This window comes from Lygodium microphyllum, chromosome 11 (genome assembly GCF_053477565.2).
Source record: "Lygodium microphyllum isolate KBCC chromosome 11, Lygodium_microphyllum_v1.1.10, whole genome shotgun sequence".
Taxonomy (NCBI): domain Eukaryota; kingdom Viridiplantae; phylum Streptophyta; class Polypodiopsida; order Schizaeales; family Lygodiaceae; genus Lygodium; species Lygodium microphyllum.
The window spans coordinates 8,216,963-8,361,141 of record NC_141145.1 but is presented as its reverse complement, the minus strand read 5'-3'; the positions used below and the strand labels follow the sequence as shown (position 1 = coordinate 8,361,141).

The window sequence follows — 144,179 nt, the reverse complement described above, 5'->3', positions numbered from 1 at the left end:
GGGAGAGTACCTCTCAAATGAGTTTGCAAGGTTCCTGCAGGAGCATGGCATAAAGCAACAATATTCATGCAGTCATACCCCACAACAAAATGGAATTGCAGAAAGGAAAAACAGGCATATTGGAGAGGTATCTCGTGCCATGCTCAATGAAAAAGACTTGCCAGATTTTTATTGGGCTGAAGCAGTTGCTACAGCAGTCTACATAATGAACAAGACTCCCACTACAGCAATTCATGGAATGACTCCAGAGGAGAGGTATACTGGTAGGAAACCAGATATTTCTCATTTGAAAATTTTTTGTTGCATTGCTTATGTACATGTGCCAGATGAGTTGAGATCCAAGTTGGATCCAAAAGTTGAGAAGTGCATCTTTATTGGTTACTCTCTACAGCAAAAAGGGTATAGATGCTATAACCCTTCTACTCGTAAGTTTACAGTGAGTAGAGATGTTGTTTTTGATGAGATGAGTAGTTGGTATAAACCAGTAAATGTGATTGATGATGTAGATGCACAAAATGGTAATGCTGCACAGAATTCACAGCAGCAGTCACAAAATATTAGTGGACCTGGAGCGTCCTCTAGCAGTGGTTCACATTCTTCGCCATGGACAGGCAGATTGAGATCAGGAGAATCTTCTCAAAGCAATGCAGATAGTGGTATGCAGGTATCAGGAAAAGGAAAAGAGAAGGTTGATCAGCCCATGTTTGATGTGAATGCAGGTCACTCTTATGTGGATGGTGAATCCAGTGGCTCAGAACAGAGCATTGATGATGAGTTGGGTATTCCTTCTATTGTTACACCTGGAGTAAGGAAGACCATGGATGTTTTGAGAGCACCTGGGAGTGAACCTACTTTGCGCAGGTCTACGAGAGCTAGGTATCCTGTGGATAGGCTGAAATATGATGGATTTACAGCCATTCACTATGCATATATGGTCAAAGTGATACAGGAACCAGAACCCACATCTTTTGAGCAAGCCATGGGAAAAGAAAAATGGGAGAAAGCCATGGATGAAGAAATGGATGCCTTGGAAGCAAATGCTACATGGGAGTTAGTACCTTTACCTAAAGGTAAGAATGCAATTGGCTGTAAGTGGGTTTATAAGGTGAAGCACAATGCAGATGGTTCTATGAACAGATACAAGGCAAGATTAGTAGTCAAGGGGTATGCACAAACATATGGCATTGACTATGAAGAAAAATTCAGTCCGGTTGCAAGGACGGCAACCGTAAGAGCAGTCATTGCTATGGCTGCATCAAAGGGATGGTCTTTACATCAAATGGATGTAAAGAATGCCTTCTTGCATGGTGATTTGCAAGAAGAGGTCTATATGGAGCAGCCACCAGGTTATGTGCATGCTGTTCATCCTGAGTTTGTTTGCAGGTTGAAGAAAGCCTTGTATGGCTTGAAGCAAGCACCTAGAGCATGGTCTGACAAGATAGGATAGTATCTTGTCACTAATGGCTTTCAGATTTCCAAGGCAGATTTCTCACTTTATGTGAGAAAAACAGAGAAAGGTATTATGCTACTTGTCATTTATGTTGATGATTTGATTATGACAGGTGACAGTGATGAAGATATCCTTCATGTGAAAATGCTATTGAAGCAGAAGTTTGAGATGAAGGATTTGGGAGAGCTGCGTTATTTCTTGGGCATTGAGGTGATTAGATCACCAAGTGGGATACAGCTCTTGCAGAGGCAGTATGGATTGGACATGCTGTCCAAATATGGGATGACAGGCTGTAAGCCTATTTCAGTTCCTTTGGAGCAGAATGTGAAGCTGAGCACAGATGCAGGTGAGCTTCTAGAAGACCCTACTATGTACAGTTGCATAGTAGGAAGTTTGATTTATATGACTATTACCAGGCCAGATTTGAGCTATGCTATTGGATTGGTAAGTCAGTTTATGCAGGCTCCAAGGAAACCACATTTGGATGCGGCTAGACGCATACTCAGGTATGTGAAGTCCACATTGCAATATGGACTATTTTATGAGACTGGGGTTCAGATACAGTTGCATGGATACACTGATGCTAATTGGGCTGGTAGTATTTCTGATAGACGATCTACCAGTGGATATGTGTTCTCTTTTGGGAGTGCTGCAGTCACTTGGAGCAGCAAGAAACAGCCTACAGTTGCCTTGTCGAGCACAGAGGCTGAGTACAGGGGTGCAGCAATGGCTGCATGTGAGGTAGCTTGGTTGCATAAGCTACTTTATGATATGCATCAGTCTACAGATGGGCCAGTTGTCATTTATTGTGACAACATGAGTACTATACACTTGGCAAATAACCCAGTCTATCATGCTAGAACAAAGCACATTGAGGTGCATTATCACTATGTGCGAGAGAGGGTTTTATTAGGTCTTATTGATCTAGTTTATATCAGCACAGAGGATCAGGTAGCTGACATATTCACGAAGGCATTGGGCGCAGAGAAGCTGCGCAAGTTCAGAGACCTGCTTGATGTACAGGAATTGGGATTGAGCTCGAGGGGGAGTGTTGAGATATCGAGCTCCACTCGTGATACGCTAGGGTGACCGTTGTGTATTTATGTCACCGACTTGTCAGTTGCAGATGCGGTTGGTACACCGCCCCTGAATAATAGCTACATGATAGCTATCCTTATCTACTCTAGTTCGTGGCTCAGTTAGTATGCCACCTTAGTTAGTTGAGTTTGGTTTGAGACCCATATCTAGGGTTCTTCTATTTCTTTGTACTTGAGTTCTTTTGGCTTACACAACTAAGAAGAGGAAAACTGTTTTCAGCCTCCACCCTTGTGTGTCTTCCCCCATTGTGCAAGCAAGAAAGCTTCAAGCGAGACTCCTTCCTTCTCTCCCACAATCTTGACAAGGGATGGATTTTCACCCTTGAAATTAGAAATTTTTATTTTCTCCTTGTATTCCCGCTCATATTGATGAGATTGGCCATTATTGTGTTGCTGTCCATAAAAGTTTGGACCAAAATAATTTTGACTTTGAACATTGTTACTCCATGTTCCATGCACATATGGTTGTTGTTGTCCATGAATATTTACAAACCCATTTGGCTTATTAAATTGTCCTTGTGGCAAAAAGAAAGAGTTGCCAACAACACGAGGGTGTCCATAGACTTGATATCCATACATTGGAGAGTGTATATTTGTTGTGGCATTCATTGGTGGTTGTTGTCCATTTATTTAATGAGGCCAAAATTGATTTGAATAAGGGCCTTGTTTAGAGGACTGATTATTGACATGATTATTGTTGACTTGATGTTACTGTCAAAAAGAATTTGGAGCTGAATTTACATGACCATCTTGAAAGGTGAGAAGGATCAAAGCTTGCTTGGAAGAGCTATGGCGGGAGAGCAAGAGCAAGAAAGAGAGAGAGACCAAATGGGAACTCCAACAGTCACAATGCGTGACTAGGTCTTCCTTTATTCAAACTGTCCCTAAAAGAATAAAGACTAAAGTGATGGTGATGGTGATAGGTGCTTGCCACTTGCAATGTGCAGTGGCGGGTACTGTCAGTGTAGTAATACATGGGCAGTCAGGCGGAGGTGCCTTTACCCCCAAAAATCTCCCACTTAAAGGCAAATCTAGCTTAGTGAGGAGTGAAAATAAAAAAGAAAAGAGAGTATAATGTACACATGCACAACAGGATGATGACAAATGCCATCTCATCCAACACCCATCAATGTCCTGAGGAAGGCAAAGCACTCAGTAGTGAGGCTTTTCGTGAGCAGATCTATAGGATTTTTGTCAATGGAGATCTTGACAAGGTCAATAGACTTGTCATCCATGACCCCACGTATGAAGTGATACCTCACCTCAATGTGTTTCGTCTTCGCATGGAAGACCGGATTCTTGGGTAGCTGAATAGCACTCAGAGAATTCAAATGCAACGTAGATATAACATCAATCCTAAGGTCATAAACCAAACAGCCCAACCATATGGCCTCCTTGAAAGCCTCAGTGGTTGCAACATACTTGGCCTTAGTGGTAGAGAGAGCCATACACTTCTGAACCCTAGACATCCAAGAGAGAGCATCTCCAACATAGGTGAATACATAGCCAGAAGTGGACTTCCTACTATCTGCAGGTCCTGCATAATCAGAGTCTGTGTACCCCACAACTCTTGTATCCTAGCTGCCATAGAAAATACACATATCTGTTGTGCCCTTCAGGTATCTCATGATACCCTTCACGGCATCCCAATGCTTCTTGCTGTGAGAAATGCGGGATCTAGAGCATGGCAAAGACAGAAGCTATGGAGGATGGAAGATGAAGATACTACTCATGTTGACATTGACAAAGAAGACAACTGTTACACAAGTGAATTAGGTTTCAAGATTGAGACTTGAACTCATAAACAAAATCTTGTGTAGGACTGACAATGACACAGAGACTTGACAGAAAGAGACAAGTACTATTGCATTATCATCATGTCAAAGTGATAGTCAAGTACATCAATATATAGGATTGCTTGGTAGCACCTTTCATCACTGTGCCTATGGGATCTGTCTCTCTTCCTAGAATGAACTGCACCTTCCTAGCCTAGTTGTTCCATACAAAGGGGCATACATAGGGTGTGATTGGCAGATTCTCAACACCCCTCCTCAATCAGAACCTGAAAGTACAAAGTGTGTAGAGGCTTTAGTGAGAGCAGTACCTGCAAAGTGTGGGCATACCACAAACATGGCAAAACACCAGAGGCTGTCGCAGAAAAGGCTAAGTGTGGGTACCATAAACATGGTGGACATCCAGAGGCTGTAACAGGGGCCTCACAAAGTGTACAGGGGCTATAGTACAAGGCTACATGAGGAGTTTTTTTTTCAAGCTTATGAAAGGAACATTAAGGCAGGTACAATGCTTTTAAAACAGAAAATGAGAGACAAGGACCGATAGGCCCTTGTGGTCTTTTTCAGCATATGATTTCTCTTTGTCAGCACGGAAAATCTTCTTGTCTTTCATCTTTGGTTCTTCAGCTTTGAATGATGTGGTCTTTTGGTCTTCATGGCTGATCTTCTTATTGTCCTTCTTCCTTTGCTCTTTGATCTTATGGTCTTCTTGGTCTGGTTCTTCTTTGACTTTGCTTGCAACTTTAGTCTTCTTATTGTCTTCTTGGTCTGGTTCTTCTTTGACTTTGCTTGCAACTTTAGTCTTCATGTCGATGTCCCCCTCAAGCAAAGGTATCCTCTTTGAGGTAGTGGAAATGTCTTCAAAATCTTCTGATGGATTCATTGATTGAACTTTGATGTAGACAGCTCCATGTCTTTCTGCAGTTAAGATAGCCAAGTCTTGCATGCAATGTAAATGGGCAACAAGAGTAATGTTACTCTTTATAACAGGTAACCACCCAAGAGACTTCATGCTTGGCATTTCCATGATGGAATCAGCTTAAAATTTCTGAAACTTTCCAGCACAAAGTTGAAATCTAATGTGTCAGAAGACACAACAAATGGCAGTGTGAAAAACACACTATATAGTATCAAAAGATACTATGGTTGAACTGATGATGATTCTTGATGCTTTGATTTTGTTGAAGCTTATCTTCTTGAATCTTTTTCTTACTGGGAACTTCAGTAACACAGTGGATCAAAGTGACAGAGGCTTGGGTTGAGTGTCAGGAGATAGAAAATGAAGAATTTTTGAGTTTGAAGGATTTTGGCTATGGTGGATTTTAGGGTTTCTGAGATAGGGCCCTAGTTTTTCTAACATTGCAGGAGCTATGGTGGACCATTTTCAAAACTTTTTTTATGAAAATGTAGCTTATGTGATGCTCTACCAAAGCCCTAATCTCTTCGTCCAGATCGCGGCCCGTACTGCACGCGCAGAGACGAATTCTGTGAACATGTGCAGTTCTTACAGATTTCCACGATTTCGTCAATGTTGGAGCAGAGGGTGGCCAATGTCATGGTTGTTGGCGCTGGGATGAAGCCTCCTGATGTGAGGAATGATTCCTTAGAAGGAAGCAAGAGGAGATATGCTTTGTGTTGGGAGATCCACGGACTCCAATCAAGGTATGTCCTGCAGGTCACATATTTGGGCTATGGCAGTGATTGACAGTTTAAGCAATGCTGAACTATGGAGTGGCCAATGTCAAGCTCTTAAGTGATAGAAAGAAGCCTTGGGAGTCAAGAAATAAATGTCTAGAAGAGAGCAAGTTCAGATATGACCTATGGAGAGAGATCCAAGAGCTTCAAGTTGACAGGGTGCTGCTGGCTATGGCTGCCATGGAAGCTTCAGTGAGGATAGAGGTAAGAAATGGAACCATGAGCTGGACTTAAGCTGACCTAAGGTTAAGAGGGACTGAGAGAGCAGATAAGGGAGTTATGCCATGCCCGACTGGGCTCCGATACCATGTGAGAAATGCGGGATCTAGAGCATGGCAAAGACGGAAGCTATGGAGGATGGAAGATGAAGATACTACTCATGTTGACATTGACAAAGAAGACAACTGTTACACAAGTGAATTAGGTTTCAAGATTGAGACTTGAACTCATAAACATAATCTTGTGTAGGACTGACAATGACACAGAGACTTGACAGAAAGAGACAAGTACTATTGCATTATCATCATGTCAAAGTGATAGTCAAGTACATCAATATATAGGATTGCTTGGTAGCACCTTTCATCACTGTGCCTATGGGATCTGTCTCTCTTCCTAGAATGAACTGCACCTTCCTAGCCTAGTTGTTCCATACAAAGGGGCATACATAGGGTGTGATTGGCAGATTCTCAACACTTGCAAGGTGTAGCCATATAGCGTGCCACAACACCAACTGCAAAGGCAATATCTGGTCGAGTGGCTATCATGGCATACATCAAATTGCCCATGACTCATGCATAAGGGATCTTGGCCACCTTGGCCCTCTGCTCATCTGTCTGTGGACAATCGGCCTATGAGACCTTCACATAAGAAGGTAATGGACAGTCAATAGGCTTGATGTCTTGCATGTAGAAACTCTCAAGGACTTTATGAATGTACTCCCTCTATGAGAGATAGAGTAGTCCGCCCTGATGCCTGTCGCGCTTAATGCACATACCAAGAATGTTAGAGGCCTATCCAAAATCCTTTATCTCAAAGCTCTTCTTTAGTTAAGATTTAAGAGCATCTAGCTCATTATAATCTTTCCCTGATATCAACATATCATCCACATAAAGTACCAAAATAAGCAATGAACCATCACGGGCTTTCTTCGTGTAAAGACACAAATCCATAGCACTCCTGTTGTAGCCCTGTGACTGCACAAAGGCATCAAACTTATGATACCACTCCCTGGGTGCCTGGTTCAAGACATAAAGACTTTTCTTGTTCTTGCTCTCTCGCCATAGCTCTTCCAACAAGCAAGCTGCTCCATGTATATCTCGTCATACAAATTCCCATGCAAGAATGGAGTTTTGACATCCATCTGATACATGGCCAAGTCAAGCTATGTGAGTAAGGCTAAAACAAAGTATATGGTGGTCATCTTGACCACATGAGAAAAGACTTCATCAAAGTCAAATCTATGCTCTTGTTTAAAACCCTTAGCAACAAGTTTTTTCTTATAAGTTAGCTTGGGGTATCCAGGGGCACTTTTTAGCTTGTACACCCATTTGCATGGAAAAGTCTTTTTGCCAACATGCAAGGAAACCAAATCCCAAGTAATATTCTTATGCAAGGAGTCTATTTCAGACTACATAGCCCTCTCCCAAGAGTGACTGTCACCCCTGCGCATAGCCTCATCATAGGTGAGAGGCTCTACTGCATCTGTAACCAAGACATAATGCATCAAGGGCTCAAATCTATCAGATGGACGTCTATCTCTAGTAGACCTAGGCTCTGCTACCTATCCAACACCCTGGCCATGTGTACCAATTGCTGCTGCAGGCTAACCATCTGGATGTGCAGGCTGTACTGGAGCACGGGACTCCTCTTGGAAAATAACCCTGTGTATCTCTACCACCTTCTCAAGTTGTCAATGCAACTTTTCTTCATGGAAGACTACATCATGGTTGCGGATGACTTTCCATGCATGTGGATCCACAGGTGGTAACCCATCTCGCCTACATCTCCATAGCCAAGGAAAATGCATTTGACACTCTTAGGATCCAGCTTAGTACGCTTGTCCTTGGGCACATGGCAAAATGCCTCACATCCAAAGACACGTAGATGCGCATAAGACAGAGGTTTTCTAGTGCATATATCCTCTGCAACCTAGAAATCCAAACCACTAGAAAGTGATCTATTTATGATATGCACAGTTGTATTGATTGCCTTAGCCCAAAAGCTCTGTGTGGTAAGCATGCATGGCTAAGCTACTGCGTACACTCTCCTAGATGGTTCTATTCATCTACTCAACCAAACCATTCTGGGGTGGGGTATAGGGGGCTGTCAACTGACACTTAATACCCCTCTTGTTACATAGTTGCTCAAAGGCACGTGACACATATTCTCCCCCATTGTTAGTCTGAAGGCATTTCAGCCTATGCCACGAGTCTGGTTCTCAACCCATGCAAGCCATCTTTGAAACACAACCAAGATATGTGACTTAATATTAATGGGATAAGCCCAAAATTTATGCAAAAAATCATCAATAAATGTCATAAAATACTTTGTACCACCTATAGACTGATAGGGCATGGGCGCACAGACATCTGAATGTACCAATGCCAAGGTCTCACCCATGTGTTGTTGAGATATCGAGCTCCACTCGTGATATGCCAGGGTGACCGTTGTGCATTTATGTCACCGACTTGTTAGCTGTAGATGCGGTTGGTACACCGCCCATGAATAATAGTTACATGACAGCTATCCTTATCTACTCTAGTTCGTGGCTTAGTTAGTATGCCACCTTAGTTAGTTGAGTTTGGTTTGAGACCCATATATAGGGTTCTTCTATTTCTTTGTACAAGAGTTCTTTTTGGCTTACACAACTAAGAAGAGGAAAATTGTTTTTAGCCTCCACCCTTTGTGTGTATTCCCCCATTGTGCAAGCAAGAAAGCTACAAGTGAGGCTCCTTCCTTCTCTCCCACAATCTTGACATGGTATCAGAGCCTTGTTCGTGGTAAGGAGCTCAAGAAAGCAAACCAAGTTCGTGGTGTTCTGGTAAGAGGACCCGTGTTGCTTTCATTTTTTTGTTTTGGGAGCAAGTCTCTGCAGTAGCACAGTCGGAAAGTGCAAGAGTGCATTGTCTCAGATTGAGACGCCCTTCGTGGTGTGGCAAGAGGGCAGTATATGCTGCTGGATATGGCTTTAGCCCTCGGTATCCCTGTTTTTTTTATTTGAGGCCATTTCGGGGCTTGTTTTGGAGGCAGAAGTTTTCTGCACTCACTCAAGAAAAGGCCCAGTTTTATGCTGTGCGACCACTATTCTACAGGTCGGTGAAAAGTTACTGTAGAAATTGCATTGTATGCCTGTGCGCAGAGACATTGGGAGTTATAGAATCATCCTTATTGCCTGTTGATGCAAAATCGTCACTAGGAAGTGACTGTGTGAGGCTGAAGCTGTGTTTTTTGTAGTGACAGAATTTTTTGCAGTGTTCTGTAATGGTGTCTGATTCTCTTTCACAGATTGTCACTGAAAAGCTTGACAAGAACAACTTCCAAGCATGGAAGTTTAGAATGACGAATTTCCTAATGGGAAAAGGATATTGGGAATTTGTTGCAGGAAATGAAGAAGAACCAGTTCTTCCTGATGTTCCCAATCAACAGCAAATGCAGGCATTTAAAGCATGGCATGAGAGAGCCAGAAAAGTTATGTACTGGCTGTCTATTAGTATTTCAGACTCTATGATTGTGCATATTCAGGATGCACGTATGCCAAAGGAGGCATGGGATACTCTGTCAAAAATGTATAGCACAAATACGCAAGCCAGGAAAATGCAGCTCAAGCAAGAGTTGCACAATGTTCAAAGAGAAAGTATGAGCATCAATGACTACCACATGAAGGTGAAGAAGATCGCAGATGCACTTGCTTCCATTGGGTCGCCAGTGGAAGACGATGATTTAGTTTCCGTGACCTTGAATGGTCTAGGAAAGGATTATGCACAATTCCGAACATCCATTTCTGTCCGTGAAAGATTTTCTAATTTTGAGGAGTTGATTGCTCTTTTAATTTCTAAGGAGCAGAGAAATGGTGGTACATCTTCTTCAGGAGGAACTTCAAAAGAAGTTATCTTCTACTCAAATGCTGGAAGAGGTAGAGGCAGAGGTAGAGGAGGCCGATCTGGAGGCCGTGGTAGAAATCAGAATATGCAGCAAACTCAAGAAAACTAGTCCTATGGAGGAGGACGTGGTAACTCTAGAGGCAGGGGGAGCCAAAGAGGTCGTGGTGGATGGCAAAGAGGCCAAAATGCAAACAGTAATGTTGAATGCTACTACTGTGGTAAAATGGGTCATATGGCTAAAGACTGCTATAAAAAGCAGAATGACTTCATGAATGGAAAACTGCAACAAGGAAATTATGCATCCTCTAGTAGACAGGGTGATGACAGAAATGAGCATCTGTTTATGGTGCAGCACATGAACAATTCTGTGACAAGTGCAGAAGAAAGCAACTATGTATGGTATGTTGACTCGGGTGCATCAAACCACATGACAGGTCATGCAGAATGGATGGAGGATGCAAGGAAAATGGAAAAACCAGGATTTGTGGAGACTCGTGATGATACTGCACATCCTATCGTGCAGATTGGAAAATTTCCTTTGTCTATGCAGGATGGGAAAAAGGAATACCTGTCCAATGTATTTCATGTCCCGAATATCACCAAGAATCTGGTTTCTGTTGGTCAGATGGTTGAGCAGGGCTTGCAGGTCAGATTTAATCCTCATGGATGCTTTGTTGAGGATATGAAAAATAAAGGTCGCTTGATAGCAAAAGGAAAGAAGAAGGACAGAATGTTTACATCGGATGCAGACATGCCTAAATTGAGTGCAGCAATGTTTGCACATGGGACCGGTGTAGTTGCAGATATTGATATCTGGCATAAACGCATTGCTCATGTTAATGTACAGCGACTTAAATCAATGCAGGCCCAAAATATTGTTGCAGGATTGCCTAAATTCAAGGTTGCAGAAATGCATAAGGTATGTGAAGCCTGTCAGTTTAGAAAACAGGCAAGGAAACCATTTCCTAGACATGTTCAAGAGAGTAAGAAGCCATTGGAATTAATCCACTCTGATGTGTGGACTACTAAAGCTGCATCTCTTGGAGGCTGTCATTATTTTGTCACTTTTATTGATGACTATAGCAGAAAATTTTGGGTGTATTTTATGAAAAGGAAAAGTGAAGTGTTTGGGCATTTCAAAACTCTTAAAGCTATGGTTGAAAAAGAAACATGCCTGCAAATAAAATGCCTAAGGTCAGATGGAGGGGGAGAGTACCTCTCAAATGAGTTTGCAAGGTTCCTGTAGGAGCATGGCATAAAGCAGCAATATTCATGCAGTCATACTCCACAATAAAATGGAATTGCAGAAAGGAAAAACATGCATATTGGAGAGGTATCTCGTGCCATGCTCAATGAAAAAGACTTGCCAGATTTTTACAGGGCTGAAGCAGTCGCTATAGCAGTCTACATAATGAACATGACTCCCACTACAGCAATACATGGGATGAATCCAGAGGAGAGGTATACTGGTAGGAAACCGGATATTTCTCATTTGAAAATTTTTTGTTGCATTGCCTATGTTCATGTGCCAGATGAGTTGAGATCCAAATTGGATCCAAAACTTGAGAAGTGCATCTTTATTGGTTACTCTCTGCAGCAGCAGAAAGGTATAGATGCTATAACCCTTCTACTCGTAAGTTTACAGTGAGTAGAGATGTTGTTTTTGATGAGATGAGTAGCTCGTATAAACCAGTAAATGTGATTGATGATGTAGATGCACAAAATGGTAATGCTGCACAGAATTCACAGCAGTAGTCACAAAATATTAGTGGACCTGGAGTGTCCTCTAGCAGTGGTTCACATTCTTCGCCATGGACAGGCAGATTGAGATCAGGAGAATCTTCTCAAAGCAATGCAGATAATGGTATGCAGGTATCACGAAAAGGAAAAGAGAAGGGTAGATCAGCCCATGTTTGATGTGAATGCAGGTCACTCTTATGTGGATGGTGAATCTAGTGGCTCAGAACAGGGCATTGATGATGAGTTGGGTATTCCTTCTATTGTTACACCTAGAGTAAGGAAGACCAGGGATGTTTTGAGAGCACCTAGGAGTGAATCTACTTTGCGTAGGTCTACCAGAGCTAGGTATCCTGTGGATAGGCTGAAATATGATGGATTTATAGCCATTCACTATGCATATATGGTCAAAGTGATACAGGAACTAGAACCCACTTCTTTTGAGCAAGCCATGGGAAAAGAAAAATGGGAGAAAGCCATGGATGAAAAAATGGATGCCTTGGAAGCAAATGCTACATGGGAATTGGTACCTTTGCCTAAAGATAAGAATGCAATTGGTTGTAAGTGGGTTTATAAGGTGAAGCACAATGCAGATGGTTCTGTGAACAGATACAAGGCATGATTAGTAGTCAAGGGGTATGCACAAACATATGGCATTGATTATGAAGAAACATTCAGTCCCGTTGCAAGGATGGCAACCGTAAGAGCAGTCATTGCTATGGCTGCATCAAAGGAATGGTCTTTACATCAGATGGATGTAAAGAATGCCTTCTTGCATGGTGATTTGCAAGAAGAGGTCTATATGGAGCAGCCACCAGGTTATGTGCATGTTGTTCATCCTGAGTTTGTTTGCAGGTTGAAGAAAGCCTTGTATGGCTTGAAGCAAGCACCTAGAGCATGGTCTGACAAGATAGGATAGTATCTTGTCACTAATGGCTTTCAGATTTCCAAGGCAGATTTCTCACTTTATGTGAGAAAAACAGAGAAAGGTATTATGCTGCTTGTCATTTATGTTGATGATTTAATTATCACAGGTGACAGTGATGAAGATATCTTTCATGTAAAAATGCTATTGAAGCAGAAGTTTGAGATGAAGGATTTAGGAGAGCTACGTTACTTCTTGGGCATTGAGGTGATTAGATCACCAAGTGGGATACGGCTCTTGCAGAGACAGTATGGATTGGACATGCTATCCAAATATGGGATGACAGGGTGTAAGCCTATTTCAGTTCCTTTGGAGCAAAATGTGAAGCTGAGCACAGATGCAGGTGAGCTTCTGGAAGACCCTACTATGTACACACGCATAGTAGGAAGTTTGATTTATATGACTATTACCAGGCCAAATTTGAGCTATGCTGTTGGATTGGTAAGTCAGTTTATGCAGGCTCCAAGGAAACCGCATTTGGATGTGGCTAGACGCATACTCAGGTATGTGAAGTCCACATTGCAGTATGGACTATTTTATGAGACTGGGATTCAGATACAGTTGCATGGATACACTGATGTTGATTGGGCTGGTAGTATTTCTAATAGACGATCTACCAGTGGATATGTGTTCTCTTTTGGAAGTGTTGCAGTCACTTGGAGCAGCAAGAAACAGCCTACAGTTGCCTTATCGAGCACAGAGGCTGAGTATAGGGGCGCAGCAATGGCTGCATGTGACATAGCGTGGTTGCATAAGCCACTTTATGATATGCATCAGCCTACAGATGGGCCAGTTGTCATTTATTGTGACAACATGAGTACTATACACTTAGCAAATAATCCAGTCTATCATGCTAGAACAAAGCACATTAAGGTGCATTATCACTATGTGCGGGAGAGGGTTTTACTAGGTCTTATTGATCTAGTTTATGTCAGCACAGAGGATCAGGTAGCTGACATATTCACAAAGGCATTGGGCGCAGAGAAGCTGCGCAAGTTCAGAGACCTGCTTGGTGTGCAGGAATTGAGATTGAGCTCGAGGGGGAGTGTTGAGATATCGAGCTCCACTCGTGATATGCCAGGGTGACCGTTGTGTATTTATGTCACAGGCTTGTTAGCTGTAGATGCGGTTGGTATATCGCCCATGAATAATAGCTACATGACAGCTATCCTTATCTACTCTAATTCGTGGCTCAGTTAGTATGCCACCTTAGTTAGTTGAGTTTGGTTTGAGACCCATATATAGGGTTCTTCTATTTCTTTGTACAAGAGTTCTTTTTGGCTTACACAACTAAGAAGAGAAAAATTGTTTTCAGCCTCCACCCTTTGTGTGTATTCCCCCATTGTGCAAGCAAGAAAGCTACAAGTGAGGCTCCTTCCTTCTCTCCCACAATCTTGACATGTGTGTCATACCAGACTTCTTATGTGTATTCCTAGTCTATCTGCCATAAAGACAAATTCTCACATGAATCAAAATATGAATAGTCAAGGGACAGTAAGTCCTACAAACCGGGAAGAATTTTCATTTCCTTCAAAGACATATGGCCCAAATGGGCATGCCAAAGAGATACATGTGGGATGGAACGCATTGACAAAACATGGTCAAAAAGGATCCATCAACTACAAGAGGATAGAGACTACCGGCCTTGGCACCTCTAGCAAGCACAAGTCAGCAATGTGTGATCTTCCAGGTAGAATCCCCAAAAGAGACATGAAACCCATCATCATCAAGCTACCCTGTTGACATAAGATTACGTGTAAGCACAAGTACATGATGGACATCCTGTAACAAAAAAGTACTGCCAATAGAGAATTGCAACCGTACATCCCCAATGCCAACAATAGCAAGTGACTTGTCATCACCCAAGTGAACTAAACCAGAGATAGTGCAATAGGAATGGAACCACTCACCGCATGGTGTAACATGAAATGAAACACCAAAATCCAAAAGCCAGCACTGCGCATACATAGAGTGAACCTCAGTCAATGGCGTAGCATTACAGGAACTAGCTGCTAGTATGTACTCCCATAGAGTCATCAGTCTCTGCATGACATTTATTTCCTCAATTTTCACATTGGATTTCGCAGGCATAATGATGCGATCAGAGGACTTTTCTTGTACTTTGTCTTTCCCCTTCTCTTTCCATAACTCATGACATTGTGGGCGTATATGACCCTTCTTGCGCAATGATGGCATGTCAAATTAGCATTTCTCCCACGCAACTTGTTGCGCGACTTTCCACGCAACTTAGACCTAGACTTCTGTGAGTTTCTGCCACGTCCATACCTACAGTCATTCTTTCCAGTACCATCTTTGCCTCTAACAGTCAAAGCATACGACACATGAGAGGCATCCAAGTTCTTACGGTTGATATTTTCTTGCAGAAGAGTACTCTCTACATCAGGCAAGTTCAAAATAGTAGTAGGAGCACATAAGGCAGTGCAGAGTACATCCCATGACTCACTGAGAGTCCCAAGCAAACAATGGAGTAACCTCATTATTGAAGGTAATGCCCTGCGAAGTTAAATTCTTAAGAATAGCATGGAACTAGCTCAAATGAGCAAACATCGTCATATTCTCCTTCATGCGTAGATCCATAAGTTGCTTTAGTCAATACATCTGACTTGCTAGACCTTTTTTTGTCATAGAGGTTCTTAATCTTATCCCAAAGTTGCCAAGCACTCTATGCTTCCTCAACCACATTGTAATGCACATTTTCAGTGAGAGACAAGATGAAGATGGACTTGTATAACTCATCAAGCTCTATCCATTCATCATCAATCATGGTTTCAAGCTACTCTCCATGCAACCTTAGTGGTTTTATCTACAATTTTTGCACCAATACCTGCCAAACTTGGCTCTTTCAATAGGCATAATTTGTACCATCAAGCTTAGTGATGTTGAAGATAGCACTATCAGTGGAAGAAGATGCCATAGTGCAGTCCAAAATGGTGTAGATAGTTCAAAACTGCTTGTTGTTTTTTGTTGTAAACAACCAAAATATCACTAAAACCAAGGCAAAATGACCACAAACTGATAGCTAATGACGCTGCCCACCAAGTACCATCAAAAGTACATAAAATCAGGATGATTTAGCATGAAAATTCCATGTCAATCCATGCATAACTGCTTGCTATAATAAATTATAGCCAAGTACAATGAGAGCAAATTTAGGCCAAATAAACGCACCAAGTCCACTGATTGTCAAAGCATAATCGTCATCAAGCGGGCATGAGTCATCAAGTGACAATCATACGGACATCAAGCAAACGCCCAAGCATGTCAAATGAATCTGTTAGTAAGCCGGCACACCTCCGATGTTATAGGACAAGTGTACACAACATTGGCAAGACCTGACACAAATAGGTGTATGCGCAGGAAGTGAAAAGCCCAAATCAACCCAAGTACATCTGTGAGGACTACAGCATATCAACCATGCAATACCAAGTGAAGATCCTAGTCTCAAGTATCCAAATGCTCAAGTAGCATAAATCCACCTTCTCTATGTCTATCAAGTGTATCAAGATGTTCTCACTAACAAAAAAGTTGTAAATGTCAAGCAAGAAAGCTCAAACAAAGCATGTTAGAGTGCACCAGTGACAAGTGTCCAAGATCACGCATCAGTGAGATATCTTGAGTATATAGGCTTCGTAGCATCCATACATAGCATCCATAGACATCGAGTACATTCAAATTGTAACTCTGGCAAGCCAAGAAATATCCAAAGTAAGCTCCAGGAAATCAAATGTCAAGCCAAAGCAAGGCTCAGTAGCATCCAACTCTAGACAATGTAACGGGCATGTAGTAGAGGCATAGACCAAGCATGTCAAGATTGGTCAGACATAAGTGAAGTACATGCCATAAGTACATCAAATATGGAGATCCAAATGCTATGCAAAGTGACCTCAATCTCAACCAATGATCCGAAGCAATATCAAGCTCAAAGTTGATCCCCGATGATCAATACACTAAAGTACATCTCAAAAGCATGTCCCAATTCCAAGAGGCATAGGCAAACATGAAGTAATAGGCTTCAGCCCACTATTGTACAAGAGTGATTTTCTATTTAAAAGTGAGATGTTTCAGCCAAAAATCAGTCCAAGATCATGGCAATACATATGTCTTTCATCCCCCAACAATCGATCATCAATAGGCATCAAAGCGCTTAACTAGGAAGCTCCAAACAAGCACAGGCATCAACTACTAGTGTAGAATTGGTATTTAATATTTGTAAACTGGTTCAAAACAATGCTACATGATGTCAGATCAGTGTTCAAGACTTGGGAAGCTTCAAAACATGTCAAGCATCATTGCCAAGAGGTGCCACACTGAGTAGAGGTATGCCATGGTCATCAACAAGTAGAAGAGGAGCTGCCCAAGGGCTACAGGAAATAGGTGCAAATTCATGCTGATTTGTTGATGGCTTTTGCTACTCCTATTGAGGCTATGCCAGGTGGAAGAGGGCTCAACATTGAGCCAATGAAGACCTAGTTCAAGCCCAAGGTAGCCTACAAAGGCTTCAGGTAAGATATGGTGGAAACAAGCTCCAATGGTGGGAGCTATGGCTAACCCTGATCTTGCAAACCCTAATATACCTATGAATAGCAATGAAACCCTAAAGCAAGTGAATAAATACCTTTGTTGGAATGCCCTGAGGATGCCCAAGGGGACAGAGAAGGTGCTTGGGAAACCGGGGAGTGACAAGAGCTCGAGAGAGTTGGCTATGGCTGGAAGGAGACCCAATGAGTGTAGGTAATCAATAGGAAGCTAAAGGAGTAGTGAACCAAGTTGGAATGCTCAAGTAACCATGCTCTTATACTAGTTGAAAGGTGAGAAGGATCAAAGCTTTCTTGGAAGAGATATGGTGGGGGTGAGCAAGAGCAAGAAAGAGAGAGACACCAAATGGGAACTCCAATAGTCACAATGTGTGACTGAGCCTTCCTATATTCAAACTATCACTAAAAGAATAAAGAATAAAGTGACGATGACATGCACTTGCCATCTGCAATGTGCAGTGGCAGGTACTGTCAATGTAGTAATACAAAGGCAGCTAGGTGGAGGTGCATTTACCCCCAACACGTCCATTGTAAGGGCGCTGGCCATGAGAATTATTACCTCCACTTGCTTGACCATGATAAGACCTTTGTTCTTCAGCTTTCTCTTTATGTGTAGATTTAGGGATAGAATATGGTTGTCCATAAAAAGACTTGTAAAAAGGATGGCATCCATGTGTGTCATCACCAAGCCTTGAGTTAGTATTACCATGTTCCCGCAGCACAGAGGAGCGAAAAATGAAAAAAATGAAAATAGCAAAAAAGGCGCAGGATAAAAGCAGAAAAAGGCGCCTTGATCGGTAGCCAGCCCCTGAAAAATTCAAATGTTCGAGTACGACCCTCAGAGAGCTTCGCTGTCGGCCCGAGGCAACAAAAGAATTAAAATGCGGAAGTACCCCCGAATCTTTGTAAAAGAGTGCCAAGCTCGCTCCTGTGCAAAGTGTACGCATTAGCCAGGAATAGGATAAATTAGAATGGGGGAAAATGGAAAAAAGGGCCTAGGCTACGGCCAGCCATGTAAAAGAGGGAAAAGGGGATGACTGCCCAAAAAGGATTTAGGGCTTTGTATATAAAGTTGAAAAGTGAATGAGAAGCTCATTCTTTGGTGTGTGGCAAAAAGAGCTTCTTCTTCCTCTCTTCTTCTCTCCTTCTTGATTGTGTGTGCTCTTAAGAGAGGGAGTGTGAGAGTGTGAGGAAGTGAGTGTGTGTAAGAGTGAGGGATCAAGAGGGTGAAGCTCTTCACCATCTCCTCTTCTCTTCTTCTCTTCTCTTCTCTTCTCTTGCGCGTGCGGCTATGGAGGATGGATCTTGGAGATGGAGGAGGCTTGAGGATGCTTGAGCTAGCATCTAGAATCGTGGAGCTACTGGAGTGAAAGAGAGAGGAGGGTACTCGATCGAGCATCAAGGTAAGCTCACTACACTTCTAGGATCGACGGCGCGGCGACTAGGTGAGAGATAGCCATTAGAGCTCGCTTGGAACGCTTGAAACAATAAGCGATCCATGGGTCTTGGCGGTTGAGCGAAAGCTCCCACATTTTGGTTCCGTTGCCTGGACCAACGGATTCAAGCTTGAGCACTTGCGCGCCTCATATCGAGCATCTAAGTAGGGTATTCATCCCCGAAATGGAGCTTGAGATAGGTAGGAAGTTGGGTGTTTCTAATCTTCAAAACAAGTAATTATTTTGGGATATTTTGGTTGGTTGATGATTGGAAAGCATGGAGGATCTATTTCAGTTTGTTGTCATTGATTTTCGTTGCATTTAGCGTAGGTTAGAGTTAGGAAATCGAACCAGAAAAGGGTAGGGTTTACTATTTCAAAATAGGGAAAAATAGGGAAAAAATCGTGCAAAATGCGCAAAATGCTCGCTAATGAGGCATAAGATCGACAAGAGAGTGATTGGGGGCATCAACGCCACATTTGGGAAGGCATATAAGAGCCAGGAGGCCAAAAGAGAGCTCATTTGTGCCAGTTCAGTGAGAGAGAGAGAGAGAGAGAGAGGTAGAGAGCCCCAGCCCGTGTGATTCGATCGCATCACCGATGCACTCACCGACCCGTTCAGGTATATGAATCCCTTCCTCTATCCCCCTAGATAGGATCTGGAGGGTTGTGCTTAGTATGATTGTGTAAATCCCAAGAATCGCGCAAGATCAACATCGCGTTGTTTCCGTCGCACCGCGTTCGGCCCGTCCGAGCGATCGCTTTTGGGCCGAGTCCCAGAATCGGCCCTCGGCCGCTTACCATTCGGCCACTTAGCCCGAAACCCCAGTCGGCCCTCGGACCGTCCGAGGCAACTGTCCGAGTCAACCCACTCGGCCGTCCGAGTCAAGGCTCTTGCCACATGGCATTGTGGCAGCTTTCGCTCAATCGCCAAGACCCACGGACTGCTTATTGTTTCAAGCGTTCCAAGTCGAGCACTAATGGCTACCTCTCACATAGCCGATGCGCCATCCATATCTACGCGTGTAGTGAGCTTACCTCCATTCCGTTCGAGTTACCTCCTCTCCCACGCACTCCGGTAGCTCCACGATCCAAGTGCAAGCTTCAAGCAAGCTCGATCCTCAAGCTCCATGCTCCAAGCTCCATTGCTGCGAGCAAGACAAGAGAAGAGAATATAAGAGAAGAAGAGAGGAGAAGATGGAGAGCTTCTCCTCCTCGGTCCCTCACCCTCACACACTCACTCCCTCACACTCTCACACTCCCTCTCTCAAGCACAAGCTCAAGCAAGCAAGAACAAGAAGAAGAAGAAGAAGAAGAGAGCTACTTTTGGCCACACACAAGAATGAGCTTCTCATTCACTTTTCAACTTTATATACAAAACCCTAAATCCCTTTTGGGCAGTCATCCCCTTTTCTTCTTTCTTTACATGGCCGGCCGTAGCCTAGGCCCTTTTTTCCATTGTCCTTCTATCTTCCTAGATTCCTTTCCACTGCCCGTCTACATTTACAAATTGCACGGGTGAGAGCCCGGCGCTCCTTGAATTAAACCATGATGCGCTTGCGCTCTTTTACAAAAGTTTTGACTTGCGTTTTTCCTTGTGCACCTTTGTCTTCCATTTCTCTTTTCCTTGGCCTTCATCTTTATCTTCTGCTTTAGCTTTTCCGGATTTTCCACCTTCGTTTGTTTGAGGGTTAACATTACCCCCCTCTTCGATGAGTGGCAGTCCCATGGCACTCACCGTCGTAGGTAGCAGGCTGTAGCATGCACCGAAGACGTGGGGGACAAGGACGCCTGTGGTTTTTGTGGAGGAGTGTTGGTGGTGGTGTGAAAGAAGGTCCTGGGGGCCTGTTGGTAGCCAAGGTGGCTGGTAGAAGGGTTGTTGGAGTTGGTGGTAGGGTTGTTCTGTGTTGGGGATTGCATTGATGGCCAGCACAAGTGTAGGTTTGTTGGGGATTCTGCACATGACAATTCTTTGCGGGCTTGTCGGATGGTGAGGGATAAGCATTCAGAGTTGGGTGTCGCTAAAGAGCGATTGAAATTTTGTTGGAGGCTTCAATACCTGCAAGTTGAAAACCTCTCGTGTGGTCTCTCCCTAAGGGGTAGTGCTAGTCTTCTTATCATGCACAAGACATATTTGATTAGTTTGGGAGATAGGTCGAACTCTAAGCAAGCTAAGAGTGTTGTCCTGCACTTGAGGACCCAAACCGTGTATATACTTTGGTGTAGATATTATGTGAGTGCTCGTGCATATTTAGGTATTACTTACTTAGAAGACTGTCGGCCTGGTTCCTTGTATAGCAATGAGTTAGTGAAGCAAGGGGCTAAGTTGATGGAAAAATTTGTCGATAAAGACGGGGAGTACACTTGAAGATTGCTTGAGACATCATTATGGTCTTGTCAAGGCAATGTAGCATAATTGAGCTTCTTGATGTCTTAGCTTTTGATAGCTAGTGGCTACTTGTAGTGCTTGAAAAGTATGGTGTACTTTGCCATTGTCTTTCATGCCTTGCTTACCACTGTTGATTGTAATGGCATTGAGATGGAGTGTAAAAGAATTGTGCAGGTGGTTCAGGGTGACAGGTCTAACCATAGGCGAGGCGAGCTCCTTAGGTATGTCTTGCCCTTAATGTGCCCTGAACAATTGTGGGGGACGTACAAAGGGCTAGGGGATTAGGGACGCAGCCAGCCGACCAAGGTCACTGGACGTACCTAATTTGAGGACCCCTAGGCGCGGTGCTGTGATCGTGTGTGCTTTTTTTCTCTTTTTCTCTTTTTTTTTCCTTTTTTTTTCCCTTTTTTTTCTTTTCTTTTCTTTCTTGCATTCTTTCTTTCTCTCTTTTTTTTTGGTGGAAAAAAAATGAATACAATCAATGCCATACATTGAGGCTATTAGCCTTTCATTTGGATTGAGAAATGTTGGAATCCAAAGGCTATGAAGAATGGATATTACAGAGAGGATTGTGTCACCAGCCCTGATGCTAGAGGAACTGCTATTGAGATAAAGAGATACACTTGAGATATTGCAAACCTCCTTGCAACACACGCGATGTTGGTACAATTGAGGTAACAACTGCCGAGAGCCAACTATAGAGCTTGAACCAGAAAGAGAGCGTAGCCCATGAATATGCTTTGGGCTATGCGATGTGGGCAGTCGGCAAGGGTGGTTTTTGCTTTCGGCAGCATGGCTTTGTCGCGGCTCTTTGTGGGGTCGATGGTCTTGTGGTGATCAGCCATTGAACACTTTTGCACAAAGACCTGTCTCATCCTGTATCCACTTGTCACTTCATGAGAGTACATGCATGGTATATGCCGCAATTATAATAAACCAGTGCAATGCAAGGAGACATCACTTATCTGAATTCTATGGTGTTGACTTAGATATTTATCACCTGCGCTTGATTAGCTTTTTCTTTTGCTAAAGACGTGAAATAAAATGCAGATATGAAAAGTTCATACAATTTGGGAACATGTCAACACTGAATCATTTAAAGGCAAAAAGTCCTGGCCAGGTGGCATTTAATAAGCCTTTATTCAACATGGGGCTACTCCATTTGTACGAGGCGGGGTGAGTTTGGGTGGTCAGGTGACTGGGGCTCTGCTAGTGTGGGGCTCCCGTGGGGTTAGGCATGGAACATATCGGCCGGGACATGAATGGTGTAGTCCCGGGCCGCCACCATTTCCAAAATTCCTTTAAATAGTTCATTGAATTCCTCCCTATCTCGAGCTGCCCTTCCCGAGCGTACGTTGGGGGTTCTTGCCACTGGTGTTGCCACATTGTGTGCGCCTCCTTGAGCGTCCACTCCCCTGGCCCGTGGCTTCTTTGGACTTCGTCTGGGGCAGTGTCGCTTAGGGCCGCATTTCTTGGCGTACCTTTTAAGAGTGGGTACATAGCGCACCGGCGGAGGGGCGTGTGCTGCATGTTCCCATCGGCTGCGAAGAGCGTCCTTGCAAGCTAGCTGCCCTTGGTTCTCCATGTTCTCCTCACGGGAGGCCTGTAAGATGCGAATCAAGGATTAGGATTTGTCACATGATAAGACCATTCATATGTAAGGGATTATAGTGCAGGTTATCAAGCGCATATCACAAGAAGGGGAGGGGTAGGGCATGCAGTGCTTGTTGTAGAGGGATGGCCCCCGTGATGTATATTTAACCTCCTGCCATTAGCAGATCTTGGTTCACGTCGAGTTACATTAGCTGGAGATCATGGATTTAGGCAAGGCTCCTCCTCGGAAGGATAGACCGGAAAGGGAAGAAGGTGTATAGAAAGGGACTACACCCTATCTACACCATCAGAGTTGTTGATCAAGGCTTCCTATGGCGGTAATATGGGTTGCATGCCCTTCGCTTGGGGGTGGGGATGGTCACACGGCTTTTAAATGCATGATGAGATGAGGATTTGAGGAGCTTAGCCTATCAGATCCAACTCTTCTCCCTGCACTTGACTATCACTGCTTGTGTGTGTTGATATTGTCTATACACGGTCACACAAAAATTAGTGTTCATTTATATGCATATTTATGAGTCCATGTCATTTCATGAGGATAAGAACCAATTTTAGAACTCGGGATTGTACTGGAGCGTGGCACATGCATCCAGTACTCGTGGCAGCTTACTCAGTACCGATAGATATTTTGCCACATCGAGCAGCACGGACCTCTTCAGTGAGAACCTTATCAAACAGAGAGTTTTCTTGGCTCGGTTCAGCCAAGTCCATACCCCGAATGGCAGTCAGCACTCGAAGGGAAGTTGGTGCCACATAGGTTGGGTCCCTTTGGGATTGCCATTTGGCCAATCGCTCCTCAGACATTGTCATGATCTGAGCCCCTAGTTCAGCCATTACAACGTGGCGTTCGCACCAACACTGCTCAAATTGGCTTTGGCCTGCTGACAGTCGCTTTAGTTGCTCTATGTCTACGAGATTCGGTCGGCAGAGCACTTCATTGAACGTGACGGTTAAGCGCAGTTCGTCAACCTCCTCGTCTAAGATGAGTTGCAAGCGTTCGTGTAGGAGCCTGCTATAGTGCCCATCAAGGTGTTCCTGCTCTTCCCAAGATAAAGGGAAGGGCAAGTAATCTCCAAGCTGCTCCTTGGGGATTGTGCCCATGTCCGCAAGGACATAAACGCGTGCAAACACCTTGAGCTTAGCATCCAACTCAGCTAAGCATTCTGCGATACTTCTATGTTCAACGAGGGCTTGCTTAGTTGCCATCTCATGCAAGGTTCTAGGAGTTTGTCTAGGCTTTAGCACAGTTGGGGGTTCAGGCCTAGATAAGCAAGATCGGTCAACGCTAGGATTACTCATGCCCTCGGGGATTGTGCATTTTTCCTGAGGTTTTGCTGCTATTTTATCATGGTTCTCCTCGGATGTGACTGGTATATATTTGTCACCCTGTTGTGACAATGTTGTATCCACTCTTAATTGGTCAATGCGAGTTCTGTTGTCGGTGGATTGAGTGTTGCAAGCAGCCATTGATGGTAACGACTGCTTTGATTTGTCAGAGCACACGGATGTGTCTGAGGTTTCACCCCTATTAGGAGAGGCATCAGTGGGCTCATTGGTGGATGGGCTCGATGCTTTATTCATCATCTCTCTAGCACTCTTCGTCCCAATGTCCTTGGGGTCCGCAACCACCTGCAACTGTTGTTGTTTTCGCTGTTTCCTCCTCTTTTTCTTGGTCAGCGCAGGTGCATCTAACATCTCAGGACCCTAGGCTATATCGATCCTTGATGTGCTTGGTCGGGCCTCAGCATTTCCTTTCTCTAGAGGGTCCTCATGGGACCTAGTTGTGGCCTACAGAGTAGCCTTGCCAGGTTGCATGGGTACAACTATTTCCCTTTTGGGGGAGTCTAGCTCTTCCGCCCATTCCCCTGTACTTAACTCCTCCAGCCCAGGTTTTAGGCGCTTTGGAAGTGCTGGAGTTGTTAAGGAGGTAGGTTGTGACACCTCCTTCACAGGTAAACCACTAAGGACACGTTCCGCAAGGGGCCTTGTCATGGCCAAGGGTTGTGACTGCTGTGATCCTTGATTTGCAATAGTAGCAGCTAGTTCAGTGGACTTGCTACTATTGGTGGATTGCGGTGTCAAGTCCTTAGGGCAATTGGAAGTGGTCGTTGCTTTTAGAGCATTCACTTGCGTAGATCGAGTATCAGTTGAGCTAGCCACAGTGGATTGCACAAGCATATCCTTAGGTTGAGAGCTAAGGGGGGGGGTGTCGTGTCCCACCTCTTGGACATTTGGAAGCTCTGATGTAGGTAGAGATTGTGATCGAGTAGACTCACTTGACGAGTGCTGTGCTTCCCGTGTCCGTTTAGGGGAAGAGGGTGTAGGAGACTTGGGACTCCTAAGTGGCTTTGACACTGGTTGGGAGATTTACTCGTGGATGTTAGATGATTTTGCTATTTGCTTTATTGAGCATTTAACCTTGCCATGAGCACTGTTGTGCCCATGCTGCCTGCTATCCTCTTGGGGAATCAAAGGCTCCTTGGGCACTAGTGGCCGTAACCTCAACAATTACATATGATGTCTGCTTGTCAAGCACACTAGGCTGAGGATCTACCCTCCAATTGGTCCCATTGGGTTTCTTGATTTCGACCATGAGGGGCTCGGTCACTCCACTATTTTTGACTTGGGACTTGGTTTTTCGTTTAGATCTCCTCCTACGCTTCTTTGCTCTCGATACATCCTGGCCTTCAGTCGACAAAGGAGGTTTAACAGGGGGTTTTGTTACCCAAATCCATCGGTTGCCTCCATAATACCCTTGAGCACGTAGCAACACTTTGGATATCCATCGCGGCGTTGTGCTAACTTTCCATCGATGCCTTCATCTATAAGGCTTGGGCTTCTTTTGGGGTCTTCTACGATATTTGTAAGTCCAAAGGCCGTCCTTGGCATTGTCTCCTGACCTTCTTGTTTCTGGCATGGCCTCACTCACTGGTTCTCATTGTTCAAACTGTGCTTGTATTAACTCTTCCAACAAGTCCTTGCTCTCGTCAGCATTCTTGACTATTACATCAGCACCTTCCTTGCCTTTCCCTCGAGGTTTGATGAGGTCACCCCTGCTAAAGGTTGTGATTATCCTCACACCCGGTAGTGTCAGGTGTATCCTCTGTGCTACATAGTCGGCCTCACACTTGGTCACCCTTTTGAAGGGTCTTCCTAGGAGGGTTTCCTTCACGGGACTAGCACTATTTGGAGAAACATGAAATAGGATAGGCAAGCTTTCCCTTTCAATTGTCGCAAGGATTTTGCACTTCCCTATGAGTGCTTGTGGGTGTCCCCCATAAGGGCTAAGAGTTGCACTAGTCAGTGTGAGCTCTGGTTGGCCTAGTAGGGTCCATGATTCATAGGTCAAGATGTTAAAATATGCTCCTTCATCAATCAGAGCATTGGTAGTATGTTCTCTTTTCGCGGTGATTTTGACCCTAAGATAAGCAGGTGGTACTATGTCTTCATCTTTCAGGTCCTGGCTTGTAAATTTAAGCCTTCTGAGAGATGCCTTTGAGTCCCTAACTGCACAGTCAGACGTGGATTCTCTACTGAGGTCTTGGGTCATTTGTGCAGCGCTGCTCAAGGTACATCTATCTTCAAGAGTGTAGTGTCATGTCTAGTCATCTTGGCATTTGTAGCTTGCTGATGTTGCATTTCGCTCTGACTAGACATGGTCTGAACACAATGCCTTTGTGTTCTCGTGGTGTGGTCTTTTTGCCCTTGATGGCTAGATTGGCCCATTGATGTTCCAAGGTCTCTGTTTCTCTCTATTCGGGTCTAGGCTTTTGGCTGCTCTTTTGCAAGTGAGAATCCATGCTCGTGTAGAGCCATTACTTCACTAGGGTTCAATTTGGAGGACCTGTCCCGACGTGCGTTTTCCCTCCAACCTACTTGGGGGAGGTGCGGAGGGGGCAGAGCCCCCTCTGCGGGGGTCGGGGGGAGCAGTCTCCCCCGGCCCGCAGGGCCATTACGGTAAAAGCCATGCACAATTTGGAGGACCGTTTATAGCCAAAGTTTGAACTACTTGCTCTAAGTTTTAGCCCAGTGATGGATCTGTGATGTGCCTTTAGCTCTACGTAGCCTTTGGGGTCAATCTTGGGGTTTAGATGTGCCAAAATTTGTGTTCTAGATACATGTCCGATTTTGATAGTTTTTTGTCCGATGGTCCGAGTCCAAGGGTCCGAGTGGTCCGATTTCCAAAATCGGACGGGTTGGTCCGAGTGGTCCGATCGGACAGGATGGTCCGATCAGATGATTGTCCGAGCGTCCGATTTTGGATTGGTCCAATTCTGGGGCTCGGACGGCCTGGTCCAATTCTGGGACTAGGACGACCTGGTCCGACTATGTAGCCGATGGCCCGCGAGTTGTACATGATGCCTCTAGACTGACATCTACTACACCGAATCGGCCAGCGCCTTCCACGTAGGTATAAGACACTACTAGGAAGTGCCAAACATGTCTAGAATCACTATGGTGCCCAAATCAAATGGCACTCCAAGGATCTGTGCCCCTATTTTCCTGTTTTAGCTTGTTATACAGCAACAGAAAAACCTATTGTTTGCTTCTTTTTCTTTGTTTTTTCCTATCCTAAATGCATCCAAATCACAAAGTAAATACCTACACTACTCCATCTCACAACATAAATCTCAAAAAATCAAAAAACCTACTTGCCAAGAAGATCGAATACCATCTTCAACCCCCTCACTTCCTACCTATCTCAAGCACCGGTTCGGGGAAAGCCCTTACTTCGATGCTCGATTCAAAGCGCGCAAGTGCTCAAGGCTTGAATCCGTTTGTCCCGACAACGGAACCAAAATGTGGGAGCTTTCACTCAACCGCCAAGACCCACGGACCGCTTATTGTTTCAAGCATTCCAAGCCGAGCATTAACGGCTACCTCTCACATAACCGATGCGCCATCCATATCTACGGGTGTAGTGAGCTTACCTCCGTTTTGTTCAAGTTACCTCCTCTCCCGCACACTCCGGTAGCTCCACGATCCAAGTGCAAGCTTCAAGCAAGCTCGATCCTCAAGCTCCACGCTCCAAGCTCCATTGCCGCGAGCAAGACAAGAGAAGAGAAGATAAGATAAGAAGAGAGGAGAAGATGGAGAGCTTCTCCTCCTCGGTCCCTCACCCTCACACACTCACTCCCTCACACTCACACTCCCTCTCTCAAGCACAAGCTCAAGCAAGCAAGAAGAAGAAGAAGAAGAAGAAGAAGAGAGCTACTTTTGGCCACACACAAGAATGAGCTTCTCATTCACTTTTCAACTTTATATACAAAACCCTAAATCCCTTTTGGGCAGTCATCCCCTTTTCTTCTTTCTTTACATGGCCGACCGTAGCCTAGGCCCTTTTTCCCATTGTCCTTCTATCTTCCTAGATTCCTTTCCACCGCCCGTCTACATTTACAAATTGCACGGGTGAGAGCGCAGGGCTCCTTGAATTAAACCATGATGCGCTTGCGCTCTTTTACAAAAGTTTTGACTTGCGCTTTTCCTTGTGCACCTTTGTCTTCCGTTTCTCTTTTCCTTAGCCTTTGTCTTTGTCTTCTGCTTTAGCTTTTCCGGATTTTCCACCTTCGTTCGTTTGAGGGTTAACAGGCACATCCGCCATTCGGCCCGTCCGAGTCCCAAATTCGGAACTTGACCACACCCAGGATTCAGCCCTCGGCCAAGCGCCATTCGGCCCGTCCGAATTACCCTGTCCGAACCTACCATTCGGCCCGTCCGAATAAAAATTGTCCGAGTCAAATCCGGAGATTCGGCCCTTGACCCGTGCCTCGCCCCGTCCGAGCGACCCACTCAGACCCTGCAATTCGGACCAGTTGGTCCGAGTGTAAATTTTTGTCAAATTTGCCAGAAATTTGACCCGACCCTGCAAATACGCATTAGCGCAACTTGTCGAAACCCTTCGGGCGCTCAGAACTTGATTCTGGCACACGTGATAAGAGAAATTGTAGTACACAGCCACTTAGCGGTTAGCAATAGACAGTTGAGGGACCCAAGGACTCGGACGCGAGCCGCTGAACCGTAAAACCTGATCGACACAAGCGAACAAGGCAACGTACAAGGAAACCCTAAACCTTGACGAAACGGCCAGAAAATGGACCTACAAGCCTATCAGGCCCAAAATGAGCAAGAGTGAGTAAGTCGTCGAGGAATTGCTTACAACACTCACATTGAATTTCTGCACTTGAAGTACACTTAAGAAAGCTGAAAGCCTGATTGGGCACAAGTGCACGAGAAACAACACACTTACCGAGTGACCATAAATTGAGGCTTGTATTCAATAATCAAAGGAACTCACTCAGATAAATTGCTTAAGGAACCCACTAGTAGGAGAAGACCCCAAGACATAGACAGGTGCTTGAGTGCCCTACTAGTAGGACTTGGAGAAGACACGAAGACCCGGAAAGCAACACTATAGAGGATTGGACGCTGCCGGAGCTGCTTGGATTGATTGACAACCTCGTGGAGCTGGAAGCAGAAACAATGTCGGGATCAAGAGGCAAACGAGGAGAGGACCAATTAGACTTAGGAGAATTTCCAACCTCAGTCCAAGAACTGGTCCATGACTACGATCTACTTACCAGGACCGTGATCCAGGGAAGACCTGTAGAGGAAGTGGTAGCTAACCTGGAAGAAGAGAGAAGAGCTATCAAGAGAGCGTTGGAAGGCATAATTGCCTACAACCATGAGCAAAGGGCTAGAAGGCTGCAGCAAGACGTAGATATGTACGAGGCTAGATGAGTGCTAGACCTAGCTGGAGCGGCCAACAAATCCGGACCGAACGTAGAGAGGGAACGGGCAGCAGAGGCTGACATGACATTGAGTGAACTGGTAGCAAAGTGACTCATGGACAATACGTCCATGAACAGAGCGCTACGACCCTAGCCACCGTGCTACTAACGGGATTGGGAGTCACATAAGGGGCTAAGGAGCAGGCTAGAATCCCCATAGTAGCAAAACAACTAGCTAGATACGAACCTAGCAGTGACCCGTACAGCTTCATGGAGCAATTCGAGCAAGTGTGTGAGGCAAATGGTCTTACCGACCCTGCACAGCGAGCTCAAGCTTTCGGTCTATGCTTAGGCGATAAGGGGAGGACCTGGTATTCTAGTCTGGATGACGCAGAACATGCGAACTTTGCTCGCCTAAAGGGCCTATTCATCAAGAGGTTTTCAGAGGCTGGGTATTTTGATAACCTCATCGTTAGGTTGATGAATATTAATCAAAGGGAGAAGGAGGACGTTAGGGATTACCTCACTCGGATGCGTAGCCTCTACAAGAGAATCCCTGCCAATGAGCGACCTACCGAGAGGACAGTGTCTACAGTGTTCATGAACAGGATTCGGAGCGAGGAGCTCTACAAGGCTTTGGCCAGTAACTCCACCTTGCAACGAGACGTGCTAGCTAGAGTTTTCGAGGAGGCAATATGCGTAGATGATCAAATTGGGGAACGCAGCATGAGGACTACCAACCGAGAAAGTGCAAGCCAGAGGGACCCTGAGAGATCAACCACTTCGGGGGAAAAAGCAACTGCTAGTGTGGAGGATAAGGGAAAGAGCGTAGACCACGACCAAGGGTTGGCAAAGATGAGAATGGAGATTGCACGGTTTCAAGAACTCGTGAGGAAGCCTGTGAGATCGCATGTACAATGTATATACTGCGGCGGCAATCACCTCCCAGTCGAGTGCCAAGATCCTAGATCTCGGCCGTGCTCAAATTGTGGTAGATTCGGGCATGATGCAGTGCATTGCAGAATGTCGAGGAGATTCCCATATGCACAGCAGTACAACCCTCCATACTTGGGTAATAGGCCACCCAATTTCTTTGGGAGGGGAGTCCAATTAGCTCTTCCAGCACCGACTGACTCAAGACCTGCCGTGCCTAGGCTGGAGATGAACCCAACTGGTATACCCAGGCCACCAGGGCCTTTTGTAACCCACCCATCTAGCGATGCTCCTCTGCACTTTGTGGAGGAGCCTAATGAGGAAGAAACATACGTCAACCCATACATATCCTATGACAAGGAGGGCAACCCCATCCTGATGACTATTGGCCAGTGCCAGTGATGGCTTTAGGAAGAGGAAGAGATAGAGGCTTTGGAGGGCCCAACCAGGATCCAGTCACATTCTAGACTTGCGGCCACCCAGGCCACATTTCATCATGTTGCCTAGAAAGAGAACAAGCTAACAAGGACAAAGCGGATCTCCGATGCACAGAGTGTGAAATCACACATCTGTTTCCTGACTGTCCTAGGCGGAAGCCATCAACCAACTCTGCCAACATGCCATCGGTGCCTTTGGGGCTCTTTGGAGCAGAAACCTTTGGTAGTGAGGATACGCCCATCCCACTACATGCCATGACGCGAGCTCAAACAAAGCAGGCAGACATCTCCTTGCTAGCGCCAAGTAACCTTGACGCAACCTCAATAGGAAAGAAAAGCCGGAGGAGACGGAAAAAGAGAACCGAGGCAAAGATAACTCTTAAAACTGAGGAAGTGACTATGTTAGTAACGGGAAAGAAGGTCACAGACGCAGAGGCGGAGACCTCAGCTCCTAAGACAACCGAGCTAGGGAGTGCCAAGGTAGGGGAATATCCTCACCCCAAACGGCAGCTCAGGGCTATAGCCAAGGTCAAGGAGTGGGTCAAGGACGCCCAAAAGCACCTCGAGGATGCTGAACCCATATTAGAAGATCCTATTGATGACTTCTCTAGCGTTAGCACACCAGTCTCACCTTCAAAACCACAAGCTGCGAGCATACCTACACCACTGGGAGCAACTCAGCAGCAAGGCCAGGGGAAAAATTGCCAGGGTAGACAGAACGCATGGCCTAGAAATGCTAGACTCAGGAGAAGACAAGAGCCCAGTAACCTCCTCACAACCTTGTTTTCTACTCTAGTAACTCTAAGCTTGGAAGATCTGCTTAGGCAAAATAATTCCTTGTGGCAGGAGTTAAAAGACTTGATCGAGGGACACACATGACTTGCGGGTGCTGATCCGCAAGATCATGATGCAGTTATACAGATCCCAAGTTTAACTCTATACTCAAATCCTAAGTCTTTGCACATCAATGATTTTTGGGAAGGCACTCAAATGCACGCAATTTTGCCCGTCCTAGCCTTAGGAGATATGATGCGAAAAGGGATTGTAGACACAAGTGCATGTGTTAGCGTACTAAACCATGCAATCTTAGAGGCATGGGGAAACCCTCTTGTAGAGATTGCCAGGTTTAACGTCACGTTAGAAAATGGAATGAAGGTAAGACCATTTGGGGTCTTAAAGAATTGGCCAGTAGAGATTGCCGGTGTGCAATTTTTGATAAACTTCATTGTCATGAAGGGAGTGGATTACGATATACTATTAGGCCAACCTTGGATGAGGAATGCGCGTGTCATAGAGGACTGGGGCAATGGGTTGATTTTCCTAGGGAACAGAACTAGTGCAGTAAGGGTAGAGATGGACACTTGGAAGACGACCCCTGTTGGCCTAGCTGCCATCTCGGCTATGCTGAAAGGCGATACTCAAACGACCAAACCCTATGGATCACTCACTAAATATATTCCTTTCCCTGAGGATGAGAGGGATTGGATGCACGTTTTGGCAACCATTGACCTCGGATGAGGAAGGACCATATCGACAGGCTACTAAAGCCGCAACCATGCCAACTGAGGAGCCAATTGTGCCACTCTGCATGATGGCAAGGAGCTCACTCAAACCGAGCAAGCTAGCCTCGTTCCATATTCCCAACAACAAACTAGAGCTTCAGGAAATCGTAGAGTATCTGACCAAGAAACTGGAAGGCAATTTGCCTGCTAACTTAAAACCTCTACGTGATCTTTTAGCTAAGCCAGAATGGAAATGGACCAAGGTCCACGACCTGAATTTGTTATATAACTGGGCTTTAGTTACTGATGACAAGGAGATTGAAGAGGAAAGCTTAGGGGATGATAAGCAGTCAGAAGGACAGGACTCGGATGATGAGGAGTATGAGGACTGTCACTCTACAGGAGAAGAGAGTGAAGAAGAGATAGATACAATAGAGTACGACATGGAAGGAAAAGCGATAGAACAAATCAGGGTAGACTTGAGGCCTAGGAAAGGAAGGACCAGTTAGAACAAAAAAGAGTCATGCGAATGGAGTGTGACAGATCCTGGCTAGAACGCATAGGAGCCGTGGATTACGAGCAAGCCGGAGTAGCACAACCATGGGTAATCCCAGTGCTCAAGACGGATGCACCTACAAAACTACGACCCCCTGGGGAAACACCTTCCTCAAGTGAGGGGTGCGAGTTTAACTCAGAGTCGGAAGTCAGCACTGAGAGTGATCTCGAGATACCACAACCTTCTAAAGTCAAATGCACCAAGGGAGACTTGCTAGTCCACCTGAGGCGCAGGAGGCTAAAAGAGGGGACTAGGAAACAAGCAAAGGACTCAGAAGCAGAAAGGCAGAACAAACCGCAAGATCTACCCAAACGATTTACAAAATTTAAAAAGGGTGGCAGAGTGGTGATTCTGCTAGGTGCAAAAAGACAAGGCCAAACTAGTGAACCGATCGAGGGACCTGCCAAAGTCAAGGAAGTTAACTTGGCTCTGGAGAAGGTGAAAAGCCAAGACCGGTGTTCATTGCAGATGACTTGACGGAGGATGAGGAGACCAAACTCGTTGCACTCTTGCAAGAATACATTGTCGTATTTGCCTAGACATTGGATGAACTTAAGGAAGTCGACCCTAGGGTTGTGACTCATAATATCCCAATGGTCCCTGATGCAGTGCCAACGAAACAACGACCTTACCCCATGAATCCCAAACACGCCCATGGAGTAAAAGAGGAGATTGATAAGCTCATGAGGGCAGGATTCATATATGAGATTGAGCACACGGACTGGGTATCACCTATCGTGATTGTCATGAAGAAAAATGAAAAAATCTGAGTGTGCGTGAACTACAAGAAAGTGAATGCCGCTACGAAGAGGGATAACTATCCTTTACCTTACACCGAGCACATGCTTGAGAGGGTAGTAGGTAAAGAAGCCTACAATTTTCTGGATGGTTCCTCGGGCTATAATCAAGTGCAAGTGCAACCCGACGATAGGCACAAGACTGCCTTTGCCACGGAATGGGGTGTATTCGCCTACATTGTCATGCCTTCTGGGCTAATGAACACACCTGTAACTTTTCAACGCCTAATGTGCACTATCTCTAAGGATATGCTTAGGCGCGAACTGGAAGTGTTTGTAGACGACTTATGCTTGCACTCCAGTTGGGCCGAACACTTAGAGAAATTAAGAGCTCTCTGAAAGGTGTAGGTTGTACCACCTCTCATTGAACCCCTTAAAGTGCCAGTTCTGGGTGAAACACGGATGCATCTTAGGGCACGTAGTGTCAAGGAACGACATTGCCATTGACCTTTCCAAAGTCAGAGTCATTGTTGACTTACCGTCACCCGATAACTACAAGGGAGTTCAGTGCTTCTTAGGACACACTGGATATTATCGACGCTTTGTACTAAATTACGCACTAATTGCTAGACCATTGTACAAGCTGCTGATAGTGTTCGAGTGGACGGAGGAATGCCAACGCGCATATGAGGAGTTGAAAAAGGCTCTTACGACTGCACCAATCTTACGAGCCCCAAATTGGAACATAACGTTTCATGTACACATAGACGCCTCTAAGTTCGCTATTGGAGGCGTGCTATGTCAGCTTGGTGAACATAACTTAGATTACCCGGTGAGTTTTGCCAGCAGGCAGCTCACAGAGACCGAGATGAACTATTCCATGACAGAAAGGGAGGGGTTGGCCATGGTATTTGCGGTAAAGAAATTTAGGCATTACCTGTTGGCCACTCCCTTTGTCTTCTTTGTTGACCATCAGGCCTTGCTGTATCTTGTGAACAAGCCTTGCGCTACGGGACGCATAGCTAGATGGTTACTCCTTCTACTGGAGTTTGACTTCTCTGTGGTTGTACGCAAAGGAAAGCAGCATTACATGGTTGACCACATGTCCCGCATACCCATAGGAGAAGCCGCTGGACAAGGCATACCTGACGATTTGCCGGATGCTCATCTCTTTAACCTGTCTAGCGAGAGAGAATTATTTAGAGCTGATCTGATGCCGTATTGGGCCGATGACATAGTGCAAGTGCTAGAAAACAGACTACCTGAGCAACCCATTGAGAAGGCCAGGCTGAGAAGACTTATCCTGAAAATTCAGCCATACCAACTGATAGCCGGTCAACTCTATAGGTTGGGACAAGATGGTTTATTGCGCAGATGCGTATGTGAGCACGAGATGCACGATGCATTGAACGAAGCACATGGCGGAATCGCTGGAGGACACTTTGGCGGAGACGCAACAGCCCGAAAGGTGCTACAATCCCAACTATGGTGACCCACCCTCTTCCGCAATGCAGCTAAATTCGTAAAGCACTGTGATGAGTGCCAAAGGACCAAAGTGCCGGTGCGGAAAGACAAGATGGAGTTGACCCACAACCCTTTGAAAAATGGGGCATCGGTTTTATTGGACCTATCAATCCTGTGGCACAATATTCCCAAGCTCGCTACATCATAGTGGCAACCGATTATCTAACGAAGTGGGTAGAGGCACGAGCCACGAGGAAGAATGATGCTAGAACCACTGCAAAGTTCTTGTGGGAGCAGGTCATTTCATGGTTCGGCTGTCCAATCGAACTTGTAAGCGACCAAGGCACGCACTTCATTAATGAGGTGATTTCCCACTTACTCTCTACCTTCCTAATAATTCACTGGAAGTCCTCTCCCTATTACCCTCAGGCTAATGGCCAAGCCAAATCCACAAATAAAATCTTAGTCAACGAGCTTACAAAGGTCGTGTCTACTTCAAGAAGTGACTGGGACAACAAGCTAATGGCGGCCTTGTGGGCCTATCGCATAGCTTATAAAACGGCTGTAGGACAGACGCCTTTTAGGCTAACGTATGGAACTAAAGCCATTTTGCCCTTAGAATTCTTCATCCATAGCTTAAGGCTAGCAATCCATGAGCGTTGGGAGGGAAGAGAGGCTTGGACTAATCGCTTAGTGGAGCTAGAGCGCCTAACGGAGACTCGACTCCTCGCCACTCACTCTCTGATTTGTGAGAAGGCTCAACGAAAGATGTGGTTTGACAAGCATGTCAAACAGCGAGACTTTGAACAAGGGGACCTTGTTCTGCTATACTCTATAAAAGGACATAAACAAAAGATGAAGTTTCGGGGGCTAGGGCCTTTCAGAGTATGCATGATTGGTAGAACAGGGAATGTTGGAGACACTTGAAGGTGAAGGAATAGGCTTTTTTAACGGCAGCCACATAAATAAGTACTATCCTCCTTCCCATCCATTATATGAGCCACCCATGCTAGAACCCCCAATGAATGTTTGCATGGCTACTATAACCGACCTTACAGATCAGGACGAAGCAGTGGCACCGTCGTATCTACAAATCATCGTCGTAATAGCAGGAGAGATGTATTATTTCGATGCCTTGATTGATGAAGGGGCCCGGCACTACAACATCTTGACGCATGACCATTGGACACGCATTGTTCAATCGAAACTACAACCCACTAATGCCAAACTCACCCCATTTGGGGGTACTGCTTATTCACTCCTAGGGAAGTGCAAGGTAGTCGTTTCCATCGAGTCTGAAAGTTTACCAGCTTTCTTCCATGTGTTGCCTGACACTAAAGGAGCCGGTAATGTGTCACTATTGGGTCGCACTTTCAAGAAGCAAACGAACTGTAATGTGGATTACAACCTAAACCACATTCATCTTACTATCGGCAATGTGCGTATAGTGACGACTTTCAACAAGGGCTGTCGTGATTCCTCCACCATTACGAAGCCACTGGTAGAAATCCCTACGACCACGCTCTAGCCCAAGTCTAAACAGAAGAAAACTACGGCCTCGTGTCAGGCTCTCGACCCCAGGCCCAAACCCACCAAGAGTGCTCACAAGGCCAAGGAGTCCAAGCTTATATGGGTGCCAAAATGGCAAAGACCACATCCAGGTAGACCACCCAAACATGATCTTAAACGCCAAAATCATCAACCGTCACGGCCTAAGAGGCAGTCTAGACGCTATCGACATAGACACACAACCACGCCGCGATGGATCCCCAAAGATCTCTTGCGAGCACAAGGATATTACGAGGGCAATCCCTAGATTTGGGTGCCTAAAAATGGCCAGCTAAAAAGCTCATCTACAAGCAATCTCACCCCAGTGAGGGAGGCTTGCACACGTGGTGCCCAGAACATAGTCAGCAAACCATCGCCAGTTGTGGCTAGTAAGCCCCAACTCATCTATCGACCAAAGCAAATGCCACAGGCCTTAAACTTACCTCCAGAGAACTTAAAAACCCCTATAACTGCTCACTCAGAACCTAGCACAACTCCCATGCCCCCAGAGCGGTGTGATATAAAAGAGGGTGGGATGGGAGGGAAGTGAGAAGTGTGTGTGATATGCTCAAATGAAACAGGGACAGAAAGGAGACAAAAAAGGGATGTTTATGCCTTGCTGAAAATGAAGAAGGAAGAGGTGCTCACGAACAACGGCATACGCATCCAGGACATCCCTGACACAAAAGCCAGGTTGCAAGCCAAGTTGGTGCACGTGCTCTTCTCTAGCCAACGTTACAATTCCTTAATGCATCGAATTAGTGTGCCAGTGCTGGAGAATGTAGCAGCCCACACCCTAGATGAGGTGGATTGGAATGGCTACTTGCGAAAGACGATTGATCAAGCGACTAAGGCGCTAGCCCTAGGAAGTGCACCAACTGGAGGAGAATCTCCAGCTTCTAAGGTTATGGAAAGGAAGAAAACCTCCTCCAAGGCCTCTTTCATTGGATACGGAGGAGTCTTGACTGCACTCATTCAGGAGGCAATAAAGGAAGCACAGGAGGCACAGGAGGGAGAAGGAGAAACACCGGAGAGGGCCTCCTCGCCATGACAAAGACAGGTCCACCGACAGAACGGAAACAGAAGAAGAAGGGGAGGGGCAGACTAACAAAAAGACAATCAGGACAATGAAGAAGAAGGCGACGCAGAGGAAGAAGAAGAATGACGAAGGCAGGAAGAAGGAAAAGGAAGACTTGGAAAGGGCGAAGAAGGAATCCCTAAGAGAAGCAAAGGAGAGAGAGAGAACAAAGAGACAGCAGGAGGAGAGGGAAAAAGAGGAGTTACAGAAAGCAAAGGAGGCGTCAAAACAAGAAGCTGAAGCAGAGAAAAGGAGGGAAAAAGGAGGAGTAGAAGAAAAGGGAGGAGGAAAGGAAGAGAAAAGCGGATGAGGAAGAGGAGGAGCTACGAAGAAAGGAGGAAGAGGACCTGGCGGAGGCCACTCGTCGGTCCATTGAACAACAGTGCCGAGCAGATGAACTAAGGAACCTGAGCCCGTGTAGGGAAGAGGGGCCAGGGTCTAGCATGCAGGTGCCAAAGTTTGTGCCACCTCTAGTCCCTGAAGGTAAGGGCAAGGCCCTGCTCCATCCGATCCCTACCCTCCTGGTGCCTTCCGCGGAACTCACCACCATCACCCCCAGCATCCCCACTAGCGCATACGTGTCAAACTTCGTGGCGTGGATACAGTATTTTATCAATAAGGAGATGGGCCAGGGGCAGAGTACGGAGACTACGACCACAGGACAGAAGAGGCCAGCCACGAATGCAGAGTCCAGACAAGAGCCCAAAAAGAAAAAAGTCAAAGCCTCAACCTTGTCCATTCACAGAACGATTACGCCACCAGCTAATTACGACGAATACATCACCGAGCTGCTCTCCCAATTGGAGAGAGCGAAGGAGGAACGCAAGATAGTCGTGGCTGAGTTGGCAGCCGAGAAGGAAACCGTGGCTGCCTTCTAGCTAGACAAGACAAGAATGATAGCCTTGTAGCAGCGCGAGATTGCAGATCTGAGACAAGAACTGAAGGCTAGGGAGGAGAGGGAGGAACACTGGAGGTAGCTGCTCGAAAACGAGACTCAAGAGTTAGTAAACATGCAAAGAGAGCACAAGCTCTTAATAGTGCAGTACCAGGAGCTTTCTACGCAATTTGCTCAGATTGATACACTCGTGACGGAGCTGAATGCCAGGGACGAAGAAAGAAAATGAGGCATGGAGGAGTAGCAGGAGGAACTCAAGCGCCTAACAGATCAGCTGACCTCTGAAAGAGGAGAACAAGAGAGGCTAGTCAGGGAACTAGAGGATTATGAGCAGAAAATCATGATGCTGACCTTAAGACAGGGAGAGGGCTTGGGAGTAATGAACAAAAGGGCAGAGGAGTGGGCTACGCACAATGAAAAGAGGGTGAAGACACTGGCACGCCGCCTTGCTCTGACAGAAAAGGAGAAAATCATCGCGGAGAGCAAGGCGGAGGCAGCCCAAGTGGCCTTTAGCACCAACAGAAGGCCTTCCTCGACACTATCCTGGACTCCACACACGCAGCGCAAGGAGAGCCACTGGAGGCAATGCAAAGAAAGCTCGGCATGGCAAGAAGAGCCCTATACGCTGGACTACAGATGACACCATTACCTACGGAGGTTAGGCTGAGTTTGGATGAACAACAAAAATACCTAATGTTGGCTGGCCTAACCTCCCAGGAGATAGATGCCCTAGGATTCGAGGAAGAAGCAGCACATGCAAAACGACAGGGGGAAGAAGCAGAGCTGAAAATCGATGTGAATCAATTCAGGGAAGACATAGTCCCACAACCCCCCTCGCCGCAGGCCCAAGACCCGCCACAAGAAGACCCAGCTCTGCAGAAAGAAAAGCCATCTCTAAAGAAAGACGCAAAAATCTGGTGGAGGAGGCTAAACAGAAATTGAGAGCCAACCAAACCGTGCTACCGTCCGCACCTCTCCCTCCATGCCCAGATGATCTTCTCACAGGATTCCACGCAAAACTGGTGGTGTGGGAGGTGCAGGAACTAGAAAAGGAGCCATTCCCCTTTATTTTCCTCCTACCCAATAGTCTGCGGAGGGTCTTGCCACTCAAAGTGATGGACGAGGTAATCGCGGTCAATGGCCAGTTGGGAAAAAAATGGCTAGAAGAGCTGGAAAAGACCCCAAACTCTTGGGGCACCGAAGTGGCCGACTACTGGCAAGATAAGGTTTTTGTAATCCCCCACACTGTACAAAACTACAAGAGCCAACCCCTGTGGAGGAGGCGAGTATGCGACATAAGCATGCTCGCCTGGATGGCTTTTTGTAATACCCTGCCATTCGAGCAGAATGACCCTACCTACATGGCGTACCCTCGAAGGGTAGGGGTAGATTTTGATGCCACCCTCCACGGGCGGTATGACTTTCTTGTTATTTATAACTCCACCGTAGTATCCTTTGAGAACGCCCTTCTTTTTACTGCAGAAAGCCTAGACGAGTCTATGATGTGCTTCCTTGCGGACTTTTCCTCATGTCCTGACCCCGCTTTTATAACCACTTGTAATTATCTTAGGTTACTTAGGCTACTTCTTAAGCAGGATCCGACTCCACAAGAGCGCGGCCTGCCTCCCCTATTCTTTGACCCTAATGCTATAGACAACTGTGCCATGGCTCGTCTCATGATGAGGGCTAGTCTCCTTCCCTCTTTTTGCCTAGCCCTCCTAGAGGACATGAACGTCAGCGAATTCACTAGATGCAACCACCCCTTTCTCTCCACCACCTCCCTTCATGTCCGCATGAATCTAAAAGATTACATGCAAAGTCGCCAATTTTTGAGCAAGTCTCTCCGACCCCCTTCTCCTCCTCATTCCGATCAAGACAATTAGGCCTATGTATCATTTCAATTAAAAAAAAGAAGAATAATAAGAAGAAGAAGAAGAAGAAGAGAAAAAGAAAAGAAAAGAAAAGAAAAGCAAGAAAGAAAGCACCATAGTCACTGCACCTAGGGTTCTCCCTAGCCCCCTCCCCCACTTCACGCTTAGGGCACATCAAGGGCAGGACTTCCAGACCTGTCACCCTAAGGCTCACACCGCACCTCCAATGAAGCACAAGCTGGGTCCTCAAGTGTGGGACGTTACCAAGGGCTTGCCCAAGGTTAGACCCATCTCCCAGTTCCACTGCCACGAGCACCACACACTACACGGCAAGTAGACACACCCCTTAGGGAGTGCACAACTTTTCTTGCAGGTTATGTTCGACTCTCAAGAAATGGCTACCTGCGGAAGAGGATCACCCACGGCACCCTTTAATGACCCAAACGTGCCGGCATCTAGCCATCCGCCTGCTGATGGCCACCATGATCGAACCAGGTCAAGGTAGACTTGCCATTGGCATAGATCTTGGAACCGCATCGTCCAAAGATCCATGTCCAACGCCTCAAGATCCATGGATCGCTTATTGATTCCACAAGCCTGAAGACCTTCAACTCAAACTGAAGACCTTCAACTCAAAGACAAGGATCTTCAATTGAAGCCATGGGTTTTCAAGACAAACAGCATTCGAGGGGTTTCTCCAGAATAAATCCCTCCAATACCATCATCCTAAGGGATTGCTTATTGCTTCAAGCGTTTCTCATACTCAAAAGACAACCGGCTACATAACCAGCGCCGCAATCATGTGACAGATGTCGAGTATCTTCATGGAGCCTAAAGCATGCCGGAATCTTTCCTGGTCATCGTCCCCAATCTCCATCACCTATCATTCCCCCAACCACCCACCTACCTGTTCCGCCTAACAGTCGACCTAACTAGCCACTATGCCCCACCGCAGTGCCATGGGACTGGCACTTGGCTAGGAGGGCGGTAATGTTACCGTGTTCCCACAACACAGAGGAGCAGAAAATGGAAATAGAAAAAAAGGTGCAAGATAAAAGCAGAAAAAGGTGCCTTGACAGGTAGCCAGTCCCTGAAAAATTCAAATGTTCGGGCACGACCCTCAGAGAACTTCCGGTGTCGACCCGAGACAACAAAAGAATTAAAATGCGAAAGCGCCCCCAAATCTTTGTAAAAGAGTTCCAGGCTCGCTCCTGTGCAAAGTGTATGCATTAGCCGGGAATAGGATAAATTAGAATGGGGGGAAATGGGAAAAAGGGCCTAAGCTACGGCCGGCCATGTAAAAGAGGGAAAAGGGGATGACCACCCAAAAAAGATTTAGGGCTTTGTATATAAAGTTGAAAAGTGAATGAGAAGCTCATTCTTTGGTGTGTGGCAAAAAGAGTCTTCTTCTTCCTCTCTTCTTCTCTCCTTCTTGCTTGTGTGTGCTCTTGAGAGAGGGAGTGTGAGAGTGTGAGGGAGTGAGGGATCAAGAGGGTGAAGCTCTTCACCATCTCCTCTTCTCTTCTTCTCTTCTCTTCTCTTGCGCGCGCGGCTATGGAGGATGGAGCTTGGAGATGGAGGAGGCTTGAGGATGCTTGAGCTAGCATCTAGAATCATGCAGCTACCGGAGTGCAAGAGAGAGGAGGGTACTCGATCGAGCATCAAGGTAAACTCACTACACTTGTAGGATCGACGGCGCAACGGGCTAGGTGAGAGATAGCCATTAGAGCTCGCTTGGAACGCTTGAAACAATAAGCAGTCTGTGGGTCTTGGCGGTTAAGCGAAAGCTCCCACAGTTAGCACGAGTCTTATCTTCCAAATCCTATCCATGAGGGCTAGTGTAGGTCTTGGGTTAATTAAGGGGCTAAAATTGAGGCTGAAAATGAGAGGGATGAGCTCTTGATGGCTCTCCAACTTCATTATGTCCAACAACCTTGGGAGTTGTGGTCTTTGGCTGCTCTTCAACAATGGGAGGACTTGGAGCATTTGGAATTGTTGTAGGTAATATCCTCTCACTCAAGAGATCCACAAGCTTGTCAATGCCCAACTTTATGTCCTTTATGTCATTGGAGAGCTGTTGAAAAGTGTTAGAATTAGTAGAACATTAGTGCCAACCCCATTCACTTGATTGTTTACTGCAGCATGTGTTGAACTAATCTCTAGCTCCTCATTATCATGGTTCTCATGGTAAATATCCTCTTGTGAAGCTTCACACTCTTTATCCATGTGATAGTCCCTTAATCCTTCACTAATGGTGTCCATAATGGGGTCCTTTCTTTTATTTTTAGCCATAGGTGACGTCCTGTCTTGGATGTATAGTAGAATAAAAACTCAAATATCTTGAGCTCTAGTGATCCAAATGACTCTTTTTTTTTTGGCTCTGTTTAAAGCTTAATATGTCCCCTTTCAAATGAGTTATCAATGATTGAAAATGGTTTACAAAAAATTTTGTAAGCAATTTACTGTAGCTGTCTAGAATTTCCTGCAACTTATGAATGCTCTATTTTTTGTCATTTGACTTGTACCATCAATTTCATGCATGTACCAAATATGTAGACCTGCAAAGAAACTCCATACAACTGCAAAACTGAGAATGACCTCTACAAGAACCAAAATGGTTGAATAATCTCACTGTAGAATGCAAGATAGGGATCTAATCAATGAGACCTTGTTTGCATATCCTGTCCCAACTCTTTAATAGTGACCCAAAGTACAAATGCCACAAGTAACATACATCTTTCTCAGCATAACTCTATCCCAATTTGCCAATTGCATTGCATTATGTTGTCATAAATTTTCCATTACATCATGTAACTAGTGCCAAATACATCATGCTGTAGGTTGAATTCTTGTGCCTCTAAAGTAGTACCTGCAACTATACTTTAAATGCATGGGATCCGAGACTTGAGGGGGGTGCAAATTTCCCTCTCAAGCTGGGTTGTGCTCCCCTTGAGGGTCCTCGTCAGTAGGGAAAGGTCACCTCTCTTTTTTTCTACCAACTTGCCCAGCATCCACTTTTCCTCGTGGGTATAGATATGGCAGATCAATGCTAGACTAAAGAAACATCATGAAATGCATGTATTGAAAGGAATTTGATTGTCATTTCATGATATGCAAGATCTTGAATGGAATTGGGCTAAAAATGAAATGGGGATAGGTAAGGAATACCTACAACAATGACTCATTGCTTTACAATTTTTATTTCACTTACCATTGGGAAAAATTTTCATTCATGGCAATTGTCAGGGTTAGGGCAAAATGGATGAGAATTAGATGCATTGAGTGATTATTTCAGTGAAAGTGATCAAGCAGTGATTAATCACTAAGGTAGCTCTATGAATTACTCATGAAATGCATTTGAGAAAATGATTGGAATTCTTAAATCATTTTAATCCCTCTTCCATCAATTGGATTAGCTCAGCAATAGGATTCAGAAGGGAGAGATTAAAGATGATTGAAAGTACCTCTTATGCTTGTATGTGAAGAGTGTGGATGATGTAGATACCCCTCACAAAGATAACTTGTCTTCAACTTCAAATGATCCAAGTAAGTCCCAATTTAAGCATGCTTCAATATGGAATAAGCTCTCAACTTCATACTCTTCTCCTATGAACTCCATTGTTGCTCCAATGCTTGAAGTATGGTTGATGAAGGTAAAATCTTCTTCCATTTGATGTAGAGCTTGAAGGATGATAATGAACAAATCCAATGTAGATTGTAGACTCCAAAATTTGAGAAGAGAACCAAAGATTTCAGTGACATTGAAGATGCATGCTATCCGAAACTTCCATAGACCAATGTATGCCAAAAACTCTTCAATGTTGCTTCAACATTGACAATAGATTGAAGCCATGGGTGTAAGCAAGCTTCAGGAATGATTTGCCACCAAAACTCCCTTCATTTGCTTCAAGAAATCTGAAATTCTTTGATGCTATCCAAAACTGTCATGTTTAGGGTTTCATGGGGGAGAGAGGAGTCCAAGAATGGAAGAGATCTTGTCCAAGCTTGAAGAAGACCACTTGCCAATGAGGTTTGAAGCATTAACCATGGATTACTTGAGCTATATAGCTCATTTTTTTGAAAACTGGCTAGAATATGTGATCAAACACAATTCACGTAGTTGCATACTCCGAGATAACAAGGAAAGAAATAGGCTTAATGAGCCAAATCACTACTCTATGGAAAGCTCAAGAGGTGAAGAGCAAGATTATGAAGTCCATTGGCATAACAAAGATCATGGAAAGGAGATTAGATTAGTCTTTGGCCATGGATTCTCGAGGACAACTTGAAAAGAAAGATAAGAAACCCATGTTCTTGAAAAGTAACTCAAGTTTAACCCATACTAAGTCATGTAACCCTCATTTTGTCAACTTACCCCAATTTTTGGTTAAAATTTTGGTCATGACTTGCAAAATAGATGGAGCCCTCCATTATCCACTAGTTCATGCCAAGAAGCTCCATCTTAGTCTCAGTTTGTGATAGATCTCCATGTTAGACCACAATTATGAAAGAACTAACTTCTGTGACTAATTTTTTACTGTGGTTTTCACTCCCTAATCACTACAACTAGATCTAATGCATGAAAATGACTTTTGACAGGATCTAAACTAATGCTCTAATACCAATGTAAAGAAAGACTAATCTAACAATGGAAATGAATAGGAAATCAAAGTATTCTAAGCTACACATAACAAGAAATATACCAAACTGAGATCCAAGCATAGCCATGCCATGGAACAACCGACTAATTCTATGCATTCCATAGGATTCCCAACAAACTAATGGCATGCATTCCATAGGATTTGGATGGTGTTGCACATTGAGAGAGGAGCTAGATGTCTCAAATGATACCCTATCATTATAGAATTTCAATATGACCACCTCAAATTACCATACATAATATTTCTACATACTTCAATCTTGTAATGAACAACATACATGTAAATACTTACTACCATTCCAAGTTCCAACCAATAGGTTCTCATTCCCCTACATTATACTAGGTAAGCCTTATAAGATTGAAGCCTCCATGCACCAACAAAAGCCTTATAGGATTTATGCCCCCATCCACCAACCGTAGAAGTGTGTGTCTCCACCAACTACTAAAAGCTATTGAGTGACAACATTATAAGGCCCTGCTAGCTTACCATTCCAATAATACCATGTGGGGACCAAAATCTTTATAAAATTTGAACTCCCATCCACCAATAAAAGCTACCTGAGTGGCATTATTATAAGGCCATGCTAACAACTATAGTAGATGCCTTTGCTCTACTAACAAACAAGAATGTATCACTCTTTAGACAAAGAATCATGTATCACTCTTTAGACATTGTAAAATTAGTCCTCTTTTAGCATTTACAAAAAAAAGCCTATGATCATGATTGGATTTCTTTAAAACCCAACCATACATACCTGGTGGACATTGGATAAAGTGTGCATTTTAGTTTGACTTTTATGCTATAATTAGTGTTAAATCAAGTTATTTACCACCTTATTCAAGGAGGAAGGTTGGCTTCAAGGTTCCATTCTCCAAGATTATTAAGGTAAATTGTGCATTTCAATTTATGTTTATTTGTTGATTGATGCAACTGCTTAATCAAGGAATTACCACCCTCTCCAAGAAGGAAGAGGGGTTGCATTATCTTTAATTTGAACCATCAAAAATTTGTGCGTCCTTTTTGAGGTCTTATTGATTTAAGGGGTTTATATTTTAGTACTTATATGAACATGTAAAATAAAAATATAATTTCATTATAACTGTGTAGTTTTTTAAAAAATAATTGTGAATAAAATGCTAATTTCATGACATCAACTAAATCTCTCCCCTTCAATTTCATTGTTGTCTCAATAATGTGTTTAGTAATTCCACAACTACTCAATAATTTTTTTTAAAAAATCTATTACATGAAAATTTTCTATTTACTTTGTGTTAGAGATTTTTGAGTACTAGCTATTCCATTTAACTATTACATGCCACTCAAAATTTTACATACCAATACAATCATTAATACACTTTCATATACATCAACAATAGGATCATGAGTGGGGTGTAATGGCTATGGGTGTAATTGCAAGTGTCAAGAGCTTTGAAGTGTTAACTATCACATGGCAATTCAAAAGATTTACTACACGCCACTTCCAAAAGACTACATTACATATGAACACATTCATTAACACTTGCATGTAGAAATCATGGACACTCCATGTTAATCTCTTTCAAACCAATTTAAAAAAGTGTGTAACTATTGCATAAGCTTTTGGAGTGTTAAGTATTGAATGCCATTTTCAAAAAATCACATACGAAAACAATCATTAACACTTCTTTAAAGTGTTAAATTTCTAATTACAACCATCAAAATGTAAAAAACTTTTGGTTTCTATGTAATGGAGACCTAAGAGAGAGGAGGGAGGGAGGGAGGGAGGGAGGGAGATGAGACTAGAAAGAAAGACCAGCAAAAGAGAGAGGAAGACATGAAAAGGGGGGGGAGAGAAGGGAAGCCATAAAAGCTGGAAGGGTTAAAGAGACTTGATTATTGATAATAACTGATGCTCTAATTTGCGCTCTCAACATCTTAAATACTCCATCAATGTAACAGGGTGTTTCCATGGTAACTCGTGACATACCCATCTATCCCCTCTCTTTTGCATTCCATCCCGACCCTAAAGGCTTTTGCCCTCAGAAACAAAAAGAGGACTTACAAGTGGGTGTGGCTCATAGGGGAGGGAAGTTGCAGAGTACTACTTTGTTCAACATTTCAAAGGAAAATATAGGGATGGGAAAGTACAATCTCATGTGGAAACGGGCCATAAAAATGTGTATATGATGCATACAATATGTGCAAGCTAATAGTGTGTGAGTTTGCCACCATATCAATTGTTGTTGGAGCTGACAAACAATGGAAAGCATGTTGTCCAAAATAGGCTTGTTGCAAAAAATTGGTCATAACTTCCTATGGGAAGCTCCAATTGACGCCTATGACATGTCAAAACAAAGCTCATGAAGCGTACTTCACTTGGCTGTTATTAATGCAAGGTAAAAATTATTCTAAAATAGTATGATGTCTACAAGTTGAGAGAGAGAGAGAGAGAGAGAGAGAGAGAGAGAGAGTGAGTGAGTGAGAGAGAGAGAGAGAGAGAGAGAGAGAGTGCAGACTAGGGCAAAGTTAATCCTCACTCAAAATTGCACCCTTGAATTAGGCGAAGGGCTACATTGGTGAAATGCCAATCAAGGTAGGGCTTTTCCAAAACCTTCCTTTGCCTGAGATCAAATGGATAACCTACATTGTAAGCATCAGGAGCATAGGGGTCATCCATACAAGCATAGGCCTCCACACTACCACCGGGGTCAAAATGATAACTGTGATCCAATGCATCCACTATATCATAGAAGTAATTCATAGTTTCATCAAGCATCGATTGTGGCACAAGATTCACAATGACTTGCATGACAATAGTCTACACTAACTTGTCCATAAACTCATTAGGACCCATTGTGCCGTGGACTGGAGTAAATGAGGTTGCAATCACTATTGTATTCACTACAACACCTAGGTATTGCACGTCCATGAGTCCCACATTCATGGCGACTTCTAGGCAGTCAAAGTTAAGGGCCTTGGACTATAACGAGGATCCTTCTCATGAAGCTATATTGATGCTCTCATCATGGCATTGTTTGTGAGAAGCATCATGTTGCTCATAAGGATGCTCATAGTAAATGATCAAGTGGTGGATGATATTGAGCATTGCATTGCTAATAGTGATGTTGCTCCCTATGTACATACTCATACACATTTGCATGATGCTGCCCATGGTTTGCCTAGATGGGTGTCCATGCTAGACTATAATGCATGTCATAAGAATGTGCATAGTTATCAAACGCATGCTACTGCTCATAATAGGCACAATCATCATATACATACTAATCATAAGTAAGCACATGTAGCTGCCTTTGCGCATGAAAATGGTCATGGTACTCGCAATTTCCATGAGAATCCCCATGCTACTGCTTATAATCATGTTGAGCATCCCTTTTAATTACAACCATTTGAGCAACTTGAGTCATAAGGGCTACCAGTTGTCATTGATTGCCTTTGCTTGCATGTTGGTGATTGAGATGGTTGAGATCACTCTGTCCATCTTAGACATGAACTGACTATGTTGCTCAATTAGTTGGTTGTGGCTTGAAGCCCTCGAAGAGCATCTTGTCGCCATAGCATAGCATTAAATGCACTCATTGGAGGATGCCGAGTGAGAGAAGGAATTGGAACTAGGATCCACGATGGAGTTGGAACTAGGATCCAATGGACCTCTTAGATGCTCATGACAATGCGTGTCAATCTTTGCACGTTCTCGCTTCAAATCTGTACCTTTGATTCATGAAAGCCTACTGAATTAACACCTCAAGTACTACATGACAACTTGTTGCAATGTATACAAATTATTTTTCCACAATTCTTGCTAGGTGTAGTGGATCTGAATGAAAATACTAGCACACCAGTCCCAACACCCATAGTTCACCATACAAGTGCTCCAATAGGAGTAAATCACCCTGGGCATTCAGCCTAGGTGCTGTATCTCCAATGCACTGGGTAAACAATAACCCAATTCTGCAAGATTCACTTGCTAATAAAACAACTCCAATTGTCACATTCATAGTTGGTGCCATAAGTGTAGATATTGCGACTCATTGTTGTCATATCAATACTGCACATTGTTTTTACAGTCTGCTCAACCCAATTGTAATGGACTAGGATAGGATAGATCATATCTTTGTTTGATGTTGCTTCAAAACCAAGAGACAAGGCACAAGCACAATCTCTTGAGACAGAGGAGAGAGAATCTACATGGAGCTCCCACAAAGAACTTTAATAGACATTAAATTTTGAGCCTAAAGGAATCCATTCAATGGCAAAATCTTGAATTCCAATTGTTGATGCATCCACCATATATAGTCTCAATTTTCTCAAAATCCCTCAATGATGCTTGCCATTAGTGTAACAAGTGTGTCAAGTGCTTCCACCAGCATTCTAGTTCATGCTCACATAGTATGGAATCTGAGATTGCTTATTAATGTGAAATTTAGGTTGCAAATTCCCAAGAATACTCTTGCTTTCCAAGGCCTAGACTTTGTAGATGGTTGGGTGGCAACACATAACCATTACCTATTGTTAGGGCTTAGCCACAAGGCATGAATAATGTCACCTGCCAAGTAAGAACAATCACTTGCCCCATGCCATGATGTGATAAGCCTTGAGTTGTAGCTCGCACTTCTTCTAGAAGTGTGCAACCTCAAAACTTTCCAATTCTCCTAAAGATCTTAGATTTGGCATAGTCTGTGCTAAGCCTCAAGCTGTAGCTCGCACTTCTTCTAGAAGTGCGCAACCTCAAACTTTCCAATTATCCTAAAGATCTTAGATTTGGCATGGATCAAGGGAGCATTAAAAGCTCAACAGCACGTTGTAGTTTACATCATCTATCTCACTAGTGGCCTATCTTGGGAGCTTCACCTCAAAGATGGGTAGAATGGCTTCATGGAGAATCCACCATGGATAATATCATGAATATTGGCAACTAGTCCAAATTTTAAACATCTAGTCAGACATATGGAATCTTAATATTTGGGGGCAAGATACTTTCTCAACAAAGCAACTGATGGACTTGAAGTAGAGTTGCAATCTTGGTAGACCAATTGCTAGTGGTGCTGGGGCCAATTGTATGGATTTGGGAACTTGAACTTCCTGAGACAATAAAGGAAGCCTCCTAGCAAACCCCTAGCATGTGCAAGTGATGGGTTTATCAAATGCAAAGTCACCTGCTATGGAAAAATGGCATATCTATGGAATTATTTGGAACATTCACATGGTGTTCTCATCAACTTGTTCATGAGGCAAATGAGTAATCTCTGTGTCACTGAAATATGGGACTTTGATGCATCCTTGGATTTGCGCACACTGGTAGATTCCCCTTGACATTATGATCTGTCAGGTCTTAGGGTTTAGGTACTCTAATCAACTTCCAACAAGGCTGTTTAGAGTACAGGTTGTTTAGGTACTCTGATAAGCTTCCAACAAATGGAAAGGGAAGTGTTTCTATCACTAAGTCTGAACCAAGAGAGCCTCATTAGTCAGTGGCGGCAACAAAAATCCTGGACCAACTCAACACTTCCCACCATTCCACTTGATCTAGAGAGTTGGTACAACAATGGTACAACAAAGAGAGTGATTTCACTTCTCCATTTGGTCAAACCCAAGCATCATGCTCATTGTTCGCAACAAATCAACCATTTGGTAGCACAACACTTTTGATTAGTACTCTAGCACTCGATTCTAGTCCATTTGGAAGCTTAGCTTCACCTTTTCAAGCAAAGCTTGGTGGTATTTCAGAACCTAGGTCTTCGATTTTTGGTGGCTTCTAGGCATCGACTCCAATCCAAACACCTCAATCATTTGGCTTCACTAGTCTTAATTAGTCTTAACTAGTGGCTAGAACGTTTGGGGGACATGCTATTCTTGGAGTTGGTCTTAGCACATTATCTCAATAGTCCAGTGTCCCTACTAGAAAGAAATTGTTTTGGCACTCTACATGCAATGCCACAAATGTGGATTGGTCGTAGCACTGGTACTGGCCCCTTAGTACATCATGGTATATCTAGTATTCTAATATTTGATTGACCAACCCAAGTACGGACTACATCACTTCTTACACCCATGCATATTACTCAAAAAATAAAAAATCCACATGTAGACACATGATTACCATCCACAAAAAGATAACCAAAGGTTTCATTTTTTTAGTGATGGTGACAAAACACCAATCACTCCTAAAGAAATGGAATGTTTATACCTTGGAAAAATTCAAGAGAATTTATCCGCCAAACTTATCAATCTCCAAGAACTATTGGCACAAATATGAATGCTAGAGAAGGGGCAAATCCTATAAGGCAATAGATGATGGAATGCCCAATCTATCAAGTTCTCCAAAGTGCAATATGGAGTCCATTGCAAGGTTGTTCTAGTAGCTTGGGGGGAGAGTTAAAGTAGATGGGATCATCCTATTAACGAAGAATGCCACTTCAAGGCAAAAATGATTCCCATGAAGATCACTTGTATAGAGGAAATGGAAGAGCCAAGGGGGTTACTTGGAGTCGAGCTTGGTGGGGCTAATGGGGATCTCAGCCTTGGCCAAGAAAGAGGCATGTGCAAAGGCTATGGACGCTTGTGCAGTGCACAAAGGGGGGGGGGGGGGGGGGAAAGAGAGAACAAATAAGAAAGCTTTCCTTTAAAAAGTAACTGTAGTCAAAATTCTTGCCAAGTCCTGTGTGAGCCTCCAACTTGTCCATGGTGAGATTTCCAAGAAAGGCTACCATCTCTCATACTCCTGGACTCATGTGGTCTTCCAATGTTGTACATGTTGTCCTGGTGTACGTATAGCCAAGAAAGAGGCATGTGCAAAGGCTATGGACGCTTGTGCAGTGCACAGAGGGGGGGGAAGAGAGAACAAAGAAGAAAGCTTTCCTTTAAAAAGTAACTGTAGTCAAAATTCTTGCCAAGTCCTGTGTGAGCCTGCGACTTGTCCATGGTGAGATTTCCAAGAAAGGCTACCATCTCTGGTACTCCTCGACTCATGTGGTCTTCCAATGTTGTACATGTTGTCCTGGTGTACCTTTGTATGTGAGTAACTAGGGTTCCTGAAAACTGAAAAGAAACTAAAATTAAAGGGAGGAGAGAGAAGGTTCAAAGACTAGTAGGAAATCCATGAAAACTGGAAGGGTACCATCAGTGTAACACGGTGTTCCCATGCTAACTACATGTCATACCCATCTATCCCCCCACTTTGGCATTCTACTTCAAATAGTAAGATTTAAAAGACGATGGAATTGACACAATGAGATTCATTCCATTATGAGTCTCAAACTTGGAATATGAACACAATGACAAGGATCAAGTGTTAACACAATGTAAAGCTCAACCTTGAAATGCACACAATGCAAGGCTCAAAACTCTTGTTATTTGAACTTTTTAGAACGATGACTACAATCTCATTACTTCTAGCTACAAAACGTTTCACAACATGAAACTAGGGATGGGTCCAACGCACTTTACATAAGGTAGAGTCAAAACATGGAGCATAGTAAATACATGGATACTATGGACATTACCAACATGAGCATAGTGGGAAAGACCCCAATACAACAGACTTGAGAAAATTCACATAGAGACCTAAGTTCAACATTTAGTTCACACTTACTTTGAACAACTATCATAATAGTATAGCTCTTTCATTCAACCCTGTACTATGGATGGGCATTGTAGGTCACTAAACACCAAGTATAGTTCCTCTAGTAGTATGACAAGAAGTGCAATCTTTGCACTCATTTGCACAAGTACATGTGAAGCTAGCCCCAGTTCTAGTGGCAGTAGAGGTACAATCACATGCCACTCCACAAGGGCACGTATTCGTTACATTGGTCCTGCATACAGATCAATGCATCTCAGCATTAGTCAAAAAACCTACCAAATAATAGAAGATTAGTTACCATGGGCCAATCTTACATTTTTGTTTATAGAGATGCAATCACATGCCATCCTAATAGGACACATGGATTGGTTTTCCATAATATCAACATATCTCCAACATATTTTCCAAAATATCTACCCACATTATAAACTAGTTAAGGTCAATGCCAAAAATTACATTCAAAGATCATGGAAACCTATGGTAGTCAGCAATATATAAATTTTTTGATTAAAGTACTAACAAGGAACCTAAAAAAGAGTTACTCTAAATGGACCCAACTCCCTTACAGAATTTGTGGCATAGGACATAGAACCAAATTTCATATTTGTAAACGATTAGAAATGTTGCAAAAATCAAATCTCGTATTTATGAATTATTAAAAATGTCAAAATTTTGGATATTTATAAATTATTAGAAATGTGGCATGGACTAGTCCCTTACAACTTTTCACATGGGGCAAGTGAATCATCATAATCGTTACATGCTCTAAAGAGTCACATGGGTTTGATCGTGGTATCTTTCAATTTTTACTTGATTTTCATACCATGTGTCACGGGAAGCCAATTAATAGTAGTCATGCATGCTCTATTGGAGTGCACAAAATCCATCCCACGATGGATACTTTGGTCATTAAGGTCATATCACCTCACGAGGGATTCACTAGTAATAAGGAGACGTCACCTGCGTGCAAGAAATATATGAAAATACCCCTCATCTACCCCCTATTTATGGGACCTTACCTTATAAAATGTACCTTCCCTTAAATAACCCCCCTCCCTTACACTCACGTGGTACCATACAATAAACCTTAGTGGACTCCCCGTGTATCACCTATTAGTCATATCCCATGATGGAAGCCAGAAGGTGCATCCCTATACTTTGGTCAATTAGATACTTTCACCTAGCATTTGACTACATTTAACCCCCCCCATGTGACAACATTGAGTAAAATATTGAATGGACTAAACTACATCCAAGGTACATGTATTTCTCATCCATTTGGATAAAATCATTTCCTAAAGGTGGGACCAATTACCTACACACGCTTCATGCCTCGAACTTTAGTGAAGGGGATCTCACCTACTACTAGCCAATGTACTAGTCCCTCCCCAATTAATGATCTACGCCATGAATGGAGAATAGTTATGTTAGCACTTGCAACCTAATAATTACAAGGTAACCTTGGATCACAACATTTAGGTCACAATTGGGATTAGAAAGTAAAAGATTTGGCATTTTTATATAACAACTAGATTCAAAGTTTTCACAAAATGAGGATCATCAAAATACATGCTTCCTAGATCAAGGAGCAATGAATGTTGGTTTCTATACATGCTAGATACTCTAACCATGTGAACATCCTAACTATTTTACTTGTCAAAGATTTGCCATTAAATGTCATTATATTCCATCATGATTAGTGCTAAATTTCCTTATTAATTTACATAGATTAACATGGATTAAACTTGAAGCCCATAAATATGTTTGAATTCCAACATCATGATCCACACTAGAGAGTCAAGCCTATGGCAAGGTTTTGCATAGGATTTCAACATCATGGTCCACGCATGATACTTATGCCTATTAGAATTTCAACATCATGGCCGATGCTTATTCAAAAATGTTCTTGAATCTGTCCTTAAAGATCCATAAATGTTCTTAAAAGGATCTCAAACCACATGGTACTAAATGCCAAACCACCCACATCAACATTAGGAGTGACTTGAGAAAACGTCAAGAGTACATATTTCAATCAAATGATCCATCTTTATGGTGAAAGTAGCCAAAAAACATTAGGAGTGCATACATTATGATCCATATAGAAATCCTAGCTTGACTTGGTGTTCATAAAAAATTCACAAGGTTTGTTCAAAATAAAAAATCAAAGCCCACTTCCAAAACAAAAACCAACATGGCAAAAGATTAGAGGCAATCCTCAGCACAATAGCATAGTTTAGGGGAATTCAATGTGCTCAAACCACTTTTCTTCAACCATTCTAGCTCAAAATTTTATATAAGGGTAGAGAATGAAATCTTAATATGGAAGCTTGTAATCTTGTACAAGGATAGACAATAAAAACTTTTACTACGTAACCCCATTGTCCTAGGATGCAATCTCCAAAATACTCCTAAAATATTTGGGAAGAAGATTGGGCCCCTTAATAGAAGACCTAACTGCAAAGGACACTGAATTGAACATGAGCTCCCAAGTCCATGGAGTAGAGCAAACATACATAGATGCAATTTGTCAAGAGTGTCACCACCCCCTTGATCCACCGCCTTTGTGTTTAAAGGCCTAGTTAGAAATCAAGTTGCTCATTGGCAAGGCTCAAGGTGTATGGATAAGTTTCTCACTTCCATTTTCATGTAGCTTATAAGGGAGGATGAGGACACCTGATGGGTCCTAGTCGACTTTCAACCCTTTGTAGAACGTAAAACCTTTCAAGGTCTTAGGATAACTACTTGTCAAGGAGTTTTTTAAGATCACACAGATTTTCAACCCTTTCAATAATTCTTAAAGCACCTCCATATGGGTTCCAACATCAAACCTAGCACTAACATAGACAGACCTATATATGAAGGTGAAAAGTTAAAGATAGACTAGTTCTATCATACATGATCCATAAAATAAAGAAATATACACTAATATCATTCATTGACAAGGCTCAAGGTGTATTGCATAAGTGTCTCCCTTCCATTTTCATTTAGCTTATAAGGGAGGATGAGGACACCTGATGGGTCCTAGTCGACTTTCAACCCTTTGTAGAACACAAAACATTTCAAGGTCTTAGGATAACTACTTGTCAAGGAGTTTTTTAAGATCACACTCAAACTTTCAACCCTTTCAATAATTCTTAAAGCACCTCCATATGGGTTCCAACATCAAACCTAGCACTAACATAGACCTATATATGAAGGTGAAAAGTTAAAGATAGACTAGTTCTATCATACATGATCCATAAAGTAAAGAAATATAAGTTCTATCATACATGATCCATAAAGTAAAGAAATATAAGTTCTATCATACATGATCCATAAAGTAAAGAAATATAAGTTCTATCATACATGATCCATAAAGTAAATAAATATACACTAATAATGCTATCAGACAACATTAAAACCACCACCAAGGTACGACCGTGTTATGGATCACACATTGGAAAGAACAAGAAAGATCAATAGTAGTAAAACACATCAAATCTAATGGACAACTACCTTTTCCCCATGTTCCCATCACTTAAAGGAAAAACCTTCCTTCACATAACACACTAGACTTTCAACCATTTCAATAATTATTGAGATTCACAAGACTAGATGAGACATCCTTTTAAGGTTTATGAAAACCTATCATATGTTCTTTAAGGAGATCAACCATTGTATGAGGTGGTGGAAATTTAAAAGGAGAAAAAAGTAGAATGGGCTAAAGGGTTATAACATCCGGATGATTGAAGTTCCAACCCTTTTAAGGAGATCAACCATTGTATGAGGTGGTGCAAATTTAAAAGGAGAAAAAAGTAGAATGGGTTAAAGGGTTAGAACATCTGAATGATTGAAGTTCCATCCCTTTTGAGACTTTTGGATAACCACACATAAGAGAACCTAAAGGAGACAATTTTGCCAATCAAGTTGATCAAACAAAGTCGCAAGAAGGCATTGCAGATGAAATATCCTAATGGCTAGGATTACAGGTCACTTAAAATAAATGGTGGAGTACTAGCCAAGGTTAAGAAAAGAATTACCTATAATTTAAAAGGAAACCTCATGAAGAATTTTTTTTTAAAATCAAAATGATGAGCCAAATGAGTTTTGAAGCAAAGTTCAGGTAATTCTAAGGCATGTACCATGAATTCTTCTAATGGTTGGGGCTCACAAGCCATATCTTAAGAAGCCAAGTCTAACTAATGATCTCCCATTAGAGAAGGGACATGCAGAGCCATGACCAAGCAAATACTTATTGTTGGTAAGGATGGAGCACAATGTATTACAAAGGATAGAGAAACTAGAAGGTAAAAGGGTTTCCAACGATTGGAGCTCTAAAGCCACATTAAGGCATGTGCCATACAGTACTCCAATGGTTGGGGTTCACGAGCCACATTGACTAACTGATTAAGAAACCGAGTCCAACTAATGCTCTCTCATTAGAGCATGCATATGATTAAAATGGAGCCTAAAACAAGCAAATACTTCTCACTGGTAAGGATGGAGCACAATGTATTAGAAATGATTAAAGTAAGGCCATAAATGATTGATGATAAAAAAAAGACAAAAGTTAATGCTTTGGAAAACCTAAAAGTTAAAAGGATTTCCTATGCAAAATGATGCCCCACACTTTTGAGAATAAGTAAGGACCTAATATATGTCACACAATGGTTGGGGTTTCACAACTAAATTTAATGATAATTCAAGAGTGAAGATCAAACTTCTACTTTTGAAGACGAGAAATTTGAATTAGAAACATTTAGAATATTCTTGATGAGTACACAATATCAAGAAATAGGATTCACAATTAGCTATTGATCTGCTATTGGTTGGATCCTAAACAATAATGATGAAGATAATTCATGGTAGAAGCAAATAATTAAAAACAATTCACCACCCTTGCCTATCCCACATCAAAGAGCTAAATCTAAATTTGTGCCATTGCAAAAACATGTCCCCACAAAAGCTTGCATCCTCCAACAGAAATGAGTTGTTCTAGGAGAACATGAATCAAATGTGAAATTTAATTGAACCAATCCTCATACAATGGCCAATGCTCAATTGATTTGTCTGTGATCTATGGAAAACATGAATGAAATGTGAGATTCAATGGAATCAATCGTCATGGCCAATGCTCGATTGATTTGGCTACGATCTAAGGCTTTCTTCCAACATGCAACATGGAGTGTCATAATTAACCGGTCTTAATATAACATTCCCAAAACATTCAGACTGTACTCTTGGTGCATGAACTAATAATTGACCTATTGATTATGCTTCCTATACAACGACAACATTCAAATTGTAATCCACCAAGACTAGATTAAAGCCTAATATGTGCTTCCAAAGAGACGATTAACAAAATTTAATTCAGGACATTCACTAAACAACAAGCTAGAAGGATTGATTAAGAAATGCGATGGTACCCTTCACGTGCTGATGTGGTAAGAACTCCACACCTAAGAGAAAAGGTACAAAGAGAGCAAGAAGGAAAAAAATCGATGAGTCGAGACAAAACAAGGAGAGGACATGTACAAAAGACGATGATTAATTAAGATGATTAATCTGATTAGTATTCTATGTGTGTGAGATTAAAAAATAACGAGAGAAAGGTGGCGAATATGAGATACCCGCAGCCTCCGGCCGTGCAGGGGCAGCCTCCTGTGCACGCAACACAAGGGGTGCCTACCCGGCATGTAGCATCACAAGTGCAAGCTGCCATCGCCAGCCAGTCGCGCTCTCTCTGTCTCTCTCTGTCTCTCTCTCTCTCTATAAGACGCAGACTCGTGATATACGCTCCGTCTCAGTCTGATCTGTACTCTCTCGCCGCGGATAAACCCAGAACAAGCTATCGTAGCTCACTGAACGACGCCATGATTAGAAAGAGCGTCCGGTCATTCTAATCCGCAATTAGCAAGCTTCTTCCAGCCCACCACAGCTGCCACATCGCACGTAATATCCTCTCATCGCATGAGTCCAAAGGCATGGTCAAGAAGAATGTATTATCGAAGGGAGAGCATTCTCATTATCGCCTTAAGGAAAATTCAACAAATGTTGTTGTGCATGTATTATAATTACATCACATTTGTGGTTGGGGGGCGCACGCACTAAATCTTTAGACCTATAGTCTCCGGGGCAAAAGGTTCATAGTACATTTATGTCACAAAAGGATCTAGTGAGGAAGTTGAACACCTATGGGGGAGATTGGATTGGGCTCCCTATTGGAGGGGCATCCCAAATTGCATTCCATGTAACTTCCCTTCTCTCCATTTGAAGACAACACTCTTCATGGATTTTAAATTTTCAAAAAGTGACCGAATCCTCTTCACCCATTCCTTCACCGTCCACTAGGCCCCATATTCTCTTGACATGTTGGTTCAACCAGGCTGGAGGTCCATTCAAGGGGTTGGGCCCTCTATTGACCAAATTATGTCTTAATTTTGACATGCTTCAGAAAATGTAGCTCTTCCTGCTCCTCCTTTGAGCTGAGCTTCAATTTTGGCCATGGCTCTCGTTTGCTTCATGACCTACACATTGAATTCAAGCAGTCAAGCATTAGTTTAAGCAATATGTTAATATATTATTAAACAACACTTCATTTCTTTCCAACTAGAATTGTATGTATGGTCTATTGCAGGGGCAATTGAGAGAAAGGTGTGGGAGGGTTTCTTTCTCCTTATTGCACCTCTTCCAGATTCCTGACCCTATTCAAATTCTCTTAGCTCTTTCCTTAGTCCAAACCACTTTGTGAAGGGTGAGCCAAAGGAGAAGAGAGGCCTTTGGGGGGGGGGGGGGGGGGGGGGGGGGGAGTTCCATAGCTATGGAAAGCGGTATTCCCATTGCCTAGAGTTCCCATTAAGGTTCCATCTTTTGTTTAGTTTGGTGACTAGCTTGGGATTATGTCTAGGAAGGATAGGAAGATATAATTAATTCCTTGTAGTGCTGATAAAATTTATTGGGGAGATTGTTAAGGCCCAAGGACCTTCGTTTGGCTAAGGAGTCTATTGTATCAAGCAAGCTCAAGAAGGGAGAGGTCAACCTCTAGGATAGGGACCAATTCATAGGGTACTACCTTCTTCCAACATCTAGAAACCATGGCATTATTAGATGTAGTTTGGATATCAGAGGTAGCCTTGGGCATGCTGAAGATATCAAAGAAGTGCTCATCGATAACTACCAAATTCTCTTTGTGATTGGTTGCTAGCGTCTCATCTCTCTTTTGAAGTAGAGAAATTCTCTCCTTAGTTTGTTTCTACTTGAGAGCTTTGAAGTTCTATTTAGAAGGTCTATCCCCCTTGGCAATCCATCACTCCCTCATATACTAGATGTAGGCTTTTGGCTTCTAGAAGCTCTTTTTGCTTGAGCTTGGCTTTGACATTGAGGATGTGAGATTGCAGTGCAATTTCCCCTTCTTCAACCCTTTTTTCTAGGGAGATTAGCTCCACATAGGTCTTGTCTCTATGTTCTTGTCTAACCTTGGTAAGAGTGTTTTTAGCATTACTTAAAAAGTGTTGGGAGTCCTTGATGGTTGTGGCCCAAGCTCTAGTTTAGGCTTCCTTTGCCTGGAAAGTGTGTTTCACGTATCTTCTTCATGCCTAGCTAGACATGTTTGTATTTGAAGAGGTTGGGGTTAGTGTGGATCCAGTCTACTTCCCTAGGAGTGGAGGACACATCCCAAGATAGGGTAATGAGAATTGGCTTATGGTTTGAGAGGAATATTGCATGAAATGACTTCTTATGGCAGTTCATATGTGCATTCAATAGATCAAATCAAATATAAAACCCATCTAACCTATATTTTAAGAATGAGCTTCTCATTCACTTTTGAACTTTATATACATGCCCTACTTTTTGGGCGGTCATCTCCACTTTTTACATGGCCGGCCATTAGCCTAGGCCCTCTTTTCCTATTTCCCACCGTTCTAGCTTATCCCATTGCCAACTAATGCATACAATTTGCACAGGAGTGAGCCTGGCACTCTTTTACAAGGATTCGTGAGTGCTTTCACAATAAATGGTGCGCTTTTACTCTTTTCTTTTCTCGAGGCGACATTGAGGCCTTCTGGAGAGGTCGTCAACCATCTCAAGACTGTTTTGTTGCATTTATAGCATCCCTTTCTTGATCAACTACTTAGTCCACTGTTGGAGGTAAAACATGATCAACCAAGGGCTAATCTGGGGGTAGGTGGAGCAGCAACATCTTGATGTAATACATCTATTTCTACATTTACAATAGGCTCAAATCCCAATACAAGTGGCAAAAGACCCTCAAAGGCATCACTAGACTCATAAATGGCTGGCATCTCAAACTGATCCTGAGAACAAGTAGCATTTTCAGCAAAAATGGCATCTCCATTGACATAAATATTTCGAGTATGAGGATCATACAAACAATAGCCTTTGCTCTCCGAACTATATACAATAAAAATACAATTAAGTGCTTTATACATTAAATACAAATGTAGCATCCAAAGTGTCCAAGAAGCATCAAGTAGCCATGGCAGACTACGAGGAGTTGTCTGATGGAGCATTGGACACTGCAATTGAGTTAGTGGGGAGGACATTGCAACCCGTGTGGCCTGGGGAGGGCACGTCGTCTTAACCACCTATGGGAGGAGGCACCTCTTCAGCTAGAGGTATCATCAAAGCGTATCAGTAAGCATCTCAAATGATAAAATAGAAAGCATCTCAAACAATAAAAACAATAATCTAAAAATCTTAATGTCTCCTTGATGTACGTGCATACATTAGGTCTCCTATACCTTTGCCAGGACCATCGAGCCAGCCCATGCCTCCTGATGCACCTCTGATTACTCAAGAGACACAGAGGTATATCCTTTACGACGACAACACATCAAGTTAAGTGTGTTTTTCAATAATTAGGAATTCATTGTCTTATTTTTCTATTGCATGCAAGTGTCGATAGAGCAACACACTCCCTGATTGCTTGACAGGCGACGATGGAGCCCAACAATCTTAGCCATTGCTATCTGCAGAAGCTGGAGTCCCGCTATGCCCTTGTACCGGCACCCTAGGTGTTACCTACTACATTGCACCTAACGGTTCCATTGACTACTCAGGAGCAAGCATTGCCTTTCGACGTCGGATGGGAGAGCTATGCTACTCCTACATGCCATGCATCCACATTCTGTGGGGGTAAGTATTAATTAACATAAAAATGATAATTGTGTTTATTTAAAACTACTAATGGGCCTCGTTTTTCAATGCAGTGATCAGAACGAGGATGACAAGAAATATTTCATCAATATACTAGAGACAAGGTATGGGACAAGATGGAGCCATAAGTGGCTTTGCAGGGCGATGTCTACTCTTATGGGCCATCGACGTGATCATGCACTGTGAGAAGCTTTGATATGAATGTGTGTGTGTGTATGTGTGTGAGAGAAAGAAAGAAAGTAGAAAGAAAGTTATATTAATGTCTACAAAAGGCCAAATTGGCCTATGAGGCCAGAAAGTTACACATAGAATCAAGGTGGAATAAAATACAACGAACCATGGTGGTAATTGGGACAACAATGTTATCGTCATGTCTTCAAAAGTGATCACCTTCCCCGCATTCTGCACTTGCATCTAGAGCTGTCTCAACTTGTTGACGTGCTCCTGCATTGAAGATGAATTGTTTGGACTCAAAGTACGTATCTGAACCTCCAACGAAACCCTCTTCATGATGGTCATCCGTTTGTACATTCAGTCCAGCTCCAGCCATATCTCCCTAGCCACTATCAAGTGCTCTATGTGGGTAATCACTGCTATAGTAGCTATAGTACATGACAGAAAGAGAAAGGAACGGATACGGGCATTACACTTATCCCATATGAGAGAATCTGAGAGGAATTAAACCCCGACAATAGCCATATGCGGCTATCACCACTAAACTCCCCACCCACCCTCCCTGGTTAGTAAGAATACAATGGGAAAAAAACACGACCACATAATTAAATATTAAGAGTTGGGTACATTACCAAGTGTTGGAAATAATAAGCATCCCTCGAAACTGGTTGATTCGTAGGTTTTTTGGCTAATGCTAGTAATCCTCGTCATCATCTCGGAGATTGATTGTCAATAGAATCTCATCTTCATTATCCTTGCTCACTTCTTCAATCTCCTCCATTGTTAAACTTGTATTGATGTTCATTTCCACCGCAAGCGCTCCGACGTCCATTGTTTCCTCCTCTTTGGTGTATGTAATGTCAAAGTGCGAATCATTGTCATTGTGAACGCCAACAAGGTCATCATGATCGGAAAGGAGAACTCTATGACTATCCAACGTTGATGCATTTTGATCGGAAGGCGAATTTGATTCATCCCAATCATCAGCCACTATGTCAGTGCTATCAAACAACCGTCGACCTCTAGGCTGGGACATGCACAACTTGCCACCATGGATGAGCCTCTGCATTCTTGTAGAAGAATTCCTGTTCAACATGAGCTGGAAAAATATATGGCTCCTTTGAAGCCCGTATTAACTTGGAGGAATCGATGGACCAAAATCTGAATGGCTCTTGTCTCATTGTGGCATTACTACCTTTATACTCTGCTCGAAACCAATCCACCTTCAAAACCACCTATTAAAACATGTGAATTAAAGCTTTGGAATTATGTATAAATTCAAGAAGTCTAGATGTCACAATTACACAATTCAAGAGATTGTTTTTATTTACCTACTTGAAGATACAATACGATACTTCATAAATGCCTATTATGGTTCCCACGTAGCCAAGTTCACTATCAACAAGATTTGTGTCTCTTGAACTTGCACGTGATACTTGCTTGAAAGAGGCAACAACACAAGAATCTTGAGTGAGACGTAAGTTGTCAATATTCTTCACCCTTAGATGTTGTCCATAAGCCCACATGTTTGTATACATCCGACCCTGAACCAACGAATAAACCATAAAAAAGTAATTGATATAAAATCCACTTGTTTAGTTCAGAGTTCTCAAAACTTTAAAAAAAAAAGGTTACTTGTCTTTCACACCCAATCATAAACTCTCTCTATTCATCTGAGATAGGCTTGTGATTTCTAATTGCCTATTGCATACGAGTGTATATCCAATCCATGAAAGAAGACACATCCTCATCTTCATTTACATTGGCTTGACGCCTTGATCTCCTCTTTCTACATCTACCAAATCATCTGCTTGCAAGTTCTGCACCATACTCATCAACAAACTATTGCATGCATTCGCTATTGTAGACTATGAAAGTAGATATATCCAATTTGCCTTGGACCTTGAGTCGGAAACGGGCTCCCTGACCAGACAATACCTCGTCTAACATGGTAGAAGAAGACTCAGTTGTCCATGCATGTGGAGCCTCCTCATCAATTAGCTCTAGGTATTTAGAGAAGTACATGCATTCCTCAAGCGCCCATCCCTCAGCCATGGAACCCTCTGGTTTCGCCCTTTGGTGTACATAATTTTTTAAAGCTGCCATAAATCTCTTGACCCAAAACATCCATTGAGTGCTCACAACACCAATGATCTCTATCTCGTCCACTACATGGATCAGAACATGAACCTGAATATCAAAAAAAGACGTTGGAAACTCCTTCTCTATTAAACAGAGAAGCTCTATGTATTCACGCTTCTTTTGTGGAATGGACCCTTTGTCAATTTCTTAAGATGTAATCCATCTGTAGAGGAAAAAAATATGTTAGGCAAGTTTTTGAATGTTTTTGTACTACAAATTAACGAGCAAACGAATACCTTGTAAGTGACCCAAGACAATAAATGATATCTCGAATGCCTCTTATAGTGCATCCATCAATAACACGAGGTAGGACATGCTGCACATATGAATCCATGTCAAGCTCGATGAATGAAACAAGGAAGGTATTTGAATTTACTTTCAAAGATCGAGAGAGATTTACCTTCAAAAAATTATGACAATCATGTGTTTTTAGGCTAGACAAGCTCGTGTCATCTACTGTGAGCACCCATGGGGCGGGCTCATAAGTTTTCTCGCCTGTAGTTTCATCAAATTGTGGCCATAGATTGGGCTTCAAGTTTTGGTTCATTAAGTCATTTCTTGCTGCAATTGTGTCTTTCAAACCAACAAGGTGTTGCCATAAGGAATGACTAATGCTTTTTATTATATGCATAGGATCAAGAAGATGACGAATCTTCAAATCCTTCCAGTATCCTAAAGCATACCATATCAAGGGACTTAACACCAAAGAATGTTTTCCTCTAGCTTGCATGTGGATGTCATCACTCTCATCACCGCTTATGATTTGCAACTCCGGATCGATAGCAAATCCAGTAGTCCACTTTTGATACCAATCCATTGGTGTCATCTGCATGGGACATCTCCCATTCTCCACCTTTCGATTAAAATGCTTGGCTTGTCCTTTGCTTCGTAAATGATGATTTGCAGGCAAAAATCGTGTATGCCAAAGATAGATATTTTTGTTGAGACTTTTGCTAGATGTTGATCTCAACCAATTGCCACATAGAGGACAAGCTTTATAACCCCTGGTAGATATCCCTAAAAAATAAAAATAAAAAATTGAATGAGCTTGACAAACATCATAAAAACACACGAGACAATGTGTATATGTTGAACCACGTACCTGAGCAAAAACCATATCCTAGAAAGTCGTGGATAGTCCATGTTACAATTCCGCGAACAATGAATTGTTTTTGACCACTGCTTTTGGACATATCCATGACATCAATCCCTCTCCAGATATCTTGAAGATCATCAATGAGAGGGGCCAAATAAACATTAAGGTCTTTAACTTGACGTTTTCTCAAAATTAAGATGGAGAGCATTAAATGCTCCTTCTTAATACTGAGATAGGGGGGCATATTATAGTTAATAACTACCCACTACAAGATATAGACCTTATAGCGACGTTTAAAGCGACGAAAATACAAACAACAAAATTTGCCCCCGTCGTCGCAAAAAGCGTCGTTATTGATGACGCCATAGAATCGTCTCTATAACCGTCGACGCATATAGCGACGGTTACAGAGATTTTGTGACGCTGATAGCGACGACAATAGCGACGCGTGGAGTAAATTTGCGACGCAAATAGCGACGGTAACAGAGAAAAAAAAATTTGTGGCAGGGCAGCAAGCTTCCCTACCACATATAGCACTGTGTGCTGTATGAGAGCCATACAAAATAGTTTCTGCACTGCTTCATACAAAGCGTTTGCAAACAAAAAGAATGTATACTGAAATCATAAAACTGATGGACGAAATAAATACATGATATCGCATAAAATGCGATTGGTACAATCATAAAACAATATCACTAATACATAGAAAATGTCTACATAGATCGGGCGACTAAAAACTAAAGGTATGTGAGCTCTAAGGATCCAAGGGCGAGCTACAAATCGTCGTCCCCCGAAAGCTCTTCCCGCTGTAAAGGAGCATCAAACGGATTCTGCAGAAAAAGAAACAACATATCAATCCACCATACAACAATGCATTCAAATATCTCATGGTAACTACGGACAAGAAAGATGAGTGACTTACTGGGCCGCCGCGTCTATACAATCGGTCGATCAATGATCTGAGACCGTGCCTCTCCGCATATCGAGTCTCAAGGCCTTGCGAATCGCGATTTGTAATGGAGTGCTGCAAAGAAAACAAAATGCTAACTGTTAGAAACATGATTGTCAGTACAAAGAATATCTCAAAAAAACAAATAAGCAAAACAAAAGAGAATCTTACAAAGTCCTCCAAATATGTCCTATGGCCGCCACTCCCAAGATGATGTACCGATTCGGCCTCGATTCATGCCCTCGCCGCCTCCCGCTGCTGACTCCAACGTCCTGGCGAATTTGTGGCCTCCTCGCTCAGTCGGTGCCAGTCGTCTGCATCTAACCACTCAGGCTTTGGAGCCCCACTCTTGATTGCCTTGCGTGCGTCGGATCGTCTATGTGACATGTATGCACGCATGCAATCCATCATCCAGCCCATAGAGAATCTATCCACTGCGGCTGGCACCGGGAACTCCTCGTGCAAGGATGCTACTATGTACTCCTTGCTCCCCTCCGGTATGTTCCTCCAATGATCCAGGACGTTGTGCCGAAAAACTTGTTGGCACAACTCCCTCATGCGAGCCATCACCCTCCTCCCCTCATCATTCATGATGATGGCTCCTGACCTGCCATCCACTAGGTATCCATAATCCCTAGGAGTGTGCCTTGTATGGGCCCTCTCCCATCTCCGTCCACGCTCCTGGGCATATCCAGGAGACCCCTGAACATCCGGTGTACCGACGGGGGTACCCTCTCCCGGAGTGCCACACAAAGGGGTGCCACCAGAGGGTGTGCCACCAAAAGGAGTGCCACCAGAGGGGGTGCCACCAAAAGGCGTGACATCTGCCGACGGCTGCGCAAAAGCCGGAGTAACTGGAGTGGACGTCCCCACAGGTGTGACAAATCCTGGAGGTGACCGAGCTCCAGCTGAATGACGAGACGGACACACCACGTCCGTGTCTCCACAGCAGCACCCCCCTGATCCTCCTGCAGTCGCAGTCCCTCCCTCTGGCCCAAGTCGCGAGCGTCGAGATCGTCTGCTCGAAGCTGAAGCATCTTATCGCGCCAAAGCTGATCTAGCAGAGCGCCCTGACGAAGAACGAGACAGCTCCTGATCTGCTATCTCTCTGAATCTCGCGAGCTGATCTGGAGACATACGTGCCATCATCTCCTGAAACTCCTCATCGCTCATCCCTCAACTCATCCTGAAAATGTCGATACCTGCACAGATGGAAAATAATGTTAGAATAATCAATTTAAACTATACAAAGCACATTAATAAAATCATTTTTGAAAAATCCCTCTTAAAATGCATATCTTATCTACCTTTATGAAAGATCTAAACAACGAATTGAGTAATACAATTCTCCAAGAATGAAGTATTCTATGGTCCCATGTTAATCTCCTGACACAACTCTGCATACACTGGAAGGTCGATAGGCATGTCACCACAAAATAACGAGTCTGTCTCGTTCTCAAAAAATTCTACGACTTCTGTATTTCCATCATTGTTAGCCGATGCAGGCTCCAAGCTTGCGGTGGCCTCCACCCCTTGTAATTTCAATCCCTCTATTTGCATATTTTCTTCATCTATGCCTGGAACATCGCTTTGATCGTATACTCTCGCACCTCGAGGAGTTGAAGGTATAACATACCACCATCGAGGTTGTCGGGGATTTGGATAGAAGATTACCTGTTCACAAACACTTACAAACCGTCTTCAAACCATTGTGACATAAACCATGTCGTATTACAATTAGCAAGCAAATGCCTAGTTGCACCTGTTCACAATGGGCCGGCAACACAAAGGTGTCGCGCAAATCCATCCATTTTTTTTCGGAATCTATTTCGAGAAATCCAGATGGACCTCGTCGAACTGTTGCGCCAGCTCCTCCAAGTACCACTTTGAACCACTGCACGTCAAATATTATCATGGAGAAGCTACGGTAATCCACCGTAATAATACTTTGCAAATTCCCAAAATACTCCATCTCATCCACAATCGTGTTCGGATCCATTGCTCGTCGCCGGCTCTCTTGCTCAAACCTTGCCATGACACCACAGTCCATTGTGGAGCACATTTTGTCAATACGCTCCACCCGAAAATGCCGTCCGCGCGACCACACTGCACTATATATTTTGTACTGCACATTGAAACACTCAAATTAGATGTAGCAAGCAAATTTAGATACGACACATTCTAAACCCCTCATTACCTTTGGACTACATCCCCTCGAGAACTCCCACTCCTCCATTGAGACCTCTGTCCCTTCGCTGGATGCTGCGGTCAAGGCTCCATGCAACCATCGTGTTGACATAAACCGCGGCATCTCCTCCATGCCTTCGGGATATCGAATCGGTCAGTGACGCGTACTGCGTCGGAATTCAGCTCGCGCTTCCTCTCGATCTTGCCTTGCAATCTGGTACTTGGCGAGCCACGTCTCCATGGAGGCATGGTGCAACATACAAAAGCGATTCACCTTCTCTTCCATTGAGGCATGCATTCTTTTTTCTACCCCATTTCCAACCACCACATCTCCAGTCAGCCTGTCATCGTCCTTCAGCGTCCATAGCATTTCATTGTCTGGTTCCACCGTTGGTAGCCATTGTGAGATATGCACTAACGCCTCTGACACCAACCAACCTTCCGCCATGCTACCTTTCGGACAAGCTCGTTGTCGCACAAAGCCTTTCAGGGTTTTCATGAAGCGCTCCAAGAAGAACATCCATCGCATATGGACAGGTCCAGCAATCTCCACTTCATCCACAAGATGCACAAGAAGGTGAACTTGTATCGTGAGCATGCTAGTGGGCAAGTATTTTTCAAAGAGACAGACCGTCTCAACTGCTCATCGCCTTGCGGATTCAATAGAGGACGTCTTAATCTCTTTCTGTGAGATCCATTGCACCAAAGTCGACAGCTTGTAAATGGCCCCGCGAATTTCTGGAGTTAGGCATCCCGCGATCGCGATCGGTAGGACAAACTGCCACAAATGAGAAAGCATTAAGAATAATGGTCACTTTTCAAATTTCAAAATGTCCACGCTAATTAAAATCCATTCTGTTCACAAACCTGACATATCTTATGCCAATCATGGGATTTTAGCCCAGAAATCTGGTCATCTTTAGAAAATGCGGACCTGAGAGAACGCATCATACCCGTCGGAGTGCGGATAGACTTGATTACTTGCTTCACAATGCGCTCTTCTTTGGTAGACAAAACCCAGGGAGTGCGAGGAAGCTGCACTCCCCCTTCAGCACTCGACTGCGGCCAAAGCGCCTCCATCTTACCTACCTCCTTTAAATCCATTCGTGACCCTATAGTGTCTCTCTTTCCTGTGATGTGGTCCCATAGCAAGCTGCCCACATTTTTGAAGATATGCATGGGATCCAACAAGTGGTTAACCTGTAAGTGGGTCCAATATGGCAACTCGTAGAAAACTGAGAACAGTCGCATTCCATTTGGATGTGAATCCGGGTTTACCATTTTCAGCTCGTACCAGCTTGTAGCTTTCATACGTGCTGGAGGTCGTCCAAGAAAACCTTCCCTGAGTTCATGATCCTCCGGCAAGAAAGCGGCGTGTCCTTGATATACCATCTTCTTCATGGTTCGTGACCTTCGGGAGTCTAACTGTGACCCACACAATGGACATGCATGATAACCTGAGGTAACGAGACCTGCAAGGCGATCCACGACCTAGTGAATACTTGATTGAATGAAATAAAATATAGATATTACCGGTGAGAACAAAGGTCTGCTCACCTGAGCACTCTCCCAATCCCGGAAAGTCATGCATCGTCCACATGAGAATGGCTCGAATGTTGGCTGACCGCCGACCATCGCGCCTGCTCATATCTTGCACCGTGACCCTCTCCTCCCACAAAATCTTAAGCTCATCGACTAATGGACGAAGATACACGTCCATATTTTTTACTTTGTAGCGGCCCGGGACGAGCAAGCTAAGAATGAGATGTTCTTTCTTCATAGAAAGCCATGGAGGAATGTTGTAGTTGACAAGCACTATAGGCCACACACTATAAGAAGTCGAGCGCAGACCGAATGGGTTCACACCATCCATGGCGAGACCGAGCCGAAGATTCCTTGGCTCTCGCGCAAAGCCTGGGAAGGTAGAGTCGATGTGGCTCCATGCGTGTGAATCTGCTGATATTCGTTGCACTCCATCCGTGGACCTATTCTGCACATGCCACGTTGTCAAGCTTGCCATGGCAGACGTGCGAAACATGTGGTTTATGCGGGGGATGAGCGGAAAGTGTCTGAGGACTTTTTGAGGGATGGTCTGCCCTTGCAAGTCCTGTTGATACCTGTGAGCACCACACTTTGGGCATGTCTCCATAGTCTCGTATTCATCTCGAAACAATATGCAGTCGTTGATACATGCATGGATGTTATTGTAGTCCATGCCAATCTTCCGTAAAACATGTCGCGCATCATCACGAGACTCAGGCATGGTATTTGCAGGTGGCAATATATGATAATTCAATAACCTGAAAAAATCATAAAACACCTTGAAAAATCCATCCATGTTTGCAATAGTACTGTTTTTAAAAAAAACAATGAAGTCTGTGTGCAAGGTACCTGAATAACTCAGTCACACTCGTATCGCTCCAACCGTATTTTGCTTGCACACTTAAGAGTGCAAGCAATGTCTTCAACCGAGATACTCGGAACCCATCATATAATAGTATGGATGCTTCCTCTCTAAGCGGGTCAGATGTCTCAACATCCATGGGAATCAATGCATCGATCATTGCCTCCATCTCAGGCTCCAAGATTGTAGGCAAGTCGGGAAGGTTGTCTGTCTCCTCTGGCATTGACGGTATAGATGGGCCTTGCGAGTGGTCGATTGGCTCCTGCAATTCATCCATCGCACGTCCACGAACTCTTCTAATTGGCCGCAAAGGGTGCACTCCCCCTTGGGTCGAGACATCACCCCCCTGGATACAAAATTTACCAATAAGACCCAATCTTATTGTGTATGGTTTTCAATTAGCTTGAGAGTACAATGCATGAAAAATGCTAACTTCAAATTACCGTTTGCTGAAAGTCTGCAATCGCCTGATCAACGATCTCAGATTGAAACTCGCCAAATCGTCGTACGTGTTCTATAGACAATCGGCGTTTTCGTCTAATTGCCAACTTGCATTGAGAGCAAGGACATGGGACACGCTAATTAAGATACGACTCGCGGTCTTGAACAATAGGACCTTCTTCATTTGCCATCTTATCTACATTACAGCAAACAAGGCTTAAATGGATAGCTTTATGGAGATGTACGTCAAGTTGCAAGTTGACCATAAACCTTGCATTGTATATAGTAGTCGAGAGATTTTCCGATGTTATATCTCGGCCTTGTATCATGCTCAACGATTTGTTTGTCCCGGTAGATAATTTTTTGTTATATCTCGGCTTTGAGTATAAGTAATCCATTTTAAAATTAATGCGCGCCATCTATGAAATTTTATAACTATAGTAATAAAATTTATTTCAATCAATTCTACTCATAGTCATAAGACCTGAGAGAAATTATCCTATACTCAATTTAAGGGTTTCTTCTTCTATAACAATAATTTTGGGTTCATTTTGATGAAGTACGTGGCCGTATGCAAAGCACATTGCATACCATTATCAATACGTATATTATCTTAAATTTCCTTCCCTTCCCTCTCCCTCTCCCTCTCTTCCTCTCTTTCTCTCACCCTCACCCTCTCCCTCTCGTTCTCTTTCTCTCCCTCTCTCATTTCCTCCCTCCCCCTCCCTCTCCCTCTCCCTCCCTCTTTCTCCCTCTCCCTCTCCCTCTCCCTCTCCCTCGCTCCCTCTCCCTCCCCCTCCCTCTTTCTCTCCCTCTCTCATTTCCTTCCCCTCCCCCTCCCTCTCCCTCTTCCTCTCCCTCTCCCTCTCCCTCTCCCTCTCTTTCTCTTTTTCTCCCTCTCCCTCTCTATCTCTCTTTCTCTCTCATTTCCTAAACAAGCAAAAATAAAGTGATTTAAACATCCTCCAAGCAAAAGGGAGAGGGAGAGATACAATGCACTCTCCCTCTCTTTCTCTTTCTATCCCTCTCTCATTTCCTTCCCCTTCCTCTCCCTCTCACTCTCTTTCTCTCTCATTTCCTCTCCTAAACAAGCAAAAAATAAAGTGATTCAAACATTAAACAAGCAATAGGGAGAGGGAGGGAGAGAGAGAATGCACTCTCCCTCCTTCTCCCTCTCTTTCTCTTTCTCTCCCTCTCCTATTTCCTCCCCCTCCCTCTCCCTCTCCCTCTCCCTCTATTTCTCTTTCTCTTTCTTTCCCTCTCCCTCTCCCTCTCCCTCTCCCTCTCTTTCTCTCTTACTCTCTCGTTTCCTCTCCTAAACAAGCAAAGAAGAAAGTAATTTAAACATTAAACAAGCAAAAGGGAGAGAGAGAGAGAGAATGCACTCTCCCTCTCTTTCTCTTTCTCTCCCTCTCTTTCTCTCCCTCTCCCTCTCCTTCTCTTTCATTTCCTCTCCTAAACAAACAAAAGAGAACGATTTAAACCTTCAACAAGTAAAAGAAAGAGAGAGGGAGACTCACCAATGAGATATGGCGAGCGTGGGCGGCTTCTCTTTGCAACGAGGGCTCCTCCTCTCCTTCGCGAACAACGACGGTGGCGGCGGCGGCGGCGGCGGCAAGTCTCTTCCTCCTCTTCTCTCACAAAGCCTTGGCTCTCTCCCTCGCTCTCTCCCTCTCTCTCGCTCTCAAAAGGCGAAGAAAACAAAATGAAAACGGCACTCTGGTTTCGGCCGCGCTTTTTTTCCCTGCGGCGTCGCTATATGCGTCGCTATTTGCGTCGCATATAGTGACACCAATAGCGACGCCTATAGCGACACTGATATCCGCCGTCGCTATTGCCCCATTCCCTTGTAGTGACCATTGGCCAAGTAAACCATTTACTTGATCTCATGGAGAATGGATTCACACCATCCAATCCTATGCCCATCTTAATATTGCATGGTTCTTTTGCAAAATCTGGCCTGCGTAAATCAATGTGCTCAAATGTAGGAGTATCGGATATAATTCGCATTACTCCATCTTTGCTCTTATGCTCCGCTCCCCAAGACATAAGCTTAGCTAGTTTCAAACTTTGAAACATATGTTTTATATGTGGAGCCAAGGGAAAATGCCTTAAAACCTTTATAGGAACCTTACCTTCGCCTTCTTTATAATGAGACATTCGACGTTTTGGGCATGCCACATCATCCTTGTATTGACTCTATACAAGATACAGTCATTGGGGCATGCATGTATAGATTTATAGTCAAGTCCAATACTATTTATCTTTTTTTTTACCGCATCATGTGATGCAGGGAGGGTATTGCTTGAAGGTAGGAACTTCTCAGAGAGTAGCCTGTAAGTCAATTGCACAAGCTATCAAGCATAGGAAATAATACAAAGCATAATCACACAACAATGAAATGGAATTTACTAAAGAAAGTATGTCACATACTTCAATAGCGCCGTAACAGATACATTACTCCATCCAAATCGATTTTGAAAATTGAGAATAAGTAAGCTTGCACTTAGACGTGTCAATTGGCTTCCTCTATAGATACACTTTAGAGCTTCTTCTCGAAGATATTTCTCGTTATTGGGAATATCACTCACACCATCATTTTGATACCAATCATCAACAAAGTCAGCCATGCCGTTGTCATCGTCAAAGATGCCATCGCATGGATCAAACTCCTTGGAATATTGTTCTTTTAGTCTTGCATACATGTTAGGATCACTCCTACGTAGGATCATCATGCACTATGCTGACATGCGTGATGTGCCATGTGAAGGTTGATTTATGACATCATCAATGTCGTGATTTGGATGTTGCATATTTGAAGGCAAATAAGACATACATCAATGACATGCTTTGACCATAAAAAGGAGAGAGAGAGAGACACACACAAGCACACACAATTCAATGGCTGCAAATTTAAGAATAATTAGAACCACATTTTATTGTACATATACAAAGCTTTCAAAGATTGCCCAAAAAGATTATAACATTACGAGATTGTAGTACAGAAGTCCAAAATTGTAGTACAAGGTTCTAGAAAAATATATAATCTGTATATACTAGAGATCCTAATCCTCATCTATAAAGGGTGCTCGTGGAGGCCTATGACAACTATAGTTAACTAACAATTCATCACTAGCACACAACGATGTAATAGCATTCACAACTATGTATCTTGGTACATCTCTACTCATATGTCCTAGTTCATGACTATTTTCAATCTCTACAAATGTGCAATTGGTTCTTGCGCTTCTTCCTCGATTGTTATCGATCAAACCTGCTATGTCTCCTTGAGAGTAAGGTATCCCATCAATATAGAGTCTTTGCCCCTTTACATGTGTGATGCCTCTCTCAAAAAGAGAGGCTACATTGAGACACATCCCATAAGTACTCATGCTCTGAATGTAGTGAGCAAGTTGATGCCATGGTCCCATCCATATATAGGTCCACAAAAAGACATAAGAGTGACCTCTAAATGAGGGGGCACATGTAAATCCTGTGCAATAAATAGGCCTCGCCTTGCTCCATTGATAGTGGATGGAGCAATCATGTACCAATTGCCCCAGAAGCTAAAAACCTCTCCATCTAATGGAAGTGATCCCCTTTGCCATCCTATGTATCCTCTACGATCATACGTTTGTACTAGAGTATGCAAACGAGTAGGCAATGGATGATCTCCAGCCGTCTCAACCTCCAGACCAAGGGAAGAGGTCATCGAGAAACCTCAAACTACAACTAACCAATGGCATTTTATTTGTTGGTACGTTAACAAGTATATTTCCAAAAGTTATTTATTTGTTGGTACGTTAACAAGTATATATATTATGTTAACAACTTTCTGGTTTTCCATGTTGGGTTGTAACGTCAACAAGTTTGCGGTTTCCATGTTTTCCACCAAGGTACCAGATTCAATGCTATGCGTCAACTCATTTCGAAGTACCTTGTACCCAAGTATCAAGGTAGAGCATTAAGTCATTAATTGAGTCTGCTTATTATAAATTTTATTGTTGTATAGCGCGTCAAGAAGATGGGTGTCTAGGAGATATTATGGGCTACCAAAAAGATGGGTATCTAGGAGATAAAAAGGTTATGCCGCGTCACGATAACAACATAGAGTACTATTCAAAAGAGTAATGTTTTGGATAACCTTTAATTGCACATGTACTGATGAAGCGAGCACCCTCAATGAGCACACACACCATTACATTGTACATTGGGAAAACCATTGCATGTTAGAAATCTCGAGGTTAGAGGCAAGATGGATGGGTGAGAGAGGGTCGTGTAGGTCAAAATTGACTATAAGTTAGGGTCTCAATATGTCTTATTATGTGTGGCCATTTTACCTCAACACCCAACCATACAAACTCACAATCAAAGGGTACCTTTAGTCAACTTAGGGATGATGTCCTAGCCTAAGACCCTTATGAATATCCTGACGTAAGAACCTTCCAAATATCAACATAGGAAATGATCCACCCAATTAAGAGTTCCAAGAACTTTCAAGTGCTTTGACTCCCCTCTTATGTTTTCCTTCACCAATTGCAAAGAGTTAAGAAGACCCTAGACGCTTCATCTGAATTTACTTCTTTTCTTTTAAGATTCCAAAAGAGAGCCACTTATGCAGCCAATGGAAAAAGATAACTAGACAGAATACTAAATCATATAAACATCAAGCTACAAGGAACCCACTCCATACCAAACAACTAGTTCGAATCTCATATGCACCCAAGAAGGATTACACAAACACCCAATCATCTGGAAAAAACCTCATGGTTCTACACTATTCTCATGTTATTGCTTCTTCTTCACTAAACACCACACTCTCCTTCATAAAAATGCTTGAAGAACTACTAGATGCAACAACAGTCTTTATAGGAAGCAATAGCTTGAGAAAAATAGCACAAGCATCATGAGTCCTACCTCTCAAATTCACTTCGTGAATGTATACAACTTAATGAATCTTAAAAGTAATTCAAGACTTAGAAAAATAAAATCCTTTCAAGGTAATTCAAGACTTCATGGCAAGCCCCCTCTCTCTTTATATACATATACATGTGTTAAGACTTGTGATCATTAAAACAAGTACAAAAATCTATTTTTTATCTTATTCAATTATGGTATTTTTAAAATTATCAATAAAGCAAACACAAAAAATCATTTTTCATTCTATTTAATAATTTTATTTTATATATTATAAAAAAATAGAGATAGTTGTTTACCATAATCCATGTTCGTGATCAGTTGTGATTAGCTCGAAAATCTTGAAAAGAATCACCTATGCATAGACCGGACTGAAGTACACAAAGTCCAAAGTGAGTGCAAGGAATTGCCAAAAAACAAAGAGAGAGAGAGAGAGAGAGAGAGAGAGAGAGAGAGAGAGAGAGTGTGTGTGTGTGTGTGTGTGTGTGTGAGTGAGTGAGTGAGTGTATTCGTGTGTAAGTACAACAGGGATTGAGAGAGATGCATGACACAGAAAGAGAGGGAGAGAGGGGGGTGTAGCAGAAAATGGCCGGGAGAAACAAAGGAGACAAAAACGGATAGCTCGGGTTGTCCGCAAGGTATCATCGCTTAAGTGATGATTTTTTTAAAATATTCCTTCGTCGCTTAGGCAACGCCATCACTTAAGCAATGGCAAACAAATTTTACCTCGCTTAAGCGACTAAAGCCATGTTAAACGATGTACAGTAGCGATGAGGAAAGTGATGGCTTTTTACATTACTCATGTCCGTTGCTTTATGCCTCGTTATAGGGGGGGGGGGGGGGTCATTGTAGTAGTGTATGAAGGATACCTTAGGATGTGAACTACCTTAATCCTCTTGTATATTAAGAAGTTTGTAGGGGCGGCCGAGAGGGGGAAGGGGGGGAGGGGACGGGGACGGGGCCCCCACAATTGTTGTGGTTTTGGCCATGTGGCGCTTGCACTCAACCTCCTATGACCTTGTCTACACACTCATATGTAACGTATAATAACATATAATAATAGTAAAAATAATAAAGTAAACAAAAATATTTATATTTTAATATTTTAATTTACACTATAATAGTTTACATTTGCAGCATATATATATAAAATTAAGTAACACAATAATGTACACACACACACACACACAGACACACAAAATATATATATATATATATATATATATATATACATACAAATAGAGTTGTTGAATACAAGCGGTAACTAAGAGTTCAATAGAGCTTTGAATGTCTTTGCATAGAAATGGAATTGCTCTCTTGCCATTAGATGTTACACAGAATGAATTGAAATATCAAGAGCACCATCTTTATGTGCTTTGAAAAGATTGGGCGTTGTAAGGAAAGCAGGCAGCTTATTGCAAGATTGGATAGAAACTGACGTGTATGTATGTATGTATGTATGCATGTATGTATGTATCTCTTGGCCTGCATGTGCAAGAATCTCTCTCTCTCTCTCTCTCTTCTCTCATGCATAAATGAGGTGGTGGGGATGAATAGGGAGGATGATAGACTGCTACTGCCCCACCCCCCTCTTGTTTCACATAAGAGGCAGTATAAGGTTGCACTATTCTGACTCATACAGACGATCCAAGCAAATGCTCTCTCTCATTCTCTCTCTCTCTCTCTATGTGTATAGGAGATGGCATATAAGTATGTGAAATGTTCATTAAGACAAATTGTTTTATTGAACCTCGACGCAAAGCACCGAGAGCTTTGCACCGAGAGAATCTAGGCATGGAGCACCTAATGATAATGATATTGTTAAATATATAACATTTATTTGCTCTCAAATCTTATAATCTTGCTCTAATACCATGTTAGAAGTGCTTTTATAGAGACATAGTTTTTCATACTACAAAGTGCTTTTTCAATACTAGGATGATACTTTTTCTCAAGTATGAAAAAGTAATTTGGATATTTGGTAGAGAATGACAACATGATGAATCAAGATAAGAGCTAAGTACTAATGCTTCATATCTTAAGTAATATAATTAGATATGCAGTGCTAAGAGAATACAAACTTGATTGATGTCTAGTAATAATAACCAACTATGTCAACCTCCCCCAAATTCCCTATTGAGAATGATGTGGGAGGGCTCACTGGAGTGGGGGAGCAATGCTTTTCTTGGATAATTGATTGTTCAGGGATTTCCTCCACTACCTCTTCTCTTTCCACCTCCCCCAAGGCTTCCTAGATCATGGAAGGCCCGCCGACCCCCCGTGCTATTTGTAACATGCGAAAATGTGTTAATGTGGTTGCTTCACCTTGCTCACAAAACACCTCGGGATTGTGCCAACGCAGAGGGTGCCGTCAACGAGAGTGATTGGGCAGGCCAGCTAGTTATTAACCTTAACCGACAATAAAGATTTAAAGGGATGCCATGCCGGACAGAAAAAGGGCGGTTTTAAATTACACTTCTCGAACCTCTCCCTTGTTTAGAGATTCGAGAACATGTCTGCATCGAATCACGATGGACCCCCCCTTCTCCTTCTCCTTCTCCTCTTCTTCTTCTTCTTCTTCTTCTGGTGGAGGGGGGAGGCAGAAGAGAGAAGCAGGACTCAGGAGTAGATGAAGAAGATGGTGAAGCAGCCGGGTGTATTTCGGGGCAGGCTCTCGGGCAGGGCGTCTTACACTCTGCTGGATGGCGGAAAGCCAGACGTCCCGTCTATTCAGCTGGCGCTTGCCAACAACAAGAAGGTGAAGAAGAAGCCGGACACGCGCTTATGGATGCGCCTCACCTCCGCCGGCGACTCAGAGTACCTGGAGCTCGACAGAAGCACCATCACCAAGCTCGTTTCCATCCCTGCCAGGGATCTTCGCATCCTGGGACCCGTCTTCTCCCATTCTTCGAGCATTTTAGGTCTGTTTCACCCCCTGGTTTTCCACCTCATGTCGCAAACACAAGAAGTTTATTGTTGTGGCGGCACGCCTGCACCTGTTTCTCTTCTGATTTTGCACCTCGTGAAGCAATTCGTTTTCATCTTATCGACAAGCTAGTTATTGATTGGTTGATCGTGGTCGTCATCGGCTTCTTGCCGCTGTAGTGGTTGTCATTGTTCTCCGTGTCGTTCAGCAAATGAGATCGTGTACGTGTTAGGTTAGAATCCACGTTTTCTTGACATCATTACCTGCTGTTTGAGATTGTTTTACAGCCGCTTAACAGAACATTCTGTCATCAATGGAGAATGCCCAGCGTATGGCTGGATGATCTAGTAGACCCTTCCATTAGATGTTTTCCAGCTGTAATTAGCCCATTGGATCAAGTTTAATCTCTCTTTTATGAAAGATGGAATGCATACTAGCCTCTATTCCACTATATTATCACCCTCGGCTTGCGTCACGTGGAGCACCGTGTTGAGAAAGACCTGTCGCTAGGTCTTAGTGGTTATCTCTGTAGCCTAAATCCTAGCCTCGGCCAGCATTTTTTCACACTTTTCCACCGCAAGCCGTTCTATTAAATCCCTCACCCTATCAAAGTTCTTTCTTTCCCACTCCATGGCTCTCTCCTCCATCTTTTGCCTTTGTTCCTCTAGCTGGCCCGCCAGGGTGGTTACCACCTGTTGCTACTCATTTGATAAGAACCATAACTGGTTTCTTTCTTTTAGTTTCTGAGCGAGCTGTTTTTCAGTGATCCCTCTTGCTTGATCAACAATGCTGAGCTTGTGGTACGCCTCAGTCAGGATTTCTGATTTTTCTTGGACCAACTGTTCTAGGCTCTGGATTTCAGCGCAGAGTAGCCTCTTCTGATTAAAGGTCATGGCCATGAGGGCTTCCACGTCTTCCTGGGAGGTCTCCAGCGCATCTTGCAATCGCTGAGATCCCCGGCCCTTCATTTTTCAGGAATTTGATTTCCGTGATTAGCCTGTCCTGTTCTTCTTGCTCATGCCATGTTCTTGTGGAACAGTGGCTTCGCTTCCTGAACCTCCCGGTAGAGCTTTTCCACTTGGGCCACCCTTTGCTGGAGATCACTGTATTGCTGCATCAAAAGTTTTATGTTCCTTTGTTTCGCCACCAGGCTCTGCTCCTCATCCTCTAGCCTTTGCCTAAGGCGGCTTTCATTGGTTTGGGCTTGCTTCGTTTTCTCTTCTAGTTGGTCTTGCAGGGCTTTTATCTCTCTCCGTCTGTCAGCTTCTTGCCTTGAGACCTCTAGCCTGAGGGCCGCTGACGTCTCTTTTTCTTTCTCTAGTTCCAGCAGGGCCACCTTCTTTTCTTCTTTTGCCTTGTGTAGTTGAGTCAGTAACTCGGCCACATATGCGTCATAGTTTGCGGCAGGTATGGGAGTATTGGGTGTGGTGGATGATGCCTCCAGTCTTTGTCGTTTGGGGTCTTGCCGTGACTCTGCATCTGCGGCGGCGGGCCTCTTCAATCGAATTCCAGGGACAATTTCGGCCACCTTGCTCACGAGCATCTGCATCATGGTCATGAGCTATGCCGCGTCGAGAGGAGGCGTGGGTTGTGCAGCGGTGGCGGTCGTAATTTCAGCTGTTGTTGGCACAAAGGAGGGAGGGAGTGGATGTAGGAGGGACTTGCCCTTGCCTATGACCACCGGTGCTACTTTCACACTTGCGCTGGCTTCTGCTTTATGGCCAGGGCTTGCGGGTTCGAGTTCACTACCCCCATGGGTATCTTCCACCGACCTTCGGGTAGCTTCCGCTAGTTCCGCCAATTCCTTGAGTCGCTGCTCCTCAGCTTCTTTCTCTTTCCTCCTTTTCCTGTCCTCTTCCGCCTTCTTCGACTCCTCTCCTATTTTAGCGAGCTCCTCTTCCTCTTTTCTCCTCCTTTCTTCCTCGGCCCTTCGAGACTCTTTTTTAGCTTTTTTGATGTCAGCCCGTTCTTTCTTACTTAATTTATCTTTTTCAACCTTCTGTCTCCTATCACTTTTACTTTGTTCTGCGGGGTTGGTCGCTCGTGGAGGCGGCACTTCCTGCTCTCCCTTGTTGCTTACTGTTCTTTTGCTTGATTCCCCTCCGACGTGGTGAGCTGAGCTTTGATGCGCCGCTTCCTCCTCCAAGACGTACTCATTCTTTATTGCATCATCTATGATGTTTGTCACGATGCCCCCGTATCTGCTTGTAGCCGCTTTCGATGTAGGTTTCTTCCTTGCGGAGCGCGCTGTTGAGGCAGGGGACTCCTTCTGCTGGTGCTTCCGCTGGAGTGAGAAGGGCAGCTGAACTTTGAATGGTCTTCTGTACGAATCCATTCCAGTCTATTTCTTCAGGGGTTCCTGCTGCTATGCTTTCCAATAGTGGGACCCCGATCTTGTTCATCAGTGCATTGTAATGCTGGCCCGAGAAGAGGGTATGGATCATTTTTGCTTGTAGTTTCACCGCTGGGTCCGGGATGTCAGCCCAGCTGATTCCATCCACAGTATGCACCACTTCTTTCTTGACCCCCAGCATGGTGTAAACGTCTCGCCTTGTCCTTCTCTCTTTCTTTGGCACAAGCCCCAGGGCCTTTTCTATGATCGTTGCATTGAGGGGCACTTCGATTCTCCTTTCTTGCTCCCCTGTCCTTACTGTGACGGTGCCACAGTTCCTGCTTTTGTCGAAATTCCTCAAGAAATCCGTGCACATATTGTAATGTACCGCCTGCCCCACCTTCTCCACGTACATGTGCAGATGACATCTGTCCACTAAGTCTTTGATTGCGGGTTCCTCCATGATGGCTTTGTCCAGATTCAGTGTGTGCTTGAAAGTGAAGTGACTGAATCCACACGTCTCGATGGTGATGCCGAATTTGGTCATTTCCTCTTCTGAGAATGGTAGTTTGCCTCCTTTCTCCTGTCCTGCCATGGCGGTGACCTGTCAACCATAGTTACCTGGAACGGGGAACGGGAACGGGAGCGGGACCCCCTCAAACGGGGGGAACGTCCAAGGTGGGGGAACGGGAACCGGGGGGGGGGAACGGCACATATCTTAAGTGCCCCAAATATGCCCTGCATGATCAAGTTGCCCAAAGAATGTCCCTCTAATTGCCCCAATACCCCTCAATGCTCCAAATTGACCCAAATGTCCCAAAATTGACTCGATTACCCCCACAGCTCCAAATTGCTCATGAATTGCCCCAATTATTCTAGTTTCCCTTGAAATTAGACAATATAAATGGATAATTACCTTGGAATTGAGAATAGGCTGAAATTTGATTGTGATTTGCAAGAGTTTATAATGCATCAAATTTGAGCTTTGCATGGACTCCCAATTGGCTTGTGGGTTGTCTTGACACTTTGAATATGAGAGAGAGAGAGAGAGAGAGAGAGAGAGAGAGAGAGAGAGAGAGAGAGATTAGTGTGTGCACATTAGGCAATGGAGATAGGTGAACATGTAGTAGAAGGAGTGTGATATAAGCAAAAAGAAAAAACGTGGAAAAATGTAAATTTTTGGTCAACAGGCCTAGAATGGCCGTTCCAAACCAGGGAACGCCCAGGGAACGGCAGGGAACGGCCCAGGGAACGGCAGGGAACGTTCCCTGGCCGTTTCACCTCCTCCAAGGATCAGGAACGCGTTATAGGCTGGAACGGCCGTTCCCTGTTTCTATGCTGTCAACACACCATGCCAACATTAATGCCTAACAATCGGCACATTTCTAATTAGAACTAAGTTTGAGAGAAAAATAGATGGGCTTAAAGTGGGCACACTTGCTTAGAGGCTTGACCATTGCTATTGTTTTATTCTGCAATATTCTTCCATAGAAACTTTCTTAATTATAACAATCTGCTAGCTAGATAACATAACTTTTCATCTTTGCTCTGCTCTTGGTTACCTTGCTCCCCCCTCCATCAGGAATCTTTCAAAGAATCCTTCCTAGAATTAGCACAGGAAGGGCGAGGTAAGCACTTGTTCGCGTGGGTTGACTTACCTAGCCAATAGCCAATCATAGAAGTTTGGATTGTATTCAAGTTGGGCATGACAATCCAGAGTGGATGGTTGGATGGAGACTTGGGAAATGTAGGTCAAAATGTCGTGGAAGAGATCTCCGGTATTGAGGCGACTGGCAACATGTAATTCCTCTTGGGTAAGGAATTGGTCAATGTAGGGGTGGGCGAGCACATGGTCGTCCAAATGATGATCACGGGTGATGGCCAAGACCCTAAATGAGATAGGTGCCATGTACGTGGGGTCATATTCGATAGTTTTGATTGCCCTGTATTGCTTAGCATTGGTCATTATGCGACAACCTTTTTTCTCCCATTGGATCCTTAGCGTAAACCACTGCTGCAAGAATGTGGAAGGTGAGCTTGCCATCTGTGTGAGCTCTTGTAGCTCCTGTTCAGGAGCAGAACGCGGAGGCTTACAATAAGAAGTGATAAGTCTTATGAGTGCAGCCTGATCCTTCGAGATTTTATCGTTTGCTATCAGTTCGGCAGCAATTTTGGAAACTTTAGTAGTCATAAGTTTGTATTCCTCCCAAGTGCATGGTAATGCACGAACATCCGAAGCAAGCGTTTCGTCAAGAAGACCTAGGTCTAGCCTCTCGTAGCTTCTAGCAAATGTAGTGAAAGTTTCATCTAACATTTTAATGCAGGTTATTAAATCATCCCCAGAAGTTGCGGCAAGGTTCTTAGCCAAAGAGAGGAAAGGTCGTATTGCGTATGAAGGTTTAAGACCCTCTGGTGGGGCTGGTGCAAGTGGACTAGATAGTTGTGACTTCCTCATCGGTGTCACGGGTCGGCCCTCGCAATGGGAAGCACTTTGAGATACTATAGAAAGCTCTAGAGGCATGGGGGTTGTACTTGGTTCTGAGTGAGCAGTTATCGTGGTTTGTAAGTTCTCAGGATTAGGTAGGTTTAGTGCCTGGGGCATTTGCTTTGGTCGATAGATGATTTGAGGCTTGTTAGCCACCGCTGGCCCTGGCCTGTTAATTGTGTTCTGGGTGCCACTTGTGCAAGCCTTTCTCGTTAGGGTGAGATTGTTTGTAGATGAGCTTCCCAACTGGCTCTTTTTAGGCACCTAAATCCAGGGATTGCCCTCGTGGTATCCTTGTGCCCGCAAGAGGTCTTTGGGAATCCAACGCGGTGTGGTTGTGCGTCTATAGCGATAGCGCCTAGACTGCCTCTTGGGTTGGGACGGTTGATTAAGGAGAAGGGTTTCCATTCCTCCTCTTACAATGCTAACCTTTACATCCATCGCTCTTAGAGGGGGTCTATTATGTGCTTGTGCATATTAGTTGGCCAATTCTTCCTATATGATGTTCGGTTGGTGGCTGCTCCATTGGATCTGACCGTTAAACTGACCAAGGTCTTGGATGCTCCTTCTTTTGACCGGAATAACTATTGTCAAGTAGTTGGGAAGCTGCTTTGGCTTATTCATACCTGCCTTGACCTCTCCTATCTTATCTCCATCTTGAACCAATGCTTCGGGCCGAAATTGATAGATAGTTGATGCATCTGAAACCAAAGCCAAGTACTGGGCCTTATTGATATTACTACTAAGGCCATCTACTTGAGGAGTTTGATGGTAGAGTTGCATGCCTTTTATTCACTATATATGGCATCTTTTTCCAATGAAAAGATTCTTTTACTTGCAATCCTAGTAGGCCCTTCAACTTTGTCTTGATACTTGTTGTCCGATGCCTTAATCTCTTTGTGGGTGGGACCTTTCTAATAAAAGAGGTGCGAGTTAGATACACACTCTCTCTTTGCCCTTGGGCATCTCTTTTTTTGGGTGTGAGAGGGTTGTTAAGCCTCTAAAATTAAAGGCTTGCATTAACACTAAGGCCTACTTGCAACCCACAAGAATAATCCCAAAAAGATTTATGTTGAAGACTAAAACACATTGCATGTTGGTAAAAAATGAAAACATGACTAGGTAAAGTTCAATTTGCCCACCTCTCCGTTTTCCCCCCCCCCGCTGCCCCCCTCCCCCCCCCCAAAAAAAACCCCCTCGTGATGCACCTGCACTCGTTACCCACTCAACACAGCACAGAAAGGTAACACGATATGTGAGCTCAAGGTATACTCTTGTATTATTCAATCCAAAAAGCGGGACAACATAGACACATCCCAGGACTACACCCTCGTGACGCCGCACATAAGAGGGTTCACCACTAGGTATAGGGAATCACACGTAGTGTGGAAACAAGGTAGAACTTTGAGTCACTACTACTCCCTATATAGGTGTATTTGGTGATAATGGCATGGTATAGCTACAAAGCTCTTACACGCACCCCCGCTTAGTGGATTGTTGTTCTCAGCAATCTAAGGGTAGCGCTTTTTATTTGACTCATCCAGGGTCTTAACATAGCTTTTCCTATCAAGCTGGTCAGTGTCTGCCGGTCTATGTGACCGCGGGGTCTTAACACAGTCTCTACTATCAGACTGGCCAGTGTCTGCCGCACTAGGACTTGGGGGTCTTAACACAGCCTTTACCTAGCAAGCTAGTTAGTGTCGGTCCATCTAGACTGGATTTTTGGGGCTTTGTTGGATTTATTGATGTTGGAATCACCATGCAGGTCCACCCTCGACTCAATTACATTTGAGGAGTGGAGGCATATTGGGGTCTATGATTGAGAACCACCTTGTTGGGTGTGGAGAGGCTTAAGGGTCATTTGAAGGAACAGGGGGGTTCTCCTCGAGCCAAAGGGCGAAGGTGTCTTTGCCACGTTCGCGGGCCTTCGCTTCTGAGATCCAAGTGGCCCCCTTGAGTGGATGCCTACGCCACTTGGTGAGGACCGAGGTATTCGGGGAATCCTCTTTGTTCCTGGCGTCGGAAGAATGCTTCTACTTTATAGGGACCGTTGGAATGGAGCATTGGTATGCGCCGCTCCCATTGGTTGTCGGGATAGAACTTGCGCAGAAGACGAGCATGAAAAGCATTATGAACACACACACTGTCTAGTAGGTTAAGTTTGTAGGTGACTTCGTTTAGCACTTGAGTGATTCGGTAGGGTCCATAGTAGCGGTGATTGAACTTGGGAGTCATGTTTTTGGGAAGTGACATATTCTTAGAGCTGACTAGGACCATGTCTCCTTTGGTGAATAGTACGACCTTCCTCTTTTTGTTGGCTTGCTCAGTCATAGTGATTTTGCTCTGTTCTAGACTCTGCTCCATTTCTTCAGAAACTTCTCTGTGTCTTGATCTTCTGCTTTGGCCGCTCCAGATGCTAAGGCCAATGGGGTAATGACTTCTTTGCCTGTGGCTAATTCAAAGGGGGTGTACCCCGTTGCTGAGTGGATGGAGCTGTTGTAGTGGAATTCCAAGACATCAAGATACAAGGCCCAGTCTTTGTGATCCACTCGGGCATAGCTTCGGAGATAGTCTTCGATGCCTTGGTTGACTCGTTCAGTCTATCCATCTGTCTCCGAGTGGAAGGATGAGGAGAATCTCAAATGTGTTTCTAGGGCCTTAAAGAGTTCCTTCCACATATTGCTCATGAATCTTCCATCTCTATCTGATACTATTGCTAGTGGTAAACCATGAAGTTTGAATACATGTGTGAAGAAGAGGTGTGCGACCTCCTTGGCATTTAGTGGTAGCTTGGCCGGGATGAAATGGGCCTATTTGGAGAAATAGTCTACTACTACAAAGATGATTGTGTATCCATGGGATTCTGGTAGTTCCACAATGAAATCCATGCTGATAACATCCCATGGGCGGTTGGGTATGGGTAATGGTTGTAGTAATCTTGCCGGTTTGGAACGGGGTGCTTTGACTAGTTGGCAAGTGGGGCGGGTTTTGATGTAGTCAATGACTTTATCCTTCATATTGGGACAAAAGAATTGCTTCCTAAGGGCCTCCAAGGTTTTGCTTTGCCCTTTGTGTCCTCCAAGTTTGCCATCATGTATCTCATGTAGGATGAGTTTCTTCAACTCCAAATTGTTGGGGATATATAATCTCTTGCCTAAAAAGAGGATACCCTCCTCCAAGGTGTACATTCCTTGTGGGGTCTTCTCTGCTTTCACAGCTCGGATTATTTTGTGCATCTCGTGGTCTTGCTCTAAGGCCTCTTTGACTAATTCTATGAAGTTGCTATTGACCACACTGATAGCTTTGAGGTTAGCTTTTTGGCTCAAGGCATTTGCTATTTTGTTAGTGGAGCCGGGCTTGTGTTTAATCTCCAAGTCGAATTTTGCTAGGAAGTCTAACCAGCGGGCTTGCTTTGCTGATAACTTGGGTTGTGATTGGAAGTATTTGAGAGAGATATTGTTGATGAAGACTATTGTGTGCTTGTCTTGAACATAGTGCTTCCATTTCCTGAGGCAGTGGATGATTGCCAACATTTCTTTCTCATGTGTACTCCACCTTGTTTCAGCATTAGTAAATTTCTTCGACTCATAAGCTATGGGGTGACCTTCTTGCACCAATACACCTCCTATGCCATAATCGAATGCATCTGTAGATATTTCAAAGGGCTTGGTGAAATTTGACGCCTTTAAGACGGGGGTTGACTCATGCATTTCTTCATCTGCTCAAAAGCTTCCTGTTGTGCGGTCCCCCATGTAAAAGAGTGATCTTCTTTGGTGAGGTGGGAGAGGGGGGCTGTGATGAGGTTGTAATCTTTGATGAACCTTCGGCAAAATATTGTGAAGCGGAGAAACTCCTGCACTTCTCTTACAGTTTTCAGTACAGGCCATCTTTGGACAGCTTCCACTTTCTTAGGATCCACCTTGATTCCAGCTGCTCCTACGATAAAGCCTAAGAACTCCAACTCCTTCACTGCAAATTCACATTTTTCAAGCTTGGCATATAACTAATGCTGCCGCAATTTCTCAAAAACTCGGTGTAAATGTTGCTTGTGCTCCTCTAAAGTTTTGCTATAGACTAGGAGGTCATCGATGTAGATAATGACAAAGACATCTATCTCGGGTCTGAAGACTCCATCCATGAGGCCGCAAAATATGCGTGGCCCATTGCTTAGGCCGAATCCTAACACTAGCCACTACCATAGCGGGTGCGAAAGGCTGTTTTAGGGATATCCTCCTCTGCTATGCAGGTCTGATGGTACCCTAATCTAAGGTCTATGCGGCTAAAGTACTTGGCCCCATGCAATCTATCTAAGAGGTCTTCCACTAGGGGCATTGGGTAGTTGTTCTTAATGGTGATTTTGTTGAGGGTCCTATAATCTACACAAAGCCTAAGTCCCCCTTCCTTCTTCTTGACAAATAACACTGGGGCACCAAAGGGGGATTTACTAGAGCGGATGAATCCTTGTTCTTCTAGTTCATGTAGCTGCTTTTTCAATTCTATGAGCTTGGTGTGGTTCATGCGGTAGGGTGCTCGGGCCGGTGGGGCGGACCTTGGCATCAATTTAATCTTATGATCCACATCCCGTTTGGGTAGCTTTGCTGGCATTACATCTTTGAATTCTTCAAGTATCTCTGCCACTTCCGTGCTATTGCTTTGGTGTTTGGGCTTTTTGCCATCTTCTTCTTCAATTGGTCGGATCATACATAAGTAGACCATATCTCCTTGTTTGACTGATTTTTCTACCTGCTTGGCACTACATGTCATGATGCGTGGCCTGATAACGGTCCCTTGGACCGGTGCTCTCTGGGTTTGGCCTCTTGGTTGGGTTGCCTTTGGCTTCATTGTTTGACAAGATACTCCTGGCTTATTCTCCTTCATTTGTACTTTGATTGGGGTCCTACCAGACAACTGCATTCTTTCACAGGGTACTCTGACGCCTTCTCCTTGCATGTCTAGCATCATTTTATTTACACCCTTCCCGAACATTGCAATGACATACTTGTCATAGAATTCCAAGCCCAGGATCACTTCAAAATCATCCATGGGGATTATTAAGAAGTTGAGTTTTGCTTTCCACTTTCCAGCTTCCACTTGGATTGCAAAGACTTGTTTCACTTCCTTGGCTTCTCCTTATGCACATATTATTGTTTTTCCTTCTGGGGCCTTAGATAGTTTCAATTCATGTTTAGCTGCGCACTCTGGGGTAATGAAGTTGTGCGTGGCCCCTGTGTCCACCATGATGGGTTGGTTTTCTTCGCTCACTTTGCCTTTGATGTATAGGTGGTGGACTGTTGCTACTCTGACCGCCATGCATTGGGGTCAGGCACTGACTGTCCCTACCCTTGGGTGGTCCATACTTTCATCACTTCCGCTTGGGATTTCTTGAATACGCGGGGGTTGCGGTTCTTCTCCTTCATATGCGCTAGTCTCATTCACCCATGACCCGCTTGATGAGCCTATATCTTCTATGGGGCATCTGTTTTGGTAGTGTGAGCCCCGCATTTGAAGCATCTGATCACGATAGAAGGGCTTGGGGGTCTCCACCATGATGTATTTGATCCTGCGGGTCCATATGATGTACTAGGGGTGGGTCTGTAATGGTTGTTTCCCCATCTTCATGCTGCTCCTCTTGGTACCAATGCGGTTTGCGACACGGCCGTTGTGGTGGTGGGGTTTTGGCTCCTTGTATCTGTGAATGGCCCTCTAGGGGCATTGGGCCTTTGGTTTCATGAGTTGTTGAAGTTGGCGTTGAACGTGCTTTGATTCCCTTGGGCCGTTCTTTTGCCTTCTAGATCCACTAATCTTTCGGCCATTCTCATGGCTTTTGCTAAGCTTGTTGGCTCTTGCCTCTCCACATCTCTTCTCGCCCATTCTTGCATTCCGAACAAAAATCCATGTAGTTTGGTGTCTGTATCCATGTTTGGTAGTTGCAACATAATCTGCGTATATTTGCTGACGTATTCTTTCATCTTCCCTTGTGTTTGTTTAAGGTTCCTCCATTCGTCTCTCACTTTGAATTTCTCCATCTTTGGAATGAAGTAGTCTTTCAGTTCTTCTTGGAGTTCTTCCCACGAAAAGATCGTGTGGCCTTGTTCTTGCTTTGACAGGTACTAACTGGCAGCGTCTTCCTCCAAGTAAATGCCTGCCATTTCCGCTTTCCTGTCTTCGGTTATTTGGGAGTACTTCAAGTACTTGTCCACCTCTGCGATCCATTTCTTCAGGACCAGCCCGTCTCTCTCTCCTTTGTACTTGGCTGGTTGGGGCATCTTGAATTTTCCATAGTCATATTCTGAACTGTCACTCTCTTCCTCTTCTCTTCGATTGTGCTTCTTCTTCTTCTTGTCTTTCTTCTTGCTTCCTGTTTCTACCTCCTTCTCCTTCTCTTTTCTTGTATCTTGCGCCCTTCTCGACGTCTCCTCTCTACCCATTGCCTTTCTAGTCTAGCTACCTTCTCTTCTTGGGCCACTCTCCATTCTTGCCCTCTACTCTTTTTCCTCTCCTCCATTGTTGGGAGGTTGACAATCTCTCTTTTGTCCTCCATGTGGGTGGTGGTGCTGTTGGTGTGGGGAAGCCGCAATGTGGTCGGCGTGGGGAAGCCATGTCACGTCTTCAGACGGTGGGTGGTATCGGGGTCGGGGCGTCACATTGGGGGCTGGCGTGACGGGGGCGTCGCGACGGGGGTTGGTGCGATGCGGGGTGACGTGACAGGGGTTGACGCGATGTGGGGCGACGTGACGACGTGGGGCGACGCGACGTGGAATGTCACGATGTGGGTTACGACTTCGTTCTCCTTGGGGCACTGGATCTTCTCTCCTGCTTCCGTGAGCACTCCTTCACTCCGAGCAAGAGTTGCTCTGATACCAAGTGTGATGCACCTGCACTTGTTACGCACTCAACACAGCACAGAAGGTAACACGATATGTGAGCTCAAGGTATTCTCTTGTATTATTCAATCTAAAAAGCGGAACAACATAGACACATCCCAGGACTACACCCTCGTGATGCCGCATATAAGAGGGTTCACCACTAGGTATAGGGAATCACACGTAGTGTGGAAACAAGGCAGGGCTCTGAGTCACTACTACTCCCTATATAGATGTATTCGGTGATAACGGCATGGCATGGTATTGCTACAAAGCCCTTACCCCTCCACATCCCCCCCAAAACGGCTCTTTAAAAAAAACATTAAAAAAAAAGACGATCCCAAAATGTGTTTTGGTTCCAAAGCATGTTTCGCCCGTCTCAGCACTTCAATTTTAGGTGTTGGAAATGCCATTTCGGGCACCTATGCTTTAAACCACTAGCCATCATCCACTCTCCAACTATCCATATCCCTTGGAGAAGGTGATGTCCTATTACTTGGTGGTTTCTTTTTTGCTCAACTTGCCAACCTATTGTTGGCTATTGCTTCCTTGTCTTGGAGGATATGACCAACCTTTCGTGGTCATCACCAATTGCTCCCATTTGTCTGTCACCTTGGTGATCATCGTTTGTCAAATTAGATGCAACGTGTAAATCACTTTGCAACTTGTGCTTTGCAGCTAGGGTGAATTGCCAGCTAATGTCATCATAGTTGACCTCTCTTGTCGTTTGTGGTGTTGCATTTGTTAGCTCGCCTATGTTAGTTATATCAGTGTTCATATCTTGGTTGTGAGCTCCTGTCAAAGTTTGATGGAGATGTAGGAGCTCTGGCAGTTTTGGTCCATTTTTTTAATTTGTCGGCTTCCTGTGTGCAATTACTGCTTTCCACAATCTGACGACATTTGTCGAACATTATCATTGTCATTTGGGATTTTTTTGGGATCACCCTTGTTTTTTGGCATTGTTTTCTTTAGTGACCGGTATTTATTGCCGGTCAGCCCGCATTTATGGCCCCTACAAGAGGAGGTCAGCTAGTTTTTTGGTGATTTGGCTATATATAGCTCGATCCTTTCTCTTTATGAGTTTGCATGACTCTATTTTTGTGCATGTTTGCAGGTTGAAGATTGCAAAAGTGTGGAGGAAGCTTGCATCTTTGTATCAGTACAAGATGTTTGCCCACAAGATTTCTCTTGAGAAGAAGTTGCTGATGCTTAGTATTGATGATTCCTCCTCTATGAAGGAGCACATCACGAAGATGGAGGACATGAGAGGTGAGCTTGCCTCTCTTGGACAGATGATATCCTTTGAAGACATGGCTATGATTCTTTTGACTCAAGTTCCATCTCCTCGGTTTGACGTCTTCTACACCAGCCTTATCACCTCGAGGACCTGCGAGAAACTCTTATGGGAGGAGCCTTCCTCGCTTGTCTTGGAGTATGATGAGCAACTTAGAGAGGTGGGGGCTAGTGGATCTGGTGCATTTATTGTAGGAACAGATGGAGGAAAAAAAAAGAAGCAAAAGGAGAAGGCCAAGGAAAAGAAGGAAGAGGACAAGAAAAATTTGAAAGAGAAGAAGCCCAAGTGCCTATACTATGGGAAGGGCACTTGCCTCGAGAAGTGTTGGTAGAAATACCCCCATTTGAAGCCCAAGGAGCAACTACAACAGAGTCTCTCTTTGTGCATGTAATTGTTGAGAAGGATATAGCTCTTACTTCTTCAGCACATGAGAAGCATTGGCTTGTGGACAGTGGGGCTTTTTCTCACATGACCTCCAGATAGGATTGGCTTCAGGACATGCATTTCAGAGGGGGCACTGTCACCATTGGTGACAACTCTACCGTTTGTGTTTCCATTTGAGGAGTGGGGACTATTCCTTTGTTGCCAAGCAGCCTTCTTTAGCCAAAGTTCTCTAGAGTCTATGCACTAGATTTAGGTGTTAATCTCTTGTCTGTTTATGGTCTTACATTGCTTGGCACCCGCATGGTATTTATGCAGGATGTGGTGATAGTGGAGAATGCTTCTATAGGTGCTGTTCTCTGGACAAGATCCTAGGAGGGTGGGCTTTATACACTCAAGTCTCACGACCTTAGTCGCGAGGTCTTCCCATGAGCTTGGGCTACTTTGGCATGCTTGTTACGGTAATCTAAACATTGATGCGATTCGGCGGGCTTCTCAGAAGAAGATGGTGGAGGAACTTCTAGATTTCCCTCCTATCCACGCCTAATGCCCTAGCTGTTTTAGGGGCAAGCAGCATAGGCAGCTACATCCCCAGGCTTGCACTAGGAGGGCTTCTATCCTTCTTGAGTTGGTTCACACTAACCTTTGTGGCCCTATGGGTATGGCCTCCCTTAGAAAGGCCAAGTATTTGATGCTGATCGTAGACGACTTTAGTCATGATGTATGGCCTTATTTTTTGGAGTATAAGAGCAAGATGTTCTCCCGTTTCTACGAGTGCCAAGTGGAAGGTGTTTTTTGAGACATAGACTACTTCTAACTTCTAACTTCTAACTTCTTTTCTTAGTTTTGCAAGGATCATGGCATTCAGGTGGAGTATAACCATCCCGAACACACCTTTGGAGAATGGTGTGGTAGAGCGTGCGAATTGGACCATGCTAGAGATTGCTTGATCAATGCTTGAGCATCGGGTCTTCCTGATTCCGTTTGGGGTGAGGCGGTGGTTATTGCGGTTCACATCCACAACCGTTCCTTGATCTCTGTGTTATAGGACTTGGCTCCCTATGCGGCTTTCTTTGATCGAAAGCTCTTGGTGGCTCACTTTTGCATCTTTGGGTGTGATGCATTTGTCCATGTGGACAAGAAAAAGAGGAAGACGAAGCTTGACTCAAAGCCTAGGAAGCTCATCTCCGTGGGCTACAGTACTACTATGAAGGGCTATCAACTCTATGATTCAATGATACGGAAGCTTGAGGTGAGCAGGGATGTGATCTTTGACAAGGCTTCGGCCTCCAAGGATCCTATTGATGGTTCTATTGTAGGTGATTCTTCGTCATCGATTGACCCTCCCCCACCTTCAATTCCTCTCCTTCCTTTTAGGTTGCCTCTTAGCACCCCTCTTTGGTTTTCGGCTTCTCCCCCTCTTACTCCTCCCTCTTCACCCTCTACACCAGCTTCCCTTTCACTTTTGATGGATGCAACTACTTCTTCATTGAGTCGTTCCACCTTCGGTCTCCCTTCATGAGTCTTCTAGGGATACTCAGCCATTAGAGGGGGAGCCTTCTTCAAATGAGGAGGATCTATCTTTCCGTAGTAAGGGGGAGTCCCTTACATAGACAAGTGCCTTGTTGGTTCCAAAGGCTACTTTGGTCTCCCTCATAGCAGGAGGAGTCTATTTAGATTCCTCGTTGGTACAAACAGCTCCACTTTCTTGCTACTCCTTCAGCTCCACGCAGATCAGCCCGATTACAAGCTCAACAGGATAGTTCACTTTGTGTGAACTATGCTCTTATGTCACAGATTCTCCAAGATTCTGAGTCTACTATTGATGATGAGGCTCTTGCACAAGATGTTTGGCGACAAGCTATGCAAGATGATCTCGATTCTATCTAGCGACATCAAACTTGGGAGTTGGTTCCGCATCCCAAGAAGCAGAAGGTGATAGGTGTGAAGTGGGCCTATAAGACCGAGTACCGTGTAGATGGTTCCTCGGACAAGCACAAAGCTCGGCTTGTTTCCAAGGGTTTCGTTCAGAGGGCAGGTTTGGACTATTTTGAGACTTTTGCACCTACGGCTTGGATGTCTTCTATTTAGGCTATGTTGGCTCTTGCCGCCCATCGCTGTTGACTTGTTTATCGGCTGGACGTCAAGTTTACCTATTTGGATGATGTCCTTGAGGAGAAGATCTATGTCTCACAGCCCAGCCTCTAGGTTTTCTTGTATAACGGAAGGCTCTCTAAGGCTTGAAGCAGGCTCCTAGAGCTTGGTACTAAAGGATTGATCGCTTCTTTGTGCATAGTGGCTCCCCATAGATCCACTCATGACCCCAACCTATACTTCAAGGTTGAGGGTGACAAGTGTACTTTACTCATCTTGTATGTGGATGATCTTATTATCACAAGGAGCTCTACTTAGGAGGTTGATCGCACTTTGGAGATTTTGAGATAGGAGTTTGACAAGACGGATCTTAGGATCATCCATTTCTTCCTTGGATTGGAGGTCTATCAGATGAAACAAGGTACATTTTCGAGCTTCTCTCGGAGTTTATGGCTGATTGTCAACCTATTTCTTGCCCCATGGATCTAGAGTCCACGCTTTTGGCAGCAAGAGCACCCCTTACAGATGCCACCCATTATAGGTGTCTGTGGTTCCTTAATCTAGTTCATTCATACTTGGCTTGATATTTCTTTTGTGGTGGCTTCATTGTCTTCTTTTATGCAAGCTCCTACTCAGGATCACCAAGATTGAAACACAAAGACCAAGACAAATAAGCAAAACTCAAACCCTAAATGCAAAATGCAAACACAAAACTCAAATACAAAGACAAATATAGAGAGAAGCAACTTTGAAGTCATTGAATGCTGTAAATGAATGTAAGAATGTACAGAATGCCCATGGGCAGAGCAATGTAGTGTCGGAGAGTGATATCCACCAGAGACCAATCCCAAGTGATGTGGCCACTAGTCGAAGTGTTGGAGAGAGGAAGATTGTGAAACATAGATCCCAACAAATGCTGGAGATGTTGGTGACAGCTGTGGAAGATGGCGACACTAGAAGGTTGCAAATGCAACTAAGGAGGAGACGCTTGGATGAGGAGTGTCACCAGTTGCCGTCTAGACTGGTGAAGGCCAAATGCAAGCTGCAGAAGTGTTGGGAATAAAGGGCCATCATGCCTTTTATATGTGCACGGGTGTGAACACACCCTTAGCACATTGTACTTTCATACATATATCTATCTAAAAACCTAAAGTGGTACACTCGTCATTGTACCGAAGAATGTGTTCACTCTCCACTTTGCTCACTTGCACTCTCTCTCTCTCTCTCTCATTGCGTGTAAGGTTTGTCTACCTTGATTTTTCGTGCCTAACCTTGCCCTAGAAACTGGTATCAGAGCTAGCAAGAGGCAGTTGATAGGAGCAATGGGCAGGTTGGAGGCAGGCTCGTGTGTTGCAGGAGTTTGACGAGTAGTTGTTGAGAGGCAGTCGATAGGAGCAACAGGCAGTGACTGTTGATTGCAGCAGGTGACTAGACAGGTCAGTCAGGCGACAACTGCACGTGAGTGGGCGACTGCACGACGACCAGTGTGACATGCAACAGGCGACAGCGGCACGTGATGGGGCGACTGCATGGCGAGCACGACGACCAGCGCGTAACGGTGAACAGGTGGGCATCACAGCACACGACTGACGGGTCTGTTGACCTGTCAGATTTTTTCAAAAATTCAATATTTTTTTGAAATTTCTTTCACCCATTGATGGGGTTTCATGCGCGTAAGCACAAGATCTCAGATCTGTGCAAAATCGGCTCAAAAATTTGGGGCTTTTCTCGAATTTGGGGATCTCAACATAGAATTGGACAATCTGACTCAGAAATTGCAAAGTCGGTGCACATTTGCCCGGGAATTTTGGGGCTTTTCACATTTTAGTGAAATTCTTTCAATTTCATTGAAATTAGTGCATGCAAGACTTGGAAAATTTGGGGATTTGTCCAGATTTGGTGCGAGCAAGATGCAACAGTGATATTTGTCTCAGAAATTGCAGGAATTTGTGACATTTTGTCCCTGACATTTGGGGCTTTTCATGTACATGCACAAATTGGGCTGAAATTGACCCAATTTCTCGACATTGAGGCACATTGGACCCCGTGCAATTTGGGGCTTTTGCAATTTGGGCAAAATTTGTGCAGCATTTGGTCATTTTATGTACATGCAGGTTGAATTCCACACAATTTGGACATCAACACTTGGTAAAATTTGGGGGTTTTGCTGAAATTGCTTTATTTTGGCAAAAGTGGGCAATCCTATGCATGACAGAGGAAATGCAGATGTGTGTTTGACGCTTTGAGCACAAAATTTTGGGGATTTTGACCGTTTATGCTGAATTTTATGCCCATGGGTACATGTACAACAGAAATTGCAGCTGAAATTTTGGGATTTCTCATGTAATCTGATGCACATGCCCTTTGGAACAGCTGTAATCAGTTGGATAATCTTGTAGCACTTGGTTTGGTGCTTCTGAAAACTTAATTACAGATCTGAAATCTGTACTTCTGCGTGGTCATTTATTGCTGATTGGTACTTGTTTGTACCTTGGTCACTTGGGTGACAGTTTGGGCCTGCATTTACTGGTTTTTTGGTCACATTTGGGCTGAAAACAATGGCTGGCAGCAATGACAGCAGTAATTTGATGCATATAAAGAAGCTTGAAGGCGCACATAATTTTGCAGTATGGCAGAAATAGTGCTACAATATTCTGTAACAAAAGAAGCAGGCAAAGCCGATCAAAACTGAAGGGGCAAAGCTTGGGGACATGGATCAGGATGATTGGGATGAGTTGAATGAGCTTGCATGCTCAACCATAGAGCTATCTATTTCTGATGCCCTGCTCTTCAACATTGAAGGTTTGGATTTTGCATATGCTATATGGACTAGATTGGAAGAACTGTATGCACAGAAGAGTGTTGCAAGTAAAGTATATTGGCTGAAAAAGCTTATGGATTTGCGTATGAAAGAAGGTATAGCAATGTCTACTCACTTGAGTGAGTTTAACTCCATTTTCAGCCAGCTGGTTGCCTTGAAGTTCATGATTGATGAGGAATTTAAGGCTACTTTCTTGCTTTGCACTCTCTACCAGAGAGTTGGGATACATTCAGGATTGCTATGAGCAATTCTAATGTGATTCTTTTGTATGTTGATGTAGAGAGTGCTCTACTTATGGAAGAGATGAATCGGCAGAACAATGCATTCAGCAAGTCTTCCAATGCTTTGCATACTAGGGGCAGATCAGAGCAAAAGGGCAAATATGATGGCAAGGGACGTAGTAAATCACGTGGCAAAGATGTTGAATGCCATCATTGTGGCAAGAAGAGTCACTTTAAACGTGATTGCTACAAATGGAAGAAAGAGAAAGGAAAAGGCAAGAAGACAGATGACTGCAAGAAAGAGAAGAAGGACAATCAGCCTAAGAAGAGCACTGTAAAAATTGAAGAGGTGAATGTAGTCACTCATGACAGTGACAGTGGGAGTGATGTACTCTTTGTCTCTTTACATTTTGGTGCATATACTCTACTTGCAGATATAGATGATGACATGCATACGTGGATTTTTGATTCAGGGGCTTCCTTTCATGTCACCCCTCATTGTAAGTGGTTTTCCGCCTATACAAGGAGTCGACATGGTGTTGTCCATCTTGGGGACAACTATGCATGTGAGATTGCAGGTATTGACAGTGTGCAGTTACAGTTTCAGCATGGCTCTGTCTTTACACTTCAGCATGTACGGCATGTACCTCAACTCAAGAAGAGCTTGATTAGCACAGGGCAGCTAGATGATGATGGTTTTCATACGACCTTTGATGATGGAAAATTGAAGATTTGTAAGGGATCTAGGGTTATTGCCAGAGGTTGCAAGAGTGATATATTGTATCCACTTCATGTATCTAGTATGCGTGACCATGTTGTTGCCGTGACCGAGCAGCCAAGTGTTTCTTTGTGGCATGGTCGGTTGGGACACATGAGTCAATCATGAATGAAAGTGCTTTCTTGTTTGGGTTACTTGCCTTGTTTTCGTTATGCTGATTTTGAGCATTGTGATAATTGCATTTATGGCAAACATGCACAAACGTCTCACAAAAAGTCTTTCTTTGAAATCTTCTCCTCTAGAGTTAGCACATTTGGATGCATGTCAAATGCGAGGATTATGTTTAGGGAGAAAGAAATATTTTGTCACCTTTGTCGATGATGCTACATGGAAAGTATGGGTTTACCCTATTCGTAGTACAGATGAAGTGCTTGACAAGTTTAAAAAATTCTTGGCATTGGCCGAAAATCAGACAGATAAGACACTTAAGTGTCTTCGCTCTGACAATGGTGGGGAATATGTGTCCAAAGCCTTTCAAGCATTTTGTGACAGCAAAGGGATAAAGAGAGAGTTCACTGCCCCTCATAATCCACCCCAAAATGGAGTTGCAGAGCGTATGAATTGAACCATACAAGATAAGGTCCGTATGATGCTCTCTCATGTTGCATTACCCCATGGTTTTTGGGCAGAGGCTGTTATGCCAGCCGTTCACTTGCTTAATCGGTCACCAAACAGGTTTTTTGGGGGGGGGAGTTCCCCAAGAAGTGTGGTCGGGCAAGGCACCTTCATATGCTCATCCGAAAGTGTTTGGCTGCGAGGATTTTGTGCACATTTGTAAAGAAAAACGCAGCAAACTTGAGTCAAAAGTCCTGGAAATGCATTTTCCTAGGATATGGTGACGAGGGTGAAACGGGGTATAAATTATGGGATCTCGAGAAAAGGAAAATAGTACGTAGCAATGACGTTATCTTTCGAGAAGATTGCATGCACAAACATCCCGAAAAGACTGAGGAGGTCCGTAGGGTTGTATTTTGGGAAGAAATACCTTTTGGACAGCAAAATGTGCCATTGTACAGCAGCAAATACTTGCTGTAAATGAACCTGTAAATGTAGGAAATGATGCTGGAAATGATTAGTCAGTTATTGCCCATGAAAATGAGCCATTACATGTGGAGGAACAGCCAGGACAGCAAGCTGTTAATGTTGATTTGTAGGTTGAAATGCCAGGACAGCATGGTGAAAGTAGAAATTTGCAGAAACAGCCAAGGAACAATGACCATTGGGTTAGGAGATCGTCTAGGGCTACTAGAGAACCTGACAGATTTGTTTTTGATGCAATTAATGTGGCTGAGTATGTCATGCTAATGGACTGTGGTGAACCGTCTTGCTTCAAGGAAGCAATGGACAGATAGGATAGCAAGAAATGGTATAAAGCCATGCTGTCAGAGATGGAATCTCTTGAAAAAAATGGCACTTGGGACTTGGTGCAGTTGCCTACAGGGCAGAAAATCCTTCCATGCAAATGGGTTTACAAGATGAAGGTCACTTCTAGTTCCTCACCCAAGTACAAAGCAAGATTGGTTGCAAAGGGGTACAAGCAGGAGCATGGAATTGACTTTGATGAGATTTTTTCTCATGTAGTCAAGATGACTACACTGAGAACCATTTTGGGTTTGGTTGCAGTCGAGGATATGGAGCTCATACAAATGGATGTAAAGATTGCGTTTTTACATGGTGATCTACATGAAGATATATATATGCTGCAGCTTGAAGGGTTCATTGAACATGGGAAAGAAAAAATGATATGTAAATTCAAAAGGAGTTTGTATGGGCTGAAACAAGCACCAAGAGAATGGCATCATAAGTTTGATATATTCATGCAGTCCCAAGGCTTTCATAGAAGTCAAGTGGATCACTGCTTGTACACTAAGAAGGCAGCAGATGGCACCCTGATTATCTTGGTTTTGTATATAGATGACATGCTGATTGCTGGCAGGGATACTCATGCCTTGGATTCACTGAAGCAAAGTCTTCATGGCAGCTTTGACATGAAGGATCTTGGTGATGCAAATCACACTCTTGGTATGCGAATACGAAGCGATAGATCGAAAGGCTTACTCTATCTATCTCAGCAGGAGTATATCTCCAAAGTTTTGCAACGTTTCAATATGGAGGGGGGGGGGGGAAATTGGGGTTCCATTGCCTCCATATGTGAAACTCAGTGCAGAGGACAACTCTACATCTGATGATGAGAAGGCTGAAATGGCTAAGATACCATATGCTTCAGCTGTTGGCAGTTTGATATATGCTATGGTTGCTACACGTCCTGACATTGCTTTTGCAGTGGGAGTGGTTAGCAGATACATGGCAACCCCTAGCAAGAAGCATTGGGATGTAGTGAAAGGTATTATGAGATACCTCAAAGGCACAAAGGAGTTGTGCATCTGCTTTGGAAAGTAGAAGGCATCTGTTGTTGGCTTTACGGATGCAGATTATGCTGGTTATGCAGATTGTAGGTAGCATGCTTTAGCATGCATCGAAGACGTGGGTGGGAGGGACATCAATGGTTGCCGTGGAGGAGTGTTGGTGGTGGTGTGGAGGAAGGTCGTTGGGGGCACGTTGGTGGCTTAGGTGGCTGGTGGTAGGGCTATTCTTTGTTGGGGATTGCATTGATGGGCAGTACAAGTGTTGGTTTGTTGGGGATTCTGCACATGACGATTCTTGGTGGGCTTGCAGGATGATAAAGAATAAGAATTCAAAGTTGGGTGTCAATGAAGAGCGAACGACACTTTCGTTGGAGTTTTCAATACCTGCAATTGAAAGCCTTCCATAGATGGTCTCTCCCTAGGGGTAGTGCTATTCTTCTCTATCATGCACAAGACATAGTTCAATTAGTTTGGGAAACAGGTCGAACTCTAAGCAAGCTGAGAGTACTGTCCTGCATTTGAGGACCCAAACTGTGTATATATTTCGGTGCTGATATTATATGAGTGCTCGTGCATACTTAGATATTACATAGTTAGAAGACCACGGGCTGGTTTCTCGTAAGAATGTGTGGATGAAGCAAAGTTGTCCATGCATCAGCTCCTCATAGCAGCATAACTCTTAGATATTACGTAGTTAGAAGACCACGGGCTGGTTTCTCGTAAGAATGTGTTGATGAAGCAAAGTTGTCCATACATCAGCTTCTCATAGTAGCATAACTATGTTCATGATCATTAACTGCTATGATTGAATCTATCAAATTTGAGGAAGTAGGTATAGCCTTACTAATTGTGCTAGAGGAAATGGATGATGCATATGAGTTTGAAGTCTTATAGTAGCTATGGAAATTTGGCATTTCAGAGGCTACGATGTCTCTTAGGGATGGTTTTGCTACAATCAACAAGTCAATAGATGACATTGGTAGTAGCAGCGGCAACAATGCAAAGCATATCATCATTGATATGCTCATCTGAGCTAAGCTAAGGCTCAGATGTCTTATATGATGAAGAGGGCAATCTAGTTCTCATGGAATATCGACCAATGTTGATGATGGCGTTAGGAAGAGGCTTTTGAGTATATGTTTACTTTCATAGGAGGAGTAGTCTTTTGGATCTCCAGGCTACAAAAGTGTGTTGCATTGTCTACTACAAAGGTAGAGTATATAGCTGCCACTGAGGCATGCAAGGAGGCTTTATGGCTTTCACGTCTGGTGGGAGAGCTTGGCATCACAGAGTTACCTGTTCTCCATTGTGATAGTCAGAGTGCTATCATGCTAGCACGGAATCCTGTCTTTCATGTAAAGACAAAGCACATACAAGTGAAGTACTACTTCATTAGAGATGTACTTGACAGCAAGAGCATTGAGCTTGTCAAAGTGCATACAGATGATAACCCTGCAGACCTTCTTACGAAAGGTCTTCCAACAGAGCGGTTTACTCATTGCCGACAGATGATGGGAGTTGGATAGATATATTTATTTCAGCTTTGTACATACCTAGACTTAGCTGATTCTTTTCTTCTCTTAAGGCACATTGCCATTAGGTGGGAGGTTGTTGGGAATAAAGGGCCATCATGCCGTTTATATGTGCACAGGTGTGAACACACCCTTAGCACATTGTCCTTTCATACATATATCTATCTAAAAACCTAAAGCGGTACACTCGTCATTGTATCGAAAAACGTGTTCACTCTCCACTCTGCTCACTCGCACTCTCTGTTACTCTCACTACCCGTAAGGTCTATCTACCTCGATCTTCGTGTCTAACCTTGCCCTACAAGGTCGTCGGAAGGTGTGGGAGATCCTTGCCAAGTGTCGCTTGGGGGAGGAGTGTGCAAATGCAAGTTGGAGGAGGCAGATTGTGTGTTGGCGATGGCATAAGAGTCCAAATGCAACAGGGAGGAGAGTTCCAAATAGTGGGCGACGGCTAGGGAGGAAGGCGCTAGACACTGCAAGAGCTGATGGAGGAGTGGTAGTAGTTGCGAAGGGTAGATTGCCACATGGGTAAAGGCTAATGCTTGGACAATGTCCCTCGTGGGAAAATTGTTCACTTGCCCAAGTGCCCCAGTACAAAGATGATGAAATCATGCAATGCATAGGAGAGTACAATAGGGGAAAGGCCGATGTCGAAGATAAGTGCTGAAATCTGTAGAATACCAAGAAGGGTAGGAATCCCCTCTCAACTTGGATGTCAATGCCGAAGAAGAAAGAGGAGCTTGAGGATGTCTGTCTTCGTGTGATGTCAAGAACCATGTGGATGAAAATGATGAAGCATCCCTATTGGAAGAGTAAGGATAGAAGACATCGCCATGATAGCATTAAGAGAGATGCTGCACGATTCTCCACGGGCGAGGAAGCCTCCATGTTGGTAGAAGAGGAAAACTCCAAGCATATGGAACCATGAAAGGAATGGCGTGCATCTCTTGTCTCTAGCTTAGGAAGGATTGGGACAAGCTTGCAGCATGTGAGCCCTGTACCCAAATATAGAATCTTACAAAAGAGATGATCAAAAGCTGCAAGCACAGAGATAAGTACTGAGATGCTCCAAATGAACAAAACTAAAAATAAAGAAAAGCAAAGCTAAGTGTAATGCAGTGAGTATGTAAGTATGCAACGGTAGTCTAAAAGGGAAAAGGCCAAGTGTATAGCCACCATTGCGTACGGCAAGGTGGGAAAGGGACAGTGGATCCCTTAGGAATGGATGTATAAAGTGTAATAGGTGAGTCACTAGTACTAATCAACCAATCCTTAGTGAAGGAGATAGGCTATTGAGACTGGCCTCGTGCCATATATCCAGTAGCCGTTGGGGTAGATGGAGCAAACGGGGCGGTGGTGGGAGACGTAGCCCCATTGGATTGGCTTGCTAGAGTGGAGGTAGCCGCAACAATCTACAATGGTTTGCTAGGAGAAAGACCCTGGGCCTTAGTACGACACTCGTCCACATGGCGTGACCTCTGATAGTGTGCAAAACCTTTTTTTATTAGGAATTGGCTGCCAAAGGGGACGTGCTTCTTTGGTTCCGTCAGAGGAAGTGGCGTTACCCTTGTTTTGGCTTGCCTTGGCATCTTGCGAGTTTTTGCCATTGGTGGTTTTCCCTCCTAAGGCAACCAACCCTTGCCCGCATGAATGGGTATGTGTGGACTTCTTGTGGACTTTGGTCATGTAGCCTCATGTACGACAACAATTGACGCTCAAACTCGTAGAAGGATGGCAATCTAGGTAGTGAGATAATGTGTTGGATAAAATGGAAATATCTGTCAGGCAACTTATTCAAGAAGAATGTAACCTAGTTGGCCCTAGATTTCAAGTCGGCCATATTTGGGGGTATTTGGCCACCTATAGCCTTCCCCACTCAATTGGCTAATCATTCATTCATCTTTCTTCTTCCTTGGTAGGTGCACACTTCGACTTCGTCATCTTCCTCTATCTTCGGTGCTACTGTTATCATTAGCTTGATTTGGTGCCCTCACTGACAGTGTGGATTGCGTGTAGGGACTGAAAAGTCTCTTGCTTTCCTGTTTGTTCTTGTTCAGTGCAAATTCCTTTTCATTGCACACTCTCACACGACCTACCCTCTATTCACTCCACCTCTTAGTGTGCCATTAGGGGGACTGCTACCCTTTAACATTGTACCTTCCACATATCCCTAATTTACCACATCCTTCCACCCTAGGATGATTGTGATGGGCATCCTGTTGAGAAACCCTTCATCCTTCACCCGCAGTTTGCATTTTTGTGTTTTGCGTTTAGGGTTTGCAGCCCCAAAAGGGAGCGCCGCCCTAGATTGACTGTGCCTATCTACAGGCCACTCTCTCATTCATTCCATACGGCTAATTCATTCAGTCCATCCCCTCTTCTCTCTAGCCTCTCCAGTACCCTCACACCCCTTTAGGAGGACATTGCGGTTTGTGGTTCGTGGTTGTCTTCATCATCTTTCTTGTGCTACAACACCCTTGTTCCCTTGTATCACATTCACTCCATGATTTAGGTCTTCATCATTCCATTCATTAGAGTTTCTCCTCTCTTCTCTTCTTTTCTCAGTGTTTGCCTAGTTCACTTTGTGTCCCTCCCCGTAAACCCTACTCTTGCTGATACGTCGTCTTATGACATGGTATCAGAGCTAGATCTACTCAAACAGTGGCAAAGATCCTCCACTCTAGTGAAGGCAAATATTGGTGGCGGGTTTGGCATTCACTTCTCTTCTTCCATTGCATCAACACTCTAACCGGCGGCTGCTCCCTCCTGCGTTTGCTGTTTTCCAGGTGCATTTAGGGCTGTTGTTGCTGCCTCCACCTCCCCTTTGATGTGTTTTATTGTCGCGTTCTACTGCGACGTTTTATTGCTGCGTTTATTGTCGTCTTTTATTGTGGTGTTCTATTGCGGCGTTCTACTGTGGCGTTCTACTATGGCATTTTACTGCGGCATTCTATTGCGGCGTGTTACTGTTGCGTTGTACTGTAGCGTTTTACTATTGCGTTTTATTGTGGCGTTTTATTGCGGCGCTCTACTACTGTGTTTTATTGTCGTGTTTTATTGTGTCGTTCTACTATGGCGTTTTACTGTGGTGTTCTACTGTTGGTGGCTATTCTCTACAACTCGATAGCTCCACCATACTGCTGTTGCAACTTCTTACTGCAGGTAGCATCCTCCTCCCACTGGCAGCTCACTTCCAGTCCTTCCACTGCCCTCCTAGCCCTTGAGGTGGACATTGCAATTCATGGTTGGTGGCTGGCCTCTTCCTTTTTCAGCAAGGTACATTGGTACCAATGGCTTCTTTACCAAGAGATGACCAGACTATTGGGTGCTCCTCCCGTGGCATCAGCGGATACACCGCTGATGCTTGCCGACTTCGACCTTTGCTCCCAATCCCCTCAAAGTATATGCGTTTCCCACTTTGCTCTTCCTGTGCCACCTCTCCTTTCTAGGCTACAAAGATCATTCTGCATCGGTTATCAGAGTATTATGCTCAATATAATTAAGCTGCAATTGATGCGCACTAAGTCCTTTCAAGCACATGGAGACTCTAAGACCTTATGAGGTGACAAGCCCTCTTGAAGACCACCCCACTGCACGGAGGTTTTCCCCACCCACTTCTAGGTACAGTGGCTTCCACGGCCCACATCTCCTCCACAGTCCACTCTCTTGAGAGCCCGCGATTGTTCCCCACCTTGGCTCATCCTGAGCCTCCTTCCCCACCCTCTTCCACTCAGGTTCGAGAGGCCACTTCTAGGTGCTTTTTGGCTTCTTTCGAGCCCCAGATACCTTCTTCGGCACGACCGGTGGCACTTCCTTCGTCATCAGATGCTTTGCAGTCCGTGAGCCATGAGTGGTTGGATTCCCTCTCTCTCAAATTGGGATTAAGAGGGGGATTTTCTTACTTCGCTCTCAAAGGGGGCTTCTAGTTTGCATGAGCATTTTTCAACATGTAGCATTGTATCTCCACCTCACTCTTCTCTTGTTCCCCTTTTTGGGCCCGAGAGGGGGTGTTGAGAAAATCTTCATCCTTCACCCGCAGTTTGCGTTTTTGCATTTTGCATTTAGGGTTTGCAGCCCCAAAAAGGGCGCCACCCTAGAGTGACTCGGCCTATTTGTAGGCCACTCTCTCATTCATTCCATACGGCTGATTCATTTTGTCCGTCACCTCTTCTCTCCAGCCTCTCCACTACCCTCACACCCCTTTAGGAGGACATTGTGGTTCGTGGTTCATGGTTGTCTTCATCTTCTTCCTTGTGCTACGGCACCCTTGTTCCCTTGTATCACATTCACTCCATGATTTAGGTCTTCATCATTCCATTCATCAGAGTTTTTCCTCTCATCTTTTCTCTTCTCAGTGTTTGCCTAGTTCACTTTGTGTTCCTCCCCGCAAACCCTACCGTCTCGTTGGTACGTCGTCTTTTGACACACCCCCCTCACTACCCTCAGACACCCACAATCCCTCCATATGATCTTTCAGATACAAGGATATCCATCTTCTGCTTATGGATTGTTGTCACATATCCCTTGGGTTACTCCTACATAGGGATTTTCATCCTCATTAGAGTGTCAGAGAGACCTTTTACTGCAATGTTTTTCCATCTGATCTGCTGCATTTGGAGTTATTTTCCAGCCTGAAGCAGGTCGTTTAACTAAACACAGCATACAGCAGTCTATTTTCCTCCAAAAGCACAGCCTGTCACACCCTTTCCAACTGTTGTCTACCATCTTCAGCAGATCCTCTTCACTGATTCAGCCGAGCTGACCCTAAAATGCAGTTTTTGGGTGTCAACTGTGGCGTGTTGCTTTCCAGAGGCTGTTGAAGCCAAAGCGCAGCAGTGAGCATAGTGTCATCCACTCCACAAGCTAGTCCCCATCAAAACATGGCATCTTCTCCTTGCTTTTTAGCTAGTCCCCATCAAAACACATCTTCTCCAAAATGCCATTCTCTTGAGGAGTGTTGGTATTAGCAAACTCTTAGTGAATGCCCCTATCTGCACAAAAATGAGCAAACTCGTTAGAAGCAAATTCACCACTCTTGTCTGATCGCAAGGTCTTCAATCTCCGGTTAGATTGGTTCTCCTCAAAGAGAAGCCAATCCTTGAAGTGGGAGAAAGTCTCTGACTTCAACGCCAAGAAGTAGGCCCTTGTCATCCTTCTGTAGTCATCTACGATCAACATGAAGTACAAGCTCCCCTTCTGAGACTCATTCCTCATCGAGCCACAAAGATTCATAGATACAAGCTCCATAGGTGAAGTAGGCTGCCTCGAAGCTTTGTTGGGAATCGCATCCCTATGCTGCTTCCCACAAATGCAGATGTATGGCTGCTAGCTCACCATATGTCTGGCAAACCTCAAACAAGCGATTCGTGCGACGCCTTTCGAAGATACTCATAGTTCAGGTGGCCAAACCGAGCATGCCATAGCTCAGACTGTGTCTGAGAGGTAAGAAGAAGAGAAGCAAGAGCGGATGAAGATTTCAATTCGTAGATGCCATTCTCCTCATACCCTAAGGAGAGAACCTCTCTCGATCCATGATCGAGGACTCAAACAGCATCATTGTTAAACTCTACCAAGAGACCAAGAGAACAAATCTTATGTACCGAAAGCAAATGATACCCTAAACCTGGCACATCCAACATCTCGAAAGTGTGGGTACCACCATGTCCATCTGGAATCAGTTGCATCTCACCCTGTGCAGCAATAGACACAGAAGAGCTGTCTCCTATGAGAATCTGCCCACGTGAGGGTCGCAAATGTGCAACACCTACTGTCAAAGGAGTCGTGCTGTGAAGCACCACTGTCTATAATCCACTCTTGAGCGTGGGGATTTGTCATTGCAGCATCATAAGTCTTCAGTGTAGGGTCCTCAACGACCGCTAAGTGTAGAAAAGAAACTGATGAGGGTGCAGCCACCACTTCAGAATCCTTCGCGTCCTTCTTCTTGGTGTCCTTTTTGTCCTTGTCAGGGCAATCCTTCTTCCAATGGCCGGTCTTACCACAAATATCGCATGTCGATTCTTTTTGTTTGTCCTTCTTGGATTTGTTATCCTCCTTCTTCTTCTTTTGGTCCTTTCCCTTCTTCTGAGAGGCTTGACCAATCAATTCCTCTGATTTGGAAGCATTCTGTCCCTTCAACTGTTCCTCTTGGTCCAAGACCACAGGAACTAACACTTCCCAATAAAGAGTCGACTCCTGCCCTGAAGCAATAAGAGTGGAATAAAAGGTACCGAATTGTGGTAGCAACTGGGATAATAAAGTGATCGCCATGTCTTTGGAGGAAATGGGCTTCCCCACATTTTGAACCTGCATTTGAAGTTGCGGAAGCTTATTGATGTGTTCCCGAAGTGAAGAAGACTTATTTATGGACAAGGTCCGCATTTGCACCTCCAAAGAAACCCTCTTCATAAGGGTTATGCGGTTGTATATCTGGTCAAGTTCTAGCCATATCTCCCAAGCCAACGACAAGTGCTCGATATGGGCTATCACGGTTGTTGTACAAGGCTGAAAGAGAAAAGAATGAATCCTGGCATTCAGTTTGTCCTAATGAGATTGAGCTTTGGTCAACTCTGCACGGGCACTGGAAGAGAGTTTGGACTCGTCTCTCACCGAGGGCTGGTTGATCTCCTCCATCACAAGCTTCGCCAAATTGTGAGACTCCAATATGGCCAACATCATCACTCCCCAGATACGGTAATTGTCGCCATCAAGCTTCTGATCTGATGGAAGAGTTGGTAGGATAGGCACCTTCCGGTCCATGATCGCTTGGAACTCCATGTCAGTGTCTGTAGACATCTTCACTTGCAATGCATGCACAAATGCAAAAGAAACTCCCTCTGACTATGAAAACGCAGCTTGCTAGGACTCTCGTCTCCAATCCCCGAACTTTCTTCAGTCACCAAAGGCAATGAAAAGGTAAAATCTGCACTTGAAGGCAAAAAGCACAGCCTTCTTCCTTCTCTAACAGCAGAAAAATAGCAGCAGCTTCAGCAAGTCCTCTCTTTTCTTGCACGCCCACGCTCGCCTCAACCTTGTTTTGATGCGCAGCCCACTTGCTCTCACTTGAACACTGAAAACACAGCCTTGTGTCGCGCTGAAAACTCCTCTTCAGATAGGTCCACCCTAGCCCTTCAATGCTTTGATACCATGTCAGAGTGATGCAATGCGGAAGTGAATGACCATGACAAATAGTGAACGGAGAGAGTGAAAGAGACAGTGAAACGCAGAAAATCTGCAGTGAAGAATGCTGTATAAGGATGCAGAATTATACACGGGTGCAAAGAGAGTATCTGCGTATGTCTCCGCCTTGAGGACCTCGATCTCCGTCAGCCCAAGTTCTGTCTCTGTCACCAGCAGGCTGAAATCTGTCAGATACAAGCAATAAAGTCTGTTGGAAACTCAGCCTTAAAAATGCTGAAAAGAATGCCTAGAAAAATGGCCAAAAAAGGCAGGTTGACCGCATTTAATGCAGCCAACTGCAGTTGGACAGTCCGCCGATTGCTGCCACATGGCAAAACTGCCACGTGGCACTGCTGATGTGGCAGGGAGCGGACTCTTAACACCTTCCCCTACTAGAGTGCAGGGCCCTCCGAGGAAAATTTCTATTGATGTACCTTGCAATCCCATAGGTTCTATCCCGTGCTCCTTCCATCTCTTCTAGTGGTTCCCTCGAAACCCTCTCATCCCTTTTAGAGGGGGATGATCTTGGTGATGCGGCTGTGGATTCCTTGGCCCTTCCTACCCTCCTTCCCATCCCAAGATTGTGAGGAGATTCTTCAAGGATTGGAGCCTTCTATGGGACAAGCCTTTCCTTCATGCAGCAGCCTCTTTCCTTCATCATCGAGCTACCATTCCCCACCACTTGCATACCGTTCCCATGGCGCTTGGTCATTGTTGTTCTTTCTTGGCAAGTTGCAGCGCCTTCGAACACTCCTTGCTATTGTCTCTCAGTTGGGTTAGAGGCTTCGTTTACCCATTCCTGATTGGACATAACTGGAGTGATTTGTTGGGGGCCTCTCCACTCCCATTGGCCTATGGTGGCCTTCAATGATCACATGAGAACGGTGGCATTCAATGAGCGTGTTCACACCCACTCACATTCAATCACTAAGTGACCCAAGGCTCTGACTAATGCTGCGGGTGCCATCTTGGATGTCCAAGGATGCCGATGTAATAACATGCCTATCCTGTCGGAATGTCAAAGCGAGCTTGATTCAAAGAGTTATGCACACCGAGGGGCTTGTTTTCATGCTTATAATGATGTAAGCTGAGAGATTAAACCAAAGCCTTATAGAAAGATCACATACCTTACACAAGGCATATAGACTTGATTAATTCATCCGTAGTTTGGAAAATTGAAGTTCCCCAATCATTTCAGGGATTCAGTTTTTACACTTAAAAGAGCTGTAGAGAGTCACTGTGTTTGTGTAGTTATGAAGTGTTTTCTTGATTATCATTAGACTTCTGGTTTGGAGCTCATAATCATAATGCTTATGGTCAGTCTGACCACTTTCTTCTTTTATGATTAGTGTAAATAGTTCCTTCCTTTATGTATCATATGAACAAAAGCTTGGAATACATTTTCGTAATGTTTTGTTACTGGCTTGATTGGTTACTTCCTTTATATGTTCTCTTTTTGTGTTCTCTCTCTCGGCTTAGATATGTGGTAGAAAATTGATCCAGTTGGGTTAACATAAAAGTTTGACTTTATATCAACATATCTAAACTCTTGGATTCCTATCGAAACTCCTAGATTCCACTTAATGACAAATCTTGCTCCAGTTTTTTTGAGACATAGGTGCTCCTCCTTTTGCAGCTAGAGAAAAAGCCATGGTAGTCAATCTGGAGTTCATAAAGGCTATTGTCACTGCAGAAGATGTCCTGATTCTAGATCCCAATAACTTTGATGTGCTCCCGTTTATTGATCAGCTAAAGCGGCAACTTTTTTCTGCAAAGCGACTCGATAAGCAGGAGGATGTGCAAACAAGAGAATTTGGGGCTAATGGGAATGAACAGATGTTAGGGACAGATTTTGTGGGATCTACAAAAGATGAACTTCCCTTCGAGTTTAGAGTGCTGGAGGTTGCACTTGAGGTTGTTTGTAAGTTTTTAGACATCGAAGTTGCAGAACTTGAGCAAAGTGCGTATCCTTTATTGGATGCATTAACTCGAGCAGTGAGTACCAGTAATTTGGAGCATGTGCGAAGCCTCAAAAGTGATCTAACACGTCTTCTTGCACGAGTGCAAAAGGTAAGGTGATTCTTTATATTTCTTGCTTCACATTGCAACAGTTAACTGAAACTTTACCAGAGTTCTTATTTGTTAGATGATGCTAGGTGAGAGATGAAATGGAGCATCTTCTAGATGATGATGAAGACATGGCTCACTTGTATCTTACTCGGAAACTTCTTCTGAGTCAGCAGCCAGATTCAAATTCTATTGCAAGTCCTCCAGTATCGCCTGGTGCTTCCCGATTAAGCTCCCGCCGGTCTAGCAATGCCAGCATTATCAGCAGTGCAGATGAGCACAATGTAGAGGAGCTGGAAATGTTGTTAGAGGCCTACTTTGTACAGATTGATGGCACTAGGAAGAAAATTCTCACTGTTAGTTCACCCTTTCCCTTTTTCGATATTTCTTTTGTGCTTCGTGTACTAAAATCAAAAGGTAGTGCGCATATTCTACCATTTAATGCAGTATGTACATGTGTCCAATGTTCTCTGAAAATCTGGTGGTAGGGACTGTTGTTCCTTCAGTTATCCATTCTGTCCCTGTCAGCCTTGTGAATGGTGGTCTTATAATTCATTGATACAGGTGCGAGAGTATATTGATGATACAGAAGACTACGTGAACATCCAGCTGGACAATCAGCGAAATGAGCTAATTCAGCTGCATCTCACCTTAGGTGTGCTAGCATTCTCGGTTTCTATTGTATCGGGGTTTGCTGGAGCATTTGCAGTAAATATTCCCTGCCCCTTGTACGATATGCATAATGTTTTTACCCCTATTATTACATCCATTGTAGCACTGGCGACAATACTCTTTTTTGTTATACTGGGCTATGCACGTTGGAAGGGACACTTTACTGCATAAGTAAAACACCCTGGTCTTCTGAGCAGCTCAATTACCCAGTCCCATAGTCAATGACATGAGATGGATGGGCACAGAACATCAGGTGTTTGCAGAGGGCATGGTGTAACATGTTTAGTAGTTAACATGGGGGTTGGAGGAAGAGCTTGCTCTTCCCGTACTTCAGGATTATGTGGTATAAGTATCTGATACTTCTGCTGTATGGATGATGTTAGTTGTATGCAGCCTCCACATTCTATCCTTTCTGTTTTTGCAAGCAAAAACCTCCTGTCCTGAATGAAGAAGAGACAAATCTTATTATATAGTGAATGCAAGCCACTGGCATTCTTAGAAATGAATGTTTGGCATCTCCTGTATAAAGAATCATGAAGACCTAATGCACAAAGTGTACCTGCAAATCCACCTACAGCCATTCTATATAGCTGAACTTGAACAGAAAATGCTCCTTCAAGCAATGTAAGCCATATCAACCAGTATCTCAAAAGGATTACCACCTACTTAACAGATTTTGCGATATGTAACCTTTGTACCCAAGTTCCCACAGCATTTTATTGTAGTATTATTTCTTGTTGTAATATGATGAGATGAAACTGCTTGAGAAGTTGTAAATGATAGTAAAGTCAAAGCCTCGATGTGATGAAATTAATCATCTCGTGCATGCAAAGTTACTTCTGTTTGCGGTTAAGGTGCTAACTCGTAATCGAAATTTCAGTCAATCACATTGTGCATTCGAAAGGAAATCAATAACATTGTGATTTCGAAAATCTGTCTCTTGTGTCTTAATCATCCCAAGTGCTTTTGTTACATGTAATGAAATCAATCACATCACGCATTTTCAAGAATCCCCATCTTGTATCTTTTCAAAATGACATTCTATTTGTATCCACTTTGTGTTCTGTTGCTCTTGTCTGACCTTGTAGTGATACGTGTAGATGGATGAGAACTTCAGTTTTCTGCCTCACCTTGACTTGCATCAGCTATTACTGCCATCATCAGCTAATAGATTATTCAATCCAATATCAAGCTCTCCATTCCAAGGGCTTTAACCTAGCTACAAAAGAAATCTGGTTCCTCAACATGGACAAGGCCCTCGACTTCAGCCTTCACATGAAGTTAATCACAACTTGGAAAGCTTTGTTTGGACAACCAAGCAGGAAAGGTTATTGCTGGTGTGGAAAGTGTTGTCCTAAGCTTCACCCTTCACATGAAAGCCAACACGACTAGGAGAAGGTCATTGATCATGTGGAGAGTCTCGTTTGAGGGAAATCTAGCCTCAAAACGCTTATTCCGTCATTAAATGGTTTGGACACAAGCTATGGGTGCATCAAATTATTGCAGGGAATGGCTCATACCTAAGCTATACATGGGTGAGTGGTATGGTAACACACTTATCTCTCATAATCGGGTGACTTTTTGTGCAAATTGGAGTTAATGCTGGGCGTGTAAATAAAACTTTTATTGGGTTTCTTAGCTCATGTAATTACACATCTTTTTTGGTTGAAATACGTTTGTGCTTTCACTAGAAACAAGACATTGAAATTTTGTGGCTTCAAAGTTGGAGCCATCAGCATTATTGAGCATTTGTAGCTTTGGGATTGTAGCCTTGAGCATCACAACTTAAAATATCGAGGGACGCGTGCAAATTGTGCAATTGTTATGAAATATATTTGGAATTGTAAGAGGACTTACCTTTTTGACATGTATGGGACACACAAGGAAAGTCCGTGTTATAATTTTATCACCTAGTTCCTTTATTGAGTAAAAAGGGCAATCATGTTTTACAACTAGGCATGTTCAAACAACACAAGCTTATGACAAGGCAAAGTCCAAAAATGTGCAAAAGGCATGTGTCATCACTAGGACCTACAAAAGCAAGAACTACAATGTCAGCCAACAAACTTTTAGACTTATTGGCCAAAACCTTTTTTGAAAACTAGACAAGGATGATACTAGAACTAAGGATCTTATTCCATACTAGTCATATATGCTTGAAAAAGACCTAGGTGTGGTGTTAAGACACTTTCAAGTTTTGGAAAATTACATTCAAATTTTGAGTTTAAAGGTTTCAAAAATTGCAAAAATCCAAGGGATTTTATTGTTGAAGTTCAAATTTGTCTCGATTTTCTAGGAAAATACCTTTTAAATTCTTGAGATAAAGTTATTTCCACCTTTACAATTCTTTTTTGGTTTTTTTCAAGCAGCTGAAGTTATGTGAGGCCTCGTAACTAGTAGGAATCCTTTCATAAATTGCTTGAGTAGGTGCCTTTTTGAATGAATAGTAGCTTTTGGTGCCTTGGACTTTTGTAGCACGTTTCCTTGCTTTTGGGATCTTTGGGGGAACACTTAGTACTAGCTTTGTGGTGACCAGACTTTTGGTCTGTGGCATGTTGACTACTAGGATGCCTCAAGAGTACAATAACAATACACTTTCAACTTGCCTACTAAGCCTTTGAATGTCATTCCATTGTAACCTAGAATACAAGTGAAGTGGGCTCCACTTATCAATTTTAAAATCTCCTCTTGGAAGCTTGAAAGGTTCTCCGAATTTCTTCTCGGGTTTTGTAGTATTATGTAAGTATGAATGACACATTTCGATCACTCATGAGTAGTATTCACAAAAAAGAGAGGTTTAACATAAAGTGAAGTCTAGAATCTCGCAAAAAAATCTTCAAAATTTAAAGAAAAAGGCTTAAAACCTTCAATACTTCAAAAAGTTTAGCTCTAAAAATGGTAAATAGACGTGATTTGGTTAAGAAATCTCCCCCGAGTTTTGGAGGTTTTTGTATGTACTAATAATAGCAAAAGTGTTTTTCTTTATTAAAGAAAATGTTCATATGCATGTAAATCTTCTCTTATCTTGACATGATATTTACAGCTTCTCTTTAAAAAAAAGCGTTTTTTTTAAAATTTTTCTGGTGAAACACGTTACACTGCTCACGAGTCAGGGGTAATGGGTGGGTCTTTGACATGTAAATTTTGAAACATTTTCTTGAGGGGTTGTCGCTCTGCATGTTGACAATGATTGATTGACTAGGCATGCGTACGTCTGTGCACAAAAAGCAAGAGAGACTCGAGAGTCTAGAGACACACACACACACACACATCTTAACAAATCAACCAACCTACTCACTTCTTCTTTCAAGTTACTTGTGGTGGTACAGTTTCACGGTTTCACACACCTTTCAATCACAGATTCAGCTCTCTCTCTCTCTCTCTCTCTCTCTCTGTGATATTGCATCACTCAGACTACAGACATGGCGCCCCTCTGATCGCTCCTCTCTGCAGTCCGTGACGGCTGAGATATGCAGTTTTCCCCGACACTACATCTCCCGGCGTTGCTACCCGCCTTAGCGGCAGTCCTCTTCGTGTTTTCTGCTCCTCGGCCTTGCCAAAGCCATGATTGCAGCACTCGTGAATTAAGGCGATGTGGCTCCACGTCCCTCCCCTTCCCGTTCTATAACCTTGAATGCCACGCTGATCATAACGTTGATACAGGGCGCGGCCATGCAGTCGAAGGTTTCGGTCTCTCATGTCCGACATCAGCAGCTAATTCGTCACAGCTACAGCTGCTGCCTCGTCTGGTGTTGCAGAATCAATCCTATTCCGTCCTGAGCTTCGGCCATGGCGAAATCACAATCAATCCAGTACCCAGTTACGCTGGTTCTGCTGGTGCAATCACCTCCAGCTCCAGTGGTTCTAATTCTTCTTGCAGCGGCTCCTTGTCAAAGTTTAATCTCTCCGATTCTTGGTATGTTCTCTCGCGTGCCAATAATCTGCAGCTCTACAACTGCAGGAGCTCGACTTTCAGGAGCAGCTTATATCAGTGCAGCATTCCCAATCCAGACGCGATGTTAACCAGCGGTAGTAATTATCATGACAAGCTGAAGCAGGATCATGGCAGGTGTAGTGCAATTACTCACAGACAGGGTCGGGCATATTGCTTAAACCTCAATTTGAGCACAATCACAGATGCGAGGGATAGGAACCTCAGCACGGAGAGCCTCACTGCAGGCTATCGGAGCCTGGTAAGTTTCTACACTCTTTTGGGCTGCTCTGATTATTTCACCAGCTGGGCTGTCTATCGGGAGAGCCAGGCCGTGCGTGCAGACTATGGCCTGAGACTCGACTGGGGCATCAAAGGCAACTGCTCGCTCTGCGCAGGCGCTCAGTCTGCCATATGCAGCCGGTTTGATGGAGGGTTTGTGCTCTGCGCATGTAAGCCTGGATTCACAGGGGATGGATATGCTGGTGGACATGGCTGTGTCCGATCCCAGGCGGAATATCCGGCCGGTACTTTTTACTGTTGAATTTGCTGTACTTAGTAATATCAATTCATGATCAGTGAATCAAGCTTCAGACTTTAGATCGTAATCCATAATTAAGTACATGGGTATCAATTCATGATCCATAACCAGCTAATCAGAAGCTGATCCGGCCGGTATTTGTTAGCGCGGAATCTTCTGTAGCAACTAATTAAACACTTTTGTATGAACCCATGATCGGTTACAATCAAGCTTTAGACTTTAGATTTCAGCAGACTTTGTGAATCTACGTTCAAAGTAGATGTAGTACAAAATCACCCCAGTTGATCTCCTTAAATGAAGAAACGAGAGCCATAATATGCATACTCACAAGTGAGCACGTATGTTATTCTTATCAATCGACTCTACTCATTTGTCTCAGCTAGATCATGATGTATTCATTCATTCTGTTTATACACAGGAACGTCGAGCTACGGGGGAGTGATACGAACAGCGGCACTGATTGCAGGTATGTCACCGGCATAGATTATGGCCATGACGTAAGATATTAACATAATAATTTGGTTTCCCGCATGAAAATGCTTTGAGATGACTTAATTAATCGTGGTACTGGTGGTGTAATTAACGCACAGGCATAGTCGTTTCAGCCACAATCATACTGGCAGTTGCGGTAGCAGTGGCACTGGTACTCGTATGGAGGAGCCGGCGGACACCCTATGATGCTATATTGGCTCGGCTCGACAGCAGGAGAGGCGGCGGTCCATCAACAGTCGATGATCAGCAGGCGCTAGCAGAGCTTGCGTCAAGGTCCGAGATATTCAGCTACCGGCAGCTGGAGAGAGCCACCAAGGGGTTTGCCGAGAGCGAGAAGCTGGGGACTGGGGCGTGCGGGGCGGTATACGCCGGGACGCTGCCGGGCAACCGGCGGGTGGCGGTTAAGAGGGTGCATCAATATAATAATAATCACTGCAGAAGCGGCAGCGGCATTAATACGCAGCAGCTGCAGCGGCAGATAGTGAACGAGCTGAACGTGCTGTCCCGAGCCAAGCACCCGAACCTGGTGCGGCTCCTGGGCTGCTGCGTCGAGGCCGTCCATCTCCCGCTGCTGGTGTTCGAGATCGTGCCAAATGGCACGCTCGCGGAGCATCTGGAGACCGGGCGAGCGGGCCACGCGGCGGGGCTGGATTGGCTCACGCGGCTGACTGTGGCCGCGGAGGCGGCCTCCGCGCTGGCCTACCTGCACGCCATGCAGCCGCCGGTGGTCCACCGCGACGTCAAGTCGCGCAACATCCTGCTGGACAGCCAGCTCAGCGCCAAGCTGGCGGACCTCGGCCTCTCGCGCGCCACGCCGTCCTCGAGCTGCCACGTGTCGACGGCCCCGCAGGGCACCCCCGGCTACCTGGATCCAGAGTACCACCAGAGCTACCACCTGTCGGACAAGAGTGACGTGTACAGCTTCGGGGTAGTCCTGGTGGAGATCATCACCGCCCTCAAGCCGCTCGATTTCTCCCGCGAGCGCAAGGAAGTCAGCCTGGCCAGCCTGGGGCTCGCCAAGATTCGGAGCGGCAGCCTGGACGAGATCCTGGACCCCAGCCTCCACGTGGAGCGGCGCCCGCAGCTGCGGGCCATGGCGCACCGGGTAGCCGAGCTGGCCTTCCGGTGCCTGGCCTTTGACAAGGACGTTCGCCCGTGCATGGCCGAGGTCGTGGAGGAGCTCCTCCTCATCCGCGGCTGCGCGGCGGCGTCCTCCGCTGACGTGTCTCACTCCTCCAGCTGGAGGGACACGGCCAGCGGCTCGTCCGACGTGGCGTCCAGCTGGTCAAGCGACGGCAGCCTGGTGGGCCCGGATTGCGGAAGCGCCCACGTAAGCTAAGCGGATGGACGCAGGCCTCGGACCAAAAGTCTGAGTATTTCTTTTTTTTTTTGTATATAATAATTAATTCGCCGTTTTTTCACTTTTGATTTTTTTAAAACTTTATTGCCCGCCCCTCCTGTTGCCTCCGTCAGTCGTGCGGCCGGCTGACAGTGACGCGACCACGTTAATTTTTGAACGCGTACGTTGCTGTCATTGTCTGGCGGACTCCTTTTTCGTGATGATGTGATGCGATCGCAACAGGCCGGCTGGCAGTTACAATACCCCGGGGCCCGGAATCATGTATCCGTTAAAACCAAAGGTTTATTTGTCCATCGTATTCTAAAGGTTTTATGGGCTTCTAACACCTCTCCATTTTCATGGCTTGCTCCACAAGTACTTAATGGTGGTGTGGTGCTTCAAAATTTGTGTCTTTTGTTCAATTCATGCATTTTTTATAAGTTTAAGTATGTTAAGGAGTGACTTCTCTTCCTTTTTTTAATGTGGAACCATATCTCTCTCTCTCTCTCTCCTGCATTATCCAAACAAGTGCCATCTTTTTACCATTTTTAAAGAATTTGATCCTAGCGGAATAAGAATATCAAAGAATCTCACAAGTACAATTTTTTGCATGCTCAAAATAGGCCAAACTGGACCGTGGGTGAGAGAGATTAATCCAAGGCAAGGGGCTTTTTGGACTTGTCCAATTTACACGAGCTCCCAAAGCGAACTACTCTTGAAGATGAGGTTCTCCCAACTAGCTCTAGCAATGTCAGCTTCAAAAATTGGCTTACATATTGCTTACCAAATGCTTACCAAATGCTCTGTTGAAGTGTGAATGATTTGATGACCTAAAGCCCCATATTCCTAGTCAAATCCCCCTCTTTACTCAAGTCAAGAATACACATTTTTGATAGATTTTGCTTAGATAGGCAAAGCGCTTATGTGATTAGGGGCCTCTTGTTCTCTCTCTATTAAGCTATAAATCTTTATTCTTTACAAAAGTGAATAATATAAGTTAATATTAAGAAAAATAAAAGATATTTTAATATATACTCCAAAAGGAGAATTAATGTTACATCCAAATTACATAACTCGATTTCACTTATCATGACCTCTAAGCTTATTTAAGAATTTTGAATCTAACTTCATAGTTAGTTATTTTAGTCCTTACTCTATAAAAAATAGCAAGAGCTCCTTACTTTTTTATCTCCAATGAACAAGGCTATTTTTTCTAGTTTCTAGATAGCTTGCAATGTAACCAATGTGATGATTTGCCAAGTGTTTTAGGTTTTATCACCAATCTTATCTTAATCATCGAGGACAACATTTCTAAAGGAGATAGAGCCATTCAAGGAAGTAGTGTTGACCCGTTCCTTGGTCTGACGTCGCTAAAGGACACTAGTTTCTTTGCATTCCCAAAAAAGATGAGGAACATTTTTGTTTGACCTTTGAATAGGAGAAGCATCCAAAATTTGCCAGTCGTAGACGTTGAGATTGTACTCCAATTCAATCAGAGAATCTAGGTCAACAGCCCAAACAAGTAGCTAGCAAAGGTATGCTGTGAGGTCATCTAGGAGCCATGGTCCATTTTGAAATGGCTTGTGATGCGGAGTTCTTCCTTGGTCAATAGTAGCTTATCGAAAAGTGGATGGTGAAGTTTCTCTTTTGGTGGAGTTAGCACATTAGACTCAATGATCACATGGAGGGATGTTGTCTCTCAATATGTTGGGCCATACTTAAGGATACTGATGATCTTTCGGTGCTCGACTGTGGTGATGATTTTGCATCCGAGGGTTGTGGCTTCATGGATGAAGTGTGTACCGTTTGTTCAAGAAATGAGTAGTAGAGCTGCATAGTTATTGCAAGTTTTCAACAACATGAGTCCTGAAGGATCATATTTTTCACATAAGAAGATAGTATTTGGCATCTTTCTAACAGCTATTGTGGGATATTCTATGTCAATTGATATAGGATTGTTAGACTTTTGTGGAAGAGGTGCTCATGTTTTTTCCATATAGGATACCATTGAGATGCAAGCTTTTAAAGCATGTTAGGGTTGGCCAAATCCGAAGTCCATGAGTGCTATGCATGTACCTAAGTATGTAGGGATAGAAGCAATTGTAATGTGTCTAGGATGTAGTGATTTTACAATGATTGTTTATGGGTACACATGCATGCATATGAAGTACATGTAGGTATGCTGGCATATGCACATGAGGATACATGATAACACACACGTAACTGTATGCATACATTAATGCTCACTTGTATTCACTTGTGTCTATGAATGCATCTAATTGTTCATGCGTGTACAATGTGCTAGCTGAAATATCCTAAGTGTAATTGAATGTGCTAAGACTTTAGTATTACAAGGTGAATACATGATGCTCATAGGTACTTAACGAATTATGCAAGTATACTCATGTGTACATCATGATATCTTTATGTGCAATATGAGCCCTCTAAAAGTTGTGAATGCTAGGGTGGATGTTCGCTATGTGTAGTAGTGTTTGCAAGCATGCATGCGTTTTCACAAGTACGCATGTATGTGCACTAGTGCACACAGTTGTGCATGTGTGGTTACCATTGCTTACTTGTGTTCAAGGATGCACGTAGATGTATGACAATGTGCAATGTGCCTATGTGCACTCGTGTTATAGGTGGGTTTTCTATTGCTCACTTGAAGATCAAAAGATGCGTATATTTGTGTTAGAGGTGGGTCCTCATTGTAATGCACTATGGATGGTTTATGCATGTGTAGGTGTGTGTTGTTGTATGCATTGATGAGTGAATGCCCTATGTATGTAGGTGGATGCACACATTGTGTGGTAGGTGGATACATAGTGTGTGGTGTATGGTGATAGATGCACTATGTATAGGTGGATGCAAACAATATAAGAGAGTGGGTGCATTGTGCATCTATGGATAGCTAATGGGTTTGTGGATGCAAGATAGGTTTGTGGATTCCTATGTGTAAGGCCACTTCGCCTACATGTTGGATCTAGGTGGAATGACGCATATCAATCATGCACTCCCTCAAGTGAAATTCACTCACAATCTCTCACTCCACAAGGTTTCCTACCATCTCATTTTACACTCACAACTTGCCATCGAAAATATAGATTTACAACCCATCAAGCAAGAAGACAACTCGAGAATAGTAGTCAGTGCAAGAGAACTCATCTCGTGTAGTCTAGAAATCCATGCGAGCTCCCAAGCTTTGACGACTCCATTGAGGCGTACTACGACAATCTCCACACTTCTCAACCTTCGTCCTTTGTGTGCAAGGGTATGGCCTCTATTGCTTATTCCTCTAAGATTTTGGGAGTTCCTCTCTCTCTCTCTCTCTCTCTCTCTCTCTCTCTCTCTCTCTCTCTCTCAAACCCCCTTTAACTCTCTATCTCTACAACACAGTCTCTACCTTTCCACCCTCCAAACTGGGAAGATCCCAAGAATGTGAGGGGAAGTGATGGAGTAATGCAGCAAAGACTGAGAGAAAGCTCGCAAGCTCTCAAGCTCTCTCTCAGAACTTTTGCAAGCATGAGTTGGCTACACAGAGATGGAAGCAAAGATAATGGAGAAGAAAGAGATAAGCCTGCTTCACATTAGTCATAGGAATGATTTACAATAAGGTTTCCCACCATATATATGTGGCCTTTGAATTTAAACTTGGGTGGACCTCTTATCTCAAAGTGCCCACAACTTTAATCTCTTAATGTCCACTCTTCGAGCCAGTGTCTTGTCTAATTGTCCAAACTCACTCACTCACGTGGCATTAAATGCACATTGATTACAATTTGCATAGGAGTGAGCTTGGCACTCAAATTTATTTGGTCCATTTTCTTAATTTCTATTTTTTCTGGAGCACTTGACGCTTTTATATTATTTTTGTCTTTTTTTCCCATCTTGATGAGCCCTCTTTTCAAGGCTTTGAATTTTTGCCAATTGGATGCATTCATTATTCCTCCAAGCCACCACTTTTGAATGCTCCTCAACTTTTGTGCCTCTTGCTTTTTTATTAATCTTTGGCTTCCCTTAGTGTACTCCAATAGCTTGTTGTTTCTCACTTCTTTGCAAAAGGGTTAACATTACTCCCCTCCTAGACAAGTGCTAGTCCCTTAGCAGTGAAGGTGCTTCAGACCTACATGGGGAGGTAAGAGGTTGCTTGCTGCTAAAGGAAAGGGGGGTTGTTGATTATGCTTCTAGGACTTCAAGATACCTATAGGGAAAAGTTGTGCATGGTAGAGTCTTATTGGGTGGATGTCGATTGGGAGATGGGTATGCGTTAGGAGAATTGAGATTCCCTAGGTTTCTCCCACACTTGAGGACCAATCGGTGATAAGTTTTGGTGTAATGAGGTGATATTCAGGGATATACATTTGCCAATTTCTCGGGACGTCTTGTCCTTAAGGACCCTGAATGAATGTGAGGGAAAGTGGGGGAAGTGTTCTCTCTCTTTTTTTTTTTGAGATAATAATACATAGCTATTCCATGCCCCTCCTTTGATCTTGGGCTGATGTGAGTATGGAGTCTCATGGATTTTTCCAAGAAACCTTTATTCATCACGTATCCCTTAATAGATCGGTGGGTATTTACCATTGTTGAAGGCAAGAAAGGGGTGGTTACAATTGGTGAATTGGCTCTCATTTATATCCTCCAGAGGGTTCAGGTGTAGAAGGCAGGTAACATAGTAGTTTTGAGTATGAGCCTAGCCATGGCATACCCATTTATGCCTGCATTTACATATTAAAAACAAGGGATGTAGACCCTCTTCCTCTACTGCTCTCTTTTGACTTAGCAACAACATCAAGAGCCTCAAATAATCACAGGTTGCCACAAAAGTTGGGTTTGGGCAATTTTGGAATGTGTCTACAAACTTTTTGAATGAGGGAGCCAGATCCCACTCTTGGAACTTGAGGTTGTCCCTAGGGTTTCTGGCTTTTACATAGAATATCAAGGAAAATTGATATTTTCCATGTAGTTCAGGGTTGTAGTCAACTCCATGTCTTCGTGGGTAGGGTAGGTACACAAGATCTTGTTGTTCTTCAGGCAATGCTCCACAGAAGGCCACCCAAGCCTAATCACTTTCCTCCAATATATCTCAAGTTGGCTGTAAATCAAAACCAGGCACTAGTCTAGGTTTTTCAAATATCTTGTTTTGTTGATTTCTTACTTCTCCTCTAAGATAGTTTGGGTCTTGCAACTTATGGTCTCGGCCTAGCACGGCCCCAATATCAATCACTTGCCTCATAACATTCATGGGCATTACCTGCTTGAGCTTGGTTGTCTTGTTGAAGATGTAGGCCATCGGTGTGTCCCAAGGTTCTAGTCTTTCTAGGGATGAAAGCTCTTCCTCCTAGTGTATGTTGACCTCTTGAGGCTACCTTATAAAGGTCACCTCAAACACTTGGTGTGGTTCGGCCCTCAACTTTGGTTCTACCTTACTTAATTATTTTTGCCTTCATTGCTTTGGGTCTATGTGAGCACCTGAAGAGGATGATTCCTTGAGTGAGTGCTTAGGCTATTGCTATGTTTGGGATGGTTCATGAACATTCTCTACATCCCAATCCATTGGTGGCAATGGGAAAGTAGGCTTCTTAGGAATCACAAAGCCCAATCTTACCAGCTGCTTCCTTGTGAGGCCTTCCCGTTCAGGTTGCTAAACCACTTTGTCCTGAGTGGGCTCGTATTTTGGTAGCTGTGAAAGTGGTGCCAATGTTTTGCACGTCTTTCCTGACACATTGGCTCCACTCATTGCTCACCTCTTTAACCGTGCATTGTCGGAGGGGTTCCCTGACTCGTGGACAGAGCACACCACTGTACCTATCCACAAGTCAGGGGATCCTATGGATCCTAACACATATAGGACCATCATGATTGGGCCAGTTTTGTCCAAACTTTATGGCACGGTGATGGAGGAGGAGCTCAGCACGCTAGCAGAGAGAGAGTGCATGCGCACACCCGGACAGGCAAGGTTCAGACGGGCATTTTCTACCATAGACCACATCTTCACTCTCCGTTGTCTGATCGACCAGACACGAGTGAAGAAACAGAGATTGTACTGTTGCTTTGTGGATTTTCGTAAAGCCTTTGACATGGTTCCGAGAGAGAGGCTTTTCAGACGCCTACTTGATCTGGGGGTGGATGATGACATGATGTGGGGTATTTATGCACTATATGAGCGGGTTACTGGCAGAGTCAGATGTCCGGGAGGTATATCAGATCTCCTTGTGAGCACCATTGGTGTGAAACAAGGATGCCCACTCTCACCGACTCTATTTGGGCTATACATTGATGAGATAGCAGAGTTTATTTAACAGCGAGCCGGTGGAGGTATAGATCTCAGTGGAGCCACAGTTCATATCTTACTATATGCAGATGACATTGTGTTGGTCTCAGACTCAGCTCAGGGATTACACCAGCATTTATTAGCATTGGATGATTTTTGCATACAGAGAGGCATGACAGTGAACCTTGGTAAAACCAAGGTTCTTATATTCCATACATTAGCTCAGATACGCAGACATAGTATTTTCATGGCAGCAGGAGGGAGTATTGAGGTCACTGGATCATATGTATATTTGGGAGTCACCTTTACAGCAGCTTCAGGGACTTTCTCGATGACACAGGCAGCTCGTGACCGCCTCACTAGAGGATACTCAGCATTGGCTCTTATGGAGCGATAGTGTTATCAGGCACATTTCCAGGAGCCCCGCACCAAGGGGTGGCTCTTTGATACTCTAGTCACTCCAGCACTGATGTATGGAGCAGCTATATGGGGGCCAGGCCTTGCCGATTATATATGGACATTGATGGAGAGACCTCAAGTGATCATGATATCTAGATTGATTCGCAGCAAGGCCTCAGTCCCACATGACATTGTGCGAGCAGAGCTTGCCACACCGCCCATGCTAGTCGAGGCATTATTTCAGACAGTCTGCTTCCTACACAAATTTTAGGATATGGACAGAGATTGCATTGCATATAGAGCATATATGGCATCTCAGGAGATGGCTCGAGCGGGGGATACCACATCATGGTATGCACAGACTAGAGCTTGGTTTGACAGACATGGGCTGGACATTGATAGACTCCCACCTCTTCTATATGATACTCAGGCTCCCACTTACACCCTGTCTTTCTCTGAGAGGAACAGAGTCATCAGACAGGAGATATGGCATATTTATATACAGAGGACATGGGTCAGCCCTGCACAACCACTGCCATCGAAGATGGCACATTATTATACACAGCTCTTGAGCATATCAGAGCAGGGATTCATAGAGATTCCGAGATATATGCAGATCTATATGCCACATCGATTGAGAGTTCTTATTGGACAGCTCAGGGTATCATCACATCAGCTTATGATTGAGAGTGGCAGAGCCAGTGGCATCCCACGGGAGGAGAGGATATGCCCCCTTTGCAGATCAGAGGTGGAGAGTGAGGAGCATTTTGTTCTCAGATGCCCGGCATACTCAGAGTTGAGATCTAGATACACATTGAGCAGCTCACTTCAGGGATGTATGACCGATATGGATCAGAGATCATTTGGCCGTTTTCTGGGAGAGGCATGGCACATTAGAGAGCAGAGCACACAGCGGGTCCCAGTCAGAGAGGGGCCCACCCAGAAGACTATTACACAGTTCTTTCAGACATACAGAGTGAGAGCTACTATACCAGCCTCCAGACAGACCTCCGGGCTCACACTACAGCAGGCTGAGGACCAGCGTACCCGACGCCGCACGAGGATCCGGGGGTTTCGAACCCCACAGCCACACCGACAGGAGATCCGGAGGATTCTTGATCTACATCGACAGCAGACTGAGATCCAACGACACTCGACACATTGGATCTCAGATCTCCAGTTTGCTCTTTCTCCACCGTCGATGTACCACATCCTGCATCCAGGAGGGATCACCTGCTATTGGCGACTTCGACGACTGCTACTATATCCCATGATAGTATATCTCCCTGCCTCTGTTACATATACACATCGCACCACTTTATCACAGCCGACAGTTGTTCCCCTATCACAGCCGATATTTGTTCCCCTTTTGTAGCCATTATCTGGAGTACCAGAGCTACATACGCACATACACATATACGACACTTATCACACTCACAGCACCGTATTTTTAGTTTTCAGTTTTTAGCTTTTCATTCAGCACTTTTATTTTGGATAGCTGGACCTCATCAGTTGTATCACAGTTTGTCTCATAGGCCAGTTTTGGTCTTTAGAAGACGTTAATATAACTTTCTTTCTTTCTTTCTTTCTTTCTTATGCTTGATTTTCATCATTTTCTTAGCCAGCTGGGCTCTATCATCTACCATATTTTTGTCATGCTTTGCATTTACCAATTTGTGAGCAAGGTCTTGTATGGGTCTTGAGCTTTCTACCTCCCAATGATCAATCTTTTTTCTAACTTGCTCTAGCCGTCACTCTTGCCACTTGATTAGAGTTTCTATAATGGAAACATGCTCTTCCTTGCTTTGTTGAAGTCGTTCCTTCTCATGGGTGAGTATGACTATGATCTTCTTAAGGTCCTCCTGCTCTTTGGTGGCTTTCTCCCACTATTCTACCAGCTTGAGTGTCCTCTCTTTTAGTTGCTTTACTTCTTCCTTGTCATGTTGTAGTTGTACAATTTGCTGATCTTGCTCTTTCAACCTTTGTTCAAGTTTAGTGGCTTTTAGTGGTTTTATCTTGTTGTGTTGCAGCCTTCTCCTGTTTATGTTGTGGTATTAGTTCCTCATACTTGTCATGATTCATAGCTCTCCTAGCCAAGTTGGTTAGCTCTATTTCTAGGCTATAGATGTCCTTGGTGTACTGCTGCTACAATGTTGCATATGCCTTCTCCTTCTCTAAGGCGAGTAGTGCTTTCTTCCTTTCTTCCTCCTTCATGTCCCTTTGTTCTTCCAATGTCTTAAGGAGGTCGTCAACGTCTAGTCCCATTCCTTGAGTGATGAGGGGAATATTTTTGAAAGATATGACAAATGATGTATGCTCAAGGAAGAGATGTCCTAAATCCCATATGCACAGTGTGAGGAGAGTGGAACAACCCAACTATTATGAAGCATTGTACTTGACTATCATTTTCTATGAGTAATATCATGGTACTTTGTACTTTCAGTTAGTTGTCATTTTGTCAGTGTCTTACACAAGATTGTGTTTATGAGTCCAAGCTTCCATCTTGGAGCCTAAATCACTTGTGTAACAATTGGTTTCTTCATTGGCTATGTCATCATGAGTCTTGTCTCCATCTTCCATCCTCCATAGCTACCATGCTCTAGATCCGTGTTTTGACATGGTATTAGAGCCATGGTAAGCATGGCACAGCTCTATACACTACTCCTTCATCCTCTCTTCACTTTTGCTTAGCTCAGATTGGGTGTATGACTCCATCTCTCCACTTGAATCACACACTCTCTACTTGGTAGCCATAGCCAACCTACACCTTGCCTGCTTTGAGCTCTTGATCTCCTCATATAGGCCAAATATCTTGAAGTTTCCTTGTGGAAAAGTGTTCCCCTACTACTAAAGCTTCTCTGTGGTTGCACTTCAAACACCGACATTGCCTTGGCTATAGCTCAACATTGACAAAATTTGAGCTTGCTGTTGAAACTGCACCTACTGGTCATCCGTATGCTTGTTCTCTATGCGTGCATCATGATTGACCCTACTATCATAGGGCATTTCAAGCTTGGCTAATAAGCTTCCTCCAACTCAAATATTTTGCAAAATCATTCATCTTACGCGCTGCTGTGTCAAAAAAACCATTTTCCTGCCTGTCAAACTCTAATCCTCATTTCAAGCTCTTTTTACACTTCATTTTCTCACTGTTTTCAACACAATGAAGCCTCTGACACTCAGGTGATTTGATCAGTTTCTGGCGAGTGCAAACCTCAGGAGGAAGATTTGGAGCAACCCACCTAAAGATCAGGCATCATCAAGCTCAACATAAAGTCTTCAAGCATAGTATCTCTTGATACTATTCTAGTGCTTCTTAGCACATGCATTTTCTCAACACATTCAAGAACCAACTCATTGCTAGTTATTCCCACTTGTTGGATGCCGATTCTTGGTCATGTCAATGACAAACATGAAGATTTTTAATGTGGAATGCCCAATTTATTGAATCCATTGTAAGTCTCAATCTCATTGTAAAAGGATAGACATTGCCTAAGTATACTCGCGGTAAGACCTCCTTCAAAATATCTAAACTTGAGAAAATAGCCAAATTCAATGGTGAAGGCTTTCATGTGTGGAAAGAAAAAACAATGTATCATCTCATGAGGAAGGATCTTTGGGATATATTTGAGGATGATACAAGAGATGCAGATAGCAAGAAGAAAGATGATTGAAGAAGTCTAGCTCAAGACAAAGGAGTGGAAAAAGATGAACAACAAGGCTCTAGGCATCATTGCATGGGGACTATTTGATGATGTATTGCACCATATCTTTGGCATTAAAGATGGAAAAATGGCATGGGATGAGCTTGACAGGATCTTTGGAACTCAAGATAAAAACTCCAAGGTAAAAATATTCATGCAATTCTACAAATTGGATGTAAAAGATAGTTCTTCTATATGACCATGCACATTAATAAATTTAAGAGTTTAAAAACTCAACTTGCTACTCTAAAGAGGAACATTGATGAAGATGAAGCCATAGCAATATTACTAAAGCAAGTGTAAATCAAGAGCTGTATGAGAACCTTGTATCTACCTTAAGTAATGTTCCAAATCTCTCACTTAAGGATATTGAGCACTCTCTAACTAATGAAGAAACTAAACATAAAAACAAAAATGCAAAGTGACTTGTCTCAACACAGAGAGAGTTTGTTGTACACCAAAGGAAATTATGGAGCAAAGGGTCGAGGCCAAGGATTCAACTCTAACAACAAAGGGTCGGATCACATGTCATTATTGTGGTAAGATTGGTCACATAGCCAGTGAATGTTTCTACCATAAAAGAGCACAACAGGTGCAAAATGGCAACCATCAAAATCAGTTCATGAATAAAGAAGATGAAGATGATGCTTCTGCTATATCAACAAGTTTGGTAGATTGTTTTGAATGAATTATCTTTCCCATAGTGGATGCAAAAACCCTTACCAAAATGTAAAGTTTCAAGCCTTAACTTGACTAGGTTTCCAAAGAGCTAGTCTTCTAGCCAATGTATACATTTAGGGGGGGCAAAAGCCAGCAAGGATAGGAACTCATCATATGTGAGGGAAGATCCTATTGATGGACTGCCTAACAAGATTGAGTAGAGTGCTTCCACCCATTGCCAACCTTCATTCAAGATCTGGATATCTCCCTCTAATCTAGGAAGCGGTGGAAATAGTAATGGCATAATTGGTATTTGGGTTCTCTCTATTACTTGAGTAAGCTGTGGTGGTTGTGCCAAAGGATGGATAGGTGTCTTCCGCTTACCTTCTACAGACTTGTACCCTTCTCCACTTGCTATACTTTCAGCCCTACTTGGACTAATGTGTGGTTGGATGATTTTGGGTGGAGCTTCCCATGGTGTCTCTTCTCTTATGCATGTCTCTTCTACTAAGTTTCACATGGCCAGGTGATATTCCTCTTCAACTTTCTTCTCTTTGGCTTATTGTTCTTTCTAGACTCCTCCATGGCAGTCTCTAGCACATCTTGTTCTTCTGATGGAGTCTTCTCTTGCTCACCCTTCTTCTTATTGGCATCGTTCTTCTTTTCCCTTTTTCTAGAGCCCTTTTCCTTGCTCTTCTCTTGATCATCCTTTTGTGGCTTCTCTTCGGTTCTAGATTTCTCTTCTTTTTGCTTTTTTATAGCTTCCAACTCTGCTTGTTAGGCCTCTTCTGGTCTTTTTCTCCTCTCTTCCTCTATCTTCCTTTCTCTTTGGGCATGTGTTCTCTACTTTTTCTTGTTGAGGGTGACCTGGGATTCTTCCTCTTCTTGTGTTTGCTCCATCATCCCTTGGTCATTGGATCCTATCTTGCTCATGGTGTCCTGTGCTTTGGACGTGGCCGTATCCTCTTAGGCACATGTCACTACTTCTGTAGGGGTGTTGGGATCATTCATTGCTTCTTCAATAATGGCCATTAGTATTCCTCGAAAGGAAAACATAGCTGATCCCCAATGGTCGTTCCCTGGTGGGTTTATGGCTTCCCATTATGACTTCTTTAGAGCCCATGGGCTCACTAAGTAGTGTAGCTACTGCATGGATGGTTCTTCTTGTTTAAGCATTTAGGACTATATCCTTCAGGTCTCTTGACACCAAATCTTTGAACATGGTGAGGTGGATCTTATTCATGGAAGCATTGTGCAGAGCGCTTGAGAATAGCATGTGGATGAAGTTGGATTGTAGCTACAAGTCACGGTCTAGTATAGCCTTGAACTTGATTTCATCGTTGCCCATCTACACTTCGTTCAATTGAACTGGACCACCACATCTTTCTTTGTGGTTTGAGAGGGTATTCTGGCAATCCTAGGGCCTTGTGTACCAACCTTATAAAAGTGGAATCTTCACCTTTTGCAGCCCTTCAGCACTTTGCACCGTGATTGTCCCTATTTTCTTTTGTCCATCGTAATTTGTAAGGAACTCAGTGCACTTCGAGTGATTGATCATGCCTTCGAATTTTTCCACATACTTTGTTAGGGAGTAGAGTTCCACCAATTCCTTTGCCTTTTGTTCATCGTCCACCACTTGTGTATTTGCATGTACCTTAGGTCTCCGTTTCATAGGATGTTTGCATTCATATTGTGCTTTTCCTATTATGCATCCACGAAAGGGATTTGGGGCTTTCCATGTCTCTTTGGACCACCTTTTCGTCGACTCTGGCCATTTTTGCTATGCCTATAAGAAATGAAAAAAATTGTGGTTAAGAGAGATTTGAACTATTATACATAACCTTCCATCTTTTGCTTGTCAAAGATTAAGAATTTTCAATAGAGGTATGGAATGACTGAATTTGAAATGATTGCATTTGCATTTGAACACTCCCTCCCTTCTCGAGAAAATTAGCAATGCTCCCTAGCTTGTAGGGGGCGAGCATGGTAGGGCACAGGACATTGAATATAGTAGGTTATTATAGACTGACAAAAAGAAAAAGAAAAAGAAAAATTAGAAGGAAATGAAGTTTGTACAAGTGAATTGTGAGAGACCCACGATATGTACACTAAGGAGATTTTGTTGGACCTTTCTACAAAAGCCAATCATAGAAATTTGGATTTTATTATATGGCATCATAGTGGTCCATGTCACTTGGTTTAATTCCCACATGTATAATATAAGTGAGCACGTTTGTGAGGAAATCATTTGTGTTCAGGTGGTTGGCAATATATAGTTCCTCCTCATGTAGGACTCTATCTAAGTATAGATCTAGTAGCACATGATCTTCCAAAGGAGTGTTATAGTAGGTGATGGCTAGCACACAAAAAGAAGTGGGTGTAGTGTAAGTGGGATCGTACTCAATGGTCTTAATGGCTTGTGATTTCTCTGTATTTGTCATCATCTGATAGTCACATTGTTCCAACTATGCATGTAAGGTGAATCACTTTTGAAGGAATTCATGTTTTGATGTGGCTAGCTTCTCTAGGTCTAATATTTCTATCTGGGAGGCTTCCATGCGGTTACATTTGAAAGATGTTATCAATTGTCCGTGTATGGCCCGTTCCTTACTAACTTGAGTAGCACTAAGGTCTTTGACAATAGAGGCATGCTTGGTGAAGATGAATTCATATTCTTTCCAAGAGCAGGGCAAGACTCTTATTGCCATTGTAGTGTCTTCATCTAATAAGCCTAGGTCCAAGTAGTCATAGCTTTGAGAGCGAATATGATGAAGGTATTGCCAAGACAACATATGCTGTCAACAATACTCTCACTAGTATGAACAGCTATGCCTGCATAACCTCTACAATGGAAGGTTTAATGTGAGAGGGCAATGACTCAACAAGCGGTTTGGGTTTCACATTACTTACCACTAATCTAATATACCTTTACTTGACCTCGTTGGAGGATTTGCTTGTTTGTCATCCAATGTTGGTACATTTAGAGGTGTTGTGATTATTGTAGGTGAATTGGGAATGGTAGTTTTTGGCATGCTTTCTGGAGGTGAAGGTGTAGTTGTCTTCGAAGTTTGCTACTTAGAGTCTAGTGGTGTAGCTTGTGTGGATGTGTGTGGGAGGGTTGCAGCCTCAAGACGTTTTAGGCCTCCACTTGTGAGGAGATGGCAGTGGTGGGGTGGCATGGGGAGCTTTTGTCTCTTGCTTTTGCAGTATTATGGAGTTGTTCCATTCTGCTAGCTTCGATTGTGGGGTCTTGGTGCCTTACTAGTTGCTAGAGGAAAGCATAGAGTTTAGTTCAAAAACAACATGGTCAGTAGTAGTTTTTTGGGCAGTAGTTCAAAAACAACATGGTCAGTAGTAGTTTTTTGGGCAGATGGAGGAGCAATAGAAGTTGTGGTCTTGTTCATGATAGGGTGCCTTGACAACCATATCCACTGGTTACCCTCATAATATCCTTGGACACACAATGAGGTCGTGGGAACGCAATGCAACCTTACAAGTGTCCTTCGACCATACCACCACCCTCTATGTTATTTTTTCCAAGAGTGTGTCTGAGGCTTAGGTGGTATAGAGATCATAGTTTCATAGCTTGTCTTAGTGTTAAATTGTGCGTGGATGTGTTGGCAAGTGGTTAGCTCACTTACAAGGCTCCATTTGGCTATCTGAGCTTGTTTTAATTCATGCAGTATTTGTTTATCCCCCTCATTAGAATTGATGATAGATGAAAACTTGAGTGGCATTACAAGTTGGCCGAGGCCTCGTGGGTCCCCTTGCTAAAAGCCATTATTATCTTAACATCTAGGCGAGATCAAGATGAATATGTTGGGTCTCATAATCAACATTACATTGAGTTTGTTCCTCGAAGGTCCATCCTAATAATGTTTCTTGTCCCACTCCCTTAGTAATTGGAAGCACATAAAAGATTACAAGAAGGCTTTTAGTCTTGATGGTAATCATGATCTTGCACTTTCTTAGCAAGGGGAGTACAGATTTCCCCAATACGGGTTGATTCTGGCATTGATCGGGATTAACTGTGGTGATTGGTCGACAATCCTCATATGTGAGTATGTTGTTGTTGTCTCCCTCATCAATTAGTGCATCAAGAACGTGGTCTTGTACAATCATAGCATGCATCTGTAGATAAGTTGGTGCAATAGGTTCCTCATCTTCTAAGTCAATTTTAGTGATTGATATAGCTTGTATATTGATAGGTGGCAGTAGGATAGGGGGATCGTGTAGTGGATGTGCAAGTAGACAATATTTCTTGATGTGCCTTCCATTGAAGAAGACAATCCCTTCCCCATCTAGTGTTTCGAGCTCCACATTGCTAAATCTACTAAAGTTTGACGGATGACCATAATCCAAAAAACTTCATTTTTTACTTAAGCCCTTGATCGAATATAGCAATACCAAGTCCCCTTTTTCAAAATCACATTGTTTGATGTGCTTGTCAAACTAGGCCTTTCTTTGTGCCTTTTTGCAAATGAGTGCATGTGTGGCAATAAGCCGAGTTTTGGATAGTCTTTCCAATTCATTTAAATTTTTAATCCATGCCTCTTGGCCTTTCCATCTCTCTTGAACAGCTATCCACAAGCTTGGAACAGAGAATTCGATTGGCAAGATCACTTTCGTTCCATGTGTTAGCTTAAATGGAGTCTGTTTTAGTAGCCGTTTTGTAGGCCGTGCAATATATCCACAAGGCTACCATTAGCTTATTTTCCTAATTACCGTGCAAAGTAGAGATAATTTTTGCCAACACATTGACCAATAATTTATTTGTAGCTTTTGCTTGACTGTTGGCTTGGGGATAGTATGATGATGACTTTCTATGGATGAGCAAGAAGGTGGATAATGGGTGCTTGATTACTTTATTGATGAAATGAGTGCATTGGTCACTAACCAACTCAATGGGATAGCCAAACATGGAGATGACCTGTTCTCAAAGGAACTTGAGAGTGGTTCTGGCATTGTTTTTCCTTGTTGCCCTAGCCTCCACCTACTTCGTGAGGTAGTCAATGGTGGCTACTATGATGTATTTTTCTTTTGAGTACTCAACAATAGGATTGACATGCTTCATGAAGTCGAGGCCCCACTTTTCAAATGATTGGCATACTATCACTAGAGTCAACTCCATCTTGTCCTTATATATGGAAACTTTGGTGCATTGGTACTCATCACAGTGTTTAACAAACTTAGCAGCATCATGGAATAGCGTGAGCAACCATAATTAGGGCTACAAGACCTTTCATGGAGTGGTATCCCTGTTGAAGTGTCCTTCTATAATTTATCCACGTGCTTTAGTTATTAGGTTGTGCATTTCATTCTCATAGACACACCTTCTTAATAACCCATCCTACCCTACCCGATAAAGCTATCCTGCAATCATCTAGCATGACTGAATATTTAAGATGAGCTATCTCAATCTAGCTTTTTTGATGGGGCAATCATGGATCCCATTCTTCAAAATCAGCACTATATCATCTAGCCTAGTATAGTGTGAGGTCCACTTGAAAAGCTCTTTTTTGTTGGATACTTTAAAAAGATTAGCATCAGGAAAATCATCCATGATTTCTTTTCTAGTAGGCTCTCTTCTGTTTATGTGAGACATGTGATCTACCATGTAATGTTGTTTTCCCTTTTGCATAACCATTGAAAAGTCAAACTCTAAAAAGAGAAACCATCTAGCAATGCATCTACTTGCACAAGGCTCATTAACCAGATAAAGCAATGCTTGATGTGATCAAGGAAGAAGGTGAATTGTGTAGCCAAAAGGTAATGTCTAAACTTTTTAACAATGAACACCATTGCAACACCCTTTTCTCTTTGTTGTTGAGCAAATCATCTCCACATCAGTGAGCTACCTGCTTGCAAAACTCATTGGGACAATCCATGTTATGTTTGCTAGGTTGGCACAACACTGCTCCCATTGCAAATTTTGATGCCTCAATATGCATATGGAAGGTAATTGTCCAATCTGGGGTTCGTAGGATAGGTATTGATGCTAGAGCCTCTTAAATCCATTCATAGGCTTGTTGGCACTCCTCTATCCATTCAAGTACAATCATAGTTTGTATAATGGTCTAGCAATCAGGGTGCGTAGTTCAATACGAACCGTTGATAGTATCCAGTATGACCCAAGAAGCATTGAGCTCCCTTGTAGTTTGTTGGAGGTGGAAGATCAACAGTCACCTTCACTTTTGAGAATTCAATAGCAATTCCATTCCTTGCCATAACTCTTCCAACCCTAACAAAAATCAGTTGCCTGTTGTAACCCTAATAGAGAAGCTATATCTCTTTCAACTTCAAGCTTCTATTTTACTTCATTTTCTCACTCCTTTCAGTCAATTGGAGTTATTTCCACTTGGGTTAGAGTTCTTACTCATTTTCCAGTAAGTTGAGACATCAAACCAACAAGAAGGGGAGATTTTGGGAGATTCAAGTTCAATCCAAGAAGATACAAACACAATGTCCATTGACACTCAACTAGTGCTTTTAGCACTTATGCCATGTAACACAATAAGCTTTGCCTCTAATCAAATTTGAGGTTTTTTGTGCTACTCCAACATCAAATCAAGGAGGAGAAGAATCAGACCTACAAGACCTTGAAGATCCCAAGTTCAAAGGGCATACCGGTCACCTAGTCACCTAGTATCTCTTGATACGAATCACCTAGTGCTTCTTGGCACTTGTGCTCAACTCTTCTGGTGCTCAAATCTAAAATTTTTGGAGCTAATTTTCTGCTAACCTTGCAACCTCAACATGGGCAAGGACTCACTGACATCTCGATTCAATGGTGTTAGATTCCATACATGGCAAACTAACTAATCCTGATGAAGAAAGGCTTGTGGTCAATCACAAGTGGTCAAGAGAAGAAACCAAGGGAAGCTGCACTTTCAGTCATATGGGATAAAAATGATGATAAGGCTCAAGATATTATCAAGCTGAACTTGAGACAACTACATTCATTATGTTGATGATTGTGAAACCTCTCAAGTAACATGGGATCGAGTAGAAACCCTATTTGGAGCTTGTTCAAAATCCTCCAAATATGGCTTATTGATTGAATTTTTAAGCCTTGACATGAAAAGTAGTACCTCACTTGCAACTCATTTGAATTATATGGAAATCTTGTTGACAAAACTTTCAGGAATCAACTTAAAGATGGATGAAGAAATTTGCATTGGAGTGCTTCTCAAGAGTCTTCTACCCAAGTTTGATAATGTGTCTACCACATTAATCAACATGCCAAAGCCAAAGCTTGTGGATATCAAAGCCTCTCTCCTAGAAGAGGAAAAGAAGATCAAGAGCAAGGGAGAAACAAGCATCCCAAGAGGAGACGAACAACTCCTCTATGTGAAAGGGAAGAAGAGCACAGTCTGTGACTTTTGTAAGAAAACTGGGCATATTGAGAAAATTTTCCATGCTAAGAAAATGTCTCAAAGAGCATATCTTGCTATAGTCAAAGAAGATGAAGACAACAATGAAGAAGAAGACACCCAAGAACAAAAGGATAGGATTCACCAGTCCCTCTTTTGTGGCTCATTTTTTGATAGACTTTTTTAAGTTTAAAATGTGGACTTGCCTAATGTTCCCACCATAAGCTCCTATACTCCTCATGTAACCTCTGCACACTACAGCCTCTACACACTTAATGAGGCCTTATAACTGCCTCTCGCTTTGTATGGTGGGTTCCTTCCATGTCTACACTTAGCAAGGTTCTACTCATGATAGCCTTTGTATACTCAGTGTCTTTCTTGGGTGTGTATGAGGAGGTGTGTTGAGAAATGTGTAATCACATCCACCATAGCCTCTTTGTAAGGAACAAACAAGGTAAAGAAACACATTGCAAATAAATCCTTAGACTAGGTCGTGTATGCATGGTTTATTAAAACCACAGTTGGTGAATACCATGGTCACTTTCCACCTTTCCTCACCTAACCATACTACCTGCTCTAAGCCTATAAAAGGCACTCATTTGCACACTCATTTCATCAATCATTATCATTCAGTTGTACTTGCATTATGCTTGGATAATATCTGTTGTTCTTCTTTGCCATTACTTATGCCTCATTATGAATGTATATCTGCTCATTAGTGATCCTCGTTAGTATGCATTCTCAATATTTTAACAATCAGCTATGTTTTGGGGGGTGATCTCATTGACATGATTTTTTTTCAAACTTAGACCATTGAGGGGTTGCTTAACCACTCCACTTCCCCCATTATGTCTACATCGATTTCCATCTAGCTCATGGCTTTGGAACATAGTATTGGCTGCACTAGGATGTGAGGGTTCTTGGGCCTTGTTTGGATCTTTATAATTAATGATAGGCTCCCTAGTATACTTGTCATTTGCACCTCTAGCATGACTAACATTCAGCAAATGTTTCCAATCCTTATGAATTGCAAGGGTGTGGGGAAAACTCCAATAGCTCTCCCAACGCCTTTGAATATATCTCTCATAATCTTCTGCTTGAACCTTTGCCTCCTTTAGTGACTTAGGGTTTCTCATTCTAACTTAGAACTGTGTGTTTATTTCCAAGCTCATGCTTGCTGCTGACAAAGAGTTCACCAAGCACATCTTCTGATAATTGACTGACTTTCCTTGGCCAAAGCTTTAGAGTGTCATCAAAGGCTCTCGTGCACTTTTTGAGGGAGGTATATAACTCTTGTCTAATCTATATAAGCTCTCCTAAGACGTGAGTCATGGGAACCTTCTTCTGATATCCATCTAAAAATATATCACATAATTCCTTAAATGATTTGATTGACCCTCTTGGGAGGCTCCAATACCATTTCCTAGCCTCTCCCTTTAGGGTACTTGAGAACACAAGCATTTGATGTAGATAATCGAACTCACTTGCAAGGCAAGTTAGGCCATATTATTTCAAGTGTAGCATCGGATCCTCATCCAGGAGCCCATAAAACATTGGTAGATCCCTATGAGGAGAAGGGCATTTAGTCCTCTTCTTTGGGATCAACAGTGGGTCATCAAAATCTTCATATTTCTTTGACTTAATACCAGCATGTTATGGTCTCTAATCTCTTCCATTTCTACCTCTAACAGTGTGGAAGAGTCACTGGTTCCTTGGACTTCCCCTTTTGCCAACTCACAAAGTGGTTTAGGGAGTCCAACACTATGCAATAGGGAATCTACCCCATCATTGACCAGTGGTACTTCAACAAGTCTATTTTCATCTACCACCACTAGGACAGGTCCCAATAAAACCTTCCTTGCTAATAATGGGTTTCCACACACACACACACACATCATCCAATGCTTTATGGATCTTATCAATTACACTATGGTATCCAATTGTGTCAAGCACTAGCATCGAATGTATTCTTGGATCATAGTAATGTATTATTGTGTGCATATTAAGCATTGTCATCACAGTCTTTTCATCTAGAAAGCCATCATCATCAGTGGGATGTCTGTGCCCTCTTAGCCTCATTTTTACTTTCTAATGTTTTCTCTAACTTCAATGGCCTATTACTCTCAAAAGTCACTCCATGGGTGCTTGCACATAGTGACCCAAACTCGAGCAAAGTGTCACTTTCAAGGCAAAGGCTAAAATAGCTAGCCACATGACCAGCCAAGGATCCCACTAAACCATTTTGCATGCAATTCTATAGGTAATAAATTATTTTGGTGGACTTCTAAATTTGGACGTTGAACATTGCTATGAAGCTACTTGCTTCTCAATTATCTCCAACTAATAAGCTCTACATTTGATATTTCTCTCCCTAATGTTTATGTAGTGGGATTAGCACTCTTCAAATTGATGTTAGTGTAGTGGGATTGTCCCTCTGGTATTTCTCTCCCTAATGTTAATGTAGTGGGATTATCACTCTCTTTGAATTGATATTTTCTTTAGCTCTTTTCTTATTTTCCTTCATATTCTTTTTTTCGACAAAATGTCTACATTTCTAGGACTAGGTGTTAATACTCTTGCTTATTTGAGCGTATATTTGCCTTATTCCAAGGAGGGATGCATAGGTATTGTTTTGTTTGATTTCATTAGGCCAAGAGGGCCAATTACTTTAAGGTTTTAATGTTTGATTTCATTGGGCCACGAGGACCAGTTGCTTTAAGGTTTTAATGTTTTATTTCTTTAGGCCAAGAGGGTCAGTTAGTTTGTAGTAAACTGCGCTATTTCTTTAGGCCAAGAGGGCCTTATGTTTGTTTGGTGCAGGTACGTTTGATGGTTTTTTGTTTTAGTGATTGCATCATACAGGTTGACGAAGTCGCTGGGGGGAGCCTTTGTTGCAGAGGATCTTCTTGTGGCCATTCCAGGTGGTTTCGTCTCCTTCTCAAGTCTTTTCCCTTGAGCAATTAATGATATATGTGTATGTGAGTGTTACTTTCTTTTGTTTGTTGGGGACCGGCAATCAAGGCGTGAAGTCCTAGGTTTAGGTTTTGTATGTTTGGGGGAGGTCTAAGTAGTCCTTGCCTCCTGCAAAAGCATTGTTAGGCACTGAAAGACCTGTTTTAGAAGGAAGTTCTAGTGACCCTGTTTTGCTGAACTGCTAGGCAGTTGCCCTAGGAGTTTTTGTTAGTTGTGAGGTAGTTAGAGAAGCCTCCTAAAAATAACCAAAAGAAGAAAAACTCTGAATATTTGAAAGATAGAAAAAATATATATACAGAGGTGTGTAAAAAGGGGTTCTAACCCCTCCAAAAATAGAAAAGGAAAGAAAGAAAAATCCTTGAGGAGTTGTTCATCACCTTGCAAAGGCCTGGTAGGTTCTTGTGGACGAGTCAAATCTAGGGCCGATGCCTTGTCTTCCTAGGGGAGACATCTAGCTGGAAAAATAAGAATCAGAGAAGATTGGAGCGAAAATAAAAGTGAGTGTTAGAAAAGGATTAAGTGTCGCCTTGCGAGGGCTTGGTAGGCTCTTGGGTACCAAGATAGGACCTGAACCCAATGCCCTGTTCTCCTTGGGTCACTACGCTCAGCTCCCTCCTTTTTCTACGCTTGAATATGGAAAATAGCGGCCTAATAGGCCAAAATGTGTTAAAAGACAACATTTCTTGATCAGGCTACTATAGGAGTCCTCACCTACGAGGAACTCCTCGTTGAGTTCTCCTCAATTAGGATGGTAGTTCAGACCACCACTTAGGATGACCTCTTTGATAGTTCTTTTTAGCTTGGCTATGTTGGAACAGTTGATTAGTGCCTAGCTTTAGGCTTTTCTGTCAGATTATACTCGGCCCACTCCTCATGGATTTTCTGCTTTGGTTTTGACAGGGGGTAGGGTGAGAGCTGTGACGTGTTTTGTTGAGTATTTTTTTTTGGATCAGCTTGATGCTCTTTGTGGTCGTATTTATGTGTAAATTTGTTTATGGGATTTGATAGGCTGAGTCGCCCTATCCTGTGGTTGCCAATAAGAGCTAATTTTTAACTCTGAGAAGTGCTTAAGAATAGCCAAAACATCCAAATTTCAAGGGAAAAATAGACTTGTTATAGGTGGCATAGGCACTCGAGTCAATTTTAAGCAGTAAGCAGCCGACAAGCTCCAAAAGTGCTTTAAAGATCCACCGAGTGATGGTTGGGAAATTTTCATAATTTCCCATGATGTCGGATTGGATCCTAGGAGATGCCAGGTAGTGGGGGACTTCGAGACAAACGTGCACGATTTTTCGGAGTGCGAATTGGCGGGCATATGGTCAAATTCGGTGTGAAGAGGGCCGAAAATTTGATGTTTCGGGAGGGGGGGCAATTGTTTTTTTTCACGTGAAGGAAAAAAATGCCATGGCGACTTGCAGGCGACACATTTTAAGAGAGAGGGGGGCTATGGTGGCTAAAAGCAACCCCCCAAAGAGATTACATTCCTAATCTACATTCTTTCTATGCTCTCCATTGTCATTCTATGCCTGTCCAATGGCTGCCCGGATGAAGAGATTATGTTCTAATCTTTCTCTTTGCTCCCTTTCTCTCCCCTCTATAGGCTGTTCATGCGCACTACCTTGAAGGAAGAATCGAGAAGGAGATTGAAGCAAATGATGATGGAGATTAATGGAGATGCTAAAGATTGATATGCAGTATGGAATTAAGAGCAATTGAGGTTCTGTCCGCTAGTCACATAGTCATTTAATGCATCTCGGGTTTCATAGAAACACAGTATGACTATTTTTTATGAAGGAAATGAAGGTTTTTGATATTTTATGATGGAAATGATGTTCTTATGCGATGAAAAAATGTTTGAGTGTTGGTTGCATCATGTTTAATTGTTGTCTATCAAAAAATTTTGATTTCATAATGATTTACATGTGCTATTTAAATCCTGCAATACCCGAAATGCGATTTTTAGGGGTAAAATGATGGTTTTGTCATTTTGGGTGGGTGAAATGTGTTCCTATGGGGAAAAATGGAACATAAAATTGAATTTCAGTATGGTGAAATGATTGGTATAAGAAAAATTAGAAAATAATAGTGATTATTGTTAAATAAATACTAAAAAAAGAAAAAATACGAAAAAATAGAAATACACTCCATAAAAATAAAGAAAAATACAATGAGTTTGTGAATGTATGGTAGTGACGAAGCGTTAGGTTTAGCCTCAATTTTCCCTATCTCATTGTCAAAGTTCGTGATTTATCGCCTTTCCTACATCAAAACATGATAAAATGAACCTCTACACGTATGCAATGGAAGCACTACTTAAAAGTAGGGGGTGGAGTGTTTGAATGATGTGATTTGGGGGTTGTTTATTGCTGATTTTGCTAATGAATAGCATGATATAGGGTTCATTGTATTTTAATTAAGAGGATAGTAGCATGAGCGTTGTCTCGGTGCTATCCTTACATCAGTGCAACGAGTTAGTGAATGAGCATTGGAAAGCCTGGTTGTGCACGAGAAGTTTTTGATTGAAAATTATGTTTGAGCACATTAGGATCATCCACTTTTTCATGTGTATATCAACCATGGTATCGAAATATGAAGAATTGGATGCATAGCACTTATTTTTCGTTATGATGACCTACGCTTGAGTGTGTGAGACAACCTAATCTGTAGGCTAGTCGATCGTTTTTTTGGGAATTGTTTGCTAAGGACACATGATATCTCTTGGAATATGTTCAAAATAAAAGAGTGGAGCTTGTATCATGTGTATTTTATGTTGGAGCGACACATCTTGTGGCCAATCCTCGAGGTGTAGGAGAGTCACAAGTGGAGTTGTGGCAATTAGCCGAGAGGTGCTTTCTTATACTTGTGCTATGAGTCACTATGCATATATGTTATGGGATCTCTCTCTGAGGAGAAGGGATGGTAAACGTTGGACTATGACCTAATACAAATGTAGAATCGACATTAGCATTTAGTGTAGAGTGAGTCCTAGACGCTTCTGGTCGCGAGGCCATGTAATGGGGTTGCCTCTTGTGTGCGTGAGGTCTGGCTAGTGCCATACCCAGTGCCGGCCCATTTTAGGTCCCATCATCATTCAATGATTGAATACAACTGTAATTTGTCCTTTTAGTCATAGTTAGTGTCATACTCAAGATTGTGTTTATGAGTCCAAGCTTCCATCTTGGAACCTAATTCACTTGAGTAATAGTTGGTCTATCTAATCTATGTCATCATGAACATTGTCTTTGTGTTCCATCCAACATAGCCATGCTCTAGATCCATGCATTTTCACATAGTATCAAAGCCTTGGTAAGCATGGCAGAGCTCCATACACTATTTTCCTAGTCTCTCTTCACCTTTGGTCATATGTGTTTAATTTACATCTAGCTCATGACTCCATTTTTTCAACTTCAACTTCACCTTGATCTTCATAATTGCCATAGCTAGACTACACCTACCTTGTTTTGAGCTCCTAGATCTTTCTCCACAAGCTAAATCTCGTCAAACATCCTTCTAAAGAAGTGTTCCTTGACTCAATAAGGATCTTTGTGTCACTTTACAATAGAGCATTGGGGTCTTTGCTGCCCAGCATTGCATAAATTATTGCTTGTTGTCCATGTGTGTGCCTAGATACTATCATACCTATTGACCTTAGAGGAGGTAGTGTGAGCAAACTAGGTCATTTCATGCTTTGCATCCTTCTAGAGACTTCCTCTGCAGGTCAAGGCACACCCTCTCAAGACCTCAAACCCAGAAATAGCTAACGACTGCGACAAACATTGACGTTTCTTTCAAATCTAGCATAGTTTGTGCTGAGCAGTAATTCGTGCATCATCTTGACTTGCACGCGACACAATCCTTGTTGCCACCATAGGGCTTTGGTAGCCCCCCAAGTGGGCTAACCTCACCCAAGAGGGATTCCCAAAATTCTTCCTCTACTGCTCACACAGACCAAAACCCTAGCAGTCTATTTGTTGGCAGCCATAGCCAAAAAATTGAAAGCTTGACTTTCTCTTACTGTTATCATCAACAATGATTTTAATCATTGAGCCACAATCTCTAGAGCTCACTAAAGATTTGGAAGTACCCAAATAAACTCAAAAGTCATCCACAAAGTTCATGAGAAATCACTGACATTCAACACTAAGCTCAAGCATAGTATCCATTGTTACTCAACTAGTGTTATTTGACACTAATCTACTTGTGTTATTGGGCAACTCACTTTCTGGTATTATCTCAGCTATT

General features: G+C 43.5%; 2 protein-coding genes, 1 long non-coding RNA gene and 1 pseudogene across 5 annotated transcripts; 2 read left to right on the top strand and 2 right to left on the bottom strand.

Moving 5' to 3' along the window:
• Window positions 1–52,542: 52,542 nt before the first annotated feature.
• LOC148028514 (uncharacterized) lies at window positions 52,543–58,512 on the bottom strand. The gene is made up of 3 exons (XR_015692453.1): window positions 58,390–58,512; window positions 58,186–58,218; window positions 52,543–53,012 (listed from the first exon to the last, which is right to left on the bottom strand). It is a non-coding gene; the product is annotated as an uncharacterized LOC148028514 (long non-coding RNA).
• Window positions 58,513–74,394: 15,882 nt separating this feature from the next.
• On the bottom strand, window positions 74,395–75,041 carry LOC148028513 (uncharacterized; annotated as a pseudogene).
• A 3,659-nt stretch (window positions 75,042–78,700) lies between these two features.
• Window positions 78,701–115,668, top strand: LOC148028512 (magnesium transporter MRS2-4-like). The gene is made up of 4 exons (XM_087688796.1): window positions 78,701–79,167; window positions 111,152–111,585; window positions 111,672–111,938; window positions 112,147–115,668. Exons 1-4 carry the CDS (start codon window positions 78,876–78,878, stop codon window positions 112,423–112,425), a joined length of 1,272 nt encoding a protein of 423 aa, XP_087544922.1. The 5' UTR covers window positions 78,701–78,875; the 3' UTR covers window positions 112,426–115,668.
• A 56-nt stretch (window positions 115,669–115,724) lies between these two features.
• LOC148028511 (wall-associated receptor kinase-like 21) lies at window positions 115,725–119,525 on the top strand. Of its 3 annotated transcripts, XR_015692492.1 has the most exons (5): window positions 115,725–116,712; window positions 117,145–117,192; window positions 117,317–118,548; window positions 118,692–118,884; window positions 119,181–119,525. XR_015692492.1 is itself a non-coding variant. In XM_087688795.1 (4 exons), the coding sequence occupies exons 1-4, from the start codon at window positions 115,725–115,727 to the stop codon at window positions 119,199–119,201; spliced, it is 2,289 nt and encodes a 762-aa protein (XP_087544921.1). In that variant the 3' UTR covers window positions 119,202–119,523. The 3 variants fall into 3 exon arrangements, 2 of the variants coding, with proteins under 2 accessions (XP_087544921.1, XP_087544920.1); XM_087688795.1 differs by lacking the exon at window positions 118,692–118,884 and having other exon boundaries at window positions 119,181–119,523; XM_087688794.1 differs by lacking the exon at window positions 119,181–119,525 and having other exon boundaries at window positions 118,692–119,162.
• The last annotated feature ends 24,654 nt before the right edge of the window (window positions 119,526–144,179 follow it).

Coding starts and splice junctions, on each gene's coding strand:
- LOC148028512 (XM_087688796.1), top strand. CDS start 78,876: ATGAAGAAGATGGTGAAGCAGCCGGGTGTATTTCGGGGCAGGCTCTCG. Junction 79,168..111,151: donor CCATTCTTCGAGCATTTTAG/GTCTGTTTCACC, acceptor CTCCTTTTGCAG/CTAGAGAAAAAGCCATGGTA. Junction 111,939..112,146: donor CTAGGAAGAAAATTCTCACT/GTTAGTTCACCC, acceptor TCATTGATACAG/GTGCGAGAGTATATTGATGA.
- LOC148028511 (XM_087688794.1), top strand. CDS start 115,725: ATGCAGTTTTCCCCGACACTACATCTCCCGGCGTTGCTACCCGCCTTA. Junction 116,713..117,144: donor CCAGGCGGAATATCCGGCCG/GTACTTTTTACT, acceptor GTTTATACACAG/GAACGTCGAGCTACGGGGGA. Junction 118,549..118,691: donor CGGATTGCGGAAGCGCCCAC/GTAAGCTAAGCG, acceptor TGCCTCCGTCAG/TCGTGCGGCCGGCTGACAGT.